The 144,179-nt window shown below is 41.1% G+C and overlaps 1 protein-coding gene across 3 annotated transcripts; it reads left to right on the plus strand.

Annotated features, from left to right (window-relative positions):
• The first annotated feature begins 1,956 nt into the window (after positions 1-1,956).
• On the plus strand, positions 1,957-102,240 carry MYLK4 (myosin light chain kinase family member 4). 3 transcript variants are annotated; one of them, XM_036352189.1, is made up of 12 exons: positions 1,957-2,221; positions 75,031-75,109; positions 80,449-80,554; positions 83,696-83,789; positions 83,862-83,971; positions 84,879-85,020; positions 87,870-87,940; positions 89,145-89,273; positions 89,773-89,925; positions 92,763-92,841; positions 95,684-95,753; positions 98,327-102,240. In XM_036352189.1, exons 1-11 carry the CDS (start codon positions 2,063-2,065, stop codon positions 95,726-95,728), a joined length of 1,167 nt encoding a protein of 388 aa, XP_036208082.1. In that variant the 5' UTR covers positions 1,957-2,062; the 3' UTR covers positions 95,729-95,753; positions 98,327-102,240. The 3 variants fall into 3 exon arrangements, with proteins under 3 accessions (XP_036208082.1, XP_036208083.1, XP_036208084.1); XM_036352190.1 differs by lacking the exon at positions 1,957-2,221 and adding an exon at positions 7,002-7,244; XM_036352191.1 differs by lacking the exon at positions 1,957-2,221 and adding an exon at positions 9,808-9,900.
• The last annotated feature ends 41,939 nt before the right edge of the window (positions 102,241-144,179 follow it).

The following is a 144,179-nucleotide window of genomic DNA, read 5'->3' on the forward strand; positions in this document are numbered from 1 at the left end:
TGTTCACAGGGTAAGATGGGTGAACAAAGGTGTCTGTGGGGTTCTCTTACCAAGGATCCTCCTGGCTGGGAATGAGCAGTTATCTAATCATGAGTCTGAAAGGGGCAGAATATCTGGACTTATGATCATCAACAACAAATGCAGTTTTATAATTCTGAGCATGTTGCCACACTGATGAGAGGAAAAGGTGAAGATGATATTTCATCCACTGCTCCCAGTCTGTTCTTTCCTTACCTGACCTCTGAAATGGAGCCATTGGCCTTAAAAAGCCTGGTGTCTAAAATTAATATACTTCCCCATCTGACTAAGAAGGCAACAGCTAAGTAACATGAGATCAAGGACCATATTAGTTTAAACAGGGGCTCAAAGTGATGTTTGAGAGAAAGGATACTTCTTTTCATAGTGGAGGCTGTCTTTTCAGAAGGTTTATGCTCACTGACAGTGAAGGCTTATACTAGAAAACCATGTAGTTATTTTGAACTCTGAAAAACTTCACTTCATCTGCCGGAACTCATACTCTACACTTGGAGTGCTCAAAACCCTAGATATCCTCCTATAAATGGTAATTACTCTATTTTTTAAAAAAATTATTACAACCTCTCAAATCTCTTTTCTTTCTTTCCACGTTGTCTTAACAAGTTGTACCAAACTCCAGGTAGAGATTAACATTTAATTTTTTTTCAAAATTATTATCCCTTGGACCTAAGCTTTTTTAAAAAAAATTATCTTTATTGTTGAAAGTATTACAGATGTCCTTTTTTTTCTTTTGTTTTCATATGTTAATTTTTGTGTGTGTTTCTGATTCATTTTGAGTTCCATTTGCAATGACCTATTATATTTTAGTCATAATTTGCCTTAGAAATAGTCATGCATTTCTCTCCTCATTTTAATAATGAGTTTCTTTTCAGGGCAATTTGAAAGAATTCTAATAGTGATCAATAACATATCTTATAGAGTTGTGGTTGCTACTGTTTACACTTTAGTGTGCCTATATGTAAGATCTTCATGTGGCTAAGTTGAATTTTGTAGAGCACTGGATTTTAAATAATTTAAAGCTCAAGGTATAATTTTACTATATGAATTAAGAAAATGAAAGATGAAGTTTTGTGGAGATAAAAACAGATTATTTTAAATTGACAAAAAGCTGGAAGAAGAAATTTTCAGAAAATCTCCAGCAAGGGCCACAGAAGTTGGTGTTGGGAACTTGCCACCAATTCAAATCACACCCTTCCCCACCATATAATCAAGGGATGTGTAGATACATGCATACATACATACATGTAGGTCTCTAATATTGAAGCAGTATTATGTGTAGGACCTAATTTGTAAGGAAAATATTTCAAGGAAAGCATAGGGATTTGAACTCCTTGGTACTGAGCTGTTAATGAAGATGAAAAGAAAGGTATCTGGGCAGATAGCTTATCTACATGGGAGGGCTAGAAGGAAACGAATTTATTTTTAAAAATAAACACCAAACAATTTAAAGTGTAGGCAGAGAAGGGCTCTGGAAAGTATTCGTTTGGTGGAGACCACTCCCCAGAGGGGGCAAAATTCCCAGGAGAAGCATGTGCGACCTTCCCACAGGAAGCCCTTTCTACTGGGGCTGGGAGAAGCAAAACCTTCAATCCCAATGAAATACAAAGACACTTTATATTCTGTATTTAAATTGGCCACTTGATATAAATATTATTTTATGCAGTGAGGAAAATATTGTTGCCCAGTGAAACTTAAGGTGCTTCGTACTGTTTGCTTTGGTAGCAAAATGTGTGTGAAAAAACTTCTTTCTTTTAAAGTTCCATCATTTGAAACTCAATACTAATATTAGCATTTTTCTTCCTATTTTTGGATCCTCCCTCCAGTTTAAACAGAAGAAACTTCAAAATTTTCACCTGTCATTTTCCCAAAAGTCAAATAACTAAGTGATGAGAACTCTGTTTCCTTTCTTTGCAGTCAGGAGGAAGATGCAATCAAAAGTCACAATTGCATCTTGATTTACAAATCAGGGACAGAGGGAGATGAACACAACACTCCAGACAGTCACTTCATCGGACTGACCACCAAGATGTTAAAAGTGAAGAGGCTGGAGGAAATCACCACGTGTTACAATAGCAACCGTCTGGAGAAAGCGGCCTTTTTTCAGTGCATGGAGAAGGTTGAGAAGATGAAGTGCTTTCTAGAAGAAAGTTCTAGTGAACAGGATTCAAGATCTGGAAATAATGAGGTAATTGTGTGCTAATTTAGTCCCCTGAAAAGTCTTAGTTCTACCTTATCTTTTCTTACATACATCAATAAAGATAGCCATTCATCAGACCTCTTTCAAATTCTATCTTGTCACTTGAGTATAGGATTAGAGAACATTTATAAATAGGAAAGTTTTAATTTTGTTTCACTGAGGACTATGCATTAGTAAATTAAACAACTGAGTTTGGGAAGTACTTAAGAAGCCTTTGATTATGCATCTCTACCCGCAGGCTACATTATAGTTAGTGGCTTTGAAGTTATGAAAGCGAATTTATGGAAACACACATTTCTTAATATGAAAACATGAATGATCCTTAAGAAGGATCATTTAAAAGCATGGAGTTGGACATGAACTTTTAATAAGCACTGCAATGGGTACAATTGCTGTGCAGAAGTTTCCAATTTCCTCAAGACATTAATCTTCCAGATAGGTGGTAGAGCTGTTGACACTGATGATCAGTGGCAGGGATAAGTAGGCCTTGCCCAATGGCATGCCGTGTCCTCATCTGGGCTCTACATGGGCCCTGAGCCCATTGTGGCTGCTTGATCTTTGGCAAGTTACTAAACTCCACCTTATCTGGATAATAGGATGATAGCTGTTGTGGAAATTAAGTGTGATAATGGATAAAAAGCCCTTAGCATACTATCTGCCACCATGCTAAGCATTTGCTACATGTTAGCTAGCAACAATCCCATCCCCTGTCTTAGCTCCGTTAGTTCCCCGTCATCCATTCGTAGATAAGCAGTTCCTAGCCCAGCATGGGCCTCACAGTGTGTTGCCTGTGCCTTTATTCCAGCACAAGCAATTGTTTTGAATGTGTTTGTCACTGTTTTCTAGTGTCACTCCTCAAGGTCGGGAACTCATATCACTTTGCATTCTCAGGTGCTTTCCCAGTAACTGGCACATAATAGGCACCAAAAAATGTCTGTGGGAGGAACAGATCTATTTAAGTGCAATCTGCTTTCTGGCAAAGGGCTAGGAGTCGTTGTTCTTAATAATCAGAGCAAGCTACTCTTATTAAGCAGGTTTGGGAAACCTCTTTCTTTGTCCAGTTACTTTCTGAAAAACACTATTCAGACAGGAATTGCATTTTTAATGAGCAACAGAATGAAATAGATCTGTTAGGTATAAAGGGCAGAGGTGTCTTTACTGTAAGTGAATACAGAATGGTAGAATGTACTAGAGAGAAGTGAGTGAGGTCAAAACGTAGGTTTTCTGAGATCTCTACTTTCCCTATTGAGCTACTGTCTTGTTCAGTATACACCAAGAAAAAATTTCCACAGGTGAAATTTCAGTCAAATGCAAAGGGCTTCTTCATGAGGACTGTTTACAGCCCCCCCCCAAAACAGAAGGATTTCTTTCTCTGTTCATTCATTTCTGTAGACAGAGAAGACAAAATATTCTTCTCAGATAACTTTGAAATTACCAACTGCCTTAGTAATTTATATGAATTTGATTACTTTTCCAGTACTGTTTTTCTCCGCATTCTGATATAATTTCTATGAGTAGGCAATGTCTTCAGAGTGAGATGGTGCTAAGTTAAAACATGGACATTTTAAGGAAGAATATTTTTGGTGATGAATTTCTTCAGAATATTAGAAATCAAATGATTTGGTAGTCAAATACTTTAGGATATATATACCTATATATGTACCATATACATATTTACTTCTCACCCAAGGACATGTTTTTGTTGATTTGAGAGAGAGGAAGGGAGAGAGGGGAGAACATCGATATGATACAGAAACATTGATTGGTTGCCTCCCGAATGCTCCCTAACTGGGAATCAAACCTGCAATCTAGGTATGTGTCCTGAGTGGACACCTGCCACCTTTTGGTGCACAGGACGATGCTCCAACCAACTAAGCCACCTGGCTAGGGCTAGGATATTTTTGAGGGAAAGACTGAGAATGTCATTGCTCAGAAACCCTAAGAGAACATCCTTCACAATTAATCTGATGTCCTTTGTGTAACCTGGGCCTCCTGGCTGGGTCCTGCAGTCAGTGCTGTGCGGAAGGTGTGGAGGAATGGCAAGTAGCTCCATATGTCCCATTCAGCTTCTTCTTCGTAAATGGCACGGGGCCCAGAAATGTCAGCAGTAAATTTCCCTGCCTCTCTCTTGCCTGGTGGAGGACGGATGGGCACACGGACGTGAGGCTCAGAGCTTTTCTCCTTTCTGTGGCTGCCAAGGCCCCTGTGTTGGAGGCTCCTGCCTCCTGAGCCAGTGAGTGCCAGGGTAGCCAGAGGCCTTGGCAGTGGGTGGGTGGAGAAGGGCATTCCAGCAGCTCAGATGTCTTTGGGTATGTAGACAGAGCTAGATTGACATGTCTCCATATTCTGCTGGGGTCACAGTAAAGAACACTCTTTTCTCTCCAGGGATTATTTTTTTTAAGCCACAATTTTCTCCACTTATTCTCCTTTCTCTTTTATCCCTTCTCTCTTTGAGAAGATTAGCACTGCTAATCATAGTAAAAACCTTCACGGTGGTGCACTGGAAAGAATGTACTCTGGCTTTAGACACTATGTGATGTGGAAGCTGTTTGGAAAGTTTGGAGTACAATTCTTTCTAGAAAAGTCTTTACACTCCAGTCCCAATAGGGCAAATTATGTGTAAATTTAACAATTTATATTTATTAACGTGGTTTGGTAAAGTTCAGATTATTTTTCTTTTCCTGCTCTTAACCAGGTTTTTCTATTTCATTTGTATTTCCTCCACTGGATTTATTTTCAACTATCTTCTTTCAATTCCTCTATGTTTTGTTGAATTTATTAAATACTACATATTCTCCTTTATAGCATGTCTTATTCATTTTATTTTTCTACATTCCTTTTTATCTTGGTTTTTAATTACTTTTCTCATTCTGTGATATTTAAAGGGTGTTCAAAATCACCTAAATAGTGTAGAATTTTAAAAGCTTTTAACAGATATGCCATAATAAACTAGATCTAAATGTATAATCAAGTAAAACCTAAAATAAATTAATCTGCCACATATGAGTGATAGGTTTCATAGCTGTGTGTATATACCATGAATTCATACATGATAAATGACTCATAATGCTAATTAGCATTGCTTTTGTACAATCAAACCCAGGGTTTCTCCTACTGTTACTTCTCTATTTCTTGTATGAATAGCCCCATTCTGCATTTCCCTCAGATCTAATTTACTGTTTAATACAAATATATGTACACACTATCCTACATAATAAAAGCCTAATAAAAGCTAAGTGTCTGGTTGTCTGGTCATCCATTCAACCAATCAAAGTATAATATGCTAATGAATGCTAAGGCTGCTCAACCGCTCACTATGACGTGCACTTACCACTAGGGGGCAGACAGTTGACCAGTCGCTATGATGTGTACTGACCACCAGGAGGCAGACACTCTGACTGGTAGGTTAGCTTGCTGCTGTGGTCTGGCCTATTGAGACTGAGCAAGATAGGCTGGACCTGCCCTGGATCCCTCCCGTGGTCCCTCTTCGGCTGGCCAACCTCCTGCATCCCTCCCCGGCCCCCTGATCATGCACCTGTGGGGTCCCTTGGCCTGGCCTGCACCCTCTCTCAATCTGGGACTCCTCAGGGGCTGTCGGAGAGCTGGTTTTGAACTGATCCCACTCAATGCAGGAGCTGCCCCCTGGTGGTCAGTGCGGTCCCAGGGGGAGCACTGCTTAGCCAGAAACCAGGCTCATGGCTGGTGAGCACAGCGGTGGTGGTGGTGGGAGCCTCTCCTGCCTCCACGGCAGTGCTAAGGATGTCCAACTGACAGCTTGGGCCTAAGCAGTCAGTTGGACATCCCCCAAGGGCTCCTGGACTGTGAGAGGGCGCAGGCCAGGCTGAGGGATGCACCTCCCAGTGCATGAATTTTGTGCACTGGACCTCTAGTTAGCTTAATAAAAGACAAAAGAACCAGGTAATTTTTCTAGGCAACCAGAGTTCCATTTTCCCTTTGGGTTCTGTCTGCTTCCCCTGTTGGCTATACATACCCCTACATTTTATGCCCAAGACTATCCACACTCACCTCCTTGTTCTTTGATTTCCCCTACCTTTCTGTACACTCCTAGTTACTTATCCTCATCCAAATGGCATGGTCCTGACCAGGGAAGTAAGGTGAAACTGTTGGGAGTGTGGGGGGTGGTGGCTGGGAGCACAGAATAAGGATGACCCTAACAGAGGCAGGATATCACAGCCTCGGGAATATTTAAATGCCTAGTACAAATGCTCTAAAGATCAAACAGGAAAAAACATTAATTAACAGAATGTGAATAGGATAGAGTGGGTTGGAGCAAAACATGGATCTGCCTCTTTGGATTGCAGTTGGTGCTTTTAATAGTAGGTGGCATTTCCTGACTAACTGCTATGAAAATGTACCATCAGTGGCATTCATAAAGATTAAAACTTAGATCTCAAGTAACATTGATGAGGGTGGAGGTTCTATAATTTTTCAAAGTTACATTTCCCCACCCCACTTCTTTACTCCTCACCCTTGGGGCAGGAGGAAGCTGCCTGGCGGTGGCCCAGCCATCCAGGCGGATGCCAATTTCTGTCTTGCTAATCTCTTTGAACTGGGCACAAGCTCCTTCTCCTTGGTGTCAATTGTCACCACAGGTCTCTCTCTGACCCTGCACCTGTTTCAGATCTGTTACACAGACCATCATATTTTTCCTTTTAAAGAGGCGATTATCTGTGGATCGTGTAACTGGAACATCTATTGCAGGACCCTGCAAGCACTCTCTGTGATCTCACACTGCCTGCTCCTCAGAGCAGAGCGCTAACAACCCTGTGCTGGGACATGTGCTGGTGCGAGAGTGGGAAAGGGAAGGAACATATAAGCCAGGTGACTTCTTTATAGCCGCTTCCAGAGAATGGACCTACCACTTAGAAGGAAAGACATCTGGATTGTAGGTAGTGTGTGCCTCATCTCATCTCCCTTACTCTGGCGTGTGCTGCGGTCCAGGATGACACAGGGAGGTCGCAGACAGGCTCCTGCTCCTGCGGACGCACAGGTAGTGTTACCACTTTCAACTAAGACAGATTCGTTTTACTCTTGTTTGAATGTTTCCAATCAGGGAGCGGTGCTCGCCAAAGGGGATGGAGTGCATGCCCCACACTGCCCTCTCAGGAGAGTCGGGTGATAATAGAGGCAGGTGCTACATTTCAAAGTTTCCAACACTTGCACCACCATTTGGGAACCTCAAAGCAGCTATTCCTGGGGGCATGTTAAAGTTGGCGACCTGTTTTTGCCTGTGGGAGCTAAAAATTAAGTCAGCACCTCTTCATTCTCCTACTTATATGACGATTAGAAAATAAAATAGCACAAAAGCAGAACCCCCTTTCCCTTGTTAAGAAGTCTATGGCCAAAGCAGTCTCTGAAGAGCGACCTCTCTACTGAGGAAGCTCTTCAGCGCAGCCTTCTGTGCTATTCCCTTGAACCCTTGCCCCATGATGCCTTTCACTTGATACCATAGCTATTCCAGGAATGGAATCCAGCCAGGAGAAGAACAGGACTCGGAAAGAAGAAAAATAATTCAGATTCTAAGGATATTAGCACTTTCCAAGAGACGGTATTGCATTTGGAAAAGCAGCCCTTTCCAAATATTTAATTTGTTTTTATCAGTTAACACAGAATAAATTATTTTTAGAACAATGTAAGAGTTTAGAAGATGCAACAGAAGACAGTCTGAACCATTGTTCCTACAGGAAGTGGATTTATAGTGGTGGTTCTGAGCTTTTTCCATTATCATCTACCTCGCTGCCAGAGACTTTTGGCTTTCCCCCCCTAATTGAACACCCCCTATGAAATCTTAATACCATAGATAGACTGTATATCTGTTTAGGTTTTAAAGATATATCTGTGTTTTATACATAAAAAGAATAAAAGTTTTTGTAACCCTCCTAAAGAATCATTTTTACCCCCGTGGGGGGTGATATTACCCCTATTGAGAATGCATGATTTACAGTTAAAATATTTCCCTCCCCCAAGCAATTGAGCAACATTTTCCTATGCCTATATAGGAGGGCAAAAGTAGGTTTACAGTTGTGAGTATGTGAAACACAGAGTTTATTCTTGTAATTTTATTTACTAATTATTGTATGTTTTCCATATAAACCTTCTACTCCTCCTTGTATATAAATGCCTTTCTTATACCTTATTTAACAAGAAACTACCAACGCAGCACCTTGGTGGTGTTTAGAGGACTGAGCGCCCTGGGATTCAGGCTTTTTGGATGTCTCAGACTTTTCAGGGGACCCTGACACATTAAGCATTTCTGGGATCCTTAAGTTCACTCTCAGAAGAATTGCCAAACCTTGGAATGGTTTATCATCTGGTCTGTTGTCCTTGGGGACAAAGTAAGAGAGATGGGAAAGACATGGATAGACATGAATGGATTTATTTTATTTAAAGAAGACATCATAAAACATTATAAATCTCTTTAGATCTGACCTAACATCATGATTAGGTCTGTGTTTTCAGACTTGGTCACTGGTACCCAAGCATTTATAATTTTTGGCTATTTAACATATCTCCTATGGGAAATGCTAGAAGGGTTTTCATCTTTCAAATAGAAAAGAATGTTATTCACCTAAGCTATGAGAATGTAGCCCTCAAACTATTTCCCAATGAAAAGGTTAGCAAGATATATGGCCTACTTAGGAGTGTTGTTGGTGTGGATTTAAGAAAGTTTTGGAAACTTTTAACTCTTAAAAAAATGTCTCTGTAATCAGCTTCTACATGCACTTTTTTCCATTGCTAAGAATTATTCAGAAATGCGGGCTTAGACATTTCTATAAGCCTAGCAGTTTTAAAAACAGTTGTTTATAGGGACATCAGAGAATCCTCTTTGTGATATTAATGTGCTCTGCATCCATTTAGAACATGAAACAACTGAAAGGTTTGTCCAATATACTGGGTAAAATACCTGCCATGTCATCTGGGCGTGCTGTCCCAAACATGCCGATGAGTCATATTTATGTTTGTGTCAATTCAGGTTCTCAGAATAATTAAAATTCTTGCTAGTTCTGTTATTTGGGGGTAATATAAGAAGATATATCTTATTTTTATCTTTCTACAAGTTAAAGCAATGTAGTACAAAATATAAATATTGCAAATCAAGTCTGTGTTCCTAAATAAGAAAATGTATAATGTACGTGAGAACGAAATTCCTGAATGTCCCTATCGACTTACCTAAACATGATGATGGCTGTAAAGAGCACATTTATCTATTAGTGTTTCCCAGACTTTCATTTTTCACATACCACCTCCATGACTTTTGCTAATCTGTATACTCATTTTACTCCTATTAATTACTTTCACATATCAAGTCATTTAAAAAATGAGCAGAATCAATAACAGAGTGAAGCCATGGTCTTGATATGCTTATCCTAAATGTTCAAATATACAGTAACACATGTGAATTTTAAAAACGTGTGTGAGTTAACCCCAGGCCCCTAGCAATGAGGTTATCCCAAGTCAGCTTGTGGAAGCAGTTTCCAGGTCTCCGCCCTGTGCCGTTTGGCACTTCCAACTTCATTTCTCATTTTCTGCCTGCCCTGTAGCGACAATAGCAAAGACCAGAGAACCTGAGAAGCAGTCAGCAGTGGAGAGAAGAGAGAACCGAAGGCTTGCCTCTAGATAGCAGACACATAGAAAATCGATAGCAGGTAAAGTTTGTTTAGTGCTTTTTATGTGCTTGGACCAGAGTTCTCCATGTAGTTGCTTCTGAGGTCCCATCAGAAAGCAGAGCTGAGACAAGAGCATGTGTTGTTGATGGATCGTTTTGTGAATTGACTTAAGGGCATAGGTGTGTGGCCTGGAGGAGTGTGAAACAGGGAAGGAGAGAAGTTCCAATGAGGTCACATTGCCAAGCTGACCACTGCGGGTGGTGACCTCAGAGCTGTTCACCTATCGGACTGCGGGGGCTTCTGATTCAGCTGGCGCCATCCCCACTGGTTGAGGGCTGTCCCCTGGAATTTTCAGTGGCAGATGGGTGAGTGCTGGCTCCCGTCGGGTCCTAGCAGCACTTCCACCTCATTTACAACTTTTAATTAGGGAAGAATGTTTGATTTGCCATCCATTGATTGTGTAAAAATGACAGGTGTTCATTTGGATACTAGCACAAACTAGCATGTAACCCATAGCTTGTGGCTTCATGCATTCAGAGATTCTCATGGGGATGGTTGTTGTGGTATTTCCATAGCGAGTGGGCACCACGGGTCTGTGCTCTGCGTGCAGGCTGTGACTCAAAGGTTAGGAACATTAGGGGCATGGCCTTGAGAGACTGTGGCGGTCAGCTCAGCCCAAACCTTTTCTGTAGGGGGAACTTTAAGTCCAAGAGAGACCAAATGGACTTGCTCACTACTTGTGACATCAAGGGACTATCCTAAAATTAGAGTTGTCTTCTAACCACATTTTCTGATGCTCTTTCCATGTTTTCTTTGGTTAGAGCCAGGCTCCTTCACAAAGAGGTGGGCAGCACTTGGCATGGTCACTGTCAAGGTTCCCCACTGGCCTTTTCCCATGGGGGCCCAGCACAGATCAGGGCAGACTCCAGGTCAGCCAGGGTGGCTGACCATCAGCAAGGCCTGCTGACCTCTTGCCTTGGCACCACCTCTTTCTCGGTAGGAACATCATATTTTTTCACTGTACCCAGGCTCCTCCTCTACGAATACTTTCCCCAAGGCCTCAGTCTGGGAGCTGGCAAGGCTCAGCTTTAATGCTCGTGTCAGTGACGAGGTGTCAAGAAACCTAAAAAAAGGCCATGAGCAGGCTAGAGGTGTGAGAGCCAAACCTCTGACTTATCTAGTTGACCTTTAGCTTCTAGTTTTTGCATTCCAAATGTGAGCAGTGAGTAAGGATGTAAAGTTCTCCTGTTCTTATACTTTTTATACAATTCAATGCTTATCTAAGCTAACTTAGGATAAGGGGTAACTATAAAAATTAGTTATAAATACAATATTTTAATTCACAATGTATTTTTTCTTTGTTCTTGGGAAAGGACTCTACCTTCTGTATAATGTGTTTTATAATAGTACTCTCCTGCCTGGCTGGCATGGCTCAGTGGTTGAGCATCAACCTATGAATCAGGTGGTCATGGGTTCAATTCCCTGACAGGGCACATGCTTGGGTTTCCTGGGTTTTCAGCTTAATCCCCAGTAAGGGGAGTGCAGGAGGCAGCCAATCAATGGTTCTCTCACATCACTGATGCTTTTCTCTCTCTCTTCATCTCTCTTCTTTTCTGAAATCAATAAAAATATATTAGAAAAATAGCATCCTCTCACTTCCAGCCATACAATTTAAGTGGAGCTCTTGCTCCATTGTTTTTTGGAATGCCAGGGTGCATACCCCTGGTACTTTCCTTTTCATTCATTCTCACCTGAGGATACGTTTATTGATTTTGTATGTGTCCTGACCGGAAGTGGAACCCAAAATCTTTGAGTGCACTGGAATACACTTAACGAGCCGAGCCACCCAGCCAGGGCTACCCCTAGAACTTCAACTTCCCTGTGCGGATAGCTAGTATTGTTCCATCACAGGGGCCTGTTCCAGAGCACCTGCCAGTTCTACTGTCCTGTTTCCAGCTTGGATAACTTTGAGTCTAGAATATCTTTAGTCTTCTGGATGCTCCCAGAACACATAGGGGATAAAGGAGGAAGAAACAGCAGGGGTGAAGATTTGATTTAGAGCTTCTAAATCTCCCAGAATTTACCAAAGACCTTAGCATTGCTCTGAATCACTTAAACTCCTTTAGTTCTCTGGAGAGAGCTTCAGAGAGTCTCACAAGTGTGGCCTCAGAAAGTATCATCACCCACTCTAGCCTGAACCCAAGGAACTCCAGCTCTTGGTGTTTTCCAAAATTGCCCAAGGAAGGAGAAGCTGGAACAGGCAAGGGCAACACTTGGAGAATCTACATTGGCCAGGGCTGTCTTTTGCTGAGACATCATCCACTAGACCAGAAGTTCTCAAAGTGAGGTCCCTGGACCCCCGAGGGAGTAAGATGTAAGGCTCTTTCAAATGTCTACAAGGTCAAAACTATTTTAAAATAATTCTAATATTTTGGCCTTTTTTCCTGCTTTGACATTTGCACTGATGAAGAACAGGCAGTAGTGGGTAAAACTGCTAGCACCTCAGCACAAAATATAGAAGCAGCACCAAAGTGCACTAGTCAGTAATCCTAGCAATTTTTCATCACTAGACACTCAAGTATTTGTTTTTAAAGAGCCAGTCTTGCTTAAGAATGTCCTTGATGGCCGAAACCGGTTTGGCTCAGTGGATAGAGCGTCGGCCTGCAGACTGAAGGGTCCCGGGTTCGAATCCGGTCAAGGGCATGTACCAGGGTTGCGGGCACATCCCCAGTGGGAGATGTGCAGGAGGCAGCTGATCGATGTTTCTCTCTCATCGATGTTTCTCTCTCATCGATGTTTCTAACTCTCTCTCTCCCTTCCTCTCTGTAAAAAATCAATAAAATATATTAAAAAAAAAAAGAATGTCCTTGATGAAGCAGGAATAAAACTGTACTTAATTGGACTATATCAGTGTAAATATTCATTGAAATCTTTGTGCCTAGATTCCATATTAATTTACTCAGTAAAGAATTGCTGAGTCCCCTGCTGCACAAAAGACAGCATTGGACCTGCTGGGATTCTCCCATAATTATTGCCAAATATAACACAGGTTTGCAGAGCAGCTGCTTGGAACTCAAAGATGCAAGAAATTTCATTTACAAAGGTCTCTGACACTCTCAAAAAGAGGTAGAATCTGATAAAACATGATCATTTACTTAAAGGATAAGTATAGGAGATACATTTGAGTTGCAAAAGGCTCTTTCAGTCTGTAGCTCAACATATTTATAGAGGTGTTTTATGTTAAGGTCTTTCTTTAAACTACTTGGAAAATTCTTGTTATTTAGAAATTTAAAAATTGATAATTACAAGTGTTAGGTCTCACTTCTTCCCAACCTTCTAGAATGAGCATGTTGAATTGATATTATGATATGAGTAAGTTTCTACATTCTTTAGGCTGTTTTTGCATTTTACCTATTTAAGATTTAAACATGGGTCTATTTACTTATTTAACAAATATGTAAATGGTCCTTGCTGTGTGCCAGATCCTGTGCTAAGCATTTCACAAATATGAACTCATTTAAACCTGCAGGCACTACCCTGCTGGGCTCTGTAGAGAATACTAACAATTTCTGACATTTATGTTGTGTTGCTTGTGTTCTAGGCACTGTGATAAGTACTTTGCACATGGCAAGCACTTCAGTTAATCCTCACAATGGCCCCATGAATTTGGTATAATCATCATCCCTCTTTTATAGCTAAGTAAACTGAGACTTAGTGATGTCAGGGACTTGCCTAAAGGTTATGCAACTATATACCATGTTATTTCTCTTTGAATGGATTAGTTTGCCCAACACATGACATAGATAATTCAGCTTATCTATAGACAATTTAACTAGAATGTACTTTTTAAAACGAAATGTTTTAAATTCAAATTTGAAGAAAAATTATCTCTGATAAATTTTCTAAGGACAATTTGTGTTATCTTCACGTGATCTGAAACATAGTTCACATTTGATGATTGTTTTGGCTCTTTGTTCCAATTCTTTATCGAGTAAATTAATATAGATTCTAGGCACAAAGATGTAAACTTAGCCAGAACCGATGGGTAACAGGAGCTAGTTCATTTTTCAAGGCAAACCAAGGCTTGGTTCTGGGACCACGAGGTAACAGTGACCTCTAGTGGGCAGAAGTTATGAAAGTTTATACAACCCCGTGGTGAAATCAGAGCACTTCAGGGGAAAACAAATTGTTGGAATCAGTGTCATGGGTCTGCAGTCAGCACACTCTCTCAGCTGTTGGTTAATGAACACCGGAAGAATACACTGGGACTGGTGATTATCTCAAACATATAATAAGTTTGAGAGTTTATAAACTAAACTAGAGGCCTGGTGCATGAATTTGTGCAACAGTGGGGTCCCTTGGCCTGGCCTGAGGGATAGGGCCGAAACCAGCTCTCCAATATCCCCCAAGGGGTCCCAGATTGCAAGAGGGTGCAGGCCAGGCTGAGGGACCCCTCCAGTGCATGATCGGGGCTGGGGAGGGATGCAGGAGGACTCCAAGGCATGTCCAGCCTGTCTCACTCAGTCCTGATTGGCCAGACCCCAGCAGCAAGCTAACCTACTGGTTGGAGTGTCTGCCCCCTGGTGGTCAGTGCACATCATAGTGAGTGGTTGAGCGGCCTTAGCATATCATTAACATATTATGCTTTGATTGGTTGAATGGTCGACTGAACAACTGGACACTTAGCATATTTGGCTTTTATTATATAGGATACTGTTTGTCAGCATGCTCGAAAATACTTAATTTTTTTGTTATACAGTGCATAAGTTTTTGTATTTTCCATACTTTATTAATCATAATTATGTCTTGACTATTAAATGAAATTGACTTTTCACTAAAGATAGATCAGGTGTTTGGGTGGTTTGCATACACACGGTTTACCTAATAATGAGAAGTTACAACGTGAGACATTGTTTACTGTCTGGTATGTTCAGTGTGAGACTACAGATTGAATTTCCTTTCTGCCTCCTACTATCTTTAGGACACTGAGCACAGTATCGAGCCTCTCTCAGCCCATTTCCTCATCTGGGGCTAATGATACTGACCCCACAGGACTGTTGTAGAATCCAGTTAACGTCATGCTTAGCATGGAGAAAGTGCTCCGTAAACCAAACAGGAAGCTTTATGTGACACTGGGCATCTTTTGGTGGCCTTGTCTCTTTCCTGCTATGAGTCCCACAGGTCTAGTTTCCTGAAGGACTCTTCTCCTTTAGCATCTTTCCACCTTGAATTTCCTTCCTTATTTTACAGTGACTAGACTGGAAACCTTAGCAATCTTGGCACCTCACCATCCTGCAATATTGACCCTTTCTATTCCCTGTCACATCCTATCGGACATCAGATAACAAATTCTGTATGTGGCATCTTGAAAGGTTTCTCAGATCTCTCCTTTTTATTCCCACTGGGATGATGGCAAAATGGGTTTGTTTCTCCCACTGTCACTTAAGGATATGTACAGAGAAATTGAGTTATCTTCTCTTCAAAGGGAGAAAGGCATTGCGTGCAGTTCTACATACAGGATAATGGGAATAGGACTTTAAAAATGAAAAGGTTGAAATTCTTAATGGTGGGATCATCTTTTTTGATATAGAGGATTTGGCCACATGGTCTTAGTAGAACATGAGAGAAGGCAGAGACTATTATTTTATTGAACACATTACCCAACATGACATGGGAATTGGACAATGAGTGGTTTGTTCAAGCTTAATGCAGTTTACAAAGATTTATAAACTCACAAATTACAACAATTGCTACCACTGTCATGACAAAGCGGGTGGGAGAAATTCCACTGGTGCCCTGTCCAGAAACTTAGTCTCAATATTTTAAGTGGTGGACGATCAGACCTGACTTCCCCAGCTGTTGGATACCACAGGAGAAGCTACATTCCCATCTCCCAACTTCTTGTCCTCATTCCCTGAGAACCATTCCTGATCTTGAGCTCAGACGGCCACATACAATTTATTACAGAGTTGTCTATTCTAATAAAATTAACTGGGGATAAAGGAAAGAATGGGAAGTTACCAGGCATAATGTCTAACTCTTAAGCTTGCCCAACAGAAGATAATGACTTAGAGTTGAAGCTTATTGATCCATTTCCAATTATCCTACTTTAATATCATGTGCTTGCATGATCAGCATCATCTTATGTGAGATTATTAATATTATTGCTCAACACATAATATTGGAAATTCTCAATGCATGTTAAAATATTAAAAGCTCTGCCCTGGCATGTGTGGCTCAGTTGGTTGGAACATTGTCCTATACACTGAAAGATTGTGGGTTCAGTTCCTGGTCAGGGCATATACCTAGGTTGCAAGTTTGATCCTCAGTCAGGGGCACGTATGAGAGGCAACCGATCAATGTTCTCTCACATCGATGTTTCTCTCTCTCTCTCTCTCAAAAATCAATAAAAATATTTAAAAATTTAAAGGCTGTGAGAGGTCTCCCTGTTCAAGTGACAATAGCAAAACTATTTTCAACCACGCACATGAGAAACATTTAATAAATGTTAAGTTATTACATTTACTTGAAACATTATTAGCATTAGTATTTATCATAAGAACTTTCAAAATTTATTTGACCACTGAACTCCTCTGTTTCCTGATTTATATTCACATCTTAGGGTGCCTAACATATGCCCTGGGGAATGCTGGTTTGTTGACAGAAGACCAGTTATTGACTTTGGTATCAAACAGACCCAGATTCAAGTCTATGTGGGGGCTCTTACCAGCTGTGTGGCCTTCATCATTTAACCTGAGCCTCAGTATTGTGTTCATGAAAATGGTGTAAAAGCACAACTTTGCAGGATAATTGGGAAGATTGAATTAGTTAACCTATCTGTTAGCACGTAGATGTGACCCCAAATTTAATTTTTGTTCTCACTTTTTACGTTTCACGACCATTGCCCTCATTCTTGCTTCAGTTCTATGCCTTTTGAAACCCTTTCTGTTCTTCAAAGTCAGTTTCAAATACCTCCACAGTTGATCCTAATCTGACCTCTGAGTTTGCATTGACTACATCATCCTTTAAGTATCCTGTTTAAGTACCCTGTACCATTTGTAGGAATGGGTTTGGTGTTCTTATTTCATGGTTGGGCCTCCTATTGAAAAGCTGAGGATCACTCCCTGTGTCCTTTGTGTCCTCATAACAACTGTGTTATGAAAGCCAATTTTCATCTGTGTACTAGTTATTACTAGTACATCTCATATTTTAGCCTTAGAAGTGAGCATAATTATTCATATACTTGTTTCAAATATTTAAACAAAGTAATGAGTACGGCCAATTTCCAAACAGCTATTTGGAGTAATATTAGTGTTGGACATTTCTCCCCAGAGTTCCAGGAGGCTGACTTGAATTAAGTTGTAATCATTTCTAGACTGGCAGAATCAATTTAGAGAGGTTGGTGTGATCTGATATACTACAGCTTTCTTAATTTACCCACAGATTAAATTGTTCTCCATAAGAGATACCTACATGTACTTCTGGGTGCTTTCTGCTCCCTTCTGAAGAACAAGGCAATCTTCTACCTCTTTCTTTCAAGTCAAAATTTGTCTATTAACTTGCACTCTGAAATGACTCTAATAAAATTGAATGAATAGCCAAGAGGCATTGCATAGATTCTGAAGTCCCTTTTGAAATGAGTTATCCAAGAAAGAATGTGTTAATTTTAACACAGTTTTTATATGTTTGCTTGCTTCTTTTTTATGTTCTAATCTTTGAAAGTTGTTATTTTATGTGTGATGATGGTGATCATTCACTAACAACAAGAATCTCTTGCTCTGATAGTGGTCTGTAACTTGTCAGCACCACCTGGTTCCACCCAGACCTACAAAATAGGAACATGCATTTTCACAAGATTCCTGGATGGTTAATGTGCACATTAAGGTTTGAGAAACACTAGAATATTCGTTACCTCCTACAATTGAAAAATGAAGGTCAATTAAAGTTTGCTGTAAAAAAATTGCTGAAAGAAAACTAGACGTGTACTACTACAATTGTGAATATGTTTACCTAAGTATATATATATATATATATTCTCCCATGGGTCTCTCAGGCTGATCCTTGGGAACCAGGCAATATCCCAAATCCTTTCTTGAACGTTTTCAGAGCATATTTTCCTTGGTAAAATAAATATGTCTAATAATAGTTCTTTCCATTAGATTTCCCAGGCAGACAAAATGCAGAACTTGTACTGTGGCCAGTTAGATAAGAAGGGCGAGAGAACCCATGAAAAGGCGGGTGTGGCCTGCCTTCCCTGTGAGGGCCACACTGATTCTCAGAGATGTGTTGGGCCATGCAGATTCTCACCCATCTGAAGGTGGTGTGGCCCTGTGGTGAGATGCTATGTCATAGAAATTCCTTGGTCTGCTCTTGTTGACAAAGCAGCAGGCAGTTTATATGAAAGCCACATATGTACTGAGTAAAGGAATATAGTACGTGAGAATCTAACTTGCAACTCAGTTACTTCTGCAGGTACTTTCTAGTATGTAAAAAAGAGAACATGTCTTGCAGAGTGGTTGAATCCTTTTCATTCTACTCTTGCTGGTTTTAGGATGACTTTAAATTCAGAAGGTCCCAGGGTCAAGTGGGAAGATCACTGGTACCTGTGAGTTTGCCACTCACATTGGGTAAATGACCTTGACTTTGTATGTGACTCTGATCTTTGTTTATCTGGGTTGAGAGCCACTGTGCTAAGGTGTTGTTTCTCAAACTCTCCTGAAGTTGAGAATCACGGAGGGGGCTTAGTGAGCAAGTATACAGACCCCTAGGCCCAATAAACTATGGATGCAGAATCTCCATGAGTGGAGCCTGGGAATCTGTGTTTTTAATAACCCTCTAGGGGATTCACTAAAACATTTTTGTTTTGTTTTCAATTATAGTTGATAAACAATATTTATCAGTTTCAGTTATACAATATAGTCATTAGACATTTACATAACTTATTAAGTGATCCTCTACATAAGTCTAATACCCATCCAAAACTAATAGGTAGTACAATATAGGGTGGGGCAAAAGTAGGTTTACAGTTATTTGTATGGAAAATAATACAAAAATTAATAACTAACGATACAAGAATAAATTATTTCATGTACTCACAACTGTAAACCTACTTTTGCCTTACCATGTATTATGGACTAAATTTTCTATGTTGTACTTTGCATCTCTGTGACTGTTTTTATAATTGGAAATTTGTATATCTTAGTCCCTTCCCCTTTTCATTCATCCCCCAAATCCCCTCCTATCTGGCAACTACCAAAATGTTCTCTGTATCTAGGAGTTTATTTCTGTTTTGTTTGTTCATTTATTTTGTTTATTTTTGGAGGGAGGGATTAATGATAGCTTTTATTTTATTGTTCTTTTTAATTTTATTTTTCATGTTTCAATTAAAGTTGACATTCAATATTATATTAGTTCAGGTACACAGCATAGCAGTTAGACATTTTTATAACTTATGAAGTGATCCCCCCAATAAGTCTTCCATCTACCAGATACCACACATACTTATTACAACATTATTGACTATATGTCCTAAGCTGTACTTTATATCCCATGATTGTTTTGTAACTAACAATTAGTACTTATTAATGCCTTCACCTTTTTCACCCAGCCCTCTAACTACCCTCCCATCTGGTAACCATCGGTTTGTTCTCTGTATCTATGAGCCTGTTTCTGTTTCACTTATTTGTGTTTATTCTGTTTTTTAGATTTCACATATAAGTGCAATTATATGGCATTTATCTTTCTATGTGTGACTTATTTCACTTAGCATAATATCTTCTATGTTCACCCATGCTGTCACAAATGGTAAGATTTCATTCTTTTTTAAGACCAAGTAGTATTCGATTGTATATATGTACCACTTCTTATTTACCCATTTGTCTTTTGATTGGAATATTTAATCCATTTACATTTAAAGTAATCATTGATAGGTAGGTAGTTCTTGCCATTTTATTAATTGCTTTCTGATTGTTTTTGAAGTTGTTCCCTGTTCATTATTCTGCTGCTCTCTTCTCTTGTATGTTGATGACTTTCTGTAATGTTGTGTTTGGATTTCTTTCTCTTTATTTCTTACAGTTTTTTTTTTGTCTGTGGTTGCAATGTGCTTCATATATACCAACCTATGTTTTTGCAGTCTTTTAAAGCAGATGGTCCCTTAAGATTGAACACATTCTAGAATCATTATCATTTTACCACTCCCTCCACATTTATATTTTTGTTGTTACTTTTTTACTTCTTTTTGTGTGTGTGTATCCCTTAATTTACTGTTGTAATTACACATGATCTTCCTATTTTTGCCTTTTAACCTTTGACTAATTACAGTGTTAGTGCATCCACTGCTTCTATTCTGTGTTTGCCTTTGTCAGTGAGAATTTTTTTGTAATATTTTCTTATTCATATTTTTGAACATTTTTTTTAAAAGTCCCTTTAACATTTCTTGTAATAGTGGTTTGGTGGTGATGAACTCCTTTAGCTTTTTCTTGTCTGGGAATGCTTTAATCCCTCCTTTGATTCTAAATGCTAGTCTTTCTGGGTATAGTAATGCTAGTAATCTTGGTGATAGATCCTTACTTTTCATCAGTTTGTATATTCCATGTCAATCCCTTCTGGCCTGCAAAGTTTCTGCTAAGGAATCATCAGACAGTCATCTGGGAGCTCCCTTGTAGGTAAGGAACTGCTTTTCTCTTATTGCTTTTAAGATTTTATCTTTGTCTTTAACCTTTGGCATTTTAATTATTATGTGTCTTGGTGTGTGCTTTTTGGGTTCATCTTGTTTGGGACTCTCTATGCTTCTTGGAACTTCTATGTGTATTTCCTTGGTTAGGTTAGGGAAGTTTTCAAATTACTTCAAATTATTTTTTTCAAATAGGTTTTCAATCCTTTGTTTTCCCTCTTTCCTTCTGACACCTCTATGATGTGAATGTTGTTATGCTTGCTGCTGTCCCAGAAGTCCTTTAAACTATCCTCATTTTAAAAATTCTTTTTTCTTTTTGCTGTTCAAAATGGATGTTTTATGCTACGTTGTCTTCCAAACCATGGATTAGATCTTCTGTTTCATCTAATCTGATATTGATTTCATCTAATACATTCTTCATTTCAGTTATTGCATTCTTCATTTTTGACTGTTTTTTTTTTTTATGTTTTCTATCTGCTTTTTAAACTTTCCTGTTTGTTGAAGGTCTCATGAAGTTCATCTACTCTTCCTCTAAGTTTATTGAGTACCCTTTTAACCAGTATTTTGAACTCTGCATTTAATAACTTGTTTGTCTCAATTTTGTTTAGTTCCTTTTCTTAAGTTTTGACCTGGTCTTTTGTTTGGGACGTGTGTCTTTGTCTCCTCATTTTGGTTGTGTATGTTTCTATATATTATGTAAATCTGTATGTCTCCCAGTCTTGGCAGCATAGGTGTCCAGTGGGGCCCAGTGGTGCAGTCTCCCTGGTCACCTAAGCTGGGTTCTCTCTTGTGTTTCTTGTGTGGGTTGTATGTGCCTTCCTATTGTAGTTGAGCCTTGATTCCTGTTGTAATGTCATGTGAGAGATTGACTCTCAGTCTAACTGGTTGTGAGAGGTGGCCATGACTACAGAGAATGAGCTGTTGTGCAGGGGCTGGACTTGCCCAGCAGGATTTATTTTAGTGTTGCTTTGGTGCTTGCTGACTCTACCCTTTGGGTATACTGTTTGTGGTGCTGGTTGGGTGGTGCTCTGGTGTAGTCTGAAGCTGACCATCAGGTATGTTGGTTCTGGGGCTTCTTGGGCAGCATTCTGGTGCTTGTCAAATTAGGCTGCTGCCTTTTCCTGGCCTGGAGCTACCTGGTAGGAGCTACAGAATGATCTACAGGTAGATGTCACCTGTGCTAGGCTTGGGGGCATCAGGTAGAGGCCAAACTGGGAGCCGAGGCTGACTGTCACTAGTGCCTGGGTTGGGGCCACTTAGCAAGAGATATGGGGCTGCTTATTTGGGGTTTGTGAACCTTTGAGGAAAGTTAGCAGCTTGAGTCCAGGCAGGTCACAGGAGGAGGTGAGCACAATGTTTACCTACTCTGCCATCTTGACTGCCAGTCCCAGGGGATTCTCATCAGAAGTGTGGCTAGCACTGTTCTAATAAAGCCATTTGATTACTATCCAGCTCTTTTTCCTTCTTTTGTCCTTAAATGTTCTCATAATAGGAGATGAAAATTGGCAACTAAGAATATCCTATCTAATAAAAGAGAAACATGGTAATTAGCCGTACGTCTGCTACCCTTCCCATTGGCTAATCAGGGGGATATGCAAATTAACTGCCAGCCAAGATGGCGGCCGGAAGCCAGGCAGCTTGAAACTAACATGAGGCTAGCTTGCCTCAGTGACAGAGGAAACCAATGTTCCCCACCTGCCTTGCCGGCCTCTGAGCTTGCAGTTTGAAACATTGTTACAAATATAGAAGCTAAACAAAACCCCAGTAACCTGCTTTCAGCCAGCCTGGATCTCAGAGCTGGAGTTGATACAGTGTTTCGATTATAGAACCCAAACAAACCATTTACCTGCTTTCAGCAGCAGAGGCCTCAGAGCTGGAGCCAGAGCTAAAGCTGGCCCAGAATAAAAAAAAAGAAAAAAAGGAGCAGTTGGGAGCTTCAGTCACCCTCCAGCCTGAAAACAGCCCTCAGCCCCTCACCCAAACTGGCCAGGCACCCCAGTGGGGACCCCCACCCTGAAGGGTGTGTAACCAGCTGCAAACAGCCATCATCCCCTCACCCAGGCTGGCCAGGCACCCCAGTGGGGACCCCCACCCTGATCCAGGACACCCTTCAGGGCAAACCAGCCGGCCCCCACCCATGCACCAGGCTGCTATCCTATATAGTAAAAGGGTAATATGCCTCCCAGCACCGGGATCAGTGGAGACCAAGGCCTCCCAGCACCAGGATCAGCAGAGCCAAGAGGACTCCCGGCACCGGGATCAGCGTGACAGGGGGCAGCACCCAAACCCCCTGATTGCCCTTGGGCTCAGTGTGTGAAAGGGGACGGGCCACAACCTCCCTATCCACCGTGCTCTGTTCGTGACAGGGGAGGGCGCCCCAACCCCCTGATCAGCCCTGCTTTGTGCCTGATAGGGGGGAGCTCCCCTACCCCATGATCAACCCTGCTCTGTGCGTGACAGGGTACGGAGCCCCAACCCCCCTGATGGGCCCTGCTCTGTGCATGACAGGGGGCAGCACCCCAACCCCCTGATTGGCCCTGCTCTGTGCATGACAGGGGGTGGTGCTGCAACCTCCCCATCGACCCTGCCTTGAGTATGACAGGAGGTGGTGCCCCAACCCCCCAATTGGCCCTACCCTGAGCGTGACTGAGGGTGGCATCACAACCTCCTGATCCGCCCTGCTCTGTGCATTATAGGGGGCAGCGCCCCAACTCCCCAATCAGCCCTGCTCTGAGCCTGACCAGGGGCTGCACCTAGGGATTGGGCCTGCCCTCTGCCACCTGGGAGCAGGCCTGAGCCAGCAGGTCATTATCTCCTCAGGGGTCCCAGACTGTGAGAGGGCACAGGCCGGGCTGAGGGACCCCCTTCCTCGCCCCCCGCCCCCCCCGAGTGCACAAATTTTTGTGCACCGGGCCTCTAGTGATATAATAACAGTGCTGGGGGTTGGTTAGACTATTAAAAAATACATGAAAATTTGAAATATTTGCTTTCTTTAGAGGATGAATACTCATCACTCCCTATGGTTAAGTTAGTAAGTCTTGTGACCACTTGGGGTTTCTTGTTTATACAATAAAGCTGATAATAACACACACATATTAGCTGATATAATAACACACACATATTGTTCTGAGTCAATGCTACATGAATCAACTGATATTATTGAGTTTCTTTTCTCTCTTATTGCTTGTTTTGTCGTTGAGGTTATTTTGATCTCTAGAGATTAGTAAGTCATGAAAAATGTTGGTAACTGTAGTTTTTATGTGTATACGTCATTTTCTGTCATAACTCTCATTTTTGCATCAGTTGCATCAAGACTAAAACAAAAAATGCTTTGTGGAATTAAACATTTGTTCTCTCATGCTCGGTAGAGTCAGAAACCTTTCCCAGAGAGAAGGCTGTCTTCTTTCACACTTTGGTAGAAGAGATATGATATGTAGTTGAAGTAGCCAAAGAGGATTCATGCAGGTTAAAATCATAGCTTTAAATAATTTTAAAAGAAGGCCAGAGTGCAAAGATTTAAAGAAGAATTGAGCTGAGCATCGTTTTGCAAGCCCAAGTAGAAGGACCTGCCTCTGTCTGAACAATTATAGTAAAGTAAACCTTCCTTGAATCTACTTGTGAAATTGAATGAAATCCAACCCCAGTGTTCCTAGCCCTAAATATATCTACAAATAGATGGGGACAGAGGGTCAGGGAAGGTTAGACGTGAAAGAATGTTTAGGAGGAACAGCCAAGAGTAGGTGGAGTGGAGCCCAAACTCTCTGCAATGTGAGGTTGCTCTCAGCATAGATAAAGCACTAGCGCAGTCCCTTTGGCCATTCTTGCAAAACCTTGTAGAGTTTCAGTTTTACTGTATTAGCAAGAGACTTGACTAACCTCCCACAATGCTGATCTCACACTCTCCCTAGACTCCAGCGGCTTCAGGGTTTACTCAGCACGGCCTGGCACAGCACAGTGTCCTGGGGTCACTTTGTTGAGATCAGGGTCCAGCTCAGAGACTTGGACTGTCCATGTGGGCCAAGGTGAGAACTGTGGTGACTAGAAATACAAGCACTTGCATCATTCTGCTCAGGCCTATTGAAAAGGATTTATTAGGTACTTCCCGAGTGCCCAGGGATCTGATAGGATGTGTAGATGTGGCCAAAGAAATGGAATTTACAGTGCCTGTCATGATTAGCTGTAGGACCTACATAAATTCCTATGGCTTGCTAAAAAGGTATTTGAAAGATGGGATGCATAATATCACTGCCCTGTAGGTTGCGGTACAGAATCCATAGAGACTGTATATCAAATGCTTAGCACTACTCTTGGTACAAAGTAAGGAGCTACCATTAGCAGTAAATGATTGCTACTGTTACTCTAGAAGCTTATCATTTAGTTGAGGTTAAAATGTCTAATTATATGAATCAGGAAGAAAACAGGACTGGGCACATTCAAGTGTGATTCTTGTGGACTATGACTTTCAAAGAGCACACAGCAGCCTGCTCCAGGCTGAATTCCTGGGACAGGCTTGCAGAGGATGTTGTTTAGCGCCTTCTCTACTCTCACTCAGGTTTATGTGGAAATGGAGTCATCCCGTAGGCCCTCAGCCAGGTTGCCTGTAGATAACCTCACTGCCTTGTAGAAGGGATAATGCTTTGACCATATATTTTAGTGTTACCCCTCTGCTTGCTGCCATTTTCTCTCTCTCTCTTTTTCTCCCCAATTCCCTTATAACTCTAACTTTGGAGTCAAGACTTCAAATCCTTTAGAATAAAAGATAAAATAGGTATATGAAAGTGGAATCACAAAGTCTGGCATTTATTTATTTCATCAATATTTTTTGAGCACCCAATGGGTAAGTGGGAGAGGTTGGATACAGTGATGAATAAAAGACCCCCTCCCCCCCAATCTTACAGAGAAGCCAGGCAATGGAAAAGAGTGCTGAAGGTTAAGAGAAGAACAGATGCAGTGGAGCACCCAATGTGTAGGGATTAAGAAGGGCCTCTTTGAACAAGTGGTGTTTCTGTTTGCACCTGAAGGATGAGCAGGAATAGAGCCAGAGCAGCAGAGGAGGCTCAGTGAGGTTTCATCACCAGGGCAGTGAAGGAGAGGCAAGGCAGAGAGAGAGGGGAGAGCAGACAGGGGCATGGCTTAGAGGCTGCATGCCCTTTCAGACCTGCCTGGCTACAATCCGGAGAGAGTGGCACGTCTTAGCTGCCCTTGAGCGGAGACACCAAAGGGCAGCCTGCTTCCATCCCTTTGACAGGTCTGATTTCTTGCTAATATTCCTACCTTTATTTTGTCACCCCTAAATGTTAATTCTGGTGGTTCCAGGGCTCATTCCTGGGACGTCTTAGAAATGGTGCTATTTCCCTTCCTTCTGAAATTACTATTGCTATATTTTTAGTATGTTTTGGGAGAGCAGAAAGCATTACTTACCTCTAGTTTCCATATAACCACTTCTGATGACTACCCCTTTTAAATACTGTTGTGTGTTTTTTTTTCAAGCTATCCAGCCTGAATTAACTTTTCTGTAAGAAAAGGCCTTTCATGGGTTATAAATTTTAATGCAGGATGCTAACTGCCAGGGTATTTTTGGACGACGACCAGGACTTTAACCAGCCTCCTTTCACATATGAAGCGAGGCCAGCCGACCCCGCACCTGGACACAGAGGCCCTTTCATTGCTCACTTCCAAAGTCATGACACCTTCTGGTTTAACCTCAGGACGTCAAGAATTTTCTTTTAAAACCTGTTTCCTGGAAATAGGTCTTTGCTGTGCTAATGAATAATTTTTCACTTTATATTTTTTTAAGGTTCATAAATTCTATTTTTTTCTTCTTGCAAATAAAATAAAAAAAAAAAAAACACCCTGGGTGCGGGGGTCACGGTAAGCGTCTTCTCTGTACTAAGAGGTACAGGACATCCCAGTCCTAGATTTCTAAATATTTCATTAGCAGCAAGGGGTTCTTACACTGCCCCATTCATTCCCTCTCCCTCCTCAGACACTGGACTGATTATTTTGACTAAAAGTGCTGAGTAAGAGAATGTAGTTTGAAAATTAGTCTCTTAAGTGAACCCAGAGCCTTTACCCACACAGGGACCTGCTCTGGTGGCTGTTTAGGGCCCTTTATTCAATGCTGCAGTTAAGGAAAACTGGGCTTTTGAGATTTGACTCTTGGCTCTGTTTCCCCATCCTTCCTTCTCCTGCCCTGGACAATCCTCCTAGGGTGAGAGGGTTGCTCCAACCTGGCAAAGTAGCTTTGTGCATGACTTACAAAGGTGCTTTCTCTAGGGCAGTGGGTCCGTGGGGACATCCTTCTGAATGCCCTGTGGGTTGACATCCTAACTGCAGACAATGCTCAGAGGAGAAGAAAACAACATCCCTTCCTTGGGTTTGGCCCAGGGAGCACAAGCGGCTTGCTGCTCATTTGCCCCTGGAAGAGCTTCTGCAATGAGTGTGTGGAGCGTACAGCAAATGTGGGCGTCTTGCGGGAATGCAGACCTTTTTCCTTAGGGAGCTGCCATTTCTCCTCGTCAAACTGCTGACATTGGTGAAGAAGACTCCAGATAATGCATTTGTAGAGGAAGAGCAGTGGGTTTCCCAGATAGGTGGTGCTTTAGAGAGGACAAAAGCTAGCATTTGCAGACTGCCTCCAGAGGAGGTAAAACGTGGTCTTGAGCCCAGTGTTTCTGCGGGGAGAAATTGCTCAATTGACCCTTTTGGGTTCCATATGTGAAAAATATCACAGAAACTGCTTCCAGGATTTATTTTTTAACATGATCCTCTGTAGTTCATTAACGACTCCTTTTCCAACGGTTTTGCTGTGTAAATGTTGAAAAATGCCCTTGAGGAGGAGCCTCCTGGAAAGAAAAAAAAAAAAATATGAGGCCTTCACTTTCTCCCTAGGGAGGTTCAAAGTCATTAAATGAATCTATGAGCTGAAGTCTAGTCTGGAAATTACCCCCAGAGGCCCAAGGAGACTCTTCTCCAGGGTGTCCGCCCTGGGCTGCAGGGGGCAGGCATGGAAGGGCTGCCAAGGGATATGTGAATTGCAGATAAACAATGTATCATTTTAGTATAAATATGTTCATGTAATACTTGGGACATACTTATACCAGAAAGTTACTTATTGCTTGTTGATATTCAAATTTTACTGGGAAACCTGCATTTTTTGTTGTTGTTTTGTTTTTAATATATTTTTATTGATTTCAGAGAGGAGGAGAGAGGGAGAGAGAGATAGAAACATCAATGCTGAGAGAGAATCATTGATTGGCTGCCTCCTGCATGCCCACACTGGGAATCGAGCCCACAACCCAGGCCTGTGCCCTTGACCAGAATCAAACCTGGGACCCTTCAGTCTGCAGGCAAACGCTCCATCCACTGAGTGGAGAGGGCTGTCCTGCATCTTTATTTGTGCAGAAACAGCATGGCTTGTGAGTTACTGCCCAGAAGGTGTTCTGTGGCCTTGGCTATGAGCTAGAAGGTGGGGAGCCAGGTGTGAGTGCAGTCGGGCTATCCCACAGAAGGGAGTGGGAGCACAGGTGACCCATTGCTTGAGCACTCCGATAGATGTCTGCAAAGATGTCCTTGTAGTGCCAGACACTGCAGCGGCCCACTGGGGAGGCAGCAGCAGAGGGCAGAGCAGCAGAGACCTGAGACCACGGGTAGTGGGCACTGTCCAGCTTCCTCTTCTTGGTGGAGGAAGTGGAATCTGATTGGGAGGAGAGGGTGTGATGAGTTAATTTGAAAACCAGGAAAAAGCAGTCACGAATTGACTGTATTTCTGCATTGGTGAAGAGATACTTGCCAGGTACAGAGGCCTTTTGGTCATGGTGATAACCACAGCAGAAGAGAAATGCATTCTGTGGACCATGAGTTGGTTCCCAGCCTCAGCCTCAGCTGGAGTCTCAGTAGAACCAGGCCTGATGAGAGTGAGGAAGCCAATGGGGTGGGGGCAGTGAGGAAAATCACAGATAGAAGAGAGTGCACCGCTGAGCAGAGCCCGGCAGGCAGAGGTAAAAGGGAAGGGACAGAAGGTGAAGACGGAGCAGTAGGAAGGCTCAAGGCCACCAAGAGCCCAATAAAAGAGGTGGAATCTCCTGAAGGTGGGGCAGTATCAAACTTAAAACAACAACAACAAAAACTCTTTCTTCAAGGAATTACATAATGAGTTAAAGACATAGAAGTGGCCCCTCAGAGGGCGAGGTGCCAACCTCTTGCTTTGCAGAAAACAGTAAGTTTTCACTACCCCAACTGTTTTGCTACCCAATGTCTGATACCACTTTTGGGGACTTCGTTTTTCGAACTGTGGAATATGGGTCACCTTTAAAAATCAAGATATCAGCTCTGCCACTTACTACTCAAGTGAACTTGGACTCATTTCTTAATCTTTCCATGCCTTGGTTTAATTGTGTGTAGAAAGGGAAAATGAACCCTTCTAAGGTTGAGGTGGATTAAATAAGGGCAGTGCCAGGCCATTCTAAGTCATCAGAAGGTGCTAGATGATGATGACGATAATAATAATACAACAACAACAACAGATATGAACCAACCATGTTACTATTTATTTGACATCTGAGCCACCTCCAGATCTATGAGATCAAATTTATGATCCTTACGTTTAAATACAACCCCCAGTGATTCTTAGGCTTTTCTGAAATTTTGGAAACACTGACTTTAGCTTTCTTAGAAAGAACAGTCATCCTTGGGGGACTTCTTGCCCACTTATTGGGGGAAGGTGTACACCTGAGACTCTGGGTGAATAGGAGGAGGTTTCACCGCCCCCCCCCCCCCCCCGCTGCCCCCTGCACACAGCTGCAGGTCAGCCCCTCTTCCTGGCCTTCCCCCACCCTTATAAAAGTCCACTGTACCCTGAAATCCCTGTGGGGCTTTCCAGTATCTCACTTCTTCCTTGGGGCCAGAATCTTAGAGTAGTAGCATGCAAATGTTTTGTGTTTGAGGCAGGGAGGAGTTCTATTCTGTTTTAAAGGGTAGCTACTTTTGACTTTGATTTAGTTCATGGAGCCAGTTCTTTAAGATTCCTGAAGAATGACAATGAGATCAGAAAAAAGCAAATTCCCCACACCTGCATCATTTCTGCTCATCTGCCTGCATCTGTATTCTCTGACATCCTACGGTAGACTTTCCTAGGACCACATTTCAAATAATAACAGAATCTGACATACCACAAAGTTGGTCTTTCCTGCTGTAAGGTAATCATCCAGTGTTTATACAGAAATTTGTTTCAGCCCGAGTATCACATGGTTAATTGTACAGTAACTGAGCCAGGGAATTGTAGGCTGCTTGGTCTGGGCTTTCTCTGAGCCACTCCTACTCTTCCTTGTGCATTCTCCTCTCTTATAATGGTCTAGCAACTCTGAGCATGGCTTTTTGGCTTTTGTCTCCTCTAAGTTGAGGAGAGTAATGGCTAAGAGAAGAGTGTGTCAAGGGTGGGATTTACTTAAGCAGACACCTCATACTGAGATCTGGTTTCATGCAAACCACTCACTTAAATTCTCAAAACATAAAACCATTTCCTGGCAAATGGGTAGGCTTTGTGTGCCCAGACCTCCTTCCTTCCTCTCACCTACTACATCTTCTCTACTCTTTATTACAAAAGTGAGTCTGTAACTTGACACATTTTACTTTTTTTTTTTTTTTTTTTTTTTTTTTTTGCAATTCTGCAGTTATAGAGTCACAGCACCATTTTTGGACTTGCAAGCAGTATTCATTCCCTAAATTCATTGGAGATGCTGATTATTTCTTAGCATTTTTAGAAATGGTTTAGAAATGGCCCCTTAACAGTGTGAGATGTTTGGTAATGTGCGCAATTGAAAATGAGAGAAGTCTGCCAAGGGAAGAGACAGCTCAGTGCCATTGGCCACCCCTTGCTCCTTGGTAAACTCCTCCAAGTTAGCATCTTAAAGATAAGGGACCAGGAGTACTAACATTGGTAAATAAGAACAGACCTTCCCAATACTAGCAGTCATCAGCTTGAAGCTGGATGACCACTTGTCAGTATATCATGCAATGGGTTTGAAGGAGATGAACTCCTGGGACTCTCCAAACTTGATTTTTTAAATACTTGAGTCCCGGTGTAGGCTGAATTCTGAGGCACATTCCCCCAGTACCTTTGAGGTTATTTTTTTAACAATGCTCTGCATATCAAGATTTAATTTAGGGAGAACCAAGATGGTGGCATAAGGTATACACCTGTACGTGCTGCCTCCCACAACCACACCAAAACTACAACTAAAAGACAAAATGGCTATCATCCAGAACCATGGGAAAGCTGGCTGAGTGGAAGTTCTACAACTAGAAGGAAAGAAAAAAGCGCATTGAGACTGGGTAGGAGGTATGGAGGCTCCAAGAGCAGAGGTGCGGAGGCACGCGAAATGGGCTGGCAACTGGGTGCACTGTTTTTTTCAATTGGAAGGGAGATACAAGCTCCCGACTGCTCTGAACTCCAGTTTCTGGCGAGACTCTGGGGACCCAGACTCCTACAGGGTGAAACTGGACTATCTGGCATCGGGTTGGAAAGCAAGGGTGGCTTTGTTGCAGAGGTGCTCCCAGGGATCATTGTTACTGCGTGGGGGCACAGGATGTGGGGACGCGGAGACGCGGGGACGTGGAGACACTGAGATGGCTGACTGGCAGCCATCGCTGATTGCTCTGCCCTGGTGATTCCCTGAGACCCTGTCCCACCCAATTTACAACCCCACCCAAGCTGTGTGCAGCAGCTTTTGCATATGAATTGCCTGTCGTTTCACAGCCTAAGCTAACAAACTGCAGCTGGGTCAGAGAGCTCCAAAACTTCCAAATCCCAAACAGAGAGGAGAAATCTGCAGATCTCGCTGTAGCTCCTGCTGGGTGGCCTCAGGCAGTGGCTGACTTTGCACCTCCTTGGAGATCCAGGAGCCATTGTACCCAGTGGTCAGATACCAGATTTCAACTCCTCACATCCATAAGTGATACTCTCAAGAGGCAGACTCAGTGAGCACCAAAGCTTCACTGAAGCAAGTCCTGCCCCATAAGGGTGTCTCCAGCACAGCAGTTCTTCCACTATAGACACAGCGGGTCCTCACAGCCAATTGGCCTGGAGATAAATTCCTCCCAGTGATACCAACAGCAAACAAGGATTAACTACAACAAGACTGTGCACCCAGTCCACAAAGGGGTGCACCAAGAGTGTCCACCTCAGGTGATTGGGAGGCTGAGCCACTGGGCCCTATAGGACACCTACCACACAAAGCCACTCTATCAACACAGGGAAGCAGCCAAAATGCAGAGACAAAGAAATATGTCATGAATGAAAGAAATGGAGGAAAGGAAACTACTGGATATAGAGTTCAAAACCACAGTTATAAGGTTACTCAAGAATCTTCTACATCTCTCTGAGGAACTTAGTGAGACCTTCAAGGATCTTAGTGAGACCTTCAAGGATCTTAGTGAGACCTTCAAGGATCTTAGTGAGACCTTCAAGGATCTTAGTGAGAATTCCAAAAAAATGGAAAAGGACCAGTCAGAAATTAAGTATACAATGTCTGAAATAAAGAATAATATACAGAAATTCCACAGTAGACTAGAGGATCCCAAGAATCAAATCAAATATTTGAAATACAAGGAAGCAAAAAACACCCATCTGGAAAAGCAAAAAGCAAAAAGAATCCAAAAATATGAAGATAGTGTAAGGAGCCTCCAACTTCAAACGTACCAACATCTGAATTATGAGGATGCCAGAAAAAGAGAGAGAGCAAGATATTGAAAACCTATTAGGAGAAATAATGGCAGAAAACTTCCCCTACCTGGTGAAAGAAATAGACTTACAAGTCCAGGAAGCACAGAGAACCCCAAACAAGAGAAATCCAAAGAGGACCACACCAAGACACATCATAATTAAAATGCCAAGAGCAAAAGACAAAGAGAGAATCTTAAAAGCAGCAAGAGAAAAACAGTTAGTTGCCCACAGGGGAGTACCCATACGACTGTCAGCTGATTTCTCAACAGAAACTATGCAGGCTAGAAGGGAGTGGCAAGAAATATTCAAAATTATGAATAGCAAGAACTTATAACCAAGATTACTCTACCCAGTAAAGCTATCATTTAGAATTAAAGGTCAGATAAAGAGCTTCACAGACAAGAAAAAGCTAAAGGAGTTCATCACCACCAAACCAGGATTATATGAAATGCTGAAGGGTATTCTTTAAGAAGAGGAAGAAGAAGAAAAAGGTAAAAATAAAAATTATGAACAGCAAAGTGACAACAAATACATACCTATCAACAAGTGAATCTAAAAATTAAGTCAAAAAAATCTGATGAACAGAATAAACTAGTGAATATAATAGAAGCAGGGGCATAGAAAGGGAGTGGACTGACAATTCTTGGGGGGAAAGGGTGTGAGGGGTGCGGGAAGAGATTGGACAAAAATCTTACACCTATGGATGAGGACAGTGGCAGGGGGTAAGGGCATGGGGTGGGGTAGGAACCGGGTGGAGTGGAGCTATGGGGGAAAAAAAGAGGAGCATCTGTAATAATCTGAACAATAAAGATTTATTTAAAAAATATTTATTTTAAAAGGTATTAAGTCCAATTTCCTACTTAGCTACACAGCATATTCTTGATTATGTGTTGTTTTAGTGAGCTTGAGCTGCTCGCTATAGGAGCTTTCATGGAGAAAATTGTTTCTTGAGTTACTAGACCATGAGGATCTCCATAGGCTCTCCCAGTCGGATGTTCTTTATCATCATGAAGACGTTTCCAGCTTCTCATCTGTGTGGTGCTGTGCTGCCCACTGTGCTTAGGAAGCCAGAACCACTGGCTGTGCTCTCTGTGTTCACCATGATGATGAAACAGACTCCCCAGATACACAGGAAATAATGAGCTGCAGGTTCAAATGTTTTGGACTATTTAGCAACTGACTATAAAGGTCTAAAGATGAATTTTCATAGTGTTGTTTTCACTTGGCAAAAAAAAAAAAAAAGGCTGTATTCTTTTCTTTTCTCCTCTATTTCCCCCACAGCTCTCACTGACCCTCCACACTTTCATTTCTCAGCACAGGGGGACAGAGGGTCTCTACAGGCCTGCCTTTCTGCTTGAGTTAGAGCATGTCTTCTTAGCTGGATCAAAGTCGGAGCACCACTTTCATAGCTCCTATGGATCTGAACCCTCTGGGATTCCTGTTGTTTTTTCCTAATATGCCCCTACTGAGAACACATCCCTGAGGGACCCTCAGAAGCAGGACCAGCAGGGTCCAGGGTCTTGGTGATAATGACTAAGCAGCCACTGGAATGTCCTTTATATGTTTAGCTTATACAGATAAGTTATGGGGCATTCTTGGCTACAGGGAGCCTGAAGGAGGTCAAGGGCATCTGTAAAATGATCAGTCATAGAGCCAATGTGAAGGGTATCAGAAACCAACAAAATAACTCTGTGTAGAAGACAACCAAGTTGTCTCAGAGCCTGGAAATGATAAGCCTGCTAACAACTTGTTTAGCCAGGAATGCCTGGAGCCTGAGCCACCCACAGCCCAACCACTTCCACCTGCGCTCTTACTGAGGATGCAAAAGTCAAAACCATAACTTTATGAGGAGCTCTGACTGGGGCACAAGTGAAGAGAAAAAAAACATGGAAAATGGATTCAAAATGAAAGGACAAATGCAGACCCTGAGGTGCCAGTGAGCTCTAGAGAGTCTCAGAGAGGCAGGTATGAGGGCAGTCATGTCATTTTTTGACAGACCTTTGCATCTTGTGCACTTCCAAATATCTGAGTGCTGAATTGCTGGAGCAAATTTGTTTCAACTTTAAGCTTTTAAAATAAACTTCCTGATGTTCCACTGGGATGGTAAAGGTTACATTTAAAACTTCATCTTAATAATTATCAGAGCTCACATAGCTTTCATTTAAAAAAGGTAAAAATATGAGAGTGTGTATCGCTGACAATGTGTTTTTTTAAGTGCAAAAGTGAATCATTAGGGTAATATAAAAAGGTCTCAAATTGTGCTAAAAATTTGGGCAGTCAATTAACTGATAATTAAACCATTTTATATATAAAATATTTTTACATAAAAATCTTTGTATTTTTACATAAATTTGTCATATTATATATTACATAATTTATGTATTTATTCATTTAAATTTATTGGGGTAACATTGGTTAATAAAATTGTATAGATTTCAAGTATAGAATTCTATAATACATCATTTGTATATTGCATTGTGTGTTTATCATCCAAAGCCGAATCTCCTTCTATCACCATATATTTGACCTGTTTAACCTTTACTACTTGCACCTACCCCCCTTTCTCTTCTGGTAACCACTATACTGTTGTCTGTGTCTATGAGCATAGAAGAAAGCATAGCTATGCAGTAAACTTATGGACCTTGGAGAGGATTTTATGAATTTGACCTCAAAGACAAAGGGAACTAAAATTAAAAATGAGTGAGTGAGACTATATTAAACTAAAAAGCTTCTGTACACAAAAAAGAAACCATCAACAAAACAAAAAGGCAACCAACTGAATGGAAGATATTTGCAAACAACACCTCAAAAATGGGATTAATATCCAAAATATATAAAGAACTCATACAACTCAACCCCAAACAATCCAATTAAAAACTAGGTAGAGAACCTGAACAGACACTTTTCCCATGAAGACATGAAAATGGTCACCGTTCAAATTAAAAATAAAAAGCTCAACTTCATTAGCTATTAAGGAAATACAAATAAAAAGTACAATGAGATACCACCTCATGCCTGTTAGAATGGCTGTTATCCACAAGAGCAGTAATCACAAGTGTTGGAGAGGTTATAGAGAAAAAGGAGCCCTCATTCACTGCTGGTGGGAATGTGAACTGGTGCAGTCACTATGAAAAGAGTATGGAAGTTTCTCAAAAGATTAAGAATATCGTTACCATGACTCAGCAATCCCTCTTCTGGGTACCCACCCCAAAAATTTGAAAACATTTATTCATAAAGATATATGTAGTCCTATGTTCATTGCAGCATTATTCATGATGACCAAGATATGGAAATAGCTGAAGGGTCTTTAGATGGATAATTGGATAAAGATGTGGTACATTTATATAATGGGATACTACTCAGCCAGAAAGAAAGGTGAAATACTGACATTTGTGACAACATGAATCTTGAGAATACAGTATTATGCTAAGCGAAATATATCAGATGGAAAAAGTTAAGAACCACATGTTTTCACTTGTACATGGGATATAAAGCTGAAAACAACCAATGAACAAACAAGACAAATATACGTTTATGTGATTTAAAGAGTCATAAAGTTCTACAAAGCTTTTGGTGACAAACAGCAGTCCCTACCCATCTTGTCCCCATTTATTCCTTGCCAGAGATAAACATTTTCATTTGTTTTAGCTGATTCTTTTATATTCTGAGTTTTATATCCTGCATCCTGCCCGTATTCCCCCAAAATAGTTATATTATAATTTATGGTTACATGAAAATCCAGTGTTTCAGTTGTGATTTTGAAAATTCTGTTCATGCTTGAGAGAAATGTAGAGCACTACTGTGAATTTTTATTTCTGGTTTGGCCTTTCCTTTCTTAGAGAAATTGGTTGCTAGATTAAAAAAATAAACTTGCTTATTTTAAAAAAAACCCCACTTAAATTGAAACACATTTATTAATTGTCTAAGTATTTTCTACATATCTTCAGATATATTAGGTACCCTATCAATTTTATCTTCTTGATAAATTTCTCCCAGAGATGTATGATCAGTATGAATTTTATTTCTCTGTACAGCAGTTGCCCATGAAGCCTGAAGCACAGCTCATATCCTAGGATTTCTATTCCCCATTGGTCTGGAGAGACCTGTATCCTATGTTGGGTAATCTCTGTTGGACATCCCTTGCTTTTCTTTCTTGTTTTACTCCTTTGTTTAACTGGAATAGATCTAATAGTTTCATGAGAAGCAATAGAGGAATATAATACTTTTTAGATATTTCATGTCTAAAAATACCTTTATTTTACATATGCACTTGGATAATAGTTTATTTGTATAATTCTAGGTTGGATTTGTTTGCCCCCCAGAATTTGGAAGGCATTGTACCATTGTTTTTTAGCTTTCATATTGCTATTGAGAAGTCTAAATAAGTTCAGAATCCTGATCCTTTGTATGTGGCATATATTTTTCTTTCTAGCAGCTTGTGAGACCCTCTATTTGTCCCTGATGTGCTGAAATTTTACAGTGATAAACCTTGTACGGGTGTTCCACCCATTGTGCAGGACATGTGTTGGGCTCTCATATTCTTTAGTCTGGGAAACTTTCTTGGACAATTTTATTTTCTCTTCTTGTTCTAGAGCTTCTACTATTTGAATGTGGGAGCTCCTAGTCTGATCTAAATTTCTTATCTGTTTGCTTCTATTTTTCTTTTATGTATCTGGTTGCTCTGTTTCCAGGGAGACATCTTTATTCTATTGTAGAAGTTTTCTTAAAGTTTTTTTGTCCACTACCATAGTTTTAATTTCCAAAAGCTGTTTTTATCCTCTGACATTTTAAATGAATCCTATTCTTGTTACATAAATTTAATACATTTTCTTATTTCTCTGAGGATACTGATAATTTATTTTTTGTTTTCTTTTCTCTACATTATCTCTGTTTCCTCCAACTTGTTTTCTTTCATTTAGTTTTAGTCTGTATTTCATGTTAGGGCAGGGGTCCCAAAACCTGGCTGCATATTCGAATCACCTAGGACAGTGATGGCGAACCTATGACACGTGTGTCAGAGGTGACATGCGAACTCATTATTTTTGGTTGATTTTTCTTTGTTAAATGGCATTTAAATATATAAAATAAATATCAAAAATATAAATCTTTGTTTTACTATGGTTGAAAATATCAAAAAATTTCTATATGTGACATGGCACCAGAGTTAAGTTAGGGTTTTTCAAAATGCTGACACGCCGAGCTCCAAAGGTTCGCCATCACTGACCTAGGAAATCTAAAAATTCATGCTAGACAATTAAATCATAATTACTGGGAATAGGGCATAGGAATCAGTACTTTTTAAAACTTTCTAGGTGAGGTTATGAGAGTTTTATGGGACAATTCAAGTTGCTTCTCCAACTTCTCTGTTGTCTTAAGATCCACCTTTTCTGGCTATGCCTAGTTGAATACCACTTATCCATCTTCCCCCAGCTTCCAAAATTCTACTACTGCTGTCACTTTTGTTGCCTTTTTTTGACGCTGCATGTGCGTGTTTGTGTGTTTATGTGTAACTGGCCATTTCACAAATCCCTCTACTGTTATGTTTAATGGGCTTTAAAGAAAGAGCAGAGTGTGGAGTGAGAGTAGGTAAGAAAGGATACTTTGAGGAGGTGAGTTTTGAACTGGACGGGTCCTATTGACCTACACACAAATATCAGCAATAATTTTGACTTTATTTATTCAAAAAGGACAATTTAAATTTTCTTTAAATATGAGAACACTAGCATCCCAGTCATTTAAAAAGTAAAACCTCATTGTAGTCAAGCTTCCCTAATTTATAATATTCTAAACTATATAAACTATATAATTTATAGTTTACTAAATAATAATTAGCAATAATAGTCTTTTTAAGGTTTACCTTTGTTCTATTTGGCAGGGAGAGGATTCAACTAAAAATACTAGTGTAGCCCAGTTGGTGTGGCTCAGTGGTTGAAGGTCAATCCATGAGCCAGGAGGTCACAGTTCGATTCCCTGTCCAGGTACATGCCTAGGTGTGGGCTCCATTCCCAGTAGGGGTCCTACAGGAGGCAGCCGATTGATGATTCTCTCATCATTGATGTTTCTATCTCTCTCTCCCTCTTCTTTCCTCTCTCTGAAATCAATAAAAACCTATAAAAATACTAGTGGAAACAAAATTGTAGATTGGTAACCTGGATAAGAAAGAAAATATTTAAGGATGTCATAGAACTTATATGTAGTAGAACAAACTAGTTCTTCAGATTACAAATGCTGCTTGTTTATGTGAATCTGATATGACACACACTTGAACCTCACTTTATTAGCTATTAATTTATATTACTGAATTAACAAAACTGGAATAAAATTTGTGCTTTTTTTAAAAAGCAAATTCCATAATTTTGTTTTTTACAGACTTCTCATCTACCTGAACTTGAAATTGTTGAGGGCTTACCCTAATGAAAATAACAGAAAGACAAACTGTGAATTATAACATGTCATTTATAATTAATAAATCATTAAACACAGGCAAAAAATTCAAGGCCTATAAAATGCCATGCATTTTCACAGTCAATTAATACTAAATTATTTGAACATTCAATTCTGTAGCTAGGTGAGAAATTACTATATTTAATTGCTTTCAAATTCACAATTTTACCTGTGAAATGGTGGGCCTCTCTCCAGCCTCAGGGACAATTATAAAACATGAGGGAAATTTTGCCTCGCCTTCTAGTTCATAGAAGTGTTGTTGATTTGTCTCTTTTTATTACTACCCATTGCTTTTGTTTCTTTCCTCCCTCCTTCCTTCCCTTCCTTGCTTTCTTCCATCCTCCCTCACTTTCTTCCCTCCCCTCCCCTCCCTGTCTACCTCCCTCCCTTCTTTCTCCCCTCATAGATAAACATTCAGTGTGCTGGTCTTCATGCATGAAGTTGAGTGTAGTGTTTTCTCCAATGTGTGACTGGATGTAACTCAAGGATATACCCCAAGCTTTAGCTGCTCAGCCTGCACTTTGAAGCATTTGGTTTTGGGGAAGAGTGCTGACTTTCCTTAAGAAGAGCCCCCCAGTTTTGATCATTCCTTGCTAGAGGGTCTGTCTGCAATAGCAGTCCAGCGTAATGTCAGCTGGATGCTAGCAAGAGAACTACATCATGAGTCCAGAGAACTCACCTGAAGAAGTCCCTTTAAGGATCAAATTAGACTAGTGGTTTCCAGCCTTATTAGTTACAAGAAAAAAAAAAAATCCACACTCCTTTATATTAGCAGCTACACTGCTGTCGCTTCCTGTTGAGAAAATATATGACTAAAAGCTATTCCTTTTTAATCCTCACCCAAGGATATTTTTCCATTGATTTTTAGAGAGAGTGGAAGAGAGTGAAAGACAGAGAAAAATATTTTTGTGAGAGAAATAAATCAATTGGTTCCATCCTGCACGTGCCTTGACCAGGGCCCGGGCCAGGGGGGAACCTGCAACCGAGGTATGTGCCCTTGACCGTAATTGAACTTGGGACCCTTAGGTATGCAGGCCAATGCTCTAACCACTGAGAAAAACAGCTAGGGCTAAAAGCTATTTTTATTCAACAACTCTTTCAAGTGAGTTTTTAAAAAATATATATTTGTTGATTTCAGAGAGGAAGGGAGAGGGAGAGAGATAGAAACATCAATGATGAGAGAGAATTATTGATCAGCTGCCTCCTGCATGACCCCCTTTCCCTTTTTCCCCCCTCTCCCCCCTCCCCTCCCCTTTCCCTCCCCCCTCCCCCAGCCTGCACTGGGGATTGGGCCCATCGTAACCAGGGCATGTATCCTGACCGAGAATTGAACCATGACCTCCTGGTTCATAGGTCAATGCTCAACCACTGAGCAACACCAGCCAAGCTCTTTCAAGTAAGTATGAAGTTGACTAACCACACTGGGATAAGTAATCATTTGAACAGCACATGCTAATGTCCAGCCCGTGCATCACTCAGAGTTCTTTACAGCTTCTACAAACAGAACTCCAGTTCCGGTGGTTTAAATCCATAAAGATCTAAGAGAAAGAAATTCGAGGTGCTGGTGGATAGCCAAGATCTCTGAAACTCACCTTTTCCTCGCAGTCCCACAGTGGTTGCTGGAACTGCTCTTTCCGGGCAGCTTGAAGAGGGGAGGGTGATGGAAGGGCAAGGAATTTTCCTTAAATTTTTATTCTTTTATTCTTATGTCTCAGAGGCCACCTCCTCTGCGAAGGAGGTGAAGAATGTGGTTTTCAGCAGAGCACATGATCCAGGTGTGTGTTAGAAAAGAAGGAGGGAGAAGGACATTGGATAGCAGTCTCCGGCATGGGCCATCTGTAGACAATGCTGAGAGTGCATTTGGAATCACAGGCAATGAGTGTGTGGTTCGGAGACCACAGGGCTAGACATTCATGATTTCTTACATCTCTAACACGCTATTGTTTTATGACGCTGACATCTTGGGTGCTGAGTTTAAGGCATTTCCCAGAGGAGGCAGCATGTAACAGTGAAAAAAGAGTATCAAAAGTGTAGTTAGAAGACATGATACAAATCCTGAACTATTGGTCAGGAACTTGGTCAAATTGCTTAACTTCTCAGAATCTAAATTCCCTCCACCCCACAAGGAGGAAGTAATGTCTCATAGGATCCTGGTGAGAACTGGATGAGATGAGGTTTGCAAAAGCCTCTGAGTGCAGAGTCTCAAGCACATGAGTGCTTCCTCACTGCGACTTTAATTTGGGATCACAAGATCACAGTCTAACCTTAAATTTGGGGACAGCCAAAGAAATGGGTGCTGATGGATCTGTCATAACGTCATCTCTTGATGCCAAGCAGCGTATTGTAAATAACTTAACCCCAGAAGCAGGTGTAAATTGGATTGCAGGAGGCTGAGGGCCAGCTCCATGCTGCGTGTCTGTGCTCTGCAGGTCTGCACAGGTATCTGCTTTATATTTCAGGATTTTCATTTTTTAATACTAGCTCATTTACAGATGTTTGATCAGATGTGAACTTCTACCAAGAAGAGTATAAAAAGCAATTTAACAAGTGAGCCTGAAATGCCATATGAAGGGTCAGACTTCATACAACTTATGTACTGGACCTTAAAAATGTACAAAGTTGCTCTTTCTTTTTTTTAAATTTCTTTATTGGTTAAGGTATTACAAATGTGTACTCATCCCCCCATTAATCCCCAACCTCCCCCCGGCCCACTCATGTTCTCAACCCCCTGTTGTCCATGTCGATTGGTTTGGCTTATATGCATGCATACAAGTCCTTTGGTTGATCTCTTCACCTTACCCCAACCCTCCCCTACTTTCCCTCTGGGGATTGATAGTCTGATCGCTGTTTCCCTGTCTTTGGATCTGTCCCTGTTCATCAGTCTACGTAGTTCTCTATATTCCACAAATGAGTGAGATCATGTGGTATTTATCTTTCTCTGACTGGCTAATTTCACTTAGCATAATGCTCCCCAGTTCCATCCATCCTTTTGCAAATGGCAAGAGTTCCTTCTTTTTTACCGAAGCGTAGTATTCCATTGTGTAGATGTACCACAGTTTTTTAATCCACTCATCTGCTGATGGGCATTTAGGCTGTTTCCAAATCTTGGCTATGGTGAATTGTGCTGCTATGAACATAGGGGTGCATATATCCTTTCTGATTGGTGTTTCTGGTTTCTTGGGATATATTCCTAGAAGTGGAATCACTGGGTCAAATGGGAGTTCCATTTTTAATTTTTTTAGGAAACTCCATACTGTTTTCCACAAAGGCTGCACAAGTCTGCATTCCCACCAGCAGTGCAGAAGGGTTCCTTTTTCTCCACATCCTCTCCAACACTTGTTGTTTGTTGATTTGTTGATGATAGCCATTCTGGCAGGTGTGAGATGACACTGCCTTGTTGCTTTGATTTGCATCTCTCATATAATTAGTGACTTTGAGCATGTTTTCATATGTCTTTCAGCCTTCTGTATGTCCTCTTTCGAAAAGTGTCTATCTAGGTCCTTTGTCCATTTTTTGTTTGGATTGTTTATCTTCCTATTGTTAAGTTGCATGAGTTCCCTGTAAATGTTGGAGATTAAACCCTTATCGGTGATATCGTTGGCAAATATGTTCTTCCATGTAGTGGGCCTTCTTGTTGTTTTGTTGATGGTTTCCTTTGCTGTGCAAAAGCTTTTTATTTTGATGTAGTCCCGTTTGTTTATTTTCTCTTTAGTTTCCATTGCCCTAGGAGCAGTATCAGAGTAGAAATTCCTTCGGCATATGTTTGCGATTTCGCTGCCTGTGGATTCTCCTGGTATTTTTATGGTTTCCCGTCTTATGTTAAGTCTTTTATCCATTTTGAGTTTATTTTTGTGTATGGTGTGAGTTGGTGGTCTAGTTTAATCTTTTTGCATGTATCTGTCCAATTTTCCCAACACCATTTATTGAAGAGATTGTCTTGACTTTATTGTATGCTCTTGCCTCCTTTGTCGAATATTAATTGGGCATAGTGGTTTGAGTCGATTTCTGGGTTCTCTGTTCTATTCCATTGATCTATATGTCTGTTCTTATGCCAGTACCATGCTGTTTTAAGAACAGTGGCTTTGTAATACAGTTTGATATCTGATATTGAGATTCCACCTACTTTGTTCTTTCTCAGGATTGCTGCAGGTATTCGAGGTCTTTTTTTATTCCAGACTAGAGGACCGGTGCACAAAAATTTGTGCACTCGGGGAGGAGAGGGGGTCTCTCAGCCCGGCCTGTGCCCTCTCGCAGTCTGGGACCCCTCGGGAGATAATGACCTGCTGGCTTAGGCCCGCTCCTGGGTGGCAGAGGGCAGGCCCAATCCCTAGGTGCAGCCCCTGGTCGGGCTCAGAGCAGGGCCAATTGGGGAGTTGGGGCGCCGCCCCCTGTCATGCACAGAGCAGGGTGGATTGGGAGGTTGTGATGCCACACTCAGTCATGCTCAGGGTAGGGCCAATTGGGGGTTGGGGCACCGCCCCCTGTCACACTCAAGACAGGGTCGATAGGGAGGTTGCGGCGCCACCCCCTGTCACACACAGAGCAGGGCCGATCAGGGGGTTGGGGTGCTGCCCCCTGTCACGCACAGAGCAGGGCCCATCAGGGGCGTTGGGGCTCCATACCCTGTCACACACAGAGCAGGGCCGATAAGGGAATTGGGGCACCACCACTGTCACACTCAGGGCAGGGCTGATGGGGGGGGGGGTTGGGGCACCACACCCTGTCACACACAGAGCCGCAGGGCGATCGGGGGTTGGGGAGCTCCCCCCTGTTATATACAGAGCAGGGCCGATCAGGGGGTTGGGGCGCTGCACCCTGTCACACACAGAGCAGGGCTGATCAGGGGGTTGGGGAGCTCCCCCTTGTCATGAACAGAGCAGGGGGGATAGGGAGGTTGTGGCCCCGCCCCCGTCACACACAGAGCTGCAGGGTGATCAGGGGGTTTGGTCGCTGCCCCCTGTCACGCTGATCCCAGTGCTGGGAGGCATATTACCCTTTTACTATATAGGATAGAAGCCTGGTGCATGGGTGGGGGCCGGCTGGTTTTCCCTGAAGGGTGTCCTGGATCAGGGTGGGGGTCCCGCTTGGATGCCTGGCCAGCGTGGGTGAGGGGATGATGGCTGTTTGCATCTGGTCACACCCCCTTTAGGGTGGGGGTCCCCACTGGGGTGCCTGGCCAGCCTGGGTGAGGGGCTGAGGGCTGTTTTCAGGCTGGCAGGTGACTGACGCTCCCAACCGCTCCTTTTTTCCTTTTTTTTTTTATTCTGGGCCAGCTTTAGCTCTGAGTCTCAGCTCCAGCTATGAGACCTCTGCTGCTGAAAGCAGGGTTCTGGCCTTTGTTTACCTTCTGTATTTGAAACAATGTTGCAGTCCTGCTGGCTGAAGCCCGGGGTTTTGTTTAGCTTCTGTATTTGTTACAATGTTGCTTAGACTGCAGCTGAGAGGCCGGCAAGTCAGGCGGGGAATCTTGGCTTCCTCCATCACTGAAGCAAGCAAACCTCCCTGTTCGCGTCAGCTGCCTGGCTGCCGGCCGCCATCTTGGCTGGCAGTTAATTTGCATATCGCCCTGATTAGCCAATGGGAAGGGTAGCGGTCGTACACTAATTACCATGTTTCTCTTTTATTAGATAGGATGAATTTTTGGAACGTTCGTTCTAGATCTGTGAAATATACCGTTGGTAATTTAATGGAGATTGCATTGAATCTATAGATTGCTTTGGGTAATATGGACATTTTGATGATGTTGATTCTGCTAATCCATGAACACGGTATGCTCTTCCATCTGTTTATGTCTTCCTCTATCTCTTTTTTCAGTGTCCTGTGGTTTTTTCTCATATAAGTCTTTTACCTCCTTAGTTAAATTTATTCCTAGGTATCTTAATTATTTTGGTGTGATGGTAAATGGGATTGCTTTTTTAATCTCACTTTCTGTAAGTTCCCTATTGGTGTAAAGAAATGCCATAGATTTCTTGGCATTAATTTTGTATCCTGCTACATTGCCGAATTCATTTATTAAGTCTAATAATTTTTTGATGGAGTCTTTAGGGTTCTCTATGTACAGTATCATGCCATCTGCAAATAAGGACAGTTTTACTTCTTCTTTTCCAATTTGGATGCCTTGTATTTCTTCTTTTTGTCCGATCACAATGGCTAGTACTTCCAGTACTGTGTTGAACAGGAGTGGTGAGAGGAGGCATCCCTGTCTTGTTCCTGTTCTTAGGGGAAATGGTTTTAGTTTTTGCCCATTGAGTATGATGTTGGCTGTGGGTTTGTCATATATGGTTTTTATTATGTTGAGGTATGACCCTTCTATTCCTACCTTGCTGAGAGTTTTTATCAAGAAAGAGTGTTGGATTTTGTCAAATGCTTTTTCTGCATCAATTGATATTACTATGTGGTTTTTATCTCTCAGTTTGTTTATGTGATGTATCACGTTTACCGATTTGCGGATATTGTACCATCCTTGCATTCCTGGGATAAATCCTACTTGGTCATGGTGTATGATCTTTCTGATGTACTGCTGGATCTGATTTGTTAGGATTTTGTTGAGGATTTTGGCATCTATGTTCATGAGGGATATTGGCCTGTAATTCTCTTTCATTGTGTTGTCTTTGTCTAGTTTTGGATTTTAGGGTGATGCTGGCTTCATAGAATGAGCTTGGAAGTGATCCTTCCTCTTGAATTTTTTGGAATAGTCTGAGGAGGATAGGTTTTAGTTCTTCCTTGAATGTTTGGTAAAACTCCCCTATGAAGCCGTCTGGCCCCAGGCTTTTGTTTGCTGGAAGCTTTTTGATGACTGCTTCAATTTCTTCCATAGTTATTGGCCTATTGAGATTTTTAGATTCTTCCTGATTAAGTTTTGGAAGATTGTATTTTTCTAGGAATATGTCCATTTCCTCCAGGTTGTCTAGTTTGTTGGAGTAGAGTTGTTCATAGTATTTTTTAACAATCCTTTGTATTTCTGTGGGGTCTGTTGTTATTTCTCCTCTTTCATTTCTGATTTTGTTTATTTGGGTCCTCTCTCTTTGCTTCTTGGTGAGCCTGGCTAGAGGTTCATCAATCTTGTTTATCCTTTCAAAGAACCAGCTCTTGGTTTTGTTTATCTTTTGTATTGTTTTTTTAGTCTCTTTGTCATTTATCTCCTCTCTGATCTTTATTATTTCTTTCTTTCTGCTTACACTGGGCTTTTCTTGTTGCTCTCTTTCTAACTCTTGGAGTTGTAGGGTTAGGTAATTTATTACCATTGTTTCTTGTTTTTTGCAGTAGGCTTGTAGAGCTATGAACTTCCCTCTTAAGACTGATTTCGCTGTGTCTCATAGGTTTTAGATTGTTGTGTTTTCATTGTCTTTTGTTGCCATAATGTTCTTTATTTCTTCTTTGATCTCTCTAGTAACCCCAGTCATTGTTTAATAGCATGCTATTTAGTCTCCATGTGTTTGATTTTTTGGATTGTTTTTATTGTACTTGATTTCCAGTTTTATGCCATTGTGATCTGAGAAGATGCTTGATATGATTTCTATCTTTTTGAATTTGAAGAGACTTTGCCTGTGACCCAATATATGGTCTATCTTTGAAAATGACCCATGTGCACTTGAGAAGAATGTATATTCTGTGGCTTTGGGTTGAAATGTTCTGAAGATGTCAATTAATTCCATCTGATCTAGTGAGTCATTTAGGATTGATGTTTATTTGCTGATTTTTTGTTTAGAGGATTTGTCCAGTGGTGATAGTGGGGTGTTAAAGTCCCTTACTATGATTGTATTGCTGTCAATCTCTCCCTTGATCCCCTCCAGAAGTTTTCATATGTAATTGGGTGCTCCTATATTGGGTGCGTATATGTATACCAGAGTTATTTCTTCTTGTTGGATTGCTCCCTTTAGTATTATAAAGTGGCCTTCCTTATCTCTTTTTATGTCTTCACTTTGAGATATAATTTGTCAGATATAAGTATTACTACCCCAGCTTTTTTTTTTTTTCATTTCCATTTGCCTGAAAACCCTTTTTCCATCCCTTCACCATCAGTCTGTGTGCGTCTTTTTTTCTGAGGTGGGTTTCCTGTAGACAGCAGATATATGGGTCATGTTTTCTTATCCACTCAGTTACCCTATGTCTTTTGATTGGGGCATTTAATCCATTTACATTTAAAGTTATTATTGATAGATACTTGTTTGTCCCCATTTTTATTCTTTACCCCGTGTTCCTTCTTCGTTTCCTATTTTTTCTTTTTACAACAGACCCTTTAGCATTTCTTGCATTGCTGGTTTGGTGGTAATAAATTCCAGTAGTCCTTCTTTGTCCATGAAGCTCCTGATTTCACCCTCAATTTTGATTGATAGCCTTGCTGGGTACAGTATTCTTGGATTCAGACCCTTTCTTTGCATGACTTTGTATATTTCATTCCATTCCCTTCTTGCCTGATGTGTTTCTGTTGAGAAATCAGTTGCTAGCCTGATCGGGGATCCTTTGTAGGTAACTTTTTGTCTCTCTCTGGCCACTTTTAAGATTCTTGCTTTGTCGTTAGTGTTTGCCAATTTAATTATAATGTTCCTTGGCATCGGTCTTTTGGGGTTCATTTTGTTTGGGACTCTGTGAGCTTCTTGGATTTGTGTGAGCTTTTTCTTCCCTATACCAGGGAAGTTTTCTGTCATTATTTTTTCAAACAGGTTTTCTATTCCTTGCTCAGTTTCCTCTCCTTCTGGCACCCCTATTATGCAGATGTTGTTTTGTTTTGTGTTGTCCCAAAGTTCTCTTAGGCTCTCCTCCTGCTTTTTAATTTTTTTTTCTAGAAGCTGCTCTGCTTGGGTATTTTTTCCTACCTTGTCTTCTAGCTCCCTGATGCAGTCCTCTGCTTCTTCTAGTCTACTGTTGATGCTTTCTATTGAGTTCTTTATAGCAGTGATGTCATTTTTCATTTCTTCTTGGTTCTTCTTCATTTCCTCTTGGTTCTTAAACATATTGTTGAATTTGTCTTCCATTCTTTTCATCCACCCTATGGCCATTTCTCTGAATTCTTTCTCTGACAGGTTGCTTGCCTCCATTGCCTCCATTTCGTTTACTTCCTTTTCTGGTGATGACTGTTTTTCTTTCATATGCGGGCTGCTTCATTGTCTCCCCATGATGTCTCTTTTCCAGGTGTTTGGTTATGTAGTTCTCTCTCTGATGCATTGATTTTAAGGCACAAAATACAACACAACAAGGCACAAAGCACAAGGCCTTGAACACAAATGTATTCACGATACTAATAACCCCAAATAAAGGTGACCACCAGATCAAACAGAATTGGGGATAAGGAAGAAAGAAGAGAAAAAGAAAAAAGAGAAAAAAAAGAAAAAAAAAGGAGTGCAAAAATGAAATTGGGAAAAGGAAAAAAAGTAATAGAGAAAAGAAAGAGAATGAAATAGAAGAGGGGAAGAAACTATTTATATGTGGGGAAAACTTTAATAGAACAGCCACTAATCCCAACAAATTCCAGCAACAGAATGCAAACTACAAACAACAATTGATATCAAGTGAGGCAAGAGAAAACAGGAGAAAAAAAAAAAAAAAAAAAAGAAACCAGAAAAAAACCCAAAAACAAACAAACACAAAAATAGAAAGAAAAAGCAAAACAATCTCACAAACAAGCATAAAAGAACCCCAAAATACTGAACAATCAAGTAAACAACAACCAAATGAATAAGAGAAAAAAAATTTATATAATGAAGAAAGAGAAGAGAGAGGTGTATATGGATTTAGAGCAGGGGATTGGAAATTAGATATATAAGTAGGGTGAAATTTTAACAGGGGGTAAAAAGAAGGAATAGGGAAGATCTAAATCAGGAATAGGGTAATAGAAACAGGACAACAAAAGGGGAAAATTGAGGAGGAGAGTTTTGGTGTAAAGGTAAAGTTGAGGTAGAGTAAAATGATGCTAAAGGAAAGATGAAAATAGAATTTAGAACACTAATCCCAAAATAAGATAAAGAGAAAATATAATGACACTTTAAAAAAAGGTAAAATGGTAGTAGTAATAATACTGGTTAAAAATAAAAATGTAGTAATTAAAAAAGTAAAATCAGGTGATGAAAAAAGAAAAAAAATTAGTTTCTTAAGTAAAAGGTGAAAAAAAAATGTGCAGTGGTGAAGGTCCTTCAGTTCCTCTACTCTTCTGTTTGACATGCCTTAGTCCTGTCAGGTATTCAGGAGAGTGTTGAAGTTCCCTGCGATACACTGTTCCTCTGTGTTGTAAACCACAGTCCTGATTTTAAAGCAGGCTGTACTTGTTTCCTAGACTGCCTTTATTTGTATTTACAGAAGAGTCAGTTTGTGGTTCAGCCTCTGGGTGGCAGTGTTTCTGGATTGACCTCCAAGGCTATAAGTCTTCTCTAGCCAGTAGTTTGGAAGAATCGACTGCCATAGAGCTGTTTCTTTGATTGTTACTCCCAGCTCTGAGTCCCAGGTTCCACAAAAACAACTTTCCCCCGCAGTCTCTGCGAGTAACCCCAATTGGGCGATCCTATGTATTGGGTTTAATAATCAAACGCAAAGATTTAAGGGGGAGAGAGAAAAAAAAGGGCCTGAGGAGGTGCGCGAGCTCTTGCAACCCTCCACTATCCAGCTCTGTGCGCAGTCTCTTCTGCACGTCCTCTCTCCCCTGGCACTAAGCAGCCAGTACACTGGCAAAATCTGAGGCTGCCTTTTTGCACCTAGTCCAGCTATGGGTTTATTTTTAGTGTTCCCTTCTGGCGGCAGCCCTGTGAGACCCCTTCCGCACTCACGGATCACGCTAGCCCCAAGGGCTGGGGACCTTGTGGGGCGCAGACTACCCCCACGCATTCCTCTCTCCAACCTGAATTGCAAACCGAACCCTTATCAAGGCGAAATCTGATCTTTCCGTGAGGAGAAGCAGGGCTCCTCTGAGTCCACAAATTCACGCTGCTTTAGATCCAATGTTTCTGAGTCAGTAGCCAATTCCTGGATGCCTTGGTTGCAGGGTCTCTGGATGTATAGGCTTCTGAAAACAGCCACTCAAGATGGCATGGACTCCACGGCTGAGCCAGCCGTTCTGGGAGAGTTTTCAGCCGCAGTCTCCAACAGTCCCCTTTCTCCGGGAGTCCTCTGCCTTTCCCGGCTGCAAACTGTCTCCCAGCTGAATTTCCTCTGCCTATTCGGGCTAGATGTTACTCGGTTCAGCTGCTCACCCTCTCTGCTCCGGGACAAGGCACGGGACACGTCTGTCTATATCGTCGCCATTTTTCCACATGACAGTATATTTAATACTTTGGACAACAAACCCTGGGGTCTGCCAGTCTCAGGACTCAACTTCCGCTCTTTCTTCTTCACTTTCTCGACACACTCCTGGAAGGAAAGTTCAGGAGTTCACATTGCCTGTTTTAGGCTGCTGTCCAGAAAGTTGTATCTCCCTGCCTTTTCTCATACTTTTCTGTTTCCCTAAATGCCCCTTTCCTTCTATTCATCTGGCAAAAACCTATTTATCTTCGAAGGTCTGGCTCAAGGAGCATCTCCACTTCAAAGCCTTATAACCCAGGACCCAGGCAGAAGAAACAAATCTGTTTTTTTTCTATGCTGTTATAATACCTTTCTTGTATCTTTACTATAATAACATCACACACTTATTGAGAACTTACTATGTACCAGGCATTGTTCTAAATGCTTTACATCTGCTTATTCACGTAGTGATCATAGAAACACTATAAGGCAGGAACTATTATTATCATCCTCATTTTACAGATGAAAATTGAGGCACAAAGAGGTTAAGCAGCTTGCCCAAGATTATACACCTAGAAAGTGGACATGTCAGTATTTGAACCCAAGTTCTTAAACAATTACAGCAAATACATAATTATTTTAATAATGTATTTATCAATTTTCTTTACTAGATTGTGAGGACATTTCTGTCCTCTGCTCTGTCTTATTCCTCTGAGTATACCCAGCATTTTATCTTGAATGAGTGAATGAATGTGTACATACATACTAGTGTGGGGTAGCAAGTTTAAATTGTGCAGAAACTCTAAAAGGAGGAGAGATTACTCAAAGGTCCTAATTTCTCTCTCCACAGTAAAAAGTGTCAATCCTCGTATGGTTTATCCTAGAAGTTTTTATGCACATATCAGCATATATGTACATGCTTTACAGGATTTGTCCAAATAGGATCACACTTAAAACACACTATGTCCCTTGCTAGTACATTAACTTTATGACCTTAAAAACTGTTGCTCATTTAAAATGACTGATCATAGTTCCAATTCTAATTTTTAGAAGGTTCTAACAACATAGCAGTCACCTCAATCCTTTGGGAATGAGGGAAAGAAGAAAAGAGATAAGTATCCATCTTTTATTTATTTATATTTTTTTGCCAAAGTGCTAGTCAGCATTGCTCACTCAGAATCTTTTGTTTTATAAAAAAGTCCTCACTAAATTTTTCAAAAGGAGCTGGGAAGCAGAGAGCTTTGAGTGGAGCTGGAAGGCTCTAAAATCCACACAGGGACAGGCTTGGGCGCCTGTGTGGTAGGGGTGCATCACCGACCACGGACTCCCGACCAGCACAGAAAAGGCTCCACAAGTCTTGGACTTCCCAGGGAATTTTAGTTTCACACATGTTGTGAGTTCTACTATGCAAACACTTCATCTCCTTCTCTGGCAGGGAAAACACCTTCATTTTTTTACATGGGACAAATATGTACTTCTCTCAGAAAGAGAGCAAGAATTTCTACAAAGGTGAGCCTGGGAGGAACATATTATTTCATGATTTTGATCCTTGGCCACAGACCAAACATTGAAGCATGACTAGCTCATTCGTGGAAGTCATCAGAGAGCTCTGATTCAGGGGCTTCCAGGGACACACACCTTCCCCTTGGTAAGTGTGACTCCTGTCATGTAGCCGGGGAACCTCAGCGCAGCACTGCTCTCTGCCCACCATTGTCTGTGTCAGCACACTCTCTCCTCAAACACTTTCCAAAAAGCAAAACATATGAACTTAGCTTTTATTACTTCTTAAAAATTGTGGTAAAATGTACATAACATTTATTGTCCTCACTATTTTTTCATGAGAAAATTTGAAAGCAACTGGTAGCTAAGAATATTTAGGATATGGAACCATCTGGGGGTAAAGTTAAGGGGCTGCTAACACATCAAAAACACTAACAAAATTGTAGCTTGCATTCATCCAGAAAATGTCATGCTACACTCATCGCACCCCCTTTTATCCTGGTTCCTAAACTAGTTGATGTGGGAATGCCGTGATTTAGATTAATTACTGCAACTGATTTTCTTACCAGGTCTTGTGGGAAATTCAGAGGCATGCAAACTGGATAACAGATGAGCTTGGTGAAGCTTTGGTTAATTAAAGAGCCATACTCAATATGTGGTAATCGATGGATTAATATAAACCTAGAGCTGTAGGCTTCAGCACATTTTCTGTGTGGCTCCTGTGGAGGGTGAGTTTTAATCCTAGACCCACGTCCGTGGTTGTATGCAGAGTTGTGCACAGTCTAGCAGACTGACCAAGGTCCACTGTGTTTCTTTCACTCGAGAAAACACACCTGGACACGAGTTAGTGCAAGAGCCATCAGGAGGATAAACTTACCACTCTGATTTGGAAAATGAAAGGCTTGCAAATTTCCTTACCTTGAACATTATTATTAACAAATATTTTGTGACACTATAAAGATACCAGCTGTGGCTCAGCCCTTTGTCCCTCGGTCTCATCCTGTTCAATATTATAAACATCAACTTTAAAGAACACTGAAAACCATGCTTTAAATCTCCTAAGAAACCTCGTGGCTTAAGAGCTTCTAACTCCGAAGCGGAAAGCAGCCTCAGAGCAAGGAAGGCACTGTCCAGAACTGGCTGTGCCTTTCAGTGCCAGAAAACCTCTAGACGAGGGAAGCGGTAACTAGCATTTAAAAGTTAATTTTTAAGAATGTACTTTTGATATCTCCATTTAAAGAGGTTTTAATTCTGTAAGTCTTGTTCCAAACAACCTTCTCTTATAAACAAAAAATATCAACATGATCAATTACTGTTTAGGTAAATAGTTTAACTAACTTATTTCTTATTTTAATGAAATATATGTTCAAGTAAGGAAGATATTATTATTATTATTACTATTATTATTACTTAAATCCTCACCCGAGGATGTTTTTACCTTTGATTTCTAGAGAGAGTAAAAAGGAGGGAGGAAGGGAAAGTGAGAGATATAAACATCAATGTGAGAGAGACACATCAATTGACGCCTCCCACATGGGCCCCTACCAGGGCCCAGGAACCTGCAACTGAGGTACGTGCCCTTGACCAGGAATCGAACCTGCAACCCTTCATTCCTTGGGTCGACATTCTAACCACTCAGCAAAACTGGCCAGGGCTGGAAGAGTTTATTTTATTTCATTTTTAGACTTAGTTTCTTGAGGACAGGAAATGCCTTGTTTATTTCTCTGTTGTCAAATCCTAATGTGTCTTCAGCACATACTATTAAATTTTGGTGAACTATACCCTAGTAAACCAAATATGAAATAGAGGTCTTGACTGAGGCAACAGAATTCACTTTCCACGTAAGAAAAATTGCAAATTAGAGGGACGGTACCTTAGCCAGTCAACCCTAGGGCACAGGCTCCAGTTAAAATGAAATTTGAGATAAATAATGAATGGCCCATATATTTTATGGGTATGTTTATACTAAAAAAGTATTTGTTGCTTATCTGAAACTTAACTGGGCATCGTATGTTTTCATTTGCTAATATCACAGCTCTACACATTTCTAAAACACCAAAGTGTGGCCACACTCCAGAGGTGTGGCTATAACTAGTCTGGAATGGGACACTAGCATTGGTATTTTTCAAAGGCTCCCCAAGTGATTCTATTCTGCGGCTGGCTGGGGTTGAGGGTCACTGTTCTATAATGTGTGTTTTGACTTTGAATCTTGTCCCCATGACTTCCAAGTGTGAGCTTCATCCCCTTTTCAAGTCATCTTGTGCTTTAGCTTCCCATGTGCCAACCTCAGTGGGCCGTAGACCCACAGGATCAGTGTGGAGTGTGAACTTCTAGGCAGCTGCACCCTCTCTGCATCTCCTTGGGGGGAGCTTTCATTTTAGTTTTTCTCTATAAGGATTTGGGGGAAATGAATCATCTCAGCATGGCCACCAGGCTCCTTGTTGTACCTCCAGCCATTGCACAAAGCTTAAGATGATTATGGCACCTACATAGTTCACAAATATGTAGTTCATCCCTGTGGACACTGCAAATTCTTATATCGGGTCTCCTATGCGAGTCCCCACACCATAGCACCATCTCCAAAGGGTGCCCAAGATATTAGGACTAGGCTCTGCTATTCCCATTTCGAGTATTGGTTGTTTGTGTAAGAACTGAGTCTATACCTAGAACTTGTTGGACTGTTTCCAGAGATGAGCAGCATCCTTGGACCCAAGCTCAGTATGCCTTAATAATCATGTATAGACCTTTTAAAGGTTCATTTTCCTGACTGCAATTCAGAGCAGTGCTCCTCTGGATTCCCATTTGGCCTGCTGTGCTCACCTGTTGGATTCCTGGTGCCATGCACCAGTCTAAACACTGTTGCTTGCTGTGGCTTCAGGTGGGTGAGTCCCCTTTGTAAACTATGCCCGATGGGAAGATGAGAACTCTAGTGTAAGGCCAGGACCTTCCTGTCTTGCTTTGGATGGGATCCTGTGCTTCATGGGCAGATCTACAAACAGCCACAAGCATCACGGCTCCAGACAAAAACTGGAACAACAGAAAGGCAAGCCAGTGGGGGTGTAAGATGTTGCGTTTTATTTTAGACTAGAGGCCTGGTGCATGAAAATTCATGCACTGGAGGGGGTGTTCCTCAGCCTGGCCTGCCCCCTCTCACAGTCTGGGAGCCCTCAGGGGAGACACCCCATCATACCTCTGCTGCTGCCACTGCTGGCAGCGCAAGCCTCGGCCAGCCCTGGTTACCTGAGCCTCGGGCCAGCCCTGGTCGGCTTGGGGGCTGTGGGGACTAAGGGATTCCAGAGGCAGGCATGCCACATGTCTGCTGCCCCGGCAGGGCTGAGGGGACTGGGCACTGCTATCTTGTGGCTGTGGGCGCTGCCATATTTGAGGGAGGGGCAGTCAATTAGCATATTCCCTCCTTATTGACTGTGGGTGCTGCCATCTTTGTGATGGCATGAGAGTCAATTAGCATATTCCCTCTTTATTAGATAGGATATGTAAAGTTCAAAATTATTTTATTTTATTTTTTTTAAAATTAAATCTTTATTGTTCAGATTATTACAGTTGTTCCTCTTCTTTTCCCCCCATAGCTCCCCTCCACCTGGTTCCTACCCCCTCTCCACCCTTACCCGCCCCCTCCACTGTCCTCATCCATAGGTGTACAATTTTTGTCCAGTCTCTTCCCGCAACCCCCCAAACCCTTTCCCCTCCTGAGAATAGTCAGTCCACTCCCTTTCTATGCCCCTGATTCTATTATATTCACCAGTTTATTCTGTTCATCAGATTATTTATTCACTTGATTTTTAGATTCACTTGTTGATAGATGTGTATTGTTCATAATTTGTATCTTTACCTTTTTCTTCTTCTTCCTCTTCTTAAAGGATACCTTTCAGCATCTCATATAATACTGGTTGGTGGTGATGAACTCCTTTAGCTTTTTCTTATCAGTGAAGCTCTTTATCTGACCTTCAATTCTGAATGATAGCTTTGCTGGATAAAGTAATCTTGGTTGTAGGTTCTTGATATTCATCACTTTGAATACTTCTTGCCACTCCCTTCTGGCCTGCATAGTTTCTGTTGAGAAATCAGCAGACAATCATATGGGTACTCCCTTGTAGGTAACTGACTGTTTTTCTCTTGCTGCTTTTAAGATTCTCTCTTTGTCTTTTGCTCTTGGCATTTTATTTTATTTTATTTTATTTTATTTTATTATTATTTTTTTTTTCAGGTAATAAAAATTTTATTGTTGGAGGTAGTTCCTGTACTATTGTTTGTTTTTTTATTATTATTAGTTAAGGTATTACAAATGTGTCCTCATCCCCCCCATTAACCCCCAACCTCCCCCCCACACACACTCATGCTCCCATCCCCCTGTTGTCCATGTCCATTGGTATGGCTTATATACATGTATACAAGTCCTTCGGTTGATCTCTTCCCCTTACCCCCGCCCTCCCCTACTTTCCTTCTGGGGATTGATAGCCTGATTGCTTGCTCTTGGCATTTTAATTATGATGTGTCTTGGTGTGGTCCTCTTTGGTTTCATTTTGTTTGGGGTTCTCTGTGCTTCCTGGACTTGTAAGTCTATTTCTTTCACCAGATAGGGGAAGTTTTCTGTCAATTTCTTCTAATAGGTTTTCAATATCTTGCTCTCTCTCTTTTTCTGGAACCCCCATAATTCGGATGTTGATACGCTTGAAGTTGTCCCAGAGGCTCCTTACACTATCTTCATATCTTTGGATTCTTTTTTCTTTTTGTTTTTCTGGTTGGGTGTTTTTTGCTTCCTTGTATTTCAAATCTTTGACTTGATTCTTGCAATCCTCTAGTCTGCTGTTGGGAGTCTGTATAATATTCTTTATTTCAGTAAGTGTATGCTTAATTTGTAGTTGGTCCTTTTTCATAACCTCCAGGGTCTCACTAGATTTCTTGAGGGTCTCACTAAATTTATTGGCGGTTTCTAGAAAATTCTTGAAAAACCTTATAAGTGTGGTTTTGAACTCTATATCCAGTAGTTTGCTTTCCTCCATTTCTGTCATTTGTGACCTGTTTCTTTGTCTTCGCATATTTATGCTTCCCTGTGTTGATAGAGTGGCTTTCTGTGCTAGGTGTCCTATAGGGCCCAGTGGCTCAGCCTCCCCAATTACCTGAGGTGGACACTCTTGGTGCACCCCTTTGTGAGCTTTGTGCACAGTCTTGTTGTAGTTAAGCCTTGATTGTTGTAGGTATCACTAGGAGGAATTGACTTCCAGGCCAATTGGCTGTGAGAATCAGCTGTTTCTGCAGTGGGAGAACTTCTGTGCTGGAGACACCTTCAGTGGGGTTTTGGTGCTCACTGAGTCTGCCCCCTGAGTGTGTCCCTTATGGATCTGAGGAGTTGTAATCTGGATGGTCCTACTCTGACCACTGTGTACACTGGCTCTTGGATCTCTAAGGAGGTGCTAATTTAGCCTCTTCCCGAGGCTACCCAGCAGGAGCCCAGCTGTGAAGCAATGCAAGCTGCTGTGGGGCCTTGGGCCTTCTTTTGGAAGTTCTGGGTTTCTCTGACCCAGCTGCAGTTTGTTAGGTAATTTTCATATTGCAAAGGGCCAGGCCTTTCATATGCAAAAGCCTCTGTGCACAGCTTGGGTGGGGCAGGGTCTCAGGGAATCAACAGGGCGGAGCAAGCAGCTATGGCTGCTCCTCAGTCCTACCCTAAGAGGCCCCAGGTCTTAGTGTCCCAGTAATCGCTGCAAGTACCTCTGAGAGAAAGCCTCCCTCAAGTTCCAACCAATGCCAGGCAGTCCAGTTTCTCCCTGTTTGAGTCTGGGTCCCCAGAGACTCACCCAGAACTGGAGTTCAGAGTAGTCGGGAGCTTGAGACTCCCTCCCGATTGAAAAAGACAACCGTGTCTTCAGTTGCCAGCCCTTTCCACGTGCACCTCTGTACCTCTGCACTTTACTTCTGCACTTCCTCTGAGTCTCAGTGTGCTTTTTTATTTCCTTCTACTTGTAGAATTTCCACTCAGCCAGCCTTCCTGTGGTTCTGGATGATGTCTGTTTTGTCTTTTACTTGTATTTTTGAAGTGGTTGTGTGAGGCAGCAATTTCTGGTGTTTACTTATGCTGCCATCTTGGTTTTTCTCCTCAAAAGTCTTATAGTATGGCCAAATGTTAAAATCTAGTCATCATTGGAATTATGAAAATAAAGACAGAATTTTTAGTTCATTTGTACAGAGTCTGGTTGAAAGGGTTGCTAAGCTCTCCAAATGGAATACATCTTGGCTCAGTGTTCATAAATATCAAATACATAGTAAATGAGGAAGCTGGTAGAATGTTATTATGGCCAAAGAGGAAGAAATGTCACACAGCTATCAGTTTCTGATTATGCATAAATAATAATTGCCACTACTGGGATAAGGTCTAAGCTGAAGAAATCAAAGGATCTTCTAAGAGAATGAGACCATCTGAAATCTGATAGGTACATGGCTTATGAAGGGAGGTCAAACATTTTAGGTATTTTTAAAAGTGCCATATCAGATTTGCTCATTTAGAAAGAAACCAGATAGTGTTTTCAAGGATATGACCTATGTTGGAGAATATACTGAGGTGTAGAAGCCAGAAGATGAACCCAGGCCTTCCTTTAGTGTAAGACTTCTGCACTGAGGGAGCCATGTAGGCAGGAGACCAGAACTTAAGTTATGAGTTGGAGTACAAAGTAATAAGCCAAAGGATTAAGTGGACTGGAACATATAGTCCTGGATATAAGCACAACAACAACCCTTATGAGAAGCTGAGAGCTGACAGAATCCCTAAGCTTATTAGAAATAGTCAATTTACTCCTGGGCTACCTAAGACTTATGAGATTAATGGCGTAAGTCAAAGAAAATATAGTTTTTGAAATTGAACAATTCCTTCTGTTTTGTTAGCAGAGAAAATCGAAAGGTAAGCCACATTTTTCCCCCAAAGCCAAAATTCATGACAATGATGATTGCATCATGTGGCAAATTTGTGAAATTAAACTTTGATAAGTAAAGATCAGTTCTTTGGTATTCTCTACAAAAATAATTCACAAAACCATTGAAGGAGAATATAACACAATATAATGCTTAATGGCAATTTTTAAAAAACTGGAGTTTCCATGAAAGAATATAAGCACACATTTCTATTATTTCTATGCACAGATAGGTTAATAGATTCACTGTCACTTTTTCAATTTTTATCTTGGAGCTGGTAGTCTGTTTTAAAAAAATTAACTCTTTTCCAATTGCAACGTACATACAACATTGTATGAGTTTCGGGTGTACAATCTAGTTAGACATTTATATGCCTTCCAAGTGATCACTCTGAAAGTCTAGTATCCATCTGACACCAATCATTGTATTTATAACATTATTGATTATATTTCTTATGCTGTACTTTACACCTCTGTGACTAATTTTTAAAATAATTAATTCATTAAATTTATTGGGGTGACATTGGTCAACATGAACATATAGGTTTCAAGTGTGGGACTGTGACTTTTTTTATAACTAGAAATTTGTGCTTTTTAATCCCTGAGCTGGTGTTTTATTAGAACTTGAGAATTTAGTGAGGAAACTTATTATAATAAGTTAAAATAAGAAATTGTTTAGAGCAAGTATATTTAGATATAAGATTGCTATTAATTCTATCAAAATTCATATTTTTAAATTTATTAAAGCTATGAGATCATCTGGGATAGAAAATACATACACTCTGCCGACATGAATTTGGTTAAATCAGCAATGATGGGGCATTATTGAATAAAATATGGATGGTTATAAAATGTGTATGAATGGTATGCCATTTTATTAAAAATACACACCTATGTTATATAATGAACTAGTCTCAGTTATTTAATTACTTGAAGAAAAATACAGAGTTAAGTATTTTTAGGTGAGGAATTTTTTGCAGCTGGAGTCTCATTTTATAGAATGTGAATTTTCATAGAAGCTGTAATCCTCATCTGGTTAATTTGCCTTAAAATTCAAAAGAAAAACTTCATGGGACTTTGATACTTAGTGTAACAACCTTTAGTAGAGAAAATTTTAGGTGATTCTAACTAAAGTAGAATTCATAATATGTACTTAACACTTTTTATAACATCTACCTGAAAACTGAACTTATTTTTAAATAACACTAGTTCTCTATTAGATGGGAAAATTTTTGCAATATGTGTAATTTTGTGGGAATGAATAGAAAATGAACAACAGCAAAGTACATGAAGAACTTTTCATGTTCAGATTTGACTGATGTTGCTATATAGTAAATTTTATATTTGTGTAAATGTACTCCACCAATAATGAGGTCAGTTTGAAACATATATTGCTTATAACTGAATTAAATCAAAATGAAAAATTTTACAGTGATTGTTAAATGCCAAATTGAACTGATCTCATTAAATATGAAATTCAAGTATATTTAGCCTATTGCCTAAATTTTAATACATGAAAATAATGAGATATGACCAGAATAATTGAAAAAGTTGCTTCTCTTTCTTTCTTTTCTTTTCTTTCTTTCTTTTTTCTTTTCTTTTTTTTTTTTTAACAGTTTCTCATTTCACAGTTTAGATTTATTTTTTGGACTCTAATGAAATAGCTTAGCACATGGATATGAGGTCTGTGGTACTTCTCAGTTAACAGAATAAAAGCAAACATATATCAGCCTATGTTGCTTTACACAAGTATTTGCTCAAAATATTTTCTTAAGGGTGCTACTTTTGTGTGTAGGTCAGCATTGACAAAAAAGGGAAAGTTCGTTAAGCACTCTGGGAGAGGCGCAGCTGCATGTGATAAACACAGATGGAGCAGTTTTATAGGAGGCTCCTAACTGAAAACAGACTTTAATTCTGTTCTTGGAATACCCACATTGTAGGCATTTCATTTATTGCTATTCTGGCTCTAGGCTAGCAAAGTTTCCAGAAAGGCAGAAGAGCAAGTCTGCACTATTTTGGCTTCCTATGGAAATGAATGCATGTCATGCATGGTATCGCTTCCTCCTTTCCCACAGGGAATTCCGAATTGGCCTCTCCACAAGCCAAGGAAAGCATGCCCACCCCTCCTAGTTCTCAGGTGCCTTCTAGCTAAGTGTACAGATTCACATTTAATACTTACTGCAAGTGCTAATGGTTTTCTTAATCCTGTCTATTATTATGTACTAGAGGCCCGATGCATGAAGATTTGTGCAAGAATGGGCCTTCCTTCCCCTGGCTGCTGGCATCGCCTTTGCTCATGCCAGAGCCGCCTTTCCACATTCCCACTCTGCTCAGAGGCCCAGAGTGGCTGGGGCAGTGTGGAACAGTCAAATTAACCTGCCATCTTTGTTGGGTTAATTTGCATACTCACTCCTGACTGGCTGGTGGGTGTCATGAAGGTACGGTCAATTTGCATCTTTCTCTTTTATTAGTGTAGATTATTTCAGAAGGATTTTTTTTCTCTCCAAACAAAAATAGTGACCTTAAAGTTTACTTGGCCTAACTGTGTACTCCTCACTATAGCAATCCAATGCTTATACCAATCCCTAACATAAATCAATCTATAGTTGTCTACTTTTTCTAAACATTGGAGAAAACTGACGCATAATGAGAAATGGCATGCTGAGAATTATGTGTACATTTGAAAGCTGCATTGTGGTGGATGAATGTCTGATAAGAGAAAAAATAAAGACTGAGTCTGTCTGCCACAATGTCTCATTATATTTTTAAAGATGAAGATGTTGTGGGGAAAATTACCAGTGTTTGGAGTAACCACCCATTTTAGTGAAACATTTTAAGAATTACTAAAATATCCTATAATTAGGTAAAATTGGGTAGAATATCATTTGTTATCTCCAGCTGAGCTGATTAGGCTACATGCTCTTTAAGGTCTCTTCAATTCAAAGTAGATTTATGATTTAGAAAGGGTTGATTTCTTTGTATCATTTGTACCTTTAGAATATTGTGTTCTTTTGGGGTAAATTGTGTAGTTGAGAATACAGAACACTTACATATATAACCCACTGGATTGTGAGGAAAACTTGTACTATTGTTCATTTCTTTCTAAAATCTAACTGAAATCTGTGATGTTAATCTAAGCCAGTGGTCGGCAAACTCATTAGTCAACAGAGCCAAATATCAACAGTACAATGACTGAAATTTCTTTTGAGAGACAAATTTTTTAAACTTAAACTATATAGGTAGGTACATTGTTATTAACTTAATTAGGGTACTCCTAAGCTGTCCTTTGCTAAAAACGTTCTCAATCTGATTGAGGTATGTTCGCTGAGGTCGATCCCTTCCAACTTTCCCATCCACACTCGTCTTGTATACTTGTTTTGTCTATCTCCTTTCGTTCATCCTCTCTGTATGTCCAAACTATCTCAACATACCTTTCTCAATCCTTGACACTACATTTACTTTCACTCCACAACGTTCCCTAAAATTAATTTAATAAACTTTACTTAAAGTTTTAAGTCTTAGTTAAACTATAGGTATGTTGAATAAAACTTGATATCATACTTAATAACAATATTATTTATTGATAAAATTAAATTCCTTACAATTTACCTTACAATATCCATAAAATTAAATCATGACAATGACTGACAAACACTAATGTGAACAATGGCCTTGCCTCTCCTTGGAAAGTTTGGGTAAGTCAGTTTTGTATGTTGTTGTTTATAATTTTAAGCACAATTCCAGGTTCTCATCAATAAGACGACTTCTCAATTTACTCTTGATAAGGTTCATGCTTGAAAATGATTGTTCGCATAAATATGTAGACCTGAATAAGGAAAGAACAGCAAACGGCTAGTTTTTTCAGTTGATTATATGAGTCAGGAATACTATTCCAGGTGTTAAAAATCAACATATCTTCCTTCTCTAGGTCTTTCAAAGCAGACCACTTGTGCTGTGAACTAAGTTCACATTTGTTTTTCTCCAATATTTCTATATCAGCACAAAGACGTTCAAATTTTGAGCTCCACAGTTCTTTGTTTTTTAAATCCAGAAATTGCATTTCAAAGTTGCCAATGTCAATATTAAAGGGAGAAAAATTTAATTCTGTGACAGTAGCATTGAGAGGTTTTTTAACAAAGGCTAACTAACATTGCTTTGCTGTTTCTGAATTCCTGAAACCTGTTGAGAAAAGCTTCCCTCATATTTAAAAGTGTTGTTTTGTAATAGCAAATGTCAATATCAGAATTATTTTCTTGGCGATGTTTCAACAGGCTTGAAAGTGAATCAAAGTTTCTCTTTCAAAATTTTGAGCAAAAAGAGATAATTTGTTTTCGAATGAAATAACTTCTTCTAACATCGAAAAAACTGTGTTTCCTTTCCCCTGTAGTTTACGATTAAGCTGATTTAGATGAGATGTAACGTCTACTATGAAATAAAATTTTTGGATCCACTGATTGTTCGTTAGTTCTGGATAGTGAACACCCTTCTCAAGGAGAAATGCTTTAATTTCTGTTAATAAGGAAGCGAAACGTTTCAAAACGTTTCCTTTTGATAACCAACATACCTTGTTATGCAGCAGCAGATCTTCGTACTCACTCTCCATTTCAACTAAAAATTCTTTAAATTGGCGATGATTAAGAGCTTTAGCTATAATGGAGTTGCTAATCTTAATCACCAATTCCATAACTTTGCAAATTTCTTCTGGAAATGTCTGTGCACAAAGTGCTTCTTGATGAAAGATGCAATGGTAAGTAAGTATCTCGTGATTAATTTTTTCTTTCAAAATAGCAACAAACCCATTTCTTACGCAAGCCATACTTTTCGACCCGTCTGTTGAAATCGAGACAATTTTATCGAGTGGAATATGGTGTTTTTCAATGCACTCAATTACAGCATTTGCTATATCCTCTCCAAAGGTGTTTGATCTTTGAGTGGCAATGATCCTAAAAATTCTTCTTTTGGACCTGTATATGAAATAAATCGTACAAAAAGTGAAACTTGCGCTGTATCATTTATGTCACAAGACTCGTCAACTGCTATTGATAAAGCTGAAACCAATTTAAGATCTTCGACTTGCTGGTTGGTTATATTCGAAGACATTTTGACTGTTCTATCTTTCACTGTTTTAGCAGACAATGGTAACTCTTTAATTCTTTTTAGAATATCTGCTTTGTTCTTGAAATCCCGAAATAGCTCTTTAGATGCATTTATAAAACAACTTTTTTATGTATTTGCCATTTGTATATGGTTTTCCTCTCTTAGCAATCTCTTGATTAACCACAAAACTTGCAATATTAACATTGTTGGAAGATTGCATCCAGTAATTAAATACAGAACTTGATTTTTCTTGACTCTTCTGAAGTTCCTCAACTGCTTTCTTCCTTGCATCACCGACAGGATATTTAGTACTAAATGACACGTGTTTAGTTGTAAAGTGTCTCTCCAAATTAGATTTCTTATTATGCGCCAATTTTTCCTGACAAATAAGACAGGTCGGAAGACCATTTAAGTTTTGAATAAACGCGAAAGTCTCAGTCCATCCAACTTTAAATTCACGGTTTTCGTTTTCTGTTTTTCTTTGCTTCTTCTTTGTAGCCATGCCAAACAGGGCACCTAAAAAAATGTTTCATTTTATAATAATAAAGCCACCAACACAAAATAATTACAATTCTTAAATCGATGACAAAAATACCTATAGGATTTGCAGCTGGTTGGAAAAATATAGGTAACTTTATGCTTTGAGTAGGTACTTTTGTCACCTGTGCATGATTTACGGATGCGACTAGCACTAACCACTGCACAATGAGACTGCTGACTGACTGGCTCACTCAACTCATGCATGAATCGCGAGTGCCTCCCCCGCGCTGCGTATCCCGCCCCCCGCCTGTACCGCGTCTCCCTTCGCCCGACCCACTGACACCGCCCACTTCTTCTAACGCCACTTCTTCAAAATAGACTCGCCCAGGCCAAAAACCGACTTCTGCGCATGGGCCACGAAGTTTCAATCGCTCTGTACGTGCACTCCCGCACGTGGTATTTTGTGAAAGAGCCACACTCAAGGGGCCAAAGAGCTACATGTGGCTCGTGAGCCGCGGTTTGCCAACCACTGATCTAAGCTGATTTTTTAGATTTTTTTCTTATTCAGTCTTCAGCCAGTGTGGACAATAAATACCTGATTTCCACAACAAAAAATGCTACCTTTTGTTTTGTTTGGCTTTAGTAATTAAAATGATAATCTCTTGTCTCGGAGAATAATATTGGAGATTGTTATTTCTATTTGAATCAGCAAATGAAGCTCCCTGTTTCAACAGGGAGGTAGGTTCATTGCCATGCTGTCTGAGACCAAGGATTGAGAAAGAAGCTGGAGGAACACGCCTTGGAAGCCCATCCTCAGATCACTGGGTGCTGCCTCTGAGCGATGCTTGAGAAGAAATATTAGAAGAGCCCCAGGACTACTCGCTTCACACTCCCTTCCCTGCAGAAAGCGGCAAATGGGAAACTTTGTTGATAACATCCCCAAGAGAACTTCTTCCACTTTGACAGGGACTAATGCAGTAGGGAGACCATAATAATTGCATTGAAGCAAAGCCCTTGCCTGCTGAGAAACGGTAATCAAGCAGCACAGAATGACATAAACAAGCACACCACTTCTTCCTAGGACCTGCCATAAAGACGTTTGTACTTAGGCATCCGGTTACTACTAAGTCATCATCACAATGGAAGATTGATTTCGGGGTGAAGATACTTGGAAAAGCACCTGAGAGGTGGTTTCTTGCTGGCATACAAAGCTTCATAGCATGCTTTTTAATGGTGCCAAGTGTTCTTCTGCATTCTGTGGCATCATAGAACATAGAGCTGAAGGAACATTAAGTAATGAATGCGATGTATGGTGGGACTGACTGCTTAATCACCGTTAGAAATATTGTAAAGGACGTTACCAGTTAAATGCAAAGACATTTACTTAGTACCTATTTTAGTGTTGGGCTAGGGGATGTACCAAATAAGTTTAATCAGGCTTTTTAAGTAGATAGCTACTGCTCGTTCTTGCCTTTTGACAAAATTAAGTTCCAGAATCATGATAAAGTAAAATGTGACAGAAAGAAAACCTAACTCATCTTCTTCTCATTTTCCATCATCATTAAGTGTCTTTCAGTGCTAATATGTTAAAGCATATTACAGAAGTTATAATCAATGCTGAAATATTAATGATAGATCTTAAATATGCACATTTAGCAAACTAATGTTTATAGTACATGTTCTGATTTTCACTAGGCATAAGACATGTTGAGAAGGTGGTAAAGTCTAAATTATTTCAATAACCCATGCTGAATGTTATTGGGGACACAAACATTTGAATTATGAAAAGGTCTGAGAAGACTGGGGGCTTATTCCTAGGCCCAGGCCAACAAATTGCTGTTCATGACAATGAGGACTCCTAGGAGCCACAGAAGCCGGGATGCTGGCTATCAAAGGCTGATATTGAGGAGGATATAATAAAGGGCACACTATGGCATCCCTTAAGAAAATATTTTATATAGGTGGTTGAAATGCTCAGCAAATTCTGCCTGGCATCAGCTTCCCCACCTCCTTAAGCAATCAATCAGCCAATCAATCAATCAATCAATCAATCAATCAGTGTTCATCTAGGAGGGCCAGACATGCAAACAAATAATTCCAACCCAGTATGAAAACTACCTGACAGACAAATGGCTAAGGAAGATGGAGGAAAGATTGACTGCTCTTTTGGTATAAGAATGGGGGTAGTAGGGAGTGTTCCAAGGAAGAATTCATGTAGAAAAATCTTCTTAAGTAGGGTCTTAAATAATGAGTAGGAATTCCATATATTTTGTCAATGTAAGATCCCAGGACTACCTACATCAGGACCACTTCCAGAACTTGTGAAAAATGTTCTTGGGCACAGGCTAAGACCTAGGGATTAAGTCTCTGAGGCAAGATAAACTTCAGGACCACTGTCCTAACGTCTAAGTAGGCAAAGGTGTTGCTGGTAGTAACTCCCCTGCCTCCTCTCCATTCATCAGCCATGGCTCTCTCTTTGACTGTGAAGGCATACTTTCCAATTTCCTGCTCATAATTACCTCACAGGGATAGCGTAATAAAATAAAAGGATTTTAAACAAATGTTAAAAATTACTCAGCCAGGAGCCGACCTACCATTGTGGCCAGGTACATTCATATTATATTAATGTTCCCTGGTACAGTATTGAATTCAGTAGCTGGGAGTCCACAGTCACTCACCTGTCAGAATGGACTTAGTTGGAGCAGGGTCCTAGGGGCCCCGCCAAGCTAGTCACTGACCCTCTAGTTACTGAATCTTATGAAGGTCCTCAGGCTGGGCAGGGTGGCTAGGTCAGGAGTTGGAAATGGGGCTCCTGGAAGTTTCAGGACATCTACTACTTACCAGCCAGTATGAAGGATTTCTCTATTTTGATTAATTGGTACAGGACCAGAATACCAGCTGAATATTTTCCTGTATGTACACAATAAAACAGAAGACTATGAAATAGAAACACAAAGAGTTCAGTAGATGTTTATATTCTCCATTAATTGAGGGTTTAACAATATCTTAAGAAAAAAAGCACAGATAACTATAAGGTGTCCCCCAAATGTATACATACACTTTGGTATTAGTGCAGTGGTTCTCAACCTTGGCTGCACATTAGAATCACCTGGGAATCTTTTTAAAATCCTGATTTCTGGGCCCCATCCTCCAGAAATTCTGTTTCTTTGTTATGGGGTGGGGCCACAACATTAGTAACAAAGAAACAGAATTTCCGGAGGATGAGGCCCAGAAATCAGGATTTTAAAAAGATTCCCAGGTGATTCTAATGTGCAGCCAAGGTTGAGAACCACTGTATTAGAGGGTATGTATTATCGGTTTACTTAAAAATTTTTGGTTCATAAGAACTGGACTAAATAAAAATACTTTTGTTACCTTTAAAGTTGACAGTCACCTTTACAGCAACCATATTATAGCACTTGTATTAAAAATCTGAACTGTATTCTTTGATTTTGGAATGGATCAGAATATATTTCTAATTCTCTAGAGCTTACTGTTGGCACAGTTTTGTTGTTGTTGTTTAATCCTCACCCAAGGATATTTTTTCCATTGATTTTTAGGGAGAGTGGAAGAGAGAGGGAAAGACAGAGAGAAACATGGATATGAGAGAAACACATTGATTGGTTGTCTTCTGCACGGGCCCTGGAGGCTACAACTACTGTATGTGCCCTTGACTGGAAGCAAACCCAGGACCCTTTGGTTTATAGGCCAACACTCTATCCACTGAGCCAAACCAGCTAGGGCCCATTGGTACAGTTTTCATTGAACCTTTCTTAGTTTGTGCTGCTGTAACAAAATACCATAGGCTGGGCAGCTTAAACAACAGTTTCTTTCTCACAGTTCTGGAGGCTGGAAGTCCAAGATCAGGGTGCCAGCATGGTGTGGTTCTGGTGTAAACCCTCTTCCTGAGTTGCAGATGGAGACTTCTCATGTACTCACATAGTGGGGTGTAGGGTGGGGGAGAGAGGGAAAGAGAGATTGAGAGAGAGAGAGAGAGGATGCTTCAGTCTGTCTCTTCTTATAAAGACACTCATGTCATCCTAAGAACTCTCCACCCTCATGACTTCATCTAAACCTAATTACCTCCCAAAGGCCCCACCTCCTAATTCCATCATATTGGTAATTAAAGCTTCAATATGTGAATTGTGGAGGGACACAAACATTCAGTTCATAACAGCCTTTACACCTTGATGTTGCTCTTCTCTGAGGCCTGAACTCAGGCATTCAGTAGACCTAGAGACTAGGAGAGTTCCAGGCACATGATAACAATTCTTGCTTTCTCTTCTGAGCTCCTGCTGTAATAAGTCTCCCAGGTCAGTGTCAGAATTCTGGACATTCTTTAAAGCTCACTAATATCATGATGCTGGACTTTCACTGGCTACTCTTCTGAAGGCAACCGACATCCAGGCCAGCTGAGCATCAGCTCCACTGTCCTTCTTTCTCCACTGTCCTCCCTCTGAGTTTACCCAAGTATGACATTAACTCTTTGTTGATGGAGGCAAGATTTAAATAACTACATTAGGCCATGACAGCTATTTTCTCACACATCATTTTTCATACCAAGTCATTAGTTATGTTATCAAGGCTGATGCTTCTCAAAATACCATGTGCATGGGAACCCCCAGGGATTGGTTAGAGCTCAGATTCAGGGTGTCGATGGGGGAGGGGCAGAGAGAGCTCAGTTTCCAACAAGTTCCCAGGGGATGCTGTTGTGCTGTCCAGGGACCTAGTCTGAGTAGAAGGGACTAGACAACTAAATAGTTTGGGCATAGTTGTAACTATTTTATAGCTACAAAGTTTGTATCACATATTCCAAATTCAGAGACTTTTTAAGAGCTTTGCAGTTTCTCACTGCTTTTCAGAGTGTTTTAAAACCACTTTGTAGCCCTGACCGGTTTGGCTCAGTGGATAGAGCATCGCCCTGCAGGCTGAAGGGTCCCGGGTTCGATTCTGGCCAAGGGCATGTACCTTGGTTGCGGGCACATCCCCAGTCGGAGGTATGCAAGAGACAGCTGATCGATGTTTCTCTCTCATCGATGTTTCTAACTCTTTATCCCCTTCCCTTCCTCTCTGTGAAAAATCAATAAAATATATTTAAAACAAAACAAAATAAAACACTTTGTAGTGTGCTTGTGGAATTTGCTGTGCAAGGGAAGATTAAACCATTAAGAGGCTCAGTGTTTTGTCAGTGAATCTAAGTTCAGATCTCTGAACTTGCCTTACAACTCCTGGGACTGCACCTCACCTTGGGAACACTGAGCTGTGAACCTGAGCCAGCGTGTGCCAGCTCCTGAGCCAGCCCTTGGTGTGTGTGGGGCAGGGGCGGGGGAAGCGGGGAGGACCGGGGGAGTTGAGAGCTGACTGGTTACTGGGAGCAGGAGACAGGGAGATGGAGGGATAAAGGGAACCTAATGTAAACATTAAAAAGCACACTGAGAACACCAAGTGCAATGAATGCTCATGAAACTGCCCGCAGCGGGAAGAAATCAGTTTTATTAAGTGATGAAAACCACTGTAAACTTCTTGTGAAAACATTCCAAGGTTTGGTGTTGTGTAGCATAAAAGATGAATTTTACTAAGTCAGATTCATTTTAATCAAATGAACATCAAGGAGCTATAATTCTATTTATACCTGCATATGAAATTGGTTATTAAGGCATGTGCATGCGCACACACACCCATTACACTTTCTTAGTAACCTCCACATAGTTTCTGAAGTCTTTAGGTGCTATTCTGGTGACAAATCCCACGGAAAGCTTGACACAACACATGGTGCTGTAAGTAACGCGATGCCCTGAGTCCCCCTCGTCTGCTCACCTCCATTTCGGTGGAGGAATTAAACCATTTCCAGTGATCAGATTATGTTTCTAATTCTCAGCCCTGGACATTAATAGGTTGCCTCCGCACATACCTTGATGGGAATTGGACACTCAACCTGGGCATGTGCCTCGAATGGGATCTGGCTCAAAACCTGGGCATGTGCCTGACCAGAATCAAACCAGAGACCTTGTGGTGTAGGGAAGGATGCTCCAACCAGCTGAGCTACCTGGCTAGACCTCAATTCCTAGATTTGACCAGGAAGCAAGGCTGAGGATTGGCTTTTTGACTGGCTTGCTCTCCACGGATGCCCTTGAGATCCCTTAGAAGGGAGGCATGTGTTTTAGGGCAGTGTGCCAGTGTATCTCAGATTCATTCCACACAGGTGTCCCTGGGTGGGGGTGAGGAAGAGGCAGTGGTTAATCCATCAGGGAGAGGATTAAAGACCCTTGCTGGTCAGGGGAGGGGAGCAGGGATTAAGAGAAACACGGAGTCTCCAGTGTTAGCACTACCATTTAAAACTGTGGCCCACAGAGCAGCCTGGGTGGTAAGGACTCAAAAAAAAGGGAAAGGAAAAAGTGATAGGAGCTGTAGCTGACAGGGGCAGTGGCTCTCAAACCTTGCAGCACATTGGAGTCAGTAGGGTGTTTGTGCAGGGGTTTGGGGGAGGAAGTAAAAATACCAGCGTCCAGCCCACCCCATCCCTAGGGGCAGGACTCAGGCATCACCAGTTCTCAGCTGCCTCCCAGGTGGCCAAGAGTTAGAGCAAAGGAGAGTCTGCAGGGAAGGTAGGGGGATGGCGCACAGGCCTGCAGGCCAAGCAGTCACGTTGGCGGTTTGAGTGGGAAAATGAAGGGTTACACAGCAGAGGGCTCAGTGTTTTCTGTTTGGGCAAGACAGGAAAGGTGATAGTGAGAAGGAAATAAAAAAAATATATGAATCCATTAGTAGACATCTGATGTAGCTCATCCAATGGGCATAGGATGAGGAAAAAAATAAAACCTGTATGATCAAAGGACCTAATATGACTAAATATTTAGGTGAAGATTCTTAATTGGTTCCAAGTTATTTCTAACTTGTTATTTTAAAATCAACAAAGATAGGCTTGATAGAAGGATGGAGGAGAACACGTATTGTAAATATTTGTAGCTCTGGTCCATGGCCTGTCCCCTGATGGTGGCAGGGCAGATATTAGAATCCCATCACTCCCATCACTCCCAGCTCGCACACACCTCCTCAGGACAGAACCTTCAGCCCTCATGGTCTGGGGTATAACAGGGGGCTATCGGGACAAGGAAACCCGAACATGTATTGACATGAAGAAACGTGCATAGTCAGTTAGAAATAACCTGATAGAGTCCATTTGACTAGAGCTGCTCTCCCAGCATTTTTTGTTTGTCTGTTTGTTTTGGTTTTGCTAAGGGAGGCTTTGTTCATGGTACTGCTCAATACATCTTATAATCGAATAAAAGTAAAATTACCCATGTGTCTGCACTTGGCAAATTGTCCAATTAGGCTTTTCTGAACCAGCACCTTTAATTTCAGGCCCTTCCTCGCTGTGCTGTCTCCTTGAAGAGTCCTGTTTCCCTAGTACGTGAATGAAGGGCTGTCCGGGTCACAGTGGGCGCATCCAAGGCTTTCGTTTGCCCTGAGGGATTATTTTCCTAAGATGGCTGTTTGATTATTCTCTGCTTTCAGCAGTTGGGGAGGGTCCACTTACTGAGGTTGGAGGTCACGGTCAACCCTGTCCCTTTCTGGATTCAGTCAGTCGGATCCTGTCCTGCCTCTTTCCAAGCCAGTCCCCACAGGCCACCGCACAGCTTATGCTGCATGAGAACTCCTTTCCTTAGCCAGGGACTGACACAGAATTTGAGTGTGTCCTGAAGATGAAGAGAAATAGGGTTATTTTATAAGTGAGCTCTAAAATTATCTTCCCTGCTCAGGCAAGGAAATGTAGTTTTAATATTTCTTATGAATATTCCTCTTTGGATTGTTTTAGGCTCTATGCTTTCCTCTTCCCCACGAGGAGCCTAATCAAAGTTGAATAAACTCATTATAAAATGTTATAATTGTGTTTATGCTTATAAGCATTAGGCTGAAATCACCAAGAGGTGTTCATCTTGGCATCTTCATACACAGTCACATGGAAAGCCCTCAGCTCAGGGTAGGTAGTTACTCTAGTCATGTCCCATTCTGATGTCAAGAAAACATTTTCTGCAGCAACTAGAATCCCACAATGAAGAGAGGTGGCTGCAGAGAAGGTGAGCATTGGTGACGGCGACAGGGATGCGTTTCTGATGGTGCCGGGGGTAGTCCTGCTTTTCCAATGCAGCTTCTCCGCGATGCAGCTGCTGAAAGGATGCTCTCACAATGAGGGACCACTTCGAAAGCACTTCTTCCCTTCTTGGGCTCAGCAAGCATTTCAGAACTTGGAGCCCCTGTGTGGTGCTGGGTGAGCAAAGGCGAAGAGAAGGTTTCAAACATTTCCTTCATGCTCCCTAAAGACGACCTGGAACACTCTCTGGCTACATACAGACCACTGAGAATCCCAGGCTAGGAAACCGCACAAACTGCAAGGAGTAGGACTGTGTTTCGAATACTTGGGCATTTGGGTCAAGTCCCCTTCCCATGTCATTCTAAATTCACTGATGTATTGTAAAAGGAGTGGGTCAACGGTTACAAAAGGAATCCATATGCAAATCTCTCAGTGATTACTAAATGAGTGAATAATCTGTGAATTTAGTGAACTGTGATCCTCCAACTGGTCTGGGTTATCAGTGTGAACTTAGCAAAGGAAACTGTCTGAGTCTGACATGGTTTTTATCATTGAACAGAGGGTGGCAGAAATCCTTACAGAAACATCATGTTTAATGGCATCATCCTGTCCTCTGCAATCAGTGGAAAATAGGTTTAGTTTTTGACAACTAACAAGATGGATCCACAGATGTGCTTCCTATTTTAGCAACTTCCATATCTAACTGGGAAACACAAAGTAAAAACTCTTCATATTGAAGTTGTTGTCCGGACAGAGAAAAGGAGAAATACAGCCTGTTTTTTTAAGAATCTCTTCAGTTGAAAGTTCCTCTAGATGTCAGTATTACATAGGGAAAGTATAAAAGACCAGGCAATGGATAAAGACCTTACATTATTTAAATGGTAAAACATGTGATCTATAATTGGTGGAAAAACCAACCTCATTTGGACGTTGGTTGCTTATGTTCCTCAGGATCGAATGGCAGCTTCTCCTGTGACTCTAGTCAGGCTGCTGGACCCAAAGAATGCGAGGCCAGTTTGTGGACATTTGCCACAGACACTGTGGACAGCCTTAGAGGCAAATGCTGATCCATCATCACTCCAGTCTTACAACCAAATTCTGAATTTTACACATGAATGGATTGAAATGGACTGAAACACAATGGTTGTCATTACCGAGTCCACTTAGGCATTGACCATCATGTTCCTGCTATCCAGAACAAACCCAGAAGCACATGGCCTATCCACCAGGAGTTTTCATTTTGAAAGAGAAGCATTTGAAGGCACAGTTATAAAGTAGCTTAAGAGAAATTTTTTAAACTATCCCTTTTTACTAATTTGGACATATTTTTAAAATTAGATTTAAATTCTCTCTCTTGCCTCTCTTCCATGTTAATTCTAATCTTTTGACCAATAAATATTTCTTCACTCTGCTAATTTGTTTTTATTTATACCCTTCTCTCTTAATCTTATTTTTATCTCCAGTAGTGTTGGCTGTGTGGTGGATATTCCATAAACATTAACGGTATCTACCTTGACAATTTAGTAGTTGAGAACACAGATTGAGTAAATAACTGAGTTAGAATCCTCGTTATACCATTTCTGGACTATGTAACCCTGGGGAATTACCCAACTTCATTATACAATAAAGTTAATAGTATCTATCCCAAAGGTTGCTATGAGGACCGACTAAGCTAATAATGTAACAAGTGTAGAAAAGCACCTGGTATGCAGTCAGCGCTTGGTATATATTAGTCACCACTATCATTATTATCACTATGTCTCAGTCTCTGGGGTAAACACCAGGAATTCAAAGATACACCAGTCTTTTTGCCCATTTGAGGCAAAAAGGAAAAAAAGTTTAATAAAATGTTGCAAGAGATACCAGAGAGTTCGTGTGTGTGTGTGTGTGTGTGTGTGTGTGTGTGTGCGCGCGCGCGCGCGTGCATGAGCGCGCTGAGTGCTGTGCAAGCTGAAGGGCATTTTTCATGCAAAGAAAGAACTATGCATCCATCACCCCTACACTTTGACTTAAAAGAGAAAGTTACAACTTAGGCTGCAATGTCTAACTTTGTTTCAGAGCAGATTTACTGAGCACGCCCCTGTGTTTCAAGGTCCCTGTCAGAAAGATGGAAGTGCTCGGCCTATGGAGTTGCCCTCTGGGTTGTTTAAAAGCGCGTTTGCAGTTTGTCTTGATGTCTGTGAGCTGCACTTACATGGCATGTCATACATTCAAGTCACCCTGAGGCAAAGCTTGCCTCTTCCCAAAGGAAAAAGACTGGTTCTTTGGATATCTGTACAACTTCATTAATTTATAATGTACAACTTTGGAATTTGGGATAATTTGGGTGGATTGGTTTACCTTTTATGTGGTATTAAAAAGGGTTTGCTAAGCTAATTCAGAGAAGCCGGGACTGTGAGAAGAATGTTTATCTGCTTAGGAAAAGGGCCATCTGTTCTAAGCGATGTAAAAGCTCCATTTATAAAAGCTTACTTTAGTCTTCTACTTTCTGGTTTACAAAACCAATCACATAGGTCCTCTCATTTTTTATTTGATTGAAATATGAACCACATCAAGACAATATAAACAGAGGTCGAGGGTGACTTGAATATTATCAATATCCTTTAATCTGTTCACAAAATTGGCCTTCTTCTATAAACAGTGCTAGAGTTTTACAGGATTTCTTTTAAAATAGGGAGTTCATTTGTCTTCTAATACTGTAGTCTATATAGAGTTTCATTAATTCAGACTGTTCTGCCCTCTAAATGCTATTAATTTTTCCCTGTGTTTTAATCTCATAATATATGGTTCTCAATCTGGGGTGATTTCACCCCCAGGGGCCATTTAGCAATTTCTAAAGACATTTTGAATGTTGCAACTGGGAGGAAGGATACTATTACCATGTGGTGTAGAAGCCAGAGATGCTGCTGAATGTCCTCCAATGCTCATGGCATTCCCCACAATGAATTATCCGGCCCACGTGTCAGTACTGCTGAGGCTGAGAAACCCTGATATGATGTGTAACCTCCATGACTCAATTGTGTATCCACAGGCTAAGGAGAAGGTGTGGTCATATCCCAACCTGAAAGAAATGGCACCTGTCAAAGGCAAGAGGACATTGGCCCCCACAGGTAACAACTTTAGAAGACCAGATATCTATGGATAAAGAAAGTTATATTACAAAAGTCAGGTTGCTGTTGTTCTTATTCAGAGGAAGTTACACATTCCTAAAGCTCCATGTTGGGAGAAGTGCTGCTTGAATACCTTTATTTGATTGGCTTTGGGTACTAGTTAGCAACTAGAAAATCTTGGGGAACCCAATTGTTAGTTAGTTGGTCATATTCACGTATACTTTGCTTTTCAAAAACTCTTATCTGCTGATAAAGACAAAACTGAATAGAGATGCCATTATATAAAGACAAAATGATACTGATCATACACATCCTCCATTAAAGTATCTGTGTCCTGTGGTGGCTTTTAGAAAGATCTCCTCAGAAGAACCAGCCTTCCTCTGACAAAGAAAAGGTTAAAAAACTCCACAAGGAAAATGCTGAGAAGACCAATGCCTCTCTAGTTCAGAGAAGTTTGTCCACATTTTATGCAAAAAGACCACAAGACAAGATAGAAGATTTTGCTCTAAGAAAGTCAATAGAACCAAGAGAAAATACAGGTGGAAGAGACATTTTAAACACAGAGAGACTGTGTCGACAAGCACAGTCTCTGGAGATGTGCTTATCATCTCCAACAGTGCTGGAGATGATAAGCAAGCCATTGTGGATAAAAGTGAATGTCTAGCGTTCAAAAGGGAGGAAAACGGGTTTCATTCTAAGGAAGATACTAATGAAAGAGACCCTGAGAAAAAAGGGGGGTCATCTATTGCAAGTGAGACAGTGATGGACAAGTGTTCAAATATAAAGCAAAGTATTGATAAAACTAATGGTGATCAGTTCTGTGAAAGGTAGGGATAAAAACATTACACATCTACATTGTTGTTCTTTATAGATATACAAGAGGCCCGGTGCACAAAAATTTGTGCACTCAGGTCGGGTCCTTCAGCCCGGCATGTGGTCTCTCACAGTCTATATAGAGTCTGGGTCCCCTCAGGGGATGTCCACCTGCTGGCAGGCCTAAGCCGGCAGTCAGACATCCCTCTGGTAGCCTGGGAGCCCTTGGGGGATGTCCACTTGCCAGCGGGGAGCAGGCCAAAGCTGCAGTCTGACATCCTTAGCGCTGCTGAGGAGGCGGGAGAGGCTCCTGCCATCACCGCTGTGCTGGCAGCCGTCAGCCTGGCTTGTGGCTGAGCAGAGCTCCCACTGTGGGAGCGCACTGACCACCAGGGGGCAACTCCTGTGTTAAGAATCTGCCCCCTGGTGGTCAGTGTGTGTCATAGTGACCAGTCATTCCCAGTCGTTCTGCTGTTAGGGTCAATTTGCATATTACCCTTTTATTATATAGGACTAGAGGCCCGGTGCACAAAAATTTGTGCACTTGGGGGGAAGGGGAGTCACTCAGCCCGGCCTGTGCCCTCTCGCAGTCTGGGACCCCTCGGGAGATAACAACCTGCTGGCTTAGGCCTGCTCCCGGGTGGCAGAGGGCAGGCCCAATCCCTAGGTGCAGACCCTGGTCGGGCTCAGAGCAGGGCCAATTGGGGAGTTGGGGCGCCGCCCCCTGTCATGCACAGAGCAGGGCGATCGGGAGGTTGTGATGCCACCCTCAGTCATGCTCAGGGTAGGGCCGATTGGGGGGTTGAGGCACCGGCCCCTGTCACACTCAAGGCAGGGTCGATGGGGAGGTTGCAGCGCCACCCCCTGTCACTAACAGAGCAGGGCCCATCAGGGGGGTTGGGGCTCGGTACCCTATCACGCACAAAGCAGGGCCCATCAGGGGGTTGGGGCGCCGCCACTCTCACACTCAGGGCAGGGCCGATGGGGAGGTTATGGCTCTACCCTGTCACACACAGAGCAGGGCCAATCAGGGGGTTGGGGCGCCGCACCCTGTCACACACAGAGCTGCAGGGTGATCAGGGGGTTGGGGAGCTCCCCCCTATCAGACACAGAGCAGGGCTGATCAGGGGGTTGGGGTGCCTTCCCCTGTCACGAACAGAGCAGGGTGGATAGGGAGGTTGTGGCCCCGCCCCCGTCACACACAGAGCTGCAGGGCGATCAGGGGGTTTGGGCACTGCCCCCTGTCACGCTGATACCGGTGCCGGGAGGCCTTGCGGCTCTGCTGATCCTGGTTCTGGGAGGCATATTACCCTTTTACTATATAGGGTAGAGGCCTGGTGCACGGATGGGTGCTGGCTGGTTTGCCCTGAAGGGTGTCCTGGATCAGGGTGGGGGTCCCCACTGGGGTCCCCACTAGCCTGGGTGAGGGCCTGAGGGCTGTTTTCAGGCTGGGAGTGACTGAAGCTCCCAACCGCTTCTTTTTTTCTTTTCTTTTTTTTTTATTCTGGGTCAGCTTTAGCTTTGAGGCTTGGCTCCAGCTCTTAGGCCTCCGCTGCTGAAAGTAGGTTTCTGGCCTTTGCTTACAATGTTGCGATCCTGCTGGCTGAAGCCCGGTGGACTAAAGTAGGTTTCTGGGACTAAAGTAGGTTTAGCTTCTATATTTGTTACATAGTTGCTTAGAGTTGCAGCTCCGAGGCCTGCAGCGACAGGCAGGGAATGTTGGAGTCCTCCGTCACTGAAGCAAGGAAGCCTCATGTTAGTTTCAAGCTGCCTGGCTGCTGGCTGCCATCTTGACTGGCAGTTAATTTGCATATCTCCCTGATTAGCCAATGGGAAGGGTAGCGGTCATACGCCAATTACCATGTTTCTCTTTTATTAGATAGGATGTGCCATTGCAATTTGTGGCCATAGCAAAAGGATAGCTGAAGTAAGTTTAAAGCAATGGTTTAGAAACCAGTATTCACCTGTGTAGATATTTTTTGCCATGTTTTCTTTCCATTACTTTTTCTTCATGCCTGTAACATGTTCATGCATTGTATTATTTTCTAAACCTCCTACCAATAGAAAGACAGAATAATGATTAATAGTACTCACATCAATCAATATTTTTTAAAGATCAAGTAAAATTTTATTTTTAGCAATATAGAGCACATCCTTCCTAAGATCAAGAATTGAACAAGGATCAGATTTATTTGTAAGTTAAATCTAATTCTTCAAAAGTTTACCTACCCATTTAAGCCTAAGAAGTTGCCTATTTCCCTCCAAATATTGAGAGGATTGAGTAATAAATAGATTACTGCATCACTCTTCACCTGCAAAGTTTCACAAACAAATGCAGGTCATTATGTAGCCAGTTAATTATCCTACGTTATGTTGACCCACAGAGTCAATTTGGAACAAAAAGAATGCAAACATCTGTGGTCTTTTTTAAAAAAAAATTGGTTTAAGATATATTTCTTATTTCATGTTAAACACTGTATTTGTAATCTAATCATGGAGAGGTCTAATTTTCCAAGAATTAAACATAAACAGTTATGTTTACTAAGAAAGTCCATTGCTGGGAAGGTGTGCTTCCTAAGATCTGGAGCTGTTGCAAACTGAAATCAGGTCAATTCCTTCACCAAGAAAGGCTTACTCTCATTGCTGTGAAAGTCCACAAAGGTTATTACTTCTTTTATTATGCTTTAATTTAGTCATTTCTCTCTTTTATAAAGGAAGGAAGTGAAAAAGTGAAGATCAAGTTAGTTCTGTATTCATGAAATGACTATTTTTGTAAAGGGTCAATGGAATAACTTGGGGTCCCAATGAAGTCATTGGGGAGATTCTCTGGGATCCTAATTGCCTACATCCATCATTCTAGCACTCAGATTTGATGGGGAAGCATACTGCTCCATTTTATCCCCAAACACTGATATCACAGCCTCTCTGTCACAACGCTTAGGTCTCTTCACCAAAACACCACTCTGAGGAAACTTCAGTTCTAAGAAATTTGACCACCTAAACATTTTCTTCCGAAAACTTTGAGAGTTGCAGCTGAGTTTTATTTTCCAGGTGTGTCAGCAGTGTAAAAGCCATTTCCACAGCACGAATCCTCAGAAAATCAGCACTAGGACCCATTTTCCAAAGCGCTGAGCAGACAGGGCATGCTGGCAGCAGTAAGCAGAGAGTGGTGGAGGAGCGTGTCAGCAAAGAGGACAACAAAAAGAGCAGAGTAGATGTAGTGGGACAGGTGAAAGATGCACACTGAGAAGGACACAGGAAACCAGACCAGGCCAGAGGAACTTAAAAGGCCAAACCTCTGGAATCCACTGGAATTAAGACCTCCAGACAGCAAGATCTGGTGACTCCACTGGGTAGGAAACAGCTATTGTTTCAACCTCTAAAGCTTCTTAACTTTTTCAGCAAGCATTTCAGACTAAATTTAACTTATCCCAACAGCCTGAAGAAGACATTAGGCTGTGTTGATGCCATTTATGTTTGTGACTCTATCACTTTTTCTAGTCTGAAGAGAAGAATGCCACCGAGAGAATTTTTTTCATGACTTTATTTTTCTGCATATTTATGGTGTAAGAGGGGAATGTCCATTTCAAATCAGATCCCCAGAGACTTATATTACCTCAATTAAAAATATTAACACTTGGAAAAGTGCCTAACACAGGATAAATGCGTAAGAATTATTTGTTGAATACATGTAAATATTTGAAAGCAAAGTTATTGTCTATTTACCTCTTTTGTATCTTTTGTATGCATGTAAGCAGGTGTGTGCAATAGATGAATAAATGGGGAAATGAATAGGTTTGTGGCAAGCAAGCTTTAACAGCAGCAATCATGGAAAAGTGAAAAGAATATTGGGAAAATATAATTTTGTATTTCAGAATCAATCCTGAGGTGGACTAGAGTTTAAACCCTTAGGCTAGAAGGTAGAAAGCAGGAGAAATTTGAGAGCTGTGGAATATATACTTAGCCAGTTTTACTGGGCATTTTATTTCCAGCCAGAAAAAACTCATATTTGTGCCTTAAATGTCTTAAATAAAGGCTAAAATATTTTGGAAAGTTATATGTAATAATCTCAAATATTTTAATGACATGAAGGAACTTTTAACTTTTTTCTCCCTGCTTTAATTAAAATAATGGACTAGATTTGTGGTACTTAAAAATATGGACCAAACAATATCTCATGTTTGAACTTGAATGACCATAGGCTTGGAAGTCTAACCTATTTGGACTGTACTGTGGTTGGAGATTTTCAACTATGTTGACATTTCTAAAAGTTGTCCTGAAGATGGTATGAACCAGAGGTTAGTGGTCCTGACATTCTTTTTCAAAGATGTCAGGTGTCACCTTCATGAATCACAGATCATAATATGAAATGAAAAGTTATACTCCCTGGATCATTAGGAATAAAACAGATGGCCTGCTGTATTTTATTATTAAATGAGCAAAATTTCACTCTGAGGCCCAATGCTTAGTGCTATAAAGAGTCTGACTGCTTAACAGATGGCCCTCCTTTCCCTCTCACCTTCTAGATGACGGCCCGGCTCCTCCCGCACCCTTTCACCACCGGATTGTAACAGCTAAACAGACGGCAGTCAACAGTCTCTATACTGTGAGCAGAACAGAAATTTTAGGAGGGTAAGTCATACTCTATCTTAACACACTTTCAACAACAAAAAAGAGAACTTTCAAAGATCCGGAAGGTTTCTAAATATTTGCCAGTCTGGACCTGAGAATCAGAAATGTCATCAACAAACATTTTAAGAGATTTTAAGCATCACTGATGCCAGAGAGGTCGATGTGGGGACTAAATTACACATTAATTATCCACTTTGCTTCCCGTGTTGCATTGTCTGAGAGGAGAGAGCCACTGTGAATCACCAGAAGGTGGAGAAGCTGTCCAAAATGTGAAAACTGAGAAACAAACTGTGGAAATGAGTGAACACTGTGTATTTCTTGCAGCGTGTGTTAAATCATTTTGATCCTTGCTGTTGGTTTTCCATTTATGTTGTATTGTATTAATTACTCTTCTCCATTTCAATCAATTACTTTCTTCACTGAATAACTTGTTGGAAGGACATCTAAATGCATAGTCTCTTCCTGAAGAAGAGAGAATGGAGTCCATCGGGGACCCGCGATCATTACTCTTTCCTTCCTCTTCTACTTCAGTCACAATCCCCTATGATATCTTCTTATTTAAAGCCTAAATTCTAAAATTTACTACCATTAACATATCTATATAAAATAAGAAGAGGAAAATGGAAAATTTGTACAAGTACATACAAAATTTACTTAACTGCAGACAGGAAAATATCCATGGCTACGATAATGCATGTTACTGTGACTGGCCACTGGGGTATGGTTGACATTTGTAAAGTCCCTTCTTGCTCTTCCCGTTCTGTTTTTTTTTCCCCCTCTACCACACAGAACCACCTGAACTTTTCCTCCTCAGCAGCTTGTTCCTGGAGAACTCCCCTCGGGACTGTGAGGATGGGCTGAGGGAGGAGCAGGGGTTCTGAAACACAAGTAGGTGCCATGTAGCCTGCAGCAGCTTGCCTGGGTCTTCAGTGGCAAGCTAGCAACTGTTTCTCTAAAGGAGAGGAATTATTTGGCAGAAGAATCTTTGAAACAATCCCCAGGGCTGTGTTTCTGGTGAAAGCTGTCAATGGCTCCTTGAGAAGTTCATTGGATCTTCTTGGTTGTACTGCAATCCACACCAGCTGCAGGTCATCTACTGTCTGGGCTCGACTCAAAACTGGCTGCCAGACCTCACTTGGCAAATAAGTTAGAGGACCACAGTCAAGTGTGTATTGTTACCTCAAAGTGCAGAGATAATCAATGGCTGTATCTCCTTTTCGGTAAATAGAGGTTCCAGATGCAGAAATTTATTTTTCACTTTTAGCAGAGGATCACTGGGCACTGCCCGCCCCCCCTCCCCGCCAATGCCGGTGGTGGAAGGCTCCTGAATTTTCCTGGGGTTCATCTCCCAACCTGTGGCCTCAAGGGTATTTATAATAGCAACTCAGCATATTCAGCTAGCATGAGTTTATCAGTGTGGTGGGCCAGCAGGAATACTGGGAGGCGGCCTCACCATTCAAGGCACTTGCAGAATAAATCATGTGAAAGTTGAAGTAGTTCTGAGGTTAAAAGTGATGTGGCACCTCTGCTGAGCCAGGAAGTCCTGGGTGCTATTGCTGGGGAAGGAGAAAAAAAATTTTCCTAATCAGCAGCCACTTAGAATTCAAGTTATCACTTTGCTGTTTATGGACCCATCTGCTTCTGTCAGGGGTGCGTAGCTGAGCTGCATGGGGTGTGGTGGTAGTCATCACCCTCCCTCTTTCGGTTGTTGCCAAGACCCTCACCTCTGCAGGCCTCTATGAGTGAAGCGACATTAGGCTCCCAATGCTGTTAGGGATTTTCTTGTGGCCCCTGCTGTGAGAGCCATCATTGCACAGGCAGGCACTGGGGTTCTGTCTGTTTTACTAAATCAGGAATCACAGCAAGCAAGTCAGACTGGAATATTGTTCATGAGGGTGCATTTCTGTCTGTGATTACCTTTGTAAGAAGCTGTCTTACAAAGTGTATATACATTTATCTGGTATATCCAAGCTAAAGTGTCAAAAAGCTCAGAGATGCTGCCCTGGCTGGCGTGGCTCAGTAGTTGAGCATCAACCTATGAACCAGGAGATCATGGTTCGATTACTGATCAGGGCACATGCCTAGGTTGTGTGCTTGATCATCCCCAGTAGGGGGCATGCAGGAAGCAGCCAATCATTGATTCTCTCTCATCATTGATGTTTCTCTCTCCCTCTCCCTTCCTCTATGAAATAAATGAAAATATACATTTTAAAAAAGCTAAGAGATGAGTATGTATATGTGTTTATATGTAATATTGTTATTACTTCTTATTTATTTATATGCACTTCCAAAAACAACAACAATGTGCCTTTTCACAACTTGTATTGTTCACATACTTACAAAGCCTAGCTTATTATATTTCTACTAGAGGCCTGGTGCACGAAATTTGTACATGGGTGGGGTCCCTAGGTCTGACCGGGGATCAGGGCCTATCTGGGCCATCTTGCCCAGTCCCTTTTGGGAGAGGGCTGGATGGGGCCTGCCGACTGCTGGACAGGGCCTGCCGGACAAGGGGAGGGTCCACAGAAGGTTTGCCAGCTCGGGGTAGGGACTGGGGGAGGTTAAATGGCCATGGGAGGTTGGCTGTGAGAGCACACTGACCACCAGGGGGAAGCTCCTACTTTGAGCATCTGCCCCCTGGTGGTCAGTGCATGTCATAGCGACTGGTCGACCAGTCGTTCTGGTCATTTGGTTGTAATAGTTGCTTAGGCTAATATATATATATATATATATATATATATATATATATATATATATATATATATATAGATGTATTCAGAACAATTCTAATTTCTCCATAACAGAGGTTCTCAAATTTTAGGGTGCATATGAATTACCCAAGAAATGTTGTGAAATGCATATTCTGGGGCCTCATCCCAGATTCCTGTTTCAGTAGATCTGGGGTAGAGCTGGGAAACATGTATTTCTACTCCCAGAAGATTCTGATCCAGTGACCAACAGACCACCCCTTGACACTATTGTAGAAGTTTATTGGCTACAGTAGATGCACTAACAGGTTTGCTCATTCAAACTCAAAAGGAGAAATGCCTGGGGCAACTGCCTCATCTACTTGGCGGTGACTAAAGCCAGGTTCTGGTGGGGACAGAGCCCCAAGCTGCACATTGTCCTCTTCTTTGGCAGGGGGCGCTTTGGCCAGGTTCACAAGTGTGAAGAGAAAGCAACAGGTCTGAAGCTGGCCGCCAAGATCATCAAGACCAGAGGCCTGAAGGATAAGGTAAAGGCTGTGCCATGTGGGTGTTTCCTTACTGTTATCCTCACTTCACTGAGTGCCTGTCCCTCTTCTCAGGATGAAGTGAAGAATGAGATCACCGTCATGAACCAGCTGGATCACGTGAACCTCATTCAGCTCTACGATGCCTTCGAGTCTAAGAATGACATCGTCCTGGTCATGGAGTAGTATGTGTTCCCTTCTGCTCCCTCTTCCACTCTCCTGCAAAGCTGTGTACACGTGTGGAGAGAGACCCACAGCACCTGTGACCATGGTGCTCTGTCCTATCACAGAAGTTTCTAGATCCATGCTTGATGTACCACTGGTTCTGATAATCTCATCAGTTTCAGAAAGGACATTACTTAGAAATAGCTATTTCCATATATGATTTGATTAATAAGAAGTAGAAAAGCAACATAGATCTAAGTTTATATGTAAGCTATACTGTAACAAATCCAGCTTAAATATTATTCTGGTTGACTTGGAGAAAAGTGATGTTTGAACTACATTTTACTGTCAACCTAATCACTAATATAAAGTTCATGTCAAACTCTTAATAATTAGGGCTAAGAAACTTCCATTTAAAATCAGCTTTCTAAACTTAGTGTTTAGTTAGAAAGTGAATCAGTATTGTGATTCAGTTCATTTTCTCCTCATTTTGGATTTTCTTTATCATTGTTTAATAAGGAATTTTGAATACTAAATATTTATCATCAGCCATATAGACGCACTTTATCACTGATATTAGTCTGAGAAGACCCTGTCTGACCCTCAGTTGGTGTTTAGAATTTCTCTCCCTGCCTTCTTAGAGGCCTCTTTATTTTCCATGTCTGTTAGAAAATGGTAGATGTGGACTTACTCCAGAGCGGCAACCACTGCATGAAAGGGAGTTTGCGACTTTGTAAAACTGATGGTAGGTAAGACAAAGGCATTCAACCTAAGAGTCATCTAACTGAGATAGCAAAGAAGGCAGAGAAAGAACTGTGTGCACACCTTTATTGGAAGAACTAGAGAAGCTTAAACACCAACCTGTTGCAAGGAAACATATTCATGAAGGAATCAAGACTCAGGACTTCACTCCTCTCCCTTCTGCAGTGTGGACGGAGGCGAGCTATTTGATAGGATCATTGACAACAACTACAATCTGACTGAGTTGGACACCATCCTGTTCATCAAGCAGATATGTGAGGGAATACGACACATGCATCAGATGTACATTCTCCATCTGGACCTGAAGGTAGAACATGTTTTGCATTCTGACCTTTTCCCTCATGTGAATCAGAGGGCCCTGTCAGATACTATATACCAGCTTGGGACACTGAGGCTGTGACTTGATACATATTAAGTAATTAATAAAAGTCCAGATTCTTAACCTTACATTTCCAACTTCTGTCACCCACTAATATTTGCATTCTTCTTTAGAGACTACTATTTAGATTCTTGCAACTTGTCTGTGTTAAAGGAATCTACATGGAGATCATTTCTCTAAAAGTTTAGAATTAAAACCACCACCACCATCACCAACAAGGTGCCCTTGTTGTGTCCCTGTCATTATGTGTTAAGTAGGTGGGAGGATTTTACTAGGTCAACATACCCTTGTGATAGCCAAGCTTTCAGCTCTCCAGGAGTCCCCAGCATTCTTCTGAAACTCTGGACTTTAGGGCTTTGTTTTTTGACGGGCATGCTAGAGCACTGAGGAGAAACCAATGGCAGGATGGGATACAGGGCAGCCAGAAGAGTAGTGAGAAAATGCTGGAATTGCTGGAAAGTTTCTGTAAGCAGTGGGAATTCAAGATGCCTTCCTTTATTCTATTATTCGATGACCCTTCCATTTTTGTTTTGTTTTTTTAAATATGTTTTTAATGATTTCAGAGAGAGGAAGGAAAAGGGAGAGAGATAGAAACATCAATGATGAGAGAGAATCATTGATCGGCTGCCTCCTGCATGCATGTGCCCTCCCTGGGAATCAAACTGTGACCTCTTAGTTCATAGGTTGATGCTCAACCACTGAGCAACACTGTCCAGGCAATGACCCTTCCCTTTTGATTTCTCTCCCATTATGAAGTCCCCAGGTTGTACCCAGTTACAACCAATGAAAGACCCAGGGCCAATAATTGACCAGCTCTGATATTTCGGCTGAGCATCATGAAATGTATGTTCTGTATGGCACATTTTCTCATTGCCCTGTTTACACAGCTTGGCAGTGAGATAAAGTATTCTATGTAACATACCATCTATGGTAAGTCATCAGGGGTTGTAGAAGTAAATACACTTAACTTCCTTAAATAGTTTCCCATGGGCCTCTCTCCTACAACTTGTCTTCTCTCACTGTTTTGATTTATGTGCTCTGCCTCTCCCATTCACAGGGCAGGAGTAAGTGGTATAAAATGGCAAAGTCAAAGGTTAAAAATCATTAGCAAAGCCCTCAGCTATGAGCTGAGTTTGAGAATGCGTATTTTCATGGAGCCTTTCATTGAGTATGGATATTCTGCAGATATCCCTAAGGGCTTTGATTGGCAACTGGAACTAGGACCCGACCTATCATAAGTCAGACAACTCCATATGTGGCTCCATAATGTTGACTGAGGACTGGCAGTGAGTAACTTTGGCTATAACTTGTATGTAATGATATTAATAAAGGCAGCAGCTGGACAGGCCATTAAGGACCAGTCATCCTTTCAGAAAGCTCCTTGGAAGGAAAAGGGCCAAAAATATTCAGTGCTTGTCATGTGTAGAGGAGCTTAGAGGTGACATAAGAATGCTCCCCTTTATATTTTTCTCTGATTTACAAATCTTATTCAATGAATATGCTTTAATTCCATAATTAGAAAAAAATAACTTTTGAAGTGCCCTTGAAACTGCTTCTTTACATTCTGCAAACAATTTTTTTGGTGTCATAGTAGTCTGACAACTGGATAGCTTTATACATGATTGATCAGTTATTTAAGCATAAAACCAAATGTTCTTATATGGTACTCACTTCTCTATAGTTTTTTTTCTCAGAAACATCTGTTTTAGAGGTATTTTAGAAAAGATCTTCCAAAGACATTATACCTACCCAAATGGACTATGTTATTTCATAAAGTGTTTTCTGAGTTTCTGACCTCATCTGAACCTCCTCTTCACCCAGACAGGATCCCACCTAAAGGATGGGACATGGGATCCTAAGGATTCAATTACTCAGCTCATGCCCCCTCTCCTTCCCACAGCAATCAGGGAAGAGTTGGGATGGATTAGAGCTTGAGAATCCAGGCAATTTGTTGAAAATTTTCTCTTTTATGGATAACCTTAACTTTAAATTAAATTTCTCATATTTCTCTGACCTAAGCTTTTCTGTCCTAACAAATGTAGGTACAAGTGTAAGACATTCTGTAAACGGTTACAGTGCGGCTATCTATGTTTCTCCCTCTTCACCCCAAGACTGTCGGATTAGCAGGGCAAAGTCTTCCCAGAGTCAAACTCCAAGGGAACACTTAGTCAAGGGTGTTAGGCATTGAGACCTAACTCAGCAAAACTTTGGAATTACAGAGAATGAAGAATGAAATGGGGGGAGCCTTCCTTTGACACATGACTTTCTCATATACCAAAATATAAAGGAAAATCTGGAGGTCGGAGCATTCACATTCTACTGCACATTCAGTGTGGCTGTTTAAATGAATCAGGCCATTTCTCTTAGAACTCATAAATCCTTGGGTAAAATATTCCTCCAAGAAGGGAAATTCATACTTCATAATTTTAGGGGCGGGCAGATGTCAGGTCTGAGACAGCCCCCACAGTGCATTTGGAAAGTACTGAAGCAGTCCCCTTTTTCTTTCCCTCATGGAGGCCTCCTGCCTGAACTCACACATCATGGTAAACTGCAGGAGCAGGGGGAGAACAGGCGGGGTAATGCAAGTTTGGCATGGTACCCAAAACCTCGTCTACCACATAATTAAAGGAGAAAATACCCACACAGACAAGCCAGCCCCAAAGTGAAAGGCCTGCTATGTTTTTCCTGAGCATCGTTGTATTTTTAGTCGTGGTTCAAGGACAATTTGAGTGAATGATGGTTGTTTTCATTGCTAATGTGTCTCTTTCTCCTGGCAGCCTGAGAATATCCTGTGTGTGAATCGGGATACTAAACAAATAAAAATTATTGATTTTGGATTGGCCAGAAGGTACGTCTATTTGAACATAGGTGTATGAATGGCGTTAGGGAGCACGATGAGTGCTCTTTCTTTGTAAAGACAAATCTGATAGATATATCCCTTGGTTTCATTCCATTATTTAGATTTAACTTAACAAAAATTATGTTTCAGCTTTACCTTGCTGACTTCAGGATTTGAAACTTTAGAAGTCTTTACAGTGCATGCAAGAAAAAGATAAACAATGAAAACTCAATACAGTGAAGTTATTAAATTTGAAAACATTAATTTAGAATTTGTAAGAGTTTGTCTTAGTCTTTTATATTTGTTCCATCTGTAATGAGATTTACTTTTTAAAAAGTCATAGTCTAAACAAGATTGCAAAGGGTTCTGGCACATTTAAAGTTCTGAAGGGAACAAAGAATTTACATGCACTTCAACACATTAACAATAAATATAAAATAGGTGTTGTAAATTATTGCATTTAATGTATCTTATATAATAAAAGCTTAATATGCTAAGTGTTCAGTTGTCCAGTCATCTGTTCAATCAATCAAAGCACAATATGCAAATGATATGCTAAGACCGCTCAACTGCTCACTATGATGTGCACTGACCACCAGGGGGTAGATGCTCCGACTGGTAGGTTAGCTTGCTGCTGGGGTTCGGCCGATCGGGACTGAGGGAGACAGGCTGGACATGCCATGGAGTCCTCCCGAGGTCCCTCCCTGGCTGGTCAATCTCCCGCGTCCCTCCCCGGCCCCGTGTATCGGTGGGGTCCCTCAGTCTGACCTGTGTCCTCTCACAATCCGGGGCCCCTTGGGGGATGTCGGAGAGCCAGTTTTGGCCCAATCCCTCAGGCCAGGCCGAGGGACCCTATTGGTGCACAGGCTTCTAGTTAATTAATAAGGGTTTATTCAATCCATCTATGTGTCAAAAATCATATAAGTTTTTATTTGGTCATATTCTATAATTCAGATGTTCGAATTATTCTGAGTGGCTTTTCTCATAACTGCTTTAGATTATTAGATTATTAAGGTTTTATTGTATGAATTATGACTTAAAACTCTTAGAACTTCTTCACAAGTTTTTGACACTTTAAAGTGATTTCCTTTAAAGTTTATTTATTCTAAATTTGTTGTATGGCTGAAGTAATTTCATTATAGACTGTATCTGTTCAATTTCCATGACCTTTGATTACCACTCTCCATCTCTCCACTTGTCTTCTAAATTTCAGATATAAACCCAGAGAGAAGCTGAAGGTGAACTTTGGAACCCCAGAGTTTCTTGCCCCTGAAGTCGTGAACTATGATTTTGTTTCCTTTCCCACTGACATGTGGAGCGTGGGGGTCATCGCCTATATGCTGTAAGCAGATCACCAATCTCCCTGACACTTATTCTCAATTATCATGCATATTCTATGAGGTTTTGCTATTTTGGATGAAAGTTCTAATTTAGCTATTTTAAAAATAAATAACACCATGCCATAGTCAACTACTTTCTAGGCTCTGTTGCATGCTGTGGGTGAAAGGAGTAAATTCCTTCCCTGAACATCATCTGAAAAGTAACTGTATGTCTTCTTCACTGGTCATTTCAACTCTTAGGACACCACCCAATGCCTTAAAAATAATTTTAAAAAACAACCCTTACTCCCGAGAGGTGACACTCCCCATGTTTGCCGTGTGTGTGTGACAGACCATGGGTTGGGGGAGGTAAAAATGTATATTTTTATGTTTAAGTTATGTTTAAATATTAGGTTGTTTGCTTTATTTCATCTTTAAATGATAGAACCACAAAAAGCAACCTATTTATAAGGCTTTGAAGCGGCTAAAAAAAATACTCACTCTGGACCCTGTGTCTTGTAGACTTAGTGGTTTGTCCCCTTTCCTGGGTGATAATGATGCTGAGACCCTGAACAACATCCTGGCCTGCAGGTGGGACTTAGAGGAGGAAGAATTTCAAAACATCTCAGAAGAGGCCAAGGAGTTCATCTCCAAGCTTCTCATTAAGGAGAAAAGGTAACCCCAGTTCATCCAGGGCTCTGAAAGAAGTTAGGGCTGTAGAGTAGCAGTATGATACCAGGACTAATGACAGATAACTACTGAATTCCCTTTGTGAAGTCGCTGATGCCTGCACCAAGTTGTAAATAGGAAGAGTTGATGCTCTTGACCCAATTTACTGAAATATGGGACTGCTTTGGTCATGAGGTTTGAGTGGAGCTGCAAAAACTCCCATCTTTGCCTTTTGCAGTAAGGCTCTTGCACTAAAGGGCTCTCCCTGGGCCTCAGTGACTCACTCTCAAAATGAAGGTTTTGGGATGAGTTATTTCCATGATGCTTTTCACGTTTACGAAGCATGAATACAGCTCTCTGTAGCTGAACACTTAACTATTATTTCATTTGAGAACCTACAATGGGCCAGACTGTGCCAGGACATTATCTCTTTCAACCCCCACCCAATTCCATGAGGTGGAAATTATCATTACTGCTTTATGGATAAGACTCTCAGGAGTTTGCCCAAGATCATACAGCTAGTAAGTGGTAGAATTTATAATCAAACACAAGCCTACCTTTCCCCAAGGCCAGTCACTTAACTGTTATGTACTCCATGGCCTTCTATTTCCTGCCATGCTGGAACAACATTCGTGTAAGTTTCAGTTGGTGAAGAAGAGTAGGCTGGCCTTTTAGAACAATGCACAGGGGAAGGACATTGCCATTACCCTGCAATCACAATTTGAAATGGTTTTATATCTAAAACATAGTACAGTAGGTAGTTTTTAAGATTCTCAGGGCCAACAATATTTGCTTTATTGTTTCTTTATATTTTTGGCTTTTAAGTTATTAATAAGCATGACTGGGAACCAATACATGGGAGGAAGCAGTGGAGGGGCTGGTAAGACACAGCATGGGAAAGAGTCTGGCACAGTGCCTGCCACACAGGAGGCTCTTTTCCTGAAGCAAGTAAGTAATTACCTACATTCTGCCAGGGGATGTGTCCTGGACATTGAGGGCAGATGCATAAAGCCCAGCCTCTGCCTTTAGGTAACTCATGATCTAATAGAAGAGATAGGTATTAAAAAAATAATGCGATGTGACTAATGCAAAGATAGAGCGTATTGACAAGGGCCAGAGCTGAGTCATAAAGGGGAGGAGGACTTGGCCAGGCTGGGGTCTCAGTCTGAGAGGAGGGGTAATGAACAGGCACCAGCTTTATCTTGGATGGAAAGGCACATTCTTGGAAAGCTGATGTTATTATCAGTATTTGTAACACTGCATGCCAAGCAGTGAATAGAGGGAAAACATCAACTCTATCAAATCTTTGACAGATGAGAAATACGAATTTACTGAGAACCTATTTAGAGATTAGTGAGTTTTCACTTAATGTTGTTCATAGGAAACTTGGACATTTGGAAACTTGACTTTAAGTGAAATGACATATACCAAAACCAATTTTACCATGGCCTAATTGATACAAACAACGGTTCAATTCCTATGGCATATTTCTGGTCACAAAAGCACCAACAAACTTCTAAATAATGACCCAAAACACCAAAAACTGAAGGTGAGCTAATATATTAAGAAAGATTAATTAAAAACAAGGTCATGCCCTACTTATTTTAGTTCAGGCTTGAAAGTGGCTCAGGGCAAAGGTGAAACCCATGCTGGACAGAATGCCCTTCCATTGCAGGGCACAGTAGACACCCCACATTCGCTCAGACGGGACAGTGCAGACACTCCAATGCATGCAGGTGCACATCTCTGGGTTGTGGGAGGAAACCGGAGTGTCCGGAGGAAACCCTTGCAGATAGGACAGAGTACACATGCCACAGACAGTGGTCCCAGCTGATTGATTTTTTCCTCATCAACGTATAAGGAAATGACATTGAACTAAATGCCATTATTCAAGGACCTGTTGTATCCATTTACCTGCCCTCTGGTTTGATCACATGGAGATCCTGAGGTGCGTGACTATTATCACCATCATGTGATCACTGAGAGCAGTGAAGCAGTCAGGGCTCCTCAGGGCAGATCCTGAGCCAGGCCTGTTGCACTTCAGCCCCAGGCCCTGCCGCTCTCTTTGTCTGCAGGTTGCATTAACACTGAAGGATCAGCAGATACACGTTTGGGCAGAATGACAACTAGTTAAGTATTCATGTCAATATTTGATGAAGCTAAGGCCAACGTTAAATATCACCATCACAGAATATAAAATACCCTCTTCCAATACTTACATTAACTTTCCACCTATTTCTATACTTAACTCTTCAAAACTTTTTAATTAAAAAGTTAGTAATACATATAATTAAATAGTTTTAATACATCAATTGCTTTTGCAATCATCAAGAATCATTGTAGCGTTTTGTCCTTACAATAATAGACATAGGTTTATTCTTCAACTGACTGAGAGCTCAGTTTATGAAACTCAGACAGTACATCAAGAATATAATATCCTCTCTCTATATAAAAGCCTAATATACAAAGATAATTTTTGTATAAAACTGCCTGCAGCCCCTCCCCCCGCCGGCCTCGCCCGATTGGCCCCAATTGGGGTGGGCCGGCTGGACTCCACCTGTGCACGAATTCATGCACCGGGACTCTAGTCTACTTATATTTGAAAGTAGATGTTCAGTTATTAACAAGAACTTGAAGTTTCCTTGCTTTGTCTTACCCATATTATTACCCTGGTTGAATCAGATAGTAACCTACACGACACTGACAATTCCAGAGCCGTCAGAATGGCTTGGGAACTTCACAGTCTGCATCCAGTTTCCCAAAGGCAGTGGCCTGAGCTTGAATGGCAGGTGCAGGCCTCATCAGGCGTGTTCTCACTAATAACCTTCTGAATTTCCCTTTAGTTGGCGAATAAGTGCAAGTGAGGCTCTCAAGCATCCTTGGTTGTCAGACCACAAGCTCCACTTGAGACTCAAAACACAGGTAACTAAGGCTCTTCTTTGTTTGGCCTCGTTTGTTGATGATCAGATGCTTGAGGCATTTTAGCCTTAAGAGAGGTTCTTTTTAATTCCTTTTCTCATAGCCTTCAAGTCTATGCTAGTGTTAAATTGATTAAAATGCTTTTATTGAGCAATTTGTGTTTTTAAAATAAATGTTAATTGTGTTATATTTATTATTAAATCTTTGTATCTATTATAAACTATGCTATGCATATATACTTAAACACACAAACACAAATACATACATATAGCGTAGGTCAAATGAACATATAAAGTTTGGGAGACTATATCAATGTATGTTATGTCTCCTTAAAACAGAACTCAGAATTTCTAACTTCTATGCTTACCTGGTTTAGTCTTCTTTGGCACCAAATCTATAATACTCAGCTTGGTGCAGATATTAATGTAAGTATATGTGAAGGATACTCTTACCAGAGACGAAATGAAGATGACAGAAGGATTTATTGAGAATAATTGAGCCCACATCCTGCAATAACTTCTTGTAATAAATTCCTTATCTACTCTCTTGCCTTAATTACCATTTGTATTCTGACTCTCCCATCAGTCCCTTCAGCACAGATTTGTTTCCTGAACTTCAGGTACAGAATCCACGTGTGTACTGACATTTCCACTTGGATCTTCTCCTAAATTGAACTCATCTCCCCGCACCTCACCTCATCCCTAACTCCTCCCAGAGTGACCCCACTTAATAGCCTTAAAGGACATCTTCATTTTTCCCTCTTTCTTCCTCAATCCCCTCATTTCATGCTTAATTTATCCCCAAGTTCTGCACATTATTTCCCTTAGTTACTTCTGGAATCTGTCTCCTGTCCATCTGCATGGTTATTCTGGTCCAGGTCAACCCTCACCTGAATGACCATGATAGCCTCCTCGAGACTATCTCCATTCAAGTCACTGTGGATTATTCAAATGACATGGGAGCAGATGTGTAGCATTTAAATAACTTTACTAAACATTTAGAATGTTCAACTGAACAAGATACATTCAGAGCAATCAGCAGTCTAAGTCTTCAGGCTCACTGAGGGTAGGTGTGATGGTAGCATCTGGCCCCTGGGTAGCATGAGTCTGACACACTTTCACTTCCCCGATCTCTGCTCCTTGTCCTCCCCACTCCCTGGGGTTCGGAATGGAGCTTTTCCACTGACAAGAAAACCTTGGAATGACTATGCTTCAGGTACTCATTTTTTCCACGTTCAGGTTTTATTGAAATTAGCTTTGCTTCTAAATTCAGCATCAGTACTCAATTTTATTTGTGTCTGAATATACCTTTCCTTGATAATTGGTACTGATGGCAAGTAAAAATAGACATATTACCTATTTGGTACCTTACTCAGACTACATAAACTGCTTATTAGGGTTACCAACCTATTTTGGGACAATTTTCCACCAATGTATTTTTATCCAAGCTTATTGGTGTCTAAATACACTTTGACGTGGTAGGACAATATGGAAACCACAGCGGATAATTAATGACATTATACAGTTTGGAAAGTATTTAAAAATATTTTTTTAAATGATGTAACAGCAACAAAATCACCTTTTTGTTATTCTATCTGTTGGTACCTAAGGTGGATAGATATTTCAAGAATGGTGAGGATTAAAAAAATTCCATTGGATAAAGCTAGTTCATTATCATAAAAATTATAGTTATATGGCATTGTTCCTAGAACTGTTCTAACTGCTATACAAATATTAACTCATTTAATCCTCACACCAATCCTCTGGAACAGGCACTGTTCTCCTCAGTGTGTGGATGAGGAAGCTGAAGAGACAGCGTAAGCTTTCCTTATGACCCAACCATCCATATATAACCCATCCTGCATCAGACACAGCTCTCTGTGGGGAGGAACAAAGCATTCCCAAACTACAAGTCTATTAGAACTCAGCCAACACCTACTACAGACAGTAAATGCTTTGGAGCTGAAGGAAGGAAAACTGAATAAATGCGACCTGTTTCCTTTTCTCCCAGTGCCTTCTACCTTACTTCCCAGTCCCAGTACTACTCCCTTAGCACATGCTCTTCTTCCAATTCACCGAGCTAATAAAATAACCCATGAGCCTATATTCAACCTCCATTGGCTCTCTTCGCTAATTCACCAATCATGATTTCTTTAATCACAACTCTGATCAAACAGTCTTCAAGTGCTCCCCATTGTGCACAGCAGGCACAGCCAACAGTCCAGGCCTGTTCCAAAACACCCGACCTCGGGTCCAGTCTTGTCTCCACTCCTCACTCTAGATCAGCTCAAATCATGGCGATTGTCTAAGGCCTATTTTAAATGCCACCTCCTTTAAGATGGCTATTCTCAACCCCCAATTGGAGGTGCTTTCTCTCTCTTCCTAAGCCTCTCTTGTAGCACTTGACTCTTGTCCGCTGGATTTGAAAACTTTTGGACGAAGCAGTTTCTGTGTCCAGCGCATCTTTGTTGTCACTGCAACCCAAGTCTCAGTCCTGACTCTCATGCTTTGTCCAAGTGAATGTGTCCAAGGAGGTTTTGACAGCACACACACACACACACACACACACACACACACACACACACACACACACGTGTGAAACTCAGGTGTTGTTAGGTGCTGAGCTCTTTGTCCCTGATTCGAAGGGAGGGTAGTGATGACAGGAGCTCCAGGGCAGAGTGGGTTTGCACCTGAGCTGGACTCATCATATCTGTCAGAGGATCATTAGCAACAAGGTTTCAAGAACTTTCTACTCAGTAGAAAATAATTGACTCAAGTGTTTACATAAGTCAGGAACTGATGTAAAAAGTTCTTATCCTTCCTCAAATGTCTTTTGGTTTTCCTAGGAGAAGAATTGCTGCTCTGACGCTCAGGACCTTGTGACTCAATAGTCTTCAGAAGAGGCCCATTTGAAAGGTTGGTCTCAGTGCTGAGCTATGTGCAGTCCTTTTCCTGAAGAGCTGTGTGAAGTCCTTAGGAGAAATCCAGTGTTTGTTGCATTATGTGGGAAGCAGAGGGGTGTTTTGGTTGAGATGGGGTGGGGGACAAAGATTGCAGTATTTGCACCCTGACTGCCATTTCTATCTGAGAAACCTCAGTTTCCTGGTTTGTGACTTGGGGATAGTCTTACTTCCTAAGCTTCTAAGTGGCTCCGCTGAGATATTCCAAACAACATCTCGAGACCAGTGCCTGGCACATAGTAGGTGCTCAACAGGTGCCCGTAGTGCAGTAGAAACGGCCTCTGGCGGTCCTTACAGCAGCTGTGCTAGATCAGAGGAAGCAATACATTCTTTTGCATAGACAGGTAAACCAAGCCTTAGAGAGACTCAAAGGCTCAGTAACTCACCCAAAGTCATACTTCTGGTCAGTAGTACAATGCCATCTTCTTAGGGTCTCTGAATCTAAAACCCACATTCTTTTTCTCTCCGAAGCTGCCTCCTGCTCTTCACCCAATCTTGGACCCCAAGGACTCTACCCTGCTTAAAATTTTGTTGGAATTCTTAAGAGATAGTTTTACACATGGATAGCTTCTATTATATCAGTAAGCTATCCCAAAGGAGAAGCCCAAGAAAGTGTACTTATATTACAGAAGGCTCATAGAAACTCCAATATTTATGCTCTTGTTGGGGCATAAGTCAGCTCGCTAATCTAGGGTAATGAGTCCAAGGCCTTTTTGCAGCTCAATTTTAACAAGTACATAAAACTTAAAATTTGTGAACCTGCATTGTTGCTGCCTTCTGGTATTAGTCTCTTATCCTGTAAACAAATGTGGCTGTCCTGTCCTTGGGATTTCCAGCAATTAACAAATCATGGGGTGTGCAGGAGGTGGCAAGCGCTCCAGATTGGCCTGGGGTTGGGAATTCAGTGGCAACCGAGGCCAGCCTGGCAGATGCCCTAGAGCAGAGGTCCTCAAACTTTTTAAACAGGGGGCCAGGTCACTGTCCCTCAGACATTTCACACGTGTGCACTGCGGGCCGGGACGAGTCAGCTGCTAAGCAGGACAGGCAGCGGCGGCAAAAACACCCGGCGGGCCGGATAAATATTTTTGGTGGGCCGCATGTGGCCCGTGGGCCGTAGTTTGAGGACGCCTGCTCTAGAGCTTTGGGACCCAGCACCTCACAAGCTCCTAAGTGGCCCAGGGCTTGCCCATCTCCTCCTGGGCCCCTGGCAACTGCTCCAGTTCAAAAAAGCCTGTTGGCTCTTAATCTTTTATTCAGATTTGTATTTATTCTGGTCTTGAGGTTTTTGTCTATTGAACTGTGTATATTCTTGTAAGCTGCCTTGAATCTTTTATAGAGTAAGACTGGGTAGAAATAAATCAATATGTCATAATAAAAGTCACAAACCAATATTAGAAATGCCTTTGGCCTTTGGTGTAAAGGTCACTTACTTAGTAGTCTACCACTTATCCCAGAATTTGTGACCAGTCACAGGGACAAAGACTAAAGCCCTGAGCCGGTCACACTGTTGCAGTTATGTAGGACCCTCTTTGCTGGAACAGCTTGAGGAGCCCTCTCTCTGAACTTGGTCCTGTCTGCTTCCTGACAGTCTCTTGGGCCGTCCACCATCCCTTCCTGGGTCCCCCAGCCCTGTCTAGCCAAGGGGTCACCTTGGCCCCCGCAGGTGCAGGACGGGTGTTTCAGGTCCACACAATGTGGACACTTCCGAGTTTATTTTTTCACTTTTTGTTTTCATATTAAAATGTAAGCTTAAGATATGAACTCTGGGAGCAGCCTCATGTTTTTTTAAAAAATAGCTCATTCTTCACAATATTTCCTGCTAGGCTAAGATGGGGTTTTTGGCAAGAACTATTATGAGTAAAACCAACTTTGAGATAATATTGATTTTAGAAATCTGGTGGTTAGAGATTATTTCTGTGGAAAAAGTATGACTTCCAGGCCCTACGAATAAGGCATAATCCACAACGTAAATTGTGGCATATAAATCTCCTGCAATTTGTTAGAGGCTTTTTGATGCATTGAGGAAACACCCTAAAAATCTCTCTAGAAACAGCGCTATTTCACTGCTCCCACTGCATTCTTTGAAGCCGTGAGGCATAAATTTGGGGCACCCCAGGTCTATAGGAATGATGTAGGGCAGCAATGGTGTGTGGGCCAGGTCAGACATGGGCCTAGAGTGAGTGGAGGTCTCCCCACTCGCGACCCGCAGTCTCACTTTGATGCCGGATCGAGCTGATAGAGTGGACGGTGGCAACAGCCTCGGGAGCTGGCTGTGCTTCTGAGGGAACAAAGGGGCCTTGTCCTTTGATATGGCAAATAGTACTGAAACATCTTGCATAAACTGAAAAAAACCCAACCCCACTCTGGTAAGCCTTTGGACTCCTTCAAAGGGTTTCTTTTTTTCCTCTCACATACACACATACTACATTATAAAAAATCGTGTGTGGTTTTCCTAAGGGCACAACCAACTAATTACAATTTTAAAAGCTCTGTTGAATTAACAAGAGTCATATTTTGTTTGCTTTGCAGGAAAACCGCTGGGGTTGCTGCTGCTTTGAGATTTTTTGAAAAATCAGCAGTTCTGATACCTTGACCCCTATGATGACTGGCGGCCTTGGGGATGTGGGAGCCACTGCACTTGAACTCAGAGCCTCTGGCTCCAGGGGGCCTCCCAGCGCTCTGGTCCCTGGGGCACAGGCAAGCCTCACACCCCTTCTCTCGCTTCCCCATACCCTATGGTAGTGCACACTTGAGAAGCGACTTCCCTGCTATCTTGAGTTTTTTATGTTTATTTCTTGATTTTAGTCATGGACTAAATGCATTATGTCTGCTACTTCTCAGTTTACTGACTATCATACCAGAGATTTCTTTTAAAGCCTGGAGGATGAATTTAGAGGAAGAAAACTGCTTCAAGTTATTAAGTGATGCCTTTCAAAGGGGTGATCATATGGCCAGAAAAAATGCAAAGTCTGTTGCGCCCTTGAACACTTAGTTTCTTATTATGTTGTTTTGTTCTGAAATCAGGTGAATGCAACTGATAAATAGTTTGCTTTCTGGAACATAAGCTTTCTTTGAACCCTGAGGCATGAGGCCTCAGACTTCCTATCTTCCGTTTATTCTGCATTTCCCCCCAACTGCATCAGGTTCTCCCAAGTAGCTGATTCTATTTCAAATGAATGACACACAGTTTCCTAGTGCATTGCCCGCTTTCCTCTGATTGAACATTCATCTGCGTGCAGCCCGCCTGTTTTTGAGAGGTAGTGAAGGAGACATCTGTTTACGGGTGGTTTTTACAAACCTTTGGAATGATGTCAACAGTGATGAGAGCTCTTCTCATGCTGCACTTGTCAACAAGGAAAGATAGGTCTTGGGCAGCCTGTGGGAGAACAGTGTTGTGCTTTGCAATGTTGAAGAGACTGGGAAACGGTATTCAAGTAATGCAAACACTTTCAGAGCCTCATGATTTCACCTACGCGGAGTCTCACAAGGCTCAGTGGTTGAGAAGAAAGAGCATCCAGAAGTTAAAAGTGCTCATTTTTTGGACAGGGGAATGATTTCCTGGGGATCATTCTTGTTCCTGAGCTCCTGCAGCATTTCATCATGGATGTGGAGTAAGGGACATGAGCCCAACTGCCTTCGGCACAGAAAGGCACAGGGCCGCTCAGGAATGAGCTGGCGCCGTTTCATCATGAAGAAGAGGCCATGCGGAGCCACACTAACTCCAGTTACACAGCCACCACCAAGCTCACCATCAGCTTCTTAACACTTTCCTCACTTCCCATGTCCACATATCTGCTCTGCTGAGATCCACTAGGATAATGTCTTTATTGTTGGCTGTAAATTGTTCTAGGCTCTTGCTGTCACAAAAGCAATGCAATGAACTAAGAATAACTTGGAGGCCGCATCACTGAGGGCAGTTTTAACCTGCATTGGCTTTTCGCCATTATTTCTCATATCCACCCAGTGAATCCGTATAGCATGCCAAGAACCACTATTTGAACAATGCCCTTATTTTCACATGGAAGGTAATGAAGAAGTAGAGAAAGAAGAAATGTTTAATTTAGTTAAGGCCACATGATAATTTAGTGGTTGTGCTGGAAAATGGACCTTCCCTACCCATGGCTCCTACACCATGCTGCATTTCTCCTTTCCTTTGGCCCATGCATTTACCCAAGGTTGGCTTCTCGGTTCCTGTTATGTGACCATGCTTAAAATGTTTAATTTAGTTTCCTTAGAAAAAAAGCCCCATGACTGAAGTGTTATATTGCTGTGCTATCTTTAGCTGATGGTATTCATAGAGTCTGGAAAAATACAAGCCAGTGCACGCATTAATACTCAGACCACAGAGCGCTGGCCTTTACTCAAATGCTAAATAAGACACAAGGGTCTGATTTGAAAGCCCGCGTGGAAGGCTTTTCTGTCCTGTGGTGTCCGCTCTCTACCAGGTCTTCTGCGTGATGCGCAGTGTGCGTCCGGCTCCCTGCCTCGCGTTGGCAGATAAACTTTCCCCAGGCCTTACCACACATGGAAGAGAGCTCTTAGGCCAAATTTCTTTGCAAAATTAATCCACTGATGCCACTGATGACCCTGCACTTAGTGGGTGTGATTTTTTTTCCAGAAAAGGTTTAGAGAGGAGACTCTACTTTGAAACTGGATCTCCTTTGAATTTGTAATTAAATTTCTACATTTGCATGAGGAGGCCTCCCCATGCCAGCAGGGCACCTTTCACAGGAGAGCTGAGGGCGGTTTGCATGGTAGAGTTGATGATCACAGTCTAGAGTTACATGAAGGGGAGCATTTCAGCCCCCTGCTCATCCTGCTGCCTTCCTCCGCTCCCTGTGAGGCTGTTCCAGCCAGAGCCCTGATGGGCAGATTGCCGATTGGAAAGGAGGCTTTGTACAGCGAAGGAGTCAACCAGCATGACCCATGGAAGCTAAGTCTGGCTAGACTGCAGCTATTGTGATAGATTTTTCCAAGAAGTCATTAGGACTCGAGAGCCTGTATTTCTTCTCCACCCTCTTAATGACGTGATATGGCTTTGCTCACTTGAATTAGGCAGTTGCCATTCCTTAGTAAATGGAGGAAATTAAGCACTGATGTGGCCCTTCCCACTGCCTGGAGAGAAATAAACCTCACAAACTGTTAAGGAAAAAGCATGTCCACATTTGTAATTTATAAGATACCATCACTTACGCAGAACCTGTTGCTATTTAAAAATCAGGGAGAACAGGCTCATGTTCCAGTTTGTAGCACAAAAATTCCTGAAATGGATTCTCACCTGAACTAACCTGGGGAATAGATTTCTAGGTTAAAATAGGATAATTCTCATGTTTGTCGAGTACCATAGGTTTCTTTTTAGTTGTTTATTTTTTGTCTGACAATATTATTTTGCTTTCTTTCCTCAAAGATGTAACTAGGCATGCTGCCATTGTCACCACATACTTTGATGTGAGTGTGTTTTGAAAGATGTGTGAATACTTATCTTTTCACCGTTTTTATAAAAATCAATAAATATAGCAATTTTTTTCTTATTTTAGAATAAAAATATGGATTTGATATTAGAAAAATGAGGGTCTTGTTCTATATTTCATTCTTTTCTTATCCTGCCTGCCCCACTACCCTATCACAGCGATTAGGCAAGGGGAACCAGCATACATTCACATGTTTATTCAGTTGGCTGTAGGCCAGATGAGGGAGCTTCATTTGGAAAATTCATTTGTGAAAGTGTAATGATGGGGAGACCTGGTCGGTAGACTCAGTCCACCTCTCTGTTCTCTGGCAATCCAGGTTCAGGGTGCATCACCTCATGCCTCACTTCTCCCTAGCCACCATGCTCCCAGCCTTGTGTTTGCTCTTTTTTATTTTTTTACTTCTTTTTTTTTTCTTCTTAATTTAGAGTCAAAGTCCTTCTCATACATCATCATGCTCCCTTAAAAGCCTTTTTAGGATAAAAAAATTATATTTCCCAAAGGTAAGTTACTTTCTGTCCTAAAGAAAACTTGCTGCTGGGCTTACTAGATATTCAATGCCTACGTTAATATTACTTTCTTGCATAGTATGAGTCTGCAGTTTCTCATAGAACTTCTCATATCTCAGAAGTTCTAGATATTTTTTCTAGCTCCATTTTAGTTGGGTAGTGTTTTTTACAAGAAGTTTTTATATAAGTAGTTTCACCTTCCATGAAGGCTTATAACTCAACTACTACTTATTCAGAAGAGCAGGAATCATCAGCTACCTGAGTGTTCATATGCTGACCTACACGTGTTTGTAGTTGACTTCGCTGGTATACGTCAGTGAGGCCTGAGGTGCACCTGTGTAGATAACAAATAAAAATGGATTCATAATGTGGTGATTATGTATATCATGTGTATTTTTATTTCTGAATATCATTTCATACAGCTCTATTTCATTGTCTTATAAAATGTATAACAGTCATGGAGTATGTCTTATATTGAAGAATAAACATGGACCTTATATGTCCTTTTGTTAATGAGCTCAATTATTCAAATAATTGGCAAATGCAATACAAACTCTTTCCTTTATGACAAATTCCGACATATTAAAGCCAGTGCCATTAAGAGAACAATGTCATACTCGCAGGAACTCTAGGACCATCGCAGGAACATGGGCTGGTTCCACACAGGAAAACAACCTCTCTATTTGAACACAATGTACCAACACAGGTTTAGGATTTTTTTTTTGCTATTCATAAAAAAAACTACTTACTGAGATATAAAGTGTATAGTGTCAGAGCAGTGTCTAATAAATTATTAAGGCAGTTATCAGTAGTTCAACCTCTTTAATCATGTACCTTAGTGAATATTTCTCAGACCCCAAAAAGTATTTGCTTCAGAAAATCTACCACTAAAACCTCCAGTGTGAAGTGACTGACCAGCAGTCATTGGCAGCTACATTGCTCCTGGTTGGAAACGCTGCTTTGACTGGTCAGCTCCAAGGCCCGCATACCTATCTGAAGATGATGTGTGAGTCCATGAGAACATTCACATTTCAGCCCAGCAGTGACTGACTCAGTGTCAGCAAAGTCCCTCACCCCCACCTGGTGAGACAGTCCCACTGAAATTTCCATTGTCTCAGTTGCAGGCAGAAAGGGGCCTTCATGTTCTCATGTAAAGCAATCCTGTCCCTCTTTTTTGAACCCCAGTCTTTTCCCACCTAAACCCCCAGGTGAAGCAGGCATTGTGACTTCTTCCCCAAATCGAGGAAACCTTACTGATGCTCTGGGATACTGTGATATAATAAGAACTATACATTTGGTCTTTGTTCCTGGTTCCTGGCACAGAACTCCTAAGTGGTAGAGGAGAGAGGAACATCTGTTGTTGTTCATGATCAGCCCCTTTCAATCATACCTGAGTTTCCCCAACCAAGGTGATTCTCAGAGAGTGGGGCTGGTTGCCAGAGGAACCAGCCATGTGTTTAGTGGGTTGAAGCTTTCAACTTCACCCTCCACCTTTAGGGAGGGGAACAGAGCTGGGGATTGAGTTAATCACTAATGGTCAATGATTTTATCAATCATGCCTATGTAACGGAACTGTTATGAAAAGCCTATGCAAAAGGGTTTGGGGAGTTTCTGGGTTTGTGACCAGGACACCTCCACATGCTGGAGAGTGGCTCATCCCAGGCTCCATGGGGACAGAGCACCTGTGTTCAGGCCCCTCCCAGGACCTCACCTATGTACCTTTTCATCTGGCTGGTCATTTGTGTTCTTTATTACATCCTTTATAATAAACTGGTGATAGTAAAGTTTCCCCCTGGGTTTTATGAGTCATTATAGCAAATGATTGAGCCTTAGGAGGGGGCTGTAAGGAAGCCTGGATTTATAGTCAAATCAGACAGAGTGTGGATAACCTGGGCACCCACCACTTGTGATTGATGTCTAAAGTGGGGCAGTCTTGTAGGACTGAGCCCTTAACCTGTGGGGTCTGTGCTAACTCCAAGAGGTTAGTGTCAGCATTGTTTAATGGGAGAAAACCACCCACCCATTTGGTGTCAGAAATGTTATGAGAAGAGAATTCGTTTTCCTTTACCCTCCAATGTTGGCACCAGGTAGATCCCAATGGACAGCTCCACCCTTTCCCAGATTCTCAAGACTAGAGCTTCAGGGCCCGGGCCTGGGAGATAAGAATCTGTCATCTTCCTCTTGGGCCTTCTCCGGGGATAGAGTGGAGTGGGGCAGCCTCCCTCACCATCCCCACAAAGGGAGAGCCCTGAAACCCACCTTGTCACTTCCTCTGAGCACTCCCTGTTCTGAAAGGGGCACCAAGCCTGGCTCAGGACCCAGACCCATTAGGAAGATATGTGCTTCTCCTTGCTCCTCCCTCAGTAACTTGTTTCTATCACTCCTCACACAGGACTCCGCTAGGAGCTTGTAACCTATGTTCCCAGACACTGCTTTGGGTACATGGGGACTGATCTGTATTGAGCTGGCTCAGGACCTCAGCTACACAGCTGAGGGCCTTCGAGCCCCTCATAGCTCACCCAGTTATTTCTAGAGATGTCCAAAATAATCTTACACAAGCTCAGAAGCCAGTGTGGCAGGGAGAGTGACTAGAGTGACCTCTTTGGCAGGATACCAACTGCTGCTACTCCAGCACACCCCCACAGCAGCTGGCCCAGCCAAGGGCACTGCCTCCCAGCATCCCCCAGAGGCCAGCCCTCTCAGTACCAGCCACGTGGTGTTTCCTGGAGTCCCCATCACACCAACGCTATGCGCACAGTCACATGGCCACACAGAAGTGCAGAGAATGCTCACTGCCCTGTCAACTCACTCCTCATGCTAATCACAACTATTAAGATCTCCTCATGAACCATTACCAGTTTCCAATAGGTAGAGAGAAGTGAAGCAACAGTCTCCTCCCATAACTTCATGACTAGGTGGGTTTTGGTACAATGCAATTCAGCCATGCTCAGGCTGATTGATGGGTAGCAGGTATAGGCACAGTTATACAAATAGTTGTGTGAGCCCAGTGGAGCCCCATTTGTCTGGCCTTTTAGGCCCTCTGCATGAAAGGTCACTCAAGGCAAATGTGACAATATTCTGATTGCACAATCCAGGAAACTGTGTAGTTGGATGGGGTTACAGCATCCTCTGTAAGAGGCTGAACCCAGAATCAAGTGGAATTCTCAGGTTTAGGGGCCACTCCCAAGCATATAGGCTCCTGGGCTTGCTGAATTCTTATACTGTTATGTAAGAATTATTGCATTATTATTACCATTCTATTATTATATTATACTTGAGGCCTGGTGCACGAAAATTGTGCACTTGGGTGTGTGTGGGAGGTCCCTCAGCCTGGCCTGCGCCCTTTGGCAGTTCAGGAGCCCTCGGGGGATGTCTGACTGATGGCTTAGGCCCGCTTTCCCTGGCTTCTGGCTGAGCAGTGCTCCCTCCTTTGGGAGTGCACTGACCACCAGGGGGCAGCTCCTGCATTGACTATCTGCCCCCTGGTGGTCAGTGCACATCATAGCGACTGGCCATTCCACCGTTCGGTCGATTTGCATATTAGCCTTTTATTATATAGGATTCTCAATCTTTACTTGGAAGTGGAAATGTCTGTACAACATTTCTAGCCAATCCATATACTGTACACACTACTTATTTCACCAGTTTAAAAAATCATTTTCTAGTATCTATTTTGCCAATTTCAAATTCTTCTGGTTTTAAATAGACATAAGGATAGAAGAGATTGAACAAACTAGTCTCCTTATGCTAATTTTAAAAGCTACACAAACCATGGAGTATATGTTCTTGATTAGATTAATATCCCTCAAATGTTTACTAACTTCTGTGCCAGAATAGTTTAAAGTAAATCACAGACAAACTCACATGGTCAGCCCCAGCATCTCACACCATTCTTCCTAAAACAATCTCTTTCAGCTTCTGCACTTGACCCCTCATTGAGCTGGTTGAGGAACATATAGGAACAGCTACAGATCCTCCTCCTTGTCCTTCTCTTCCATGAGAATTGTCTGCTCCAAAATACACATCTCATGGTGACATCAGGCCTGTCTGAATTCCCAAATTGCTGCCTGTTCTCTTTAGTGACATCTCTGCATTGTAGAGTTAGCTAATGCTTATGAATCATCACAAGACTATTAAATAAGAATGTTTCTGTCCCTCTTCACAGTCAGATTAAGCAAGTCCCTAAAGCAGGTATAGAACAGCAAAGAATCTTGCTGCTCTAGGGGACTCTAGGGCCACACTCATTTCTTCCAGAGGGATGGCCCTTCTGTGCTCACATTCTTTTTAAAACTAGGATCCTGTAACTTTCTTTGGAGAGTTGAACTAGTGATGAGCAAACACCCTTCTTAGATAACCATCTGCTTTGTACCTCTCCATCCCTCATCCCCAGCTTTAGGCTGGTGAGTACTAGCTGTTACACACTTCATTCTTCACAGATTCTCCTGGATTTCATGATTGGTGTCTTGGACTTCAGTCTCTTTCTCCTTTAATCCTTCATATTGATGATAATTTTATCTTTTAAAACACAAATCTAATAACACTTTAATGTTGCAAGTTTAGACCTTTAACCTAAAATTACCCTTAAGCTCCATAGTGTCATGTTGAAGATCCTCATGTATTAGCATGGTTTACCTTACTTTTCAACATCATTCACAACATTTCCCCCAATGTCCTGACTCTAAAGATACAGAAGTTATTTCCTAGGCCTCAGCAGAATCATCATATAGCGTCTTTGACCAAAGTAGGTCACGTGTGGATCTCTTTTAGCAACACCACAGTTGCTAAAATTTTGAATTTAATGCTTTTAGACCATTCAGGAACTAATAAAAGGTTCAGACTATTTGTGCTGTTATTTCTCTTTTTTAAACATATTTTTATTGTTGATAGTATTACAGATATCTTCTATGTTCCCACAGCCCCTACCCACCACCCCCAGGTCTTCACTACCCTATTGCCCATGCCCATGTGCTATGCATATAAGTATATACATTTTTTGGTTTATCTCTTCTCATCCCCCCAAACCCACATCAGGGTATGTCACTCTGTCCCATGCCTCCATGCTTCGGGTCATATTTTGTTGGTAATTCATTTTGCTCATTAGATTCCATAAAGAAGTGAGATCATGTTAATTTGTATTTCTCAGATTAGCTTAGTTCCAGGTCTTAGCATAATATTTTCCATGTCTATCCATGCTGACCCAAAGGATAAGCAATTCCTTTCTCTCTCTCTCTCTCTCTCTCTCTCTCTCTCTCTCTCTCTCTCTCTCTCTCTTTTTACAGCTGCAGAGTATTTCATAGTGTAAATGTCCCACAGCTTTTTTATCCATTCATCCACTGATGGGCACTTGGGTTGTTTCCAAATCTTAGCTATTGTAAATAATGTGGCTATGAACATAGGGTCCTATAAATCCAGGTTATGAACCACTGGGTCAAACAGAAGTTCTATTTTTAATTTTTTGAGGAAACTTTATACTGTTTTCCAAAGTGGCTGCACCAATCTGCATTCCCACCAGCAGTGAACTAGTGGTTGACTATTTCTTCAGACTATCTGTGCTCTTATTTCTCTTTTTTTTTTAATTTTTAAGATTTTTTATGTATATTTATATACTTACACACTTGTTGCTTGCCTGCACTTGTTGTTTGTTGATTTTTTGATGATAGCAATTCTGACAGGTGTGAGGTGATATCCCATTGTGGTTTTAATTTGCATTTCTCAGATGATTAGTGACTGAGCATTTTTTTCACTTGTCTCTTGCCACTTACTTGTATGTCCTCTTTGGAGAAATGTTTATTCAAGTCTTCTGCCCATTTTTTAATGGATTGTTTGTCTTCCTTTTGCTGAGCTGCATGAGTACTTTATATATTTTGGATATGAACCCTTTATCAGATGTATCATTGGCAAATGTGTTCTCCCACACAATGGGTTCCCTTTTCATTTTGATGGTGGTTTCTTTTGCTGTGCAGGAGCTTTTTATTTTGATGTAGTCCAATTCATTTATTTTCTCCTTGGTTTCCTTTGCTCTAGGAGATGTATCTGTAAACATATTGTTATGAGAGACATTTGAGATTTTACTGCCTATGTTCTCCTTTAAGATTTTTATGGTTTCATGCCTTACATTTAAGTCTTTTATCCATCTTGAGTTTATACTTGTATATGGTATAAGTTGGTGGTCTAGTTTTATCTTTTTGCATGTGTTTGTCAAGTTTTCCCAGCATCATTTGTTGAAGAGACTGTCTTGACTCCATTGTATGTTCTTGCCTCCTTTGTCAAATATTAATTGACCATAATGGTGTGGGTTAATTTCTGGGGTCTCTGTTCTGATCCATCGGCCTATATGCCTAGTCTTGTGCCAGTACCAGAGTGTTTTGGTTATAATGGCTTTGTGGTATAGTTTTATGTCTGGTATTGTGATTCCTCCTACTTTGCTCTTCTTTCTCAAGATTGCTGCAGCTATTTGGGGTCTTTTATGGTTCCATATAAATTTGAGGGGTATTACTATTTTAATAGGGATTGCACTGAATACATAGATTGCTTTTGGAAATATATGCATTTTAGTGATGTTAATTCTTCCAGTCCATGAACATGGTATATGCTTTCATTTGTTTGTATTTTCCTCTATTTCTTTTTGCAATGTCTTAGTGTTTTCCAAGTATAGGTCTTTTACCATCTTGGTTAAATTTATTCCTATGTATTTTATTTGTTTTTGTTGCAGTGGTAAATGGGATTGCCTTTTTAGTTTCTCTTTCTGAGAGGTCATTATTGGTGTATAAAAATGACATCAATTTCTGGATGTTAATTTTATATCCTTCTATGCTGCCAAATTCATTTATTAAGTCTAGTAGTTTCCTGGTGGAGTATTTAGAGTTTTCTATGTACAATATCATATCATCTGTGAAAAAGATACTTTTCCTTCCTCCTTTCCAATTAGGATTCCTTTTATCTCTTCTTGTCTGATTGCTGTGGCTAGGACTTCCAGTACTATGCTCAATAAGAGTGGTTTAAGCGGACATCCTTGTCTTGCTCCTGTTCTTAAGGGAAACACTTTTAGTTGTTGCCCATTGAGGATTATGTTAGGTATAGGTTTGTCATATAAGGCTTTTATTATGTTGAGGTATATTCCCTCTATTTCCACTTTGCTGAGAGTTTTTATCAAAAAAGGGTGCTGGAATTTTCTAATGCTTTTTCTGCATCTATTGATATGATCATGTGGTTTTTATCTTTCAATTTGTTTATGTGATGTATCACAGTTATTGACTTGTGACTATTGTACCAGCCTTGCATCTCTGGAATAAATCCCATTTGATCATGGTGTATGATATTTTTAATATATCGCTGGACCCAATTTGCTAATATTTTGTTGAATATTTTAGCATCATTGTTCATCAAAGATATTGGCCTATAATTTTCTTTCTTGGTAGTGTCTTTATCTGGTTTTGGAATTAGGATAATGCTGGCCTCATAAAAAGAGCTTGGAAGTATGCCTTCCTCTTGAATTTTTTGGAACAGTTTGAAGAGAATAGATATTCTTCTTTGAATGTATATCCATCTGGTGCGCGACTTTTGTTTGCTGGAAGTTTTTAAATTACTGCTTCAATTTTGTCAATTGTTATTGGCCTACTCAGGTTTTCTGATTCTTCCTGATTGAGTTTTGGAAGATTGTATGTTTCTAAAATTTGTCCATTTCATCCACATTGTCCAGCTTATTGGCATATAGCTGTTCATAGTATTTTCTTATAATCCTTTGTATTTTTGTGGTGTCCATTGTTATATTGCTTCTTTCATTTCTGATTTTATTTTTTTGGGTTCTTTCTTTTTGTTTCTTGATAAGTCTGGCTAGGAGTTCATCAATCTTGTTTATCTTTTCAAAAGAACAAGCTCTTAGATTTATTGATCTTTTGTACTTTTTTGTTTTCCTTTGTTGTTATTTTTTTAGTCTCTATGTCATTTATTTCCAATCTAATCTTTATTATTTACTTTCTTCTACTTACTCTGGGTTTTTCTTTCTGTTCTCTTTCTAATTAATTTAGTTGTTGGCTTAGATAGTTTGTTAGTCCTTTTTCTTGTTTCTTGAGGTAGGCCTGTAGTATGAACTTCCCTCTCAGGACTGCTTTGGTCATATCTCATAGGTTTTGGGTGGTTGTGTGTTCATTTTCATTTGTTTCTAGGAAGTTTTTCATTTCCTGCTTGATCTCATTGGTAACCATTCATTGTTTAATAATATGCTACTTAGCCTTCATGTATTTGAGTGTTTTTGAGGATTTTTATGGTAGTTGATTTTTAACTTTATGCCATTGTGATCTGAGAAGATGCTTGGTATTATATCAATCTTACTGAATTTGTATGGACTCGTTTTGCTCTAATATGTGGTCTATCTTTGAGAATGTTCCATGTGCACTTGAGAAGAATGTACATTCTGTTGCTTTTGGGTGAAATGTTCTGTAAGTATTGGTTAGATCCATCTGATCTTGTGTGTCATTTAAGGTCTCTATTTCCTTGTTAATTTTTTGTATGAAAGATCTATCCAGTGATGTCAGTAGGATGTTAAAGTCCCCTACCATGACTGTATTGCTGTCAATCTCTCTCTTAAAGTACATCGAGTTTTTTTTTTTTTTGTACTTGGGTGCTCCTATTTTAGGTATATATATATTTACAAGGGTTATATTTTCTTACTGAACCATTCCCTTTAGTACTATGAAGTGGCCTTCTTTTATTTTTTAAATACATTTTTATTGATTTCAGAGAGGAAGGAGAGGGAGAGAGAGACAGAAACATCAATGATGAGAGAGAATAATTGATCGGCTGCCTCCTGCATGCCCCCTACTGGGGATCAAGCACACAATTCAGGCATGTGCCCTTGGCCAGAATCAAACCTGGGACCCTTCAGTCTGCAGGCTGACACTCTGTCCACTGAGCCAAACCAGCTTAGGCTGAAGTGGCCTTCTTTGTCTCATGCTATGGCCCTTGTTTTGAAGTCTATTTTGTCTTATACAAATATTGCTACCTCAGCTTTTTTTCCCTTTCCGTTTGCATGGAATATATTTTTTTCATCCCTTCACTCTTAGTCTGTATATATCCTTTGTTCTGAGGTAGGTCTCTTATAGACAGCATATATATGGGTTATATTTTCTTATCCATTTGGTCACTCTGTGTCTTTTGACTGAAGCATTTACAGTTATTATTGATAGATATTTATTTATTGCCACATTTATTTTCTTTATGCCTATGATTCTCTCTCTCCATTTCTTCATCTTAAAACAGTCCCTTTAACATTTCTTGCATTGCTGGTTTGGTGGTAATGTACTCCATTAACCTTTTTTTTTTTTTTTGTCTGGAAAGCTTTCTATTTCACCTTCAATTTGTAATGATAGCCTTGCTGGATGCAGTAGTCTTGGATTTAGGCCCTTGCTTTTCATTACCTTAAGTACTTCATGCCACTCCCTTCAGGTCTAAAGTGTTTCTATTGAGAAGTCAGCTGACATTCTAATGGGAATTCCTTTGTAGGTAATTTTCTGTTTCTCTTTGCCTATAAGATTCTTTCTTTGTCTTTAACATTTGCCATTTTAATTATGATGTGTATAGGTGTGGGTCTCTTTGGGTTCATCTTGATTAGGTCTTTGCCTTCTGAACTTGTGTGACATTCTCCTTCACCAGGTTGGGGAAGTTTTCTGTCATTATTTCTTTAAACATTATTTCTGTTCACCCTCTTCCCCTTCTGGTATTCCTATAATGCAGGTGTTGTTATGTTTCACACTGTCCCAGATCTCCCTTAGGCTATCCTTCTGGTTTTCAATTATTTTTTCTATTTGCTGCTCTAATTGGGTATTTATTTCTACCTTGTCTTCCAAATCCCTGATTCAATCCTTGGCTTCATCCAATATACTGTTAATATCTTCTAGTGTGTTCTTGAAGTCATATATATCATTCTTCAGTTCTGTCTGGTTCTTGTTCATGGCCTCTATCTTCCTTTTCATGCTGTTATAATTTGCACTGAATTCCTTAAGCCATTTTATAGCCATTACTTTGAACTTTATGTTTGATAGGTTGCTTGCCTCCATTTCATTTATTTCTTTTTCTAGAGATTCATTCTTTTCTCTCATTTGGGGGTGGTTTCTTTGCCTCCCTATTTTAGCTGTCTCTTTGTATTTGTGTCTAATTATTAGATAGAACTGTTATGCCTCCCAGTCTTTGTGGACTGGCTTTATATAGAAAGTGTCTTGGGGGTCCAGTGGTGCAGTCTCTTTGTTTCCCTGAGCTGGATGCTCTAGGAATGCCTCTTGTGTGCATTATTTGAGCTCTCTTGTAATTGGGACTTGATTGTTGATGTCCCATTTGTGGGAGGGATCTCCCTGCCAACTTGCTGCCATTGAGGTTCAACCCCATTGTCATCATGCCAGCTGTTATACAGTGCTTTGGGTCTGCAATTTGTGGGGACCATTGGATTTTTCTCTGATGTTGTTGTATCTTGTCCCTTGCTGTGTCTATCCTGAGTCTCCTGGGAGCTTTTCTAGTGCAGGTGAATGTGAGTCACTTTCCATTTCTGGCCCTGGGCAATCTGATTAAAGTCTGAGAGGTTGAAACCCCTACTAGTCCAGTGATCAGGAATTCCGTAGCCCAGAGGCTGGGTCTGCCTTGAATCTCACACCTTGATTGCCCCTGTTCTGAGATGTACTCCCTTCCCCCATGGAGCTGGTCCTATAGATGTCAGGGGAAAGCACTTGGGGTCCCACTGGCTTTTGCGTTGATGCCTGGTCTGGGGTGGTGTCTGCAGTGGGGATCCAAGTGCTGTTTCTGACTAATTAGATCAGGCAAAGACTCAAAGCCTCCAGAGACCCACCTCTGCTCTTGGATTAATTGGATTCAGCCTTGAGTAACCTCAGGCAATCATCCACAGGTGAGGTGAGAGGTTTTCCAATAAGGTGGGGCAATTGCTTCTGCCTGGAGGCTAATTATTATTCTCAGTCTCATAATGCGCCTTAGAAACTCCACAGGTGGGAAAGGGGTTTTCCAATAGCTTGGGTCAACTGTCTTCCCCCGGGCAAAAGTGACCTGGGTAGCAAAGGTCTGCCTTAGAAAGATAACCTCCACAGCGTGAGTAAATGACTCAGCACAGAAAACCAGGGTGTCTGCCTTCCAAGCTCTAACCCCAGGGGCCCCAACCCTGGCTTATGCTTACTCTCCAATTCACACTGCCCCTCCTCCCCCCCACTCTCTGCTGGAGCCCAAGGTGAGTGGCTGCACATGAAATTTTGTGATTTGGCCCTTTAAGAGGGTTCCTGCATTTCCAGCCAGATGTTAAGTGGACATATTTCTCAGTTCTGGTATTCTCTGTTAGAAATGGGGTGAGCTTGGGGATTAGACCCCAGAGTTCTCAGTGGCAACCCCCCACAGCTGAGATATCTCTCTGGAACTTCAGCTGCTGTCTGTGGGAGCTGGGTCAGCCCTTTGGTGCCACTGCCCTTCCTACCAGTCTCTATGTGGTCTCCACTTTCCATACTTGGATATCAGGGTTCTCTCCAGCTAGTCTTCAGTTGCTTATTCAGGATGGCTTTTGTTTGTATTTTAGTTGTAATTCCAGTTTGCTGCAACCTTTTGCAGCATGGATTCAGAATATGGAGAAAGAGCTATGCGCAAATGGATATCCTATCTAATAAAAGAGAAACATGGTAATTGGCATACGACTGCTACCCTTCCCATTGTCTAATCAGCGAGATATGCAAATTAACTGCCAGCCAAGATGGCGGCTGGCAGCCAGGCAGCTTGAAACTAACATAAGGCTTGCTTGCTTCAGTGACAGAGGACTCCAACGTTCCCCGCCTGCCTTGCTGGCCTCTGAGCCTGCAGTTTAAGAAACATTGTAACAAATATAGAAACTAAACAAAACCCCAGAAACCAGCTTTCAGTGAGCCGGGATATCAGAGCTGGAGTTGATACAGAGTTTCGATTATAGAACCCAAACAAACCAGATACCTGCTTTCAGGAGCTGAGGCCTCAGAGCTGGAGCCAGGCTAAAGCTGGCCCAGAATAAAAAAAAAAAGAAAAAAAGGAGCACTTGGGAGCTTCAGTCCCAGCCTGAAAACAGCCCTCAGCCCCTCACCCAGACTGGCCAGGCACCCCAGTGGGGACCCCCACACTGAAGGGGGTGTGACCAGCTGCAAACAGCCATCATCCCCTCATCCAGGCTGGCCAGGCACCCCAGTGGGGACCCCCACCCTGATCCAGGACACCCTTCAGGGCAAACCAGCCAGCCCCCACCCATGCACCAGGCCTCTATTCTATATAGTAAAAGGGTAATATGCCTCCCAGCACCGGGATCAGCGGAGCCATGAGGCCTCCCAGCATCGGGATCAGCATGACAGGGGGCAGTGCCCAAACCCCCTGATCGCCCTGCGGCTCTGTGTGTGGCAGGGGGAGGGGCCACAACCTCCCTATCGGCCCTTCTCTGTTTGTGACAGGGGAAGGCGCCCCAACCCCCTGATCAGCCCTGCTCTGTGCCTGATAGGGGGGAGCTCCCCAACCCCCTGATCGCCCTGTGGCTCTGTGTGTGACAGGGTGCAGTGCCCCAACCCCCCCACCCCACAGGCCCTGCTCTGTGTGTGACAGGGTAGAGCCATAACCTCCCCATCGGCCCTGCCCTGAGTGTGAGAGTGGCGGCGCCCCAACCCCCTGATAGGCCCTGCTCTGTGGGTGATAGAGGGCGGTGCCCCAACCACCTGATCCGCCTTGCTTTGTGTGTGACAGGGGGTGGTGCCCCAACTCCCCTATCGGCCCTACTCTGTGAGTGGCGGGGGGAGCTCCTCAACCCCCTGATGGGCCCTGCTCTGTGAGTGACAGGGGGGAGCTCCCCAACCCCCTGATTGACCCTGCTCTGTGCATGATAGGGGGGAGCTCCCCCAACCCCTGATTGGCCCTGCTCTGTGTGTGACAGGGGACAGCGCCCCAACCCCCTGATTGGCCCTGCTCTGTGCGTGACAGGGGGTGGTGCCGCAACCTCCTCATCGACCCTGCCTTGAGTGTGACAGGGGGCTGTGCCCCAATCCCCCAATCAGCCCTAACCTGAGCGTGACTGAGGGTGGCATCGCAGCCTCCCAATCCACCCTGCTCTGTGCATGACAGGGCGGCGCCCCAACTCCCCAATCAGCCCTGCTCTGAGCCCAACCAGGGGCTTCACCGAGGGATTGGGCCTGCCCTCTGCCACCCGGGAGCAGGCCTAAGCCAGCAGGTCGTTATCTCCAGAGCGGTCCCAGGCCGGGCTGAGGGAACCACCCTCCCCCCCCGCCCCCCCCCCCGAGTGCACAAATTTTTGTGCACCGGGCCTCTAGTACTAGATAAGAAATATAAATTTAGAAGGCATTGGGGGAAAGCCAAGTGGCGGCCTCACCCTCTAGGGGAGTGGCTCCCTGAATCTCTGGACCCACTGCTTTTTATTTACTAGAATATACATTTTCCTTTTAGCAAACCAAACAGACATATCAAAGGTAAGGTTTGGTAAACAGTAAAAGATTATCAGGTTAGGAGATTGCCTTCAGCCACCATTGTCTCGACAGAGCAATCGGTGCATAGCTTTTAGCCCTTGCTAAAGCCCCAAGGTCCATGAGCCTTCTGACGGACCTGTCACATTTATTATGCTAACTACTTGTTGGTCTTTTCCTACACATATCCCCCTTTTTTGTTTCAATAATAAATTTATAAAGGTGTATGCCATTTGCAGAGCTCTGGTCCTTTTAAGATTTTTAAATTAAATGAAAAGGATTGAGTTCTTTCATGTCCTTTTAAAAATTTTTGTCAGGCATCTAAGGAACCAGTTTGCAGTAGGCTCCTTTCTAGGCCAACAGTTCTTTGAGTCCCCTTCCTAATCACTGTCCCCTGTGACATGACAGCAATGATATTCGAGTTCTGGATGGTGGACAAATGGCGAACAATGACAATGCAGGTCTGAACTTCTTTGGCTTGGCCCAGGGCAACCTGCACCAATGCACAGCTGATGACTGCTAGCATGGCAAGGCATCTTTACCATCCCCCATCCCTGAACTGTTCCTCCTCTGTCTCATCCTGTCTGCAGCCACAGGTAAAGATTTAGCAATTCCTCTCTCAGATTCATTGTTGCAGGAATCCACATGGGCTTGGAGGAGCTTTCTGGAAATACATAAGCATATCCTTGACCAAAGGTTAATAAAGGGACCTTTCTATAAACTAGACTTGGGATCTTTCCATTTAGCCAAACTATTTTCCTTTGGCTTATTCTGACACCACTGTAATTCCATGGATGTCTTGCCATCAGCATTACAAGTGAAAAAATTTTAAAGTAATTAAGGCTTGATGTAATTTACTTACAGAAGATTACTCTACTATCCCCCCTTTTTTTATTTATTTAAATCTTTATTGTTCAGATTATTACATTTGTTCCTCTTTTTTTTTCCCCCCATAACTCCCCTCCTCCCAGTTCCCGCCCCACCCTCCGCCCTCACTCCCCACCCACTGTCCTCATCCATAGGTGCACGATTTTTGTCCAGTCTCTTCCCGCATCTCCCACACCCCTTTCCCCCCCAGGAATAGTCAGTCCATTCCCTTTCTATGTCCCTGATTCTATTATAATCAACAGTTCATTCTGTTCATCAGATTATTTATTCACTTGATTCTTAGATTCACTTGTTGATAGATGCATATTTGTTGTTCATAATTTGTATCTTTACCTTTTTCTTCCTCTTCCTCTTCTTAAAGGATACCTTTCAGCATTTCATATAATCCTGGTTTGGTGGTGATGAACTCCTTTAGCTTTTCCTTATCTGTGAAGCTCTTTATCTGACCTTCAATTCTGAATGATAGCTTTGCTGGATAAAGTAATCTTGGTTGTAGGTTCTTGGTATTCATCACTTTGAATATTTCTTGCCACTCCCTTCTGGCCTGCAAAGTTTCTGTTGAGAAATCAGCTGACAGTCGTATGGGTATTCCCTTGTAGGTAACTGAGTTTCTTTCTCTTGCTGTTTTTAAGATTCTCTCTTTATCTTTTGCTCTTGGCATTTTAATTATGATGTGTCTTGGTGTGGTCCTCTTTGGATTCCTTTTGTTTGGGGTTCTCCGCGCTTCTTGGACCTGTAAGTCCATTTCTTTCACCAGGTGGGGGAAGTTTTCTGTCATTATTTCTTCAAATAGGTTTTCAATATCTTGCTCTCTCTCATCTTCTGGCACCCCTATAATTCTGATGTTGGTACGCTTGAAGCTGTCCCAGAGGCTCCTTACACTATCCTCGCATTTTTGGATTCTTTTTTCATTTTGCTTTTCCGGTTGGGTGTTTTTTGCTTCCTCGCATTTCAAATCATTGACTTGATTCTTGCGCTCCTCTGGTCTGCTGTCAGGAGTCTGTATAATATTTGTTATTTCAGTCCGTGTATGCTTAATTTCTAGTTGGTTCCCCAATATAACATCGAGGGTCTCATTAGTTTTCTTGTAGATCTCATTAAGTTTATCGGCGGCTTCTAAACAGTTCTTGAGAGACCTTAAAAGTGTGGTTCTGAACTCTATATCTTCCATTGACAATTTTGTCCTGTTTCTTTGTCTCCGCATTTTGTTATGCTTCCTTGGTGCACCCCCTAGTGGTCTTTGTTCGCAGTCTTATAGTTAAATCTTGATTGTTGTAGCTAATACCAGGGAGGGTTTGACCTCCAGGCCAAGTGGCTATGAGAATCAGCTGTGTCAGCAGTGAGAGAACTTCTGTCCTCTAGGGAGGTGCTAATCTAGCCTTTGCCTGAGGCTATCCGGCAAATGCCTCTGTGCAGGGCTTGGGCGGGGCGGGTCGAACAGGATCAACAGGGTGGGCCGGAGAGAGCAGTTATGGCGGCTCTCAGTCCTGTCCCCAGGGGCTCTGCCTCTCTGAGTCCCAGCACCCACTGCAAAGCTCAGAGAGAAAGCTGCACTCGCTCTGACCGAAGCCAGACAGTCCCGCTTCTCCCGTTTGAGTCAGGGTCCCTAGAGACTCGCCCGGATCTGGAGCTCAGAGTCTGCGACTCCCTCCCGATTGAAAACGTCAACCGCGCCCTCCACCGCCAGCCCGCTCGCGCACTCCGCACCTCAGAATTTGACTTCAGCACTGCGCCTCCTCTGAGTGTCCGTATGCGTTTCTCTTTCCTCCTAGTTGTAGGACTTCCACTCAGCCAGCGTTCCTGTGGTTCTGGGTGATGTCCCTTCCGTTTTTTGGTTTCACTTTTGAAGTAGTTGTTCAAAGCAGCAAACTCCGGCGTTAACCTATGCCGCCATCTTGGTTCTCCCTATCCCCCCTTTTTTGTTTTAAATAATATTAAGAGGCCTTTGGAAATCCTGCAATGCAGCCTTGATAGCTTTTAATTTAATTCTTAGCACAGAAGTATGACTGGTCTGAATTCACTGCATGATAAGCAACTTTTACTATGAGATGAACTTTCAGTAAAAAATAGTTAATGCTCCAGGAATAGGTTCCTGCATAGTACAATTAAGTTGACCTGAATGTTCACTTACTTCAATTTGCCAACTTAAATTAGTCTGAAATAGGGCTTATTTTCTAACTTCATTTGTCCTTTGGTGTGGACAGTAAATGACATTAATTGGATTTCTGCTATCAGTCTTTGAGCATATTAACATAAGCTTTTGTAGGGAGGAAAATGCAAATTATTTACTTAGATATTTGAAGGGAATCTCCTGTTTTTTTTCTCCCAGAATAGTTTCTAGGCCACATTCAGGGAGTTTCTTTGAAAAACTTTTTTCTTTCTTTTAAACAGAGCAACAAACTTGGTTGCTTTTCAGATGCTGACCAATACTGCCCTGCATACATATTTAAGTAAAAGTAACTCTCTTTTTACTTATGGTGACTTATCAATGATGAGATTTAATGTTTGAATAATAACTTTAAGTTTACTTTGTAAATAGTAGTGGAAGAGATTTTAAAATTTCTCCTTTTTATTAAGTATAAAATTTACTTTTAAACAGCATGTTTTTTGGCTAGTGCTCATTTGCATACATATGCAAATTTTTACTTTGGACTTTGTTAAGATTCAATTACTTTTAAAATATTGGCTTCTATAATTGAGTTTATATGAGACCTTGATTATATTGTAAAAAGCTAATTCATTAAGTAATTAAAGTAGACATCTTTATTGAAAAAGTAAAGCAAGAAAACTTATATATTTGACCTATGACAGTGATGGTGAACCTATGACACACGTGTCAGAGGTGACACGTGAACTCATTTTGGGTGACACGCATCGACAGAGACAAAAAATTGCATTATTCAAATATTTGTCTCTCGCATCGGCCAGAGTTGGGCATCACTCGGGTAATATTAGTACTCACGTTACTCATGGTCAATAATGCAATTCTAAAACCGGATGTAAACATGTACATTGGTGTTGCATAGCAAAGATACATAGTGAAAACATCCAAGATACATTGTTCCAATATTGACATTAATATAAAAAGGTTAAGAATTGTACTATAAAGAGATTAATCTTTACTCATGACATTTTATTTTAACTCGAGTGACAAAATGCCCAATTCTGGAAACGGCCTCGTTATTGTCAACATGTGCCTCAGGTAAGCTTCCTGTGCTTGGGGTGCATTCGGCAAATGGACACACTTGATCGCCACGTTCGATAGGAGACAGGAGTGGGAGGGTTAGAAGAAAAAGATATTCAGTGCAACAGTGCTCGACGAGACATTCTGCATGTCAGATAATTGATTACAGCACCATATATTTGTTGTTTATACATACTATCTTTGAATTGTTTTTCACCAGGAGTCAGTGCAACAACACTGCAAAAAGTTAATAGGTAAGAAACCTATCAACCTTTTATAAAAAACGCCGTGATTTATATTTATTTATTTTTGCAGCCTTGTGATGGAGAATCAAAAAAATAAAAAAGCAAGATTGAATGAAAAAGGAAGTGAAAGTAGCAGTAGCTGACCCTTTCAAGACATATGGACCGAGATGTACGGGATTGTCGACAGAAACAACAGATCATTGTGCATACTGTGTAATGAAATGGTAGTAAGCAGAACGTGGAATGTAAAGAGACATTTTGAAACTAATCATTGTCAGCTCTTGAAAAAGAGTATCGATGAAAGGAAGGAATACATTTCTAGGCAGCTATACCTCTATAAAAGTCAATCAAATTCCATCATTAAATTTGTAAGATGTTCTACAAATTTGACATCAGCAAGTTACTGTATTGCTCACTCCATAGCTCAGCATGGAAAAGCCCTCAGTGACGGAGAATTTATTAAGGAAACATTTCTAAGATGTGCACCAGCTCTATTTCACGATATGAAAAATAAAGATGATATTATTAAAAGAATTTCTGACTTACCACTCAGTAGAAATACTATCAAAGACAGAATAATAGATCTTAACAAAAATGTACAACATCAGTTAAAAAAAGACTTAAATAGTTGTAAATATTTTTCGATTTCTCTTGATGAAACTACTGATGTCACATCAAATACTCGGTTGGCCATTATTGCTCGATATTCTGATGGTCTCACAATGAGAGAAGAGTTGATAAAGTTAGAATCAGTGCCAATAAGTACATCAGGAAATGAAATATGTAAGGTTATTATAAAAACATCCAGTGACCTAAACATTGATATCTCTAAAATTGTGTCAGTCACGACAGATGGGGCACTAAATATGGTGGGAAAAAATGTGGGATTCCTGAAATTGTTTATGGAAGCTATTAGACATCCACTTATACCTTTTCATTGCATTATCCATCAGGAGGTGTGTGTGCCAAATCGGGATTCTCAGAATTGAATGATTTAATGTCAGTTGTAACAAAAATTGTGAATTTTATACCTTCTCGACCCCTTCACAAGCGAGAATTTTCTGCACTTTTACAGGAAGTTGATTCAACCTACAGTGGACTACTGATGTTCAATAGTGTGAGATGGCTGAGTCGAGGTAAAGTACTTGAGTGATTTGTGGAGTGCTTTGAAGAAATTATGGTATTTATTGAGAACAAGGATTTGGCAAACTTTCCTCAGATCAATGATCATAAGTGGGTCAGCAATTTGATACTTTTTACAGATCTCTCTGTTCAGATGAATGAACTGAATTTAAAATTACAAGGTTTTGGCAAAAGTATTGACGTTATGTTTGGATACATCAAATCTTTTGAAAGTAAACTTAAAATTTTCAAGTGATATATTGAAACTAAAACTTACAAGTATTTTCCTCGGATAAAAAAGTATTTGGAGAAGGCCACTACAACGAGTGTAATGGAGTCCATACTTATGTACCAGAATATAGTAAACTCGTTATTTGAACAGTTCAGCGAAAGATTCGACCAATTTAGAAGCCTAGAACAGACCATTAAAATAATTAAGTATCTGGATATAGTTGTTTACAGTACTTTGGAATTAAAGGATTTCCAATGGATGAAAATTGACGACTTAGAGATGCAATTTACAGATTATCAAGGTAACATTTGGATTCATGTGTTTGTTTACTTAAGGTCGAAACTTGAAAATCTGGAACGAAGTCGTTTGAATAATGAAGAAGAGTGCAACTCTGAACAAGAAATTTTGAGTGCTTGGAACAGAGTACCTGACACTTTTAGAGACATAAAAAATCTAGCGATGGCTTTGCTAACAATTTTTTCATCAACGTATTTTTGTGAGACTTTATTCTCAGCATTAAATAATATTAAAACGAACAAAAGAAACCGGCTAACAGATGAAGTTAGTGGCGCGTGGTTGGCCTTGAAGTGCACCAAGTATGAACCTGCAATCGAAGAATTAGCAGACAAACTTCAGCACCAAAAAAGTCACTAATTTCTAGTTTTTGTACCATTTGATTATCATTGTTTTTATTATTATTTTTTCCTAAATGTACATTGTTTTTCTGTTTTTGTTCATTTTATACATATTTTTTGGTTGATTTTTCTTTGTTAAATGGCATTTAAATATATAAAATAAATATCAAAAATATAAATCTTTTTTTACTATGGTTGCATATATCAAAAAAATTATGAATATTTCTATATGTGACATGGCACCAGAGTTAAGTTAGGTTTTTCAAAATTTTGACATGGCGAGCTCAAAAGTTTTGCTATCACTGTTCTATAACATCCATGAAGATATGGAGCTCAGTGTAAGTAAGAGCCATCCAAAATAGGACAGGGTGCACCATTTCTTAATCTAGCATTTTTCTCTTCATGAGTACAGAAATCCTAGATGCATCCCTAAATTCTGCCAAATTTCAAATGACAAACTGGGAAATAAAAACAAGGTGAAAATGAAACTTTTAATAGGACTCTTGAGAGTGGGCATCCATTTTACAGGGTCACCAACAGACCTAGTAATTAATGGCTGGGGTCTTTTTCTTTAGGTACTTCCCTTTGTTCCCTAGGACATGTACTATCAGCCACATGGCTCCCCACCCCCACATTCTGTTCGCTCTGGGGAAATTCAGTAAAGGGCCTGGCTACCTAGGTTTCTTTTCTTATTAAATTAAATAAAAGGCATGTTTAATAAACTAACAATAAACACAAAGACAGATAAAATTATAATCAACAGACAACATATAAACAAGACTTAATAAATCAAACAAGACTTAATAAATCAAAGTTCTTTTCCTGGATTTTTCTCTCCATAGCATTGACTAGTCTTTAAAGTTATTATAGCTAAAATCTGCCTGCCCCAAGGCATCATATGGTAATTTTCAGACAAAGCATCAAAGAGTCCCCCTGCGAGAGGACTGGCAGCTCCACCCTCTTTGGCTGTTGAGACTCTTCACACCAGAGTCGGAGGATCTGGCGGGGCCTTTTTAGTTATTACAGACTTTTGATTCTCAATATGAATTAGGCATAATGCAATTTGAACAAGAATCCACATAGTTAAATATGACAAGGGTGCTCGTTTTCCTTGAGCCTGATTTAAAAGAGTACGCTTTGACATTTCAATTTCTCTATCCTTGAGCATACAAGCTAAAATTTTACAATTATATTTTTGCCTTTTAATTGAATTCTTCCCTATTATGGCCTGGCTTGAAAAAGACATCCTCGCCCACTTCGGATTGCGATTTCCAAAGCTTGGTGTGAACTTTGCGTGCAGTGAATCTCCCCACCTTTTTGGTGATCCCCACCTTTACCGGTTAACTTCCTTTTTTCACTCCAGTGAATCTTCTTCTCCAGTTGTCCCTTTCAAGGTGCCAGAAATGCTGCAACCTTTTGCAGCAAGGATTCAGAATCTGAAGAAGGGGCTACGCACAAATAGATATACTAAATAAGAAATAAAAATTTTGAAGGCATTGGGGGAAAGCCAAGTGGAGGCCTCACTCTCTAGGGGAGTGGCTCCCTGAATCTCTGGACCCACTGCTTTTTATTTACTAGAATATACATTTGCCCTTTAGCAAACCAAACAGACATATCAAAGGTAAGGTTTGGTAAACAGTAAAAGATTATCAGGTTAGGAGATTGCCTTCAGCCACAGTTGTCTCGACAGAACAATCAGTGCATAGCTTTTAGCCCTTGCTAAAGTCCCAAGGTCCATTAGCCTTCTGACAGACCTCTCGCATTTATTATGCTAACTACTTGTTGGTCTCTGCCTCCAGCACCAGTTGATTCTGGGAACGTGTCTGTGTAGCATCCACTTACTCCATCACCATTTTAAATCCCTGTTATTTCTCCTTATCATAGGTGGCTAGTGCTGGAAAAGACCAGGACTGGGGCTGGAGGCTTCATTTCCCAGAAGGCTAATTTGCATAAGGTGGCAAATTGATGCTGACTTTGGCAAAAGGCCTCAGTTCCTTCTCCATAGGGCTGCTCATGTGACAGCTGGCTTCTCAGAATGAATAGTCAAGGAGAGAGTAAGATAGAAATCTTAATCACTTTCCTGACCTATTCTCAGCTTCAGTCATACTCCTTAATTTTCACAATGCCCTAGAATACGTGGGAAGGAACTACACAAGACAAGAATAATAAGAGGTGAGAGAGGGAAAAACCAAGATGGCGGCATAGGTAAACACCAGAGATTGCTGCCTCGCACAACCACTTCAAAAATACAACTAAAAGATGGAACGGACATCACCCAGAACCACAGGAAGGCTGGCTGAGGGGAAATTCTACAACTAGAAGGCCAGAGAAAAGCATACCGAGACTCAGAGGAAGCGCAGTGCGGAAAATACAAAGGTGCGGAGGTGCGTGCGGAGAGTGCTGAATGGGCTGGCGGCTGAGGGTGCGGTTGTCTGTTTCAATCCGGAGGGAGTTTCAGGCTCTGAGCTCCAGTTCTGGGTGAGTCTCTGGGGACCAAGAATCAAACAGGAGAAGCGGGACTGTCTGGCATCGGTTGGAACTCGAGGGCAGCTTTCTCTCCGAGGTACTTGCATCGGTTACTGCGACACTGAGAGGCAGAGCCTCTGGGGACAGGACTGAGAGCAGCCATAACTGCTCACTTGGCCCTCCCTGTTGATCCCCTGGTACCCGCCCTGCCCAAGCCCTGCACAGAGGCATTTGCTGGTTAGCCTCAAGCAAAGGCTAGATTAGCACCTCCCTAGAGGACAGAAGTTCTCCCACTGCAGACACAGCTGATTCTCACAGCCAGTTGGCCTGGAGGTCAAATACCCCCCAGTGTTACCTACAACCATCAAGGCTTAACTACAACAAGACAGCGCACAAGACCACTAGGGGGTGCACCAAGAAAGCATAAAAAATGCAGAGACAAAGAAACAGGACAGAAATGGAGGAAGGCAAAATGCTGGATATAGAGCACAAAACCACACTTTTAAGGTCTCTCAAGAACTGTCTAGAAGCCGCCGATAAATTTAGTAAGGCCCTCAAAAAGACTGGTGAGACCACCGATAAATATAGTGAGATCTTCAAGAAATCTAATGAGACCCTCGATGTTGTGATAAAGAACCAACTAGAAATTAAGCATACACTGACTGAAATAAAGAATATTATACAGACTCCCAACAGCAGGCCAGAGGATCGCAAGAATCAAGTCAAAGATTTGAAATGCGAAGAAGCAAAAAAACACCCAACCAGAAAAGCAAAATGAAAAAAGAATCTGAAAATACAAAGATAGTGTAAGGAGCCTCTGGGACAACTTCAAGCGTACCAAAATCCGAATTATAGGGGTGCCAGAAGATGAGAGAGAGCAAGATATTGAAAACCTATTTGAAGAAATAATGACAGAAAACTTCCCCTACCTGGTGAAAGAAATAGACTTACAAGTCCAGGAAGCACAGAGAACCCCAAACAAAAGGAATCCAAAGAGGACCACACCAAGACACATCATAATTAAAATGCCAAGAGCAAAAGACAAAGAGAGAAGCTTAAAAGCAGCAAGAGAAAGAAACTCAGTTACCTACAAGGGAATACCCATACGACTGTCAGCTGATTTCTCAACAGAAACTTTGCAAGCCAGAAGGGAGTGGCAAGAAATATTTAAAGTGATGAATAGCAAGAACCTACAACCAAGATTACTTTATCCAGCAAAGCTATCATTCAGAATTGAAGGTCAGATAAAGAGCTTCACAGATAAGGAAAAGCTAAAGGAGTTCATCACCACCAAACCAGGATTATATGAAATGCTGAAAGGTATCCTTTAAGAAGAGGAAGAAGAAAAAGGTAAAGATACAAATTATGAACAACAAATACACATCTATCAACAAGTGAATCTAAGAATCAAGTGAATAAATAATCTGATGAACAGAATGAACTGGTGATTATAATAGAATAAGGGATATAAAAAGGGAATGGACTGTCTATCCTTGGGGGGGAAAGGGGTGTGGGAGATGCGGGAAGAGACTGGACAAAAATCGTGCACCTATGGATGAAGACAGTGAGTGGGGAGTGAGGGGGGAGGGTAGGGAGGGAACTGGGAGGAGGGGAGTTATGGGGGGAAAAAAGGAGGAACAAATGTAATAATCTGAACAATAAAGATTTAATTTAAAAACAAACAAACAAAAAAAAAAGAGGTGAGAATCATTAGGGACTATTTTGAAGGCTATCAACCATTGTCCATCCTATGACTCCCCAGCAGTACATGTCCCACACACATGCAAATCACACTCACCCATTGCCCATCAAAATCTCATCCTATTAAAACATCAGCTCAAAGTAAAAAATCTCATTTTCCAAATAAAGGTATTTGTGGATGAGTCACCTATGCCTTAAGTATAAGTCTTTGCGTACAGTTCCTCTTGGTCCAAAGACACGTAAACTAAAGATAAACTTTATTCCTCCTCTAACACACCCACACCCAAGACATGATGATGGACAGGCATAGGACAACCACTGAAAATATTCCTCTTTAAAATGAGGGAAAAGGAACAACATACACAAATCACTGGTTCAACAAGCAACTCTAAAGTTCAACAAGGTAAATGTTGGGAGTCTCTTATTATGACTTAAACGTATCCCTTCCCAGGATTGATTCATGATGAGTCTTGGCTCCACACTCAGGCTTTAATTTTAGCCTCTGCGCCACTCTTCCTTTTCCATGGAAACTAGTCTGTATGTGCAGCTGTGTAGATTTCTCAGCCTACTTTCTGCCAGTAGAAATTTGAAAACTACAAAGCCCTGTGTCCTCTTTGTGCTCTCTTTACCCATTTTAGTACAAGCTGGTGGTATACTTGGCAATATGATTTTTTTTTTAATATTTTATTGATTTTTTACAGAGAGGAAGGGAGAGGGATAGAGAGTTAGAAACATCGATGAGAGAGAAACATCGATCAGCTGCCTCCTGCACACTCCCCACTGGGTATGTGCCTGCAACCAAGGTACATGCCCTTGACCGGAATCGAACCTGGGACCCCTGACCCCCCAGGCCGACGCTCTATCCACTGAGCCAAACCGGTTAGGGCATGAACATTTTTTTTAAAGTTTACAAGTATCCTGTGAATTTGATTAGAGTTGACTCCATTAGACAAAGACCAAACCAACACATCTCTTTAAGATATACTCTTCTTTTCCTTGAACTTCTGCTGAGCCTCTTGAAGGACAACACTCTCAAAACTTATAGGGAAGCTTTATTGTTTAAATGATTCTCTGATGCACTCTCTTGAATATTTCTGAAGTGTTAAAAAAGAATTTTAAAAGAGAATTTAAAAATTCCAAACTTTCAAAAATTTTCATGATTAGACCATGCTTTCTTCAGAATGTGCTGAATTTGATCTTTACCTAGAAGTCTTTTCTTAATTACTAGTATAGCGTCATTTGTTGTCTTCAGAGGCTGGAATTTTTAATTTCCTTTTTGTTTAAAAGTCCTTTCTTTAGTTCATCTCTCTCTTCTAAAATTTTATTATAAGCAGAAAGAAGAAACCAGGAAGCACTTTCAATAGTCTGGAAGTGTCCTTAGCCCAATTGCACAGTTTAGGTAAGTTTTCTATTTTCCCCATTATTGCAGATGACATTGTTGCTAAACTTTCTGACTCTATATGACAACGACCATTTTTTCTCCAGTGTCAAATAACATTTGCTTCAAGCCCTTATTCACATCCTCCCTGAAGGTCATTAGGATTTCATGAAACATTCTTCAAGGCTCTTCAGGCTCTCATCAACACTCTCCCCAGCTTTCCAACTTCTCTCCACAGCTGTTTCCAAAGCCTTTTCTCCTTTTAGGTTTTTGTTATGGTAACACTCTACAACCTCTGTTAGCACTGTACAAAAACCTTATTTAGAATTCTAAAGGTGTATACATGCTCTTTTTTTCTCTCTAAAATATTTTCTGCTATTCTTATCTACAGGATGAACACCCAAATCCCACCACATCTCCAAATCCAGGGCAAAGCCTTATGTACTTGCGACATCTTCTATATGTTTCTTATAACAGTTGTAACACTATTTTCTTTTTTTTTATTATTATTAGTTAAGGTATGACAAATGTGTCCTCATCCCCCCCATTAACCCCCAACCTCCCCCCCACACACAAACTCATGCTCCCATCCCCCTGTTGTCCATGTCCATTGGTTTGGCTTATATACATGTATACAAGTCCTTTGGTTGATCTCTTCCCCTTACCCCCGCCCTCCCCTACTTTCCTTCTGGGGATTGATAGCCTGATTGCTGTTTCTCAGTCTTTGGGTCTGTCCCTTTTCATCAGTCTATGTTGTTCTCTATAATCCACAAATGAGTGAGATCATGTGGTATTTATCTTTCTCTGACTGGCTTATTTCACTTAGCATAATGCTCTCCAGTTCCATCCATGCTGTTGCAAAAGGCAAGAGTTCCTTTTTTTTTTACCGCAGCGTAGTATTCCATTGTGTATATGTACCACAGTTTTCTAATCCACTAATCTGCTGATGGGCACTTAGGCTGTTTCCAAATCTTAGCTATGGTGAATTGTGCTGCTATGAACATAGGGGTGCATATATCCTTTCTGATTGGCGTTTCTGGTTTCTTGGGATATATTCCTAGTAGTGGGATCACTGGGTCAAATGGGAGTTCCATTTTTAGTCTTCTGAGGTAGCTCCATACTGTTCTCCACAGTGGCTGCACCAGTCTGCATTCCCACCAGCAGTGCAGAAGGGTTCCTTTTTCTCCACATCCTCTCCAACACTTGTTGTTTGTTGATTTGTTGATGATAGCCATTCTGACAGGTGTAAGATGATAACGCATTGTCGTTTTGATTTGCATCTCTCGTATAATTAGTGACTTTGAGCAGGTTTTCATATGTCTTTTGGCCTTCTGTATGTCCTCTTTCGAAAAGTGTCTATCTAGGTCCGTTGCCCATTTTTTTATTGGATTGTTTATCTTCCTTTTGTTAAGTTTCATGAGATCCCTGTAAATGTTGGAAATTAAACCCTTATCGGTGGTATCATTGGCAAATATGTTCTCCCATGTAGTGGGTCTTCTTGTTTTGTTGATGGTTTCCTTTGCTGTGCAAAAGCTTTTTATTTTGATGTAGTTCCATTTGTTTATTTTCTCTTTAGTTTCCATTGCCCTAGGAGCATTATCAGAGAAGAAATTTCTTCGGCATATGTTTGCGATTTCGCTGCCTGTGGATTCCTCTAGTATTTTTATGGTTTCCCGTCTTACGTTTAAGTCTTTTATCCATTTTGAGTTTATTTTTGTGTATGGTGTGAGTTGGTGATCTAGTTTCATCCTTTTGCATGTATCTGTCCAATTTTCCCAACACCATTTATTGAAAAGACTGTCTTGACTCCATTGTATGCTCTTGCCTCCTTTGTCGAATATTAATTGGGCATAGTGGTTTGGGTTGATTTCTGGGGTCTCTATTCTATTCCATTGATCTATATGTCTATTCTTGTGCCAGTACCAAGCTGTTTTAAGAACAGTGGCTTTGTAATACAGTTTGATATCTGGTATTGAGATCCCACCTACTTTGTTCTTTCTCAGGATTGCTGCAGCTATTTGGGGTCTTTTTTTATTCCAGATGAATTTTTGGAACATTCGTTCTAGATCTGTGAAATATGCTGTTGGTAATTTAATGGGGATTGCATTGAATCTATAAATTGCTTTGGGTAGTATGGACATTTTGATGATGTTGATTCTACCAATCCATGAACACGGTATATTCTTCCATCTGTTTATGTCTTCCTCTATCTCTTTTTTCAGTGTCCTGTAGTTTTCAGCATATAAGTCTTTTACCTCCTTAGTTAAGTTTATTCCTAGGTATTTTAATTTTTTTGGTGCAATGGTAAATGGGATTGCTTCTGTAGTTTCACTTTCTGTAAGTTCACTATTGGTGTAAAGAAATGCCATGGATTTCTTAGCATTAATTTTGTATCCTGCTACATTGCCGAATTCATTTATTAAGTCTAATAATTTTTTGATGGAATCTTTAGGGTTCTGTATGTACAGTATCATGTCATCTGCAAATAAGGACAGTTTTACTTCTTCTTTCCAATCTGGATGCCTTTTATTTCTTCTTCGTGTCTGATCGCAATGGCTAGTACTTCCAGTACTATGTTGAACAGGAGTGGTGAGAGGGGGCATCCCTGTCTTGTTCCTGTTCTTAGGGGAAATGGTGTTAGTTTTTGCCCATTGATTATGATGTTGGCTGTGGGTTTGTCATATATGGCTTTTATTATGTTGAGGTATGATCCCTCAATTCCTATCTTGCTGAGAGTTTTTATCAAGAAAGGGTGTTGGATTTTGTCAAATGCTTTTTCCGCATCAATTGATATGACTATGTGGTTTTTCTCTCTCAATTTGTTTATGTGATGTATCACATTTATTGATTTGCGGATATTGTACCATCCTTGCATCCCTGGGATAAATCCTACTTGGTCAGGGTGTATGATCTTTCTGATGTACTGCTGGATCCGATTTGCTAGGATTTTGTTGAGGATTTTGGCATCTATGTTCATGAGGGATATTGGCCTATAATTCTCTTTCATTGTATTGTCTTTATCTGGTTTTGGGATTAGGGTGATGTTGGCTTCATAGAATGAGCTTGGAAGTGCTCCTTCCTCTTGGATCTTTTGACATAGTCTGAGGAGGATAGGTTTTAGGTCTTCCTTGAATGTTTGGTAAAACTCCCCTGTGAAGCCATCTGGCCCCGGGCTTTTGTTTGCTGGAAGCTTTTTGATTACTGCTTCGATTTCCTCCATAGTTATTGGCCTATTGAGATTTTTAGATTCTTCCTGGTTAAGTTTTGGAAGGTTGTATTTATCTAGGAATATGTCCATTTCCTCCAGGTTGTCTAGTGTGTTGGAGTAGAGTTGTTCATAGTATTTTCTAACAATCCTTTGTATTTCTATGGGGTCTGTTGTTATTTCTCCTCTTTCATTTCTGATTTTATTTGGGTCCTCTCTCTTTGTTTCTTGGTGAGCCTGGCTAGAGGTGTATCAATCTTGTTTATCCTTTCAAAGAACCAGCTCTTGGTTTTGTTGATCTTTTGTATTGTTTTTTTGGTCTCTATGTCGTTTATCTCCGCTCTGATTTTTGTTATTTCCTTCCTTCTGCTTACAGTGGGCTTTTTTTGTTGCTCTCTTTCTAATTCTTCGAGTTGTAGAGTTAGGTCATTTATTCTCATTGTTTCTTGTTTCTTGCAATAGGCTTGTAGAGCTATGAACTTCCCTCTCAAGACTGCTTTTGCTGTGTCCCATAGGTTTTGGATTGTTGTGTTTTCATTGTCATTTGTTGCCATGATGTTTTTTATTTCTTCTTTGATCTCACTGGTGACCCAGTCGTTGTTTAATAGCATGCTATTTATTCTCCATGAGTTTGATTTTTTTGAATTGTTTTTGTTGTAGTTGATTTCCAGTTTTATGCCTTTGTGGTCTGAGAAGATACTTGATATGATTTCAATTTTCTTGAATTTGAAGAGACTTTGTCTGTGACCCAATATATGGTCTATCTTTGAAGATGACAAATGTGCACCCGAGGAGAATGTATATTCTGTGACTTTGGGGTGAAATGTTCTGAAGATGTCAATTAATTCCATCTGATCTAGTGAGTCATTTAGGATTGATGTTTCTTTGCTGAGTTTCTGTTTAGAGGATTTTCCAGTGGAGATAATGGGGTGTTAAGATCCCCTACTATGATTGTATTGCTGTCAATCTCTCCCTTGATCTTCTCCAGAAGATTTCTTACATATTTGGGTGCTCCTATATTGGGTGCATATATATTTACCAGAGTTATTTCTTCTTGTTGGACTGCTCCCTTTAGTATTATGAAGTGGCCTTCTTGATCTCTTTTTATGTCCTTCACTTTGAGATCTAATTTGTCAGATATAAGTATTGCTACCCCGGCTTTTTTTTCACTTCCATTGGCCTGAAAAACCTTTTTCCATCCCTTCACCATCAGTCTGTGTGCGTCTTTTTTGATGAGGTGGGTTTCCTGTAGACAGCAGATATATGGGTCATGTTTTCTTATCCACTCATTTACCCTATGCCTTTTGACTGGGGAATTTAATCCACTTACATTTAAAGTTATTATTGATAGAAACTTGTTAGTCGCCATTTTTGTTCTTTACAGCTGCGTTCCTTCTTTGTTTCCTGTTTTTTCTATTTACAGCAGACCCTTTAGCATTTCTTGCATTGCTGGTTTGGTTGTAATAAACTCCCGTAGACCGTTTTTGTCTGTGAAGCTCCTGATTTGACCCTCAATTTTGATTGATAGCCTCGCTGGGTATAGTATTCTTGGATTCAGACCCTTCCTTTGCATGACTTTGTATATTTCATTCCATTCCCTTCTTGCCTGATGTGTTTCTGTTAAGAAATCGGTCGCTAGTCTGATGGGAGATCCTTTCTAGGTAACTTTCTGTCTCTGGCTGCTTTTAAGATTCTGGCTTTGTCGTTGGTGTTTGCCAATTTAATTATTATGTGCCTTGGTGTCGGTCTTTTCGGGTTCATTTTGTTTGGGACTCTGTGAGCTTCTTGGATTTGTGTGAGTTTTTTCCTCCCTATATCAGGGAAATTTTCTGTTACTATTTTTTCAAACAGGTTTTCTATTCCTTGCTCAGTTTCCTCTCCTTCTGGCACCCCTATTATTCGGATGTTGTTTTGTTTTGTGTTGTCCCATAGTTCTCTTAGGCTTTCCTCCTGCTTTTTAATTTTTTTTTCTAGAAGCTGTTCTGTTTGGGTATTTTTTTCTACCTTGTCTTCTAGCTCGCTGATGCGATCCTCTGCTTCTTCTAGTCTACTGTTGATGCTTTCTATTGAGTTCTTTATGGCAGTGATGTCGTTTTTCATTTCTTCTTGGTTTCTCTTCATTTCCTCTTGGTTCTTCTTCATTTCCTCTTGGTTCCTACACATATTGTTGAATTGGTCTTCCATTCTTTTCATCCACCTTATGGCCATTACTCTGAATTCTTTCTCTGACAGGTTGCTTGCCTCCATTGCCTCCATTTCGTTTACTTCCTTTTCTGATGATGCCTGTTTTTCTTTCATATTTGGGTTGGTTCTTTGTTTCACCATGATTTCTCTTCTCAAGGTGTTTGGTTATGTAGTTCTCTCTCTGCTGCGCTGATTCAAAGGCACAAAATACAACACAACAAGGCACAACGTACAAGGCAACAAACTAAATGCATTCACGATATTAATAACCCCAAATAAAGGTGACCCCCCGAGCGAAGAGAATTAGGGGATAAAGAAGAAAAAAGAGAAAAAGACTAAAGAGAAAAATAAAAAACAAAAAGGGGTGCCGAAATGAGATTGGGAAAAGGGAGAGAAGAAAAAAACAAAAAGAAAAAAAAAAGAAAAAAAAAAGTAGAATGAAATAGAGGTGGGGAAGAGGCTATTTGTATGGGGAGAGCGAGGGATTGGAAATTAGATATATAAGTAGGGTGAAATTTAGACAGTGGGTAGAAAGAAGGAATAGGTAAAATCCAAAGCAGGAATAGGGTAAGAGAAACAGGACAACAAAAGGGGAAAAGTGAGGGAGAGAGTTTTGGCTTAAGGGTAAATGTGAGCTAGAGAGAAATGATGCTAAAGGAACGATGAAAATAGTGTGTATAACACTAATCCCAAAATAAAATAAAGAAAAATTAAAAAAAAATAATAAAAAATAAAATGACACTTGAAAAAATGGTAAAAGTATAGCAATAATACTAGTTAAAAAATGTAGTAATTAAAAAGGTAAAATCAAGTGATGAAAAAAATAAAAAATAAAATAAAAAAATAAAATAGGTTCTTAATGAAATGGTGAAAAAAGAATTAAAAAAAAAATATATATATATAAAAATATTCGGAAGTGAAGGTGCTTCAGATCTTCCACTCTTCTTTTTGGCACGCCTCAGTCCTGCCAGGCATTCAGGGGAGTGTTGAACTTCCCTGCGATACACTGTCCCTCCGTGCGGTAAACCACAGACCTGATTTTAAGGCGGCTTGTATTTGTTTACCAGACTGCCTTTATTTGTGATCACAGAGGAGACAGTTCGTGGCTCTGCCTCTGGGTGGCAGTGTGTCTGGATTGACCTCCGAGGCTATAAGTCCTCTCTATCAGTAGTGTTTTGTTTTTTTTGTTTTTTTCCTCTCTGGTATTTGGCACTGATTCGGGAAAGACCACTGCCCAGAGCTGGTTCCTTGCCACTGCCTGCTGTTTCCCAGGCTCCCCAAAAAGAACTTTCCCCTACAGGCTCTGCGAATGACCCCAACTGGGGAATCCCATGCACTGGGTTTAATAATCAAATGCACGGATCTAAGGGGAACTGTAACAAGAGCCTGATAGTTGTGCGAATTCGCAAGCCTCCACCTTCCAGGTCTGTGCACAGTCTCCGCACGCAGTCTCCGAGCGCCCACTCGCCCCTGGCACCAAGCAGCCAGCAGCCAGCAGATTGGCAAAGTCCAAGGCTGCTCCTTTACATCCAGTCCAGCTATGGGCTCATTTTTCGCGTTCCCTTCTGCCAGCAGCCCTGTGGGGCCCCTTCCCCACTCGCGGGTCACGCTGGTCCCAACGGCTGCAGACTCTGTGGGGCGCAGATTCCGCCCGCGCGCGCGCGCGCACGAGCTCGGTCCTCCCTCCAACCCGAACTGCTAACCGCACCTTTAGGGGATGTCCAACCTTTCCGTGAGAAGAAGCAGTGCTCGTCTGAGTTCACGCAGTCACGCTGCTTGCGATCCCTTGTTTCCAGGTTAGTAGCTGGTCTCTGGATGCCGGCAACAACCACCCAAGATGGTGCAGTCTCCGCTGCTTAGCTGGCGCACCAGGAGAGGCTTCAGCCGCAGTCTCCAACCGTCCTTTTTTTCCTGGGGGTTCTCAGTCTTTCTTAGCTGCAGACAGTCTCTCAGCTGAAAATCCTCTGCCTATTCGGGCTGCATGTTACCCGTTTCAGCTGCTCACCCTTAACTGCTCCAGGACAAGGCACAGGACACGTCCGTTTATACCGCCGCCATTTTCCTTCCTCTGTAACACTATTTTCTAAACTTAGGCTCTTTTTGCGGGGGGGAGGGGGTCTGGGTCCCCTCCTCCTGTAAGTTCCTTGAGTATAGGTCGTTGGGTCTTATTTTTGGCATAATTACCCTTTTCTCTCCAAGTTTCAACAGAGATACTTTTTGCAGTGAAAGAATAGTTATTTTTGCTGGATTTGGAATGAAAACATTTCAACACTATTAACAAACTTATTGAATAAACTTTTAAAAATATTTAGAATCATATTTTTCTTTTGGTGTAGACCTTTTTTTTTTCATTTTCCTTCTATGTCTCATCAAGTGATTAATGGCAAAAGTGCAGAATATTATAAATGGGATTTTACTTTTCATTTGTATTCATAATTAAAAAATATTTCCACTATATATATGCTTAAAATTGTGTCAACTTGAGAGAAAACAATCCAACAAGGATATTCATAATTCTTGCTAATTAATGTTTGAAACTTTCCCCACTCAATTACTTCACACACCTGTTCACTATAAATTTCCTTGGCAATTTTATACCATAATAACATTGCCTAGAAGTTGGATGTGCACATGAGGTTTTTCTGAATTTTAATTATTTTCAAATTAATTTAAATATTATGAATAATTCCAAACTTACCCATATGTTTAATATAATGGAACTTTAAACGTCAAAAAACTATGAAGTTTTCCTAAGGTTTCAAGAGACAACATATGGTTTGCTTTTATAAATGTTTTAAAAATAGTTTATAAAAATTCTTTCACTGAAAATTGTCCTATTTGTTTCAAATCTTATCATTCTATAGTTAGCAGCCTTTCTCATACACAGTAGTTCAGAGCCTTCCAAGGTGAAACATGGGTTTTGCTACTCGGCTAAGCCTACCTTCTGCTAACTTCCCTTAAGTCAGATTCCACAGTTTTGGTCACTGTTTTCCAGTAATAGTTTTCATTTTCCTTTGTCTCACTCCGCAGTCCTTTTGCTTTAGGTTGTGCTATCTTACAAATTTGGCTAACAGCCAGATGCTTCATAAAACACCAAATGTTTAAGGCACTTCACAACATTAGGACATAAAAAGGAACAAATCAGATGGTAATTGTTTCTGTTGTGCCAATCTATTGCGACTTGTAATTTTCAAAGTAATACTTGTAGATCACAGGACAAAAGGGGATCTTGTTCATATTGGCAAAATGAGATTTCCATTTTTCTCACAGTAAGCAGAAAACAGTGTTTGCTCTTTTCCCTTTATATAGTAGTTTGTGTTGCATAGCAACATAGGCATTTTATAAGTTATTGGCAGTTATAATATGGTAACACTATAAAGGTGACTGGGGGACAAAATAACTAGGCTTAGATGGGCATATATGGCACATGAACTTTCTGAATTTAAAAATTTCTAGGTATGGACCTCTTTTAGTTTATTCTATTTGGTGTCTATTGAGCATCTTGATATTTCTATAAATCTCTCTCTCTTTCTCCTCTCCCTCTCTCTCTCCTTCTCTCTCCTCTCAGTCTCTCTCTCCTCTTCCGTTAAGTTTACGATGGCATGCTTGACAATATCTAAAGTTCTGTTTATTTTTCTTCATTTTATTTCTCTTTGTTACTTCAACTATATAACTTCAATTAACTTATTATTAAGTTTGCTGATTCTTTCTTTTATAAATTAAAATCTGCTGTTTAGTTCCTCTAGTGAAAATTTTACTCCAGTCATTACTTTTCAACTCCAGAATTACTAATTTTTAAAAATAACTTCTAGCCCTAGCCAGTTTGGCTCAGTGGATAGAGAGTTGGCTTGTGGACTAAAGGGTCCCAGGTTCAATTCCGGGCAAGGGCACATGCCTGGGTTGTAGGCTTGACCCCCTGCCCCCCAATAGGGGGTATGCAGGAGGCAGCCAATCAGTGATTCTCTCTCATCATTGATATTTCTCTCTCTCTCTCTTCCTCTCTGAAATCAATGAAAAGAAAAAGAAAAAGAGAAAGAAAAACAGATCCAGAGATAGAGAAACATAGATCAAACTGTCAAACCTTAGAGGGAAGGTAGGGGAGGGTGGGTGTAAGGGGGAGAGATCAACCAAAGGACATGTATGCATGCATATGGGCCTAACCAATGGACACAGACAACGGGAGTGGGGGGTGGGTGAGGGCATGGGTTGGGGGGAGGTAATGGGGGGATAAGGACACATATGTAATACCTTAATCAATAAAGAAATTAAAAAAATATATCAGCAGCTTTAAAGGAAAATACAGAAAAAAAAATAACTTCTATCTCTTCATTCTTATACTCTCTGGTGAGACATTATTCTCACATGTTCCATGGTTTTCTGTAGTTCTGAATAAAATTTTAATAGCTATTTAAAAGACTTTCTGATAAGTTCTCAAATCTGGCTTCCTTATGGACAATTTCTATTGGTTACTTTTGTTCCCTTTTATGAGTTACTAGAGGCCCTGTGCACAAATTTGTGCATGGGTGGGGTCCTTCAGGATGGCCTGTGAGGATCGGATCCCAGTTCATGCCCCCAGCCTTGCAGCCCCACAGCCCCACCTGGCACCCTGCCTTGGCCTGGCACCACCCCCTCACCTGCTCTACCATCTCTCTGGGGGATGATCAATTGGGGCCAGGCCCCTCGTCTGGTTCCCTCAGTGCCTGGGAGCCAGGCTGTGGCCCTGCCCCCTGCTGCAGCTAGTTGCTGTCTACAAGGTTATCAGTGGGGCCATCAGGCCCCTGCTCGCACCCACCATGGCCTGGCGCCACCTGCTCACCTGCTCCACTATCCCACCATGGTCCTGCTCTCGTTGGGGCTCATCAGGGCCAGCAGCACCTCCACTGGTGCCCACTGCCAGTGCCGCAGTGCTGACACCCACCATGTTCTGTGCCACCCCCTCCTGATGGTCAGCGCATGTCATAGTGAGCGGTCAAACTCGGTTGAATGACCAGCCAAGGGGACAATTTGAATCTTAGGCTTTTATTATATAGGATACTTCCCTTTTTCTTTTAGTGTCTCATAATTTAGGTTGAAAATTGGACATTTTAAATAATATAATATAGTAAATGGGGAAATCCGATTCCTTCCTCCTGAAAATTTATTGTTGTTGCTGTTTTGTTGTTGTTGAAGATGATGATAATGTCTGTTTAGTTACTTTATTAGACTGATTTTGTAAAATCTTTATTTCCTGTTACTTGTGACCCCTTAAGTCTCTGCTCAGTTAGCTTAGTGGTCAATTAATGATTAGACAGTGATTTTTGTAAATGCCTCAAACAGTAAGTTTTCCACCCTTTGCTGAGGGGCTCTCTTAGTGCATTGGAGCACATCTTCGATGAAAGGCTTTTAGAATTCTTGCCTTTGCCTTCACTTTCTGCTCACATAGGCCTCAAGGTCAGCCATTATTAGAGCCCTAAAGAGATTAGGGTTTTTTAAGCTCTTTCCTAACTTATTACGTACATAGCCCTACACATGTACATGGCTTTCTATATCCCCTGAAATATTTCATAGTTTTAAGTTTTTGGCTAGCCTCTTGTGTACCCCAACTGAAAACGCCACCTCAGGCAGCTGAGATATTAAATAATTGGCTGTTTTTGATGAATGCCCTGGGGATGGAACTTTCCCAACTGAAGGAGTTCTGAGTCAGGTCAAATAATAACAAGCCCTAAAAATGGGGATTTCCCAGGAAGCTGGCAGAGGAGACTAATACTGACAGTGCTCTCAAGGTAATGCTTTGTGGAACTTCAACCCTGTATGCCTCCTTTCATGACTACTAAGCTCATAGTTTTCAAGACTACCACAAACCTGGGTAAAAGAGAATGAGAATAAAGATAGTTAAAATGCTGCAAAGCTGACTGTACATTAATATTCAGCCATTCTTTTATAAACATTTTTTGGATGGTTACAAGTCATTAATTAATTTTCAGAGTTCTGAAAAGGTTGATCTTTATCATTTTTAAATTTTCAGAGTTCTGATCAGGTCGACCTTTTCCATTTTTGTCAGTGTTCTGTTTTCCTAATGGAGCCATGGATATTCAGATCCTCATTCTACCATTCTGGGTCACACCCATTTTGATGTTGTGACCTCAGGGAGTCAGTTGCTTTCCTTCCTTTCCCAGACAGGCGTAGCCAGGACATGACCACATGACTCAATCCTGATTAACAGAGAGGAATTATGCTACAGTAGTGTTTCTCAATATAGAGTTCAAGAAACACTAAGTGTGGGGTTGGTGTCCTGTATTTGTTTTAATTTCCAATCCATTTAAAATGGATACTTTTGTGAAGTACAATGAAATATCAACTGCGAATAAAATGAAATAGAAAAACAAAACATTCAAAATGCAAGCCCCATTTTTCATTATTAGATTCAGCAGACATAAAATTATACTTTAATAAATACAAATAAAATAAAAATAAGAAAAAATAGAAAATATGTATACTCTTGATTGAAAATCTGCATATAGGCAACCCATATGGAAAATAGCTAATATTCCCATTCTTTTAGTAGCTTTATTGAGATATAATTGATATAAAATAAACTGTACAAATTTAAAGCATAGAACTATGGAACCATCACTACAATCAAGATAATGAACAAAGCCATCTCCCTCCAAAATTTTCCCTTGCCTCTTTGTAAGGCTTCTTCCAGCTCTTCTAGCTTACTCCTGCATTCCATTACACATGCTGATCTATTTTGTAACAGATCTAACACTGATTTGTTCGAATTTTCCAGCATTTCATATAAATGGAATCACATATGTATTCATTTTTCATCTGGCTCTTTTCACGCAACATAATTACCTTGAGATTTATCCTTGTACTGTAACATCAATAAATTAATTCTGCTGGGGCTGACCAGCAGACCCTGAGCCACAGATGAATAATTACTGGCACAGGATTGCTGTGAAACAGAGGGCTAAGGGACTGCCTGGCTAAAGGAACCAATCAGCTCTGAGCACCTGCCTCTTCAGGCTTTTATTGTAACAGCAGCTTGAGATAAAGTTTATCTTTTAGATACAATCAGTAGGGTATGTAATCTTTGGAGGGTACATATGTCTGCAGTGTCCTTTAAGCAAGGACACCTAAAGATTAAGCATAAAGATCCTGGTAAACAGCCGAAGGTCCGCATATACACAGACTTGTTTGGAAAGGTCAAGGATGGTCCTTTGGCCAACTCCCCTAAGTCAGATTTCTGATAAACAGGGGCAGGCGCCTTCAGCCAACTTCCATTTCTAAAATTTCCTCCTTCCAGACTTTCCATCCAAGTCTCCCATGCTTCCCTACATAATTCATGTTGTATCATTAGTTCATTTATTTGTATTACTGAGTACTAATCCATTTCATGGGGACACCAACTTATTTTTAAAATTTTATTTTATTGTTTAAAGTATTAAAAATAATAGTACATATGTCTCCCTTTTTTCTCCATTGGCCTTCCCCCAGCTTCCCCCTCCCACCCTCCCCCGGAACATGCCCCGACTCTTCCTCCCCCCAGTGTCTTGTGTCCATCGGTTATGCTTATATGAATGCATACAAGTCCTTCGGTTGATCTCTTACTCACCTCCCCCACCCTCCCCAGCATTCTCGTTGTAGTTTGACAGTCTGTTCAATGCTTCTCTGCCTCTGTATCTATTTTTGTTCATCAGTTTACAATGTTCTTTATTATCCATAAATGAGTGAGATAATGTGGTATTTTTCTTTCACTGACTGGCTTATTTCACTTAACATAATGCTCTCCAGTTCCATCCATGCTGTTGCAAATGGTAAGAATTCCTTCTTTTTTACATCAGCGTAGTATTCCATTGTGTAGATGTACCACATTTTCTAATCCATTCATCTGCTTATGGGCATTTAAGCTGTTTCCAAATCTTAGAGATTGTAAATTGTGCTGCTATGAACATAGGGTTGCACATATCCTTTCTGATTGGTGTTTCTGTTTTCTTGGGATATAGTCCTAGAAGTGGTATTACTGGGTCAAATGACAGTTCCATTTTTAGTTTTTTGAGGAAACTACATACTGTTTTCCACAGTGGCTGCACCAGTTGCATTCCCACCAGCAGTGATGGAGGGTTTCTTCTTCTCCGCATCCTCTCCAACACTTGTCGTTTATTGATTTGTTGATAATAGCCATTCTGACAGGTGTAAGATGGTACCTCATTGTTGTTTTGATTTGCATCTCTTGGATGATTAGTGACTTTGAGCATGTTTTCATATGTCTCTAGGCTTTCTGAATGTCTTCTTTCAAAAAGTGTCTATTTAGGTCTTTTGCCCATATTTTGTTTGGATTGTTTATCTTCCTTTTGTTAAGCTGTATGAGTTCCCTGTAAATGTTGGAGATTAAACTCTTATCAGAGATAACATTGGCAATTATATTCTCCTATGCAGTGGGCTTTCTTGTTGTTTTGTTGATGGTTTCTTTTGCCGTGCAGAAGATTTTTATTTTGTCTATGACTTCTATACACCAATAATGAACTCACAGAAAAAGAAATTAAAAAAGCAATCCCATTTACCATTGCAACAAAAAAATTAAGATACCTAGGAATAAACTTAACCAAGGAGACAAAGGACCTGTACTCAGAAAATTTCAGGATGCTATAAAAAGAGATAGAGGAAGACATGAACAAATGAAAGAATTTACCATGTCCATGGATTGGTAGAATCAACATCATTAAAATGTCCATACTATCCAAAGCAATCTATAAATTCAATGCAATCCCTATTGAAATACCAGTGGCATACTTCAAAGACCTAGAACAAATTAAAAAAAGACCCTGAATATCTGCAGCAATCTTGAGAAAGAAGAACAATATTGGAGGGATCACAATACCAGATATCAAGCTATACTACAAAGCCACTGTTCTCAAAGCTGCCTGGTACTGGCATAAGAATAGACATATAGACCAGTGGAACAGAACAGAGAACCCAGAAATTGACACAAGCCAGTATGCTCAATTAATATTTGACAAAGGAGCCAAGAGCATACCATGGAGACAAAACAGTCTCTTCAATAAATGGTGTTGGGAAAACTGGACAGATACTTGCAAAAAAATGAAACTAGACCACCAACTTACATCATACTCAAAAAAAACTCAAAATAGATAAAGGACTTAAATGTAAGATGGGAAACTATAAAAATTGTAGAAGAAGCCATAGGCAGCAAAATAGCAGACATTTGTCATAGCAATATCTTTACTGATACAGCTCCTAGGGCAATGGAAACTAAAGAGAAAATAAACAAATGGGACTACATCAAAATAAAAGGGACACCATTTTTTTTTTTTTTTATGCAATGACTTGTTGTTGGTAATTTAGGTTGTGCTTAGATTTTGGCTATTACAGATAAAGCTGCTATTAACATTCACCTACAAGTCTTTGTATGAACATATGCTTTTATTTATTTATTTATTCCACTGGGAGTGGAATGTCTGGATCATATGGTTGATGGATATTTAAATTCTTAAGAAACTACCAAACAGCTTTTGACATTAGTTGTGACATTTGACATTTTCACCAGTTTCCTCAACATCTTTGTCAATACTTGGTATGGTTAGCCCTTTTAATTTATCCATTCTAATAGATGGGTAGTGGTATCTCATTGTAGTTTTAATTCAAATTTTTAATAACTATTTAATTTGAGTGTCTTTTTTGTGGTTAAGATGTTTTTTAAGACAATGTTGTTTCTTTCTTTCTTTTTTTTTTATTGCTTAAAGTAATACAAAGGGTATTACATATGTGTCTATTTTTCCCCCCCGCCCTAGACAGTCCCCTAGCCTCCCCTATCCCCCAGTGTCTTATGTCCATTGGCCATGCTTATATGCATGCATACAGTCCTTTGGTTGATATCTTACCCCCCTACCTCCTGTCCCCCAACCCTCCCCGGCCTTCCCGCTGCAGTTTGACAATCTGTTTGAGGCAGCTCTGCCTCTGTATCTATTATTGTTCAAAAGTTTATAATGGTCTCTATTATCCATGAATGAGTGAGATCATGTGGTATTTTTCCTTCATTGACTGGCTTCTTTCACTTAGCATAATGCTCTCCAGTTCCATCCATGACGTTGCATATGGTAAGAGTTCCTTCCTTTTTAGAGCAGCATAGTATTCCATCGGTTTTTTTTTTATGTTTTGAAGTTCAATTCATCAACTTGTTCTTTTTTTATCTTTGAATTTTTATTTTTAAAATATCTCTCTATTTTTTAATGAATTCCCCAATTAACTTATTTGCTTAGTAAACAGAGATATGAAAAACATGGAAAAGTGCACTTATTACTCACTAGACATATGATTAATTATTTTTTTAAAAATTTCTTTATTGATTATGGGAGAACCAAGATGGCGGCATAGGTTAACGCCGGAGTTTGCTGCTTTGAACAACTACTTCAAAAGTGAAACCAAAAAACGGAAGGGACATCACCCAGAACCACAGGAACGCTGGCTGAGTGGAAGTCCTACAACTAGGAGGAAAGAGAAACGCATACGGACACTCAGAGGAGGCGCAGTGCTGAAGTCAAATTCTGAGGTGCGGAGTGCGCGGAGCGGGCTGGCGGCGGAGGGCGCGGTTGGCCTTTTCAATCGGGAGGGAGTCGCAGAATCTGAGCTCCAGATCCGGGCGAGTCTTTAGGGACCCAGACTCAAACGGGAGAAGTGGGACTGTCTGGCTTCGGTCAGAGCGAGTGCAGCTTTCTCTCTGAGCTTTGCAGTGGGTGCTGGGACTCAGAGAGGCAGAGCCCCTGGGGACAGGACTGAGAGCCGCCATAACTGCTCTCTCCGGCCCACCCTGTTGATCCTGTTCGACCCGCCCCGCCCAAGCCCTGCACAGAGGCATTTGCCGGATAGCCTCAGGCAAAGGCTAGATTAGCACCTCCCTAGAGAACAGAAGTTCTCTCACTGCTGACACAGCTGATTCTCATAGCCACTTGGCCTGGAGGTCAAACCCTCCCTGGTATTAGCTACAACAATCAAGATTTAACTATAAGACTGCGAACAAAGACCACTAGGGGGTGCACCAAGGAAGCATAACAAAATGCGGAGACAAAGAAACAGGACAAAATTGTCAATGGAAGATATAGAGTTCAGAACCACACTTTTAAGGTCTCTCAAGAACTGTTTAGAAGCCGCCGATAAACTTAATGAGATCTACAAGAAAACTAATGAGACCCTCGATGTTATATTGGGGAACCAACTAAAAATTAAGCATACACAGACTGAAATAACGAATATTATACAGACTCCCAACAGCAGGCCAGAGGAGCGCAAGAATCAAGTCAATGATTTGAAATACGAGGAAGCAAAAAACACCCAACCGGAAAAGCAAAATGAAAAAAGAATCCAAAAATGCGAGGATAGTGTAAGGAGCCTCTGGGACAGCTTCAAGCGTACCAACATCAGAATTATAGGGGTGCCAGAAGATGAGAGAGAGCAAGATAGTGAAAACCTATTTGAAGAAATAATGACAAAAAAACTTCCCCCACCTGGTGAAAGAAATGGACTTACAGGTCCAAGAAGCGCGGAGAACCCCAAACAAAAGGAATCCAAAGAGGACCACACCAAGACACATCATCATTAAAATGCCAAGAGCAAAAGACAAAGAGAGAATCTTAAAAACAGCAAGAGAAAGAAACTCAGTTACCTACAAGGGAATACCCATACGACTGTCAGCTGAT

The sequence above is a fragment of the Myotis myotis genome, unplaced genomic scaffold (assembly GCF_014108235.1).
Source record: "Myotis myotis isolate mMyoMyo1 unplaced genomic scaffold, mMyoMyo1.p scaffold_m19_p_2, whole genome shotgun sequence".
Lineage (NCBI taxonomy): Eukaryota > Metazoa > Chordata > Mammalia > Chiroptera > Vespertilionidae > Myotis > Myotis myotis.

Coding starts and splice junctions, on each gene's coding strand:
- MYLK4 (XM_036352189.1), top strand. CDS start 2,063: ATGTTAAAAGTGAAGAGGCTGGAGGAAATCACCACGTGTTACAATAGC. Junction 80,555..83,695: donor AGAACAGAAATTTTAGGAGG/GTAAGTCATACT, acceptor CTTCTTTGGCAG/GGGGCGCTTTGGCCAGGTTC. Junction 83,790..83,861: donor CCAGAGGCCTGAAGGATAAG/GTAAAGGCTGTG, acceptor CCCTCTTCTCAG/GATGAAGTGAAGAATGAGAT.